Source organism: Mchenga conophoros, linkage group LG7 (genome assembly GCF_057382185.1).
Source record: "Mchenga conophoros isolate Kocher_MC1m ecotype Shallow Benthic linkage group LG7, M_conophoros_male_GT1.1, whole genome shotgun sequence".
In the NCBI taxonomy this organism is placed as follows: Eukaryota; Metazoa; Chordata; class Actinopteri; order Cichliformes; family Cichlidae; genus Mchenga; species Mchenga conophoros.
This window is the reverse complement of record NC_140532.1, coordinates 59,047,530-59,191,708: the sequence shown is the minus strand read 5'-3', so window position 1 is coordinate 59,191,708 and position 144,179 is coordinate 59,047,530. Positions and strand designations below refer to the sequence as shown.

Below are 144,179 nucleotides of genomic sequence, written 5' to 3'. Positions count from 1 at the left end.
TCAGAGGGCTTCAGTCTAGCACAAGCCAGGTAGAGTGAAACAGACAGGCCGGTAAGACTGGAGATAATGTAGTATGAAACAAAGTGAGAGCACGTCTGAAAAATATGGATCCCGAGCTTAGAAGAGTGAAGGGAGAGAGGAGGAGTGAGACCACTGAGTCACTGCTGAGTGCTGGAAATATATAGTGAGAGTTTGGAGACTACAATTTATAAGAAGTTCTCAGAAAAGTGTTTTTTATTTTAAATGCCATTTATGGAAATCTATTCAATAAATGGGGAATTTGCACATAAACCCAGCTGCAGTGGAAACGAGACAATTCAGGATCACAGGGGTTAGCTAATGTTGAGCTGTCTGTCTGCCACTTCAGATTTAAGGACACTATTGTGAATGCCAAATATGGCGGCCATACCGAAGCGGTGCGTCGGCTGCTGGGTCAGCTGCCCATCAGCGCACAGTCCTACAGCAGCAGCCCTTACCTCGACCTCTCCCTCTTCAGCTATGATGACAAGTGGGTGTCAGTTATGGAGAGGCCTAAGACCTGCGGAGACCACCCCATCAGGTATGGACTTCATCAGGATGACCAGTCCTCTTGTAATCTTAATGCGTGACGCGATTCATGCTAATTAATGTCCAGAAATTAGGCTTTCTCCTTCTTGACTGCGATTTCCACTACTATCTTGTTTTAATTTATCCTGATTGTTTTTCATTTACATATTTAAAGAAATCCAGTGCCAAAGGACATTTTTGTGTTTATAAACGTAATAAATAATTGTGATAAACAATTGAGATTAACATTTTTTTGACCAAATAATTGTGATGGTGGTTTTTGTGCCGTAATCCAGCAGCCTTACTGACTATGAAACTTGGGTAGCGATGTGGAGGACACACTGTCGCTTAACTAAATGGTTAATCAGCTGTAAATTAAACATCAACGATTTCGATAAAATGTTCTGGAAAAATGCAAAACAACCAAAATATGAAAGAAAATTTAACAAAACTTCTCACATGGTAACTTTCTTTTTTTGTTAGTTTAGAAAAAAATAATCATTTGAGGCCATTTTTGTTGTTCCCACTGGCATTATCTTTATATATCCCAGTAATAAAATGAAAACATAGGCGTGAAAATAAAACATTACTCAAGATAAAAAGGGAATGGCTCAGGGATCTCAATCTGTCTGGTTAGAAACCATAAACCATTGTCAGCCCATTTCACCTGTGTGAGTAAATGAAGTGACAACAGGTGCACTGCAGAATGTGCAACAGGCAACGCACAAAAAGGCAATGGCTTTGCAGGTGCTGGCCATAGACTACTGCGGTGTCCTTATATGTCCTGACTGATTTTTCTCCAGTTCTGCTTTTCGCTGGTTCGCAGGTTGCACAGGTAGTTCAGATCCTCCAGCATGGCGTGGTTTGCTCTGTTTCCTATCATAGTCTCAACAGTGTGGAAGAAATGCAAGGATACAGAGACAAGAGGGAGCTGTTGGGGCTATAGAAGGCCATCAACACAGCAGCAGAAACCAGTATTTGCTCTTTTCTGCGAGGAGCAGCACTACCAGACCCCTACATAATAACCTAAAACGGACGGCTCACGTGCCATGTGTCTGACCAAACTGTCAGAAACAAACTCCATGAGGCCACAGTGAGAGCCTGGTGTCCTTCAGTGGGACCTGTGCTAACAGACCAGCACCGTTCAGCTCACCTGGCATTCGTTAGAGAGCACCAGAGCTGGCAGCAGTAGCAAACTTACACCTGTGCTTTTCCTGTCATTACACATCAAAATGTCTGTTGTGGAGAACTTAGAGCTAAAATCACATCCGCATCATTTCTCTAGATTTACCATTCACTGACCTATCAGCAAAATGTAACAGACTGTTATTAGTTACAGCGTATGAAATCATTTTCAGTTATGCACTCTATACTGAAATCATTAAAAACAGCTGACTGGCACGCTCTGGCCAATAATTATAAGAGTTGTAGAGGTGCCTTCATAACCAGCTTCGTTCAGTTGTAGCTTCTGTCTTAGAGGCGCTGGATGCGGTGATGTGCGTGCCGTTATAAAAACCGCTGTTAGATCAGACACTTTGATTCAAAAAATATGAGAATTAGCAAATTTTAAATTCTTTAATGTTGAGCTGTGATATGCTGTCACACCAGTCAATTCTTAGTAAGACTGGAGCCAAGTGCAGAAGAAACATTCACTGAAATTTAAAGTCATTTGAAATAAGCAATGGACACTGTTGTTTTCACAGCTAGGCTATGATTGCCTGACCCATTATTAGGGCCATTTGTCACCTTTTTTTTTTTTTTTTTTTTTTTTTTTTAAAGCTTATCAACTGATTAGCAAAATTATTGACAGGTTAATCAGTCATAGTCTTAGCCGCTTGCTCCCCAAAAAAGATGAAAGAACAATACTTTGGATTTTCATCATAGAGCGTTCTAGAAAAGAAGAGACTGGACTAAATGAGTTTAACGCAGCTTCTGTGTCTCTCATCTCTGACCCACCAGATTTTATGCACGTGACTCCGGCCTGCTGAAGTTTAAGATCCAGGCGGGCCTGCTGGGACGGCCGGTTAATCACGCTGTGCGTCGCCTGGTCGCTTTCACCTTCCACCCTTTTGAACCCTTTGCCATTTCTGTCCAGCGCACCAACGCAGAGTACGTGGTCAACTTCCACATGAGACATGTGTGTGCGTGAGGAGCTGGCGTAAAAATGGACTCACACTTGGAGATAAACTGCGGGCCTGTTGGGCTTCTGTTAGCAGCTACTGGTGACAATACAACAAACATGTCCTCCATCGGGAGGCACAAAACACTTTGTTCTCTTAGTCGCCGTCTCCTCCAGAGAAATCAGCAGCCTTCTCTCTGCATTCTTTTCCTGATGGAAACCACTGTTCCTCTCCTCTTTCCCCTGCCATCACGCAGCACTCACTGAACCTCAGCCCCTCTTCTCTCTCGGTGAGAAGGCTGCAATTCTGCCATTTCCCTTTTGCCTTCTCTTTGCCCCTTCCTCCACCAAACAAAGAGCGACCTGTAGGGAGGAGAGGGTGGAATAAGTGTAAATGGAGATGTGTAGAGAGTGATTGATGTGCAGCTGAGGTGGGAGCTGTAGGTAGCCAGACCTCTTAGAAGGAACCAAAGGTGTTTTCTTTTTCCTGCTGTGCACATTCAGGTCCGAATTTCTTATCCAGTCGGTGAGCAGCAGTCAAGAAAACTTTTTTTTTTTTTTTTCCTCACATGGATGTGGAAAGAGGTCATGGTATTTTAGATTAGTTTTACAGTTTGTTTTTTAATTTACATGCTACTGTTTGTATATATTTTATGGCAATAAAATGATCTACATTTTGGGTAGTGTGTGTGTGTGTGTGTGTGTGTGTGTGTGTGTGTGTGTGTGTGTGTGTGTGTGTGTGTGTGTGTGTGTGTGTGTGTGTGTGTGTGTGTGTGTGTGTGTGTGTGTGTGTGTGTGTAGATTTAAGCAGCGTTATTGTCCCCTATAAATAATTGCCCTGTTTATTCTTTGCTTCAGATTCTTCTATATGAATTCATTTATTCACACACTTTAGAGTGCAGAAACAAGTAATCTGCATCGTTTCTCCAAATGAAATTTTCTATATTTTTTCCTTTTTCATCTCTAAACCTGAACAATTTTTTTTTTTAACTAGCTGTGCCTTTAGAGGCTTTATAAAGCACCAGAAGTGATGCTGGCACTCGTTGGACCTGCGTACAGAGAGCAGACAGGACACAGTGTAAGTGTCATCATATTTAATTTGAAAAGCTGATCCCTGCAGTCTGTTCTGCTGCACTGTATGGGATCATAACGATGCCATGTTATACCCACTCCATCTGTTCTCCGCACTACAGCGCTGGCCATGTTTTTAAGCTTAAACGTGTCACTAAAATGCACGGATACAAACAAATCTACAAATATGCAAATTAATTAACACCTCTCTCCTCCTTCCTGGCACTGATATGAACATGTAAAGGCAACAAGGCACACACCGAGCCAGCTGCGGAGAGGTCACAGTAGTATGGAAAGCAGGTGCTGAGGGATTAAGTGTTCTCATAGCCTCTGGTTACACGTGGACATGGGAAGCTTGTGTGTGTGTGTGTGTGTCTTTGTCTGACAGACGGACTAAAAGGGCTTCGAGGGAAAGGGAAGATGGATGATAGAAGCAGTGAGCAGAGGAGTGACAAAACGATAGACTGATACTTAAGGAGGCTGTGTTATGTCATTGTCATTATAGCGTGTTTGTGTAAGCTTGTGTGTGACGACAAGCTGTGATAATCAACTAATTACAGGAAGAGCACGCAGCGGGCACACACAGGCCTACATATAGGAGGACACAATGTGTGCTCTCCTCAGCTCTCCTAACAGATTCCTTCCCCCTCGTATTCTCCGTGTGTTTTAAAGCTTGCACTGACAGTTAGGCTGGAAATTGACGCAAGCTCTATTTTCTGCACAGATGAATTAAAAAGCAGTCAGGTTACTGTGGTGCTAAAGTTACAGTCTTCAGTGCAAGCAGGGAAAATAGATGACTGCATGAATCTGACGCCTCCCAGTACTTACTACAATGACAGATGTGTTGTATCTGTCTCCTTCCTCAGAATCAGGTAAACACAGAGCCTTCTCCCTGACCTTGGTTGCTAAGGAAACATAACCGCTCTCTGCTTGGTAACCTAGTCTTTTCTAATTACTGTTGTCTAGGCAACAGCGCAACCAATGTAATCCAGAAAAGGCCACAATCCTAAGTGTTTCCTGTTGCAGCACTAGTCTTCACAGATCTAACTGCACACAGCTGCATTTAATGTTTCGGACAGCAGAACCCAGTGAAAATGTGCAGGCTGGTGCAGCACTGTGCGTTACTCTGTTGTTTAATCTGAGCCCTTCACTCCATGTTCAGTGTGGTTCACAGCAGTCACAGATGCACGACGACCAGATTCTCTACATTTTTTGTTTTGAGGTGATGTTATTTTGTTAGCTCATCATCAAAGCAAAAATGATTCAAGCTGTGTGCGCTTTGGGATGTTATGAAAGCATTAGGAAATTCATGCACAGAGATGTGTTTCCATCACTCCAGAGTACGTTCTTTCTTTTGTTTCTAACTCGTGATGTAACCCTGATGCTGCCCTTAAACCACGTTTTGCACCTCAAACTGAACTGGACCAGCCTCATGTCTTCACAGGACTCAAGTGTGAATGAAAACTTGAAGTTTAAAACACATTTTGAAGATGCCTGACTGTACACAACGACGGATTCCAAAGTTCAATATGCAAAATAAGCCCCCAGTATAACTTACAAACTTTGATAACTATTAAAAATGTTGCACCTAAGAGCAAATAGGAGTTAATAGCTCAGGTAGATTTGAGGCCAAACCAGAGATATGCTTGTAATCGTCATACAAAGTTCTCCACTTTGCTTGTGGTCAAAATTGGTGCTTCCAATTCATTAAATGTTTTAGGACTGTACACCACCTTCCACACTCAATCCCTAAATGTCTATACTACTGGTGGATAAATGAGAAGAACAGCAACAGCAGGTAATATATTAATAAATGGTGAGATATTTATCTTAAAATAAAAAAAATGGATACATTGTTAAAACTAAAAAGATTTTAACAAATGGTTCAAATAGTTCGCTTATAATAATTAATACAGCATTGGACAGATTGATGGCTAAATGGTAAATAATTAACTAAAAGGATAGAGTTAGTTTAACTTCCAAAGATTAAATCTGAAATCTGACAAGTGGCAATCGGATGCTGGATTTTCTTTTTTTTCCTTCTTTTTTTGACAGGACAGGGAAAAAAGCTGTGAACTACAAGTGTGGGGACTTTCACATATGCACAGCTGGTTTAGAGAACTGCAAAAATTTAACTGACATGTAGAGGAGGAATGAGATAATTGGTGCATGAGAAAAGATGGATATGGTGTCTGGTCCTGTTTCAGCCCGGGAGGCTGTTAGTCAAAGAGAACATAGCTCACTGCACATATCATACAGGCATGTGAAAAATAAACTCTTCACAGGTCTCTATGCAGTCCTGTGAAAAACTAAGTACACACCATACACACCATGATTCAGTAGCTTGAGGAACCACCTTTAACAGCAATAACTTGAAGTAATTGTTTTCTGTATTACTATCAGCCTTTCACTTGGTTGTGAGGGAATTTCTTTACAGCGTTGATTTGATTCATTGATGTTTGTGGGAATTTATTTATGCACAGCTCTCTTAAGGTTCTGCAACATTTCAATCAGGTTGAAGTCTGGACTTTTAACTGGGCCATTGCAACACCTCGATTTTTTTTACTTTTCAGTCCTTCTGCTTGCTTGAGATCATTGTCCTCCAATTTGGGCCAAACTTTAGCTGTCAGACAAGTTGCTTCACATTTCTCAGGAATACTTTTCGTATTCAGAGGAGTTCATGGTCGACTCAATGACTGCAATGACTCGATGACCATATTCTGGGGCCAAACATCTCCACTTTGCTCTCATCTTTCCAAAGGACATTGTTCCAGACGTTTTGTGGTTTGATCAGTTGCAACTTTGTAAACCGAACTATTGCTTTTCAGAGAGGCTTTCTCCTGGTAGCCTTTCCAAACATGCCGTCCTTGTTCCTTTATTGTTTAATTGTAATGTCATGAACATTAACATTTAACATGTTCTGAGGCCCGTAATTTTAAATTTACGTTTTTTGTTGTTGTTTGTTTGTTACACTTTCTGGGAGTATTGCACAATCTGGTGTTGAGGTGAATTTGCTGGGACATCCACTCCCAGGTTGTGACATTGTGTTAACTCACAACTAAATGATCCAGACCAGAAAAGTGCCAAAAGTTCTGCTTTTACAGAGTTGGTGATACTTGCTTATAATTAGTTAATATATTTACCCTCTTAATTCCTATAGAAGCAGTAAGGACATACAGGGAGTGCAGAATTATTAGGCAAGTTGTATTTTTGAGGAATAATTTTATTATTGAACAACAACCATGTTCTCAATGAACCCAAAAAACTCATTAATATCAAAGCTGAATGTTTTTGGAAGTAGTTTTTATTTTTAGCTATTTTAGGGGGATATCTGTGTGTGCAGGTGACTATTACTGTGCATAATTATTAGGCAGCTTAACAAAAAACAAATATATACCCATTTCAATTATTTATTTTTTACCAGTGAAACCAATATAACATCTCCACATTCACAAATATACATTTCTGACATTCAAAAACAAAAGAAAAACAAATCAGCGACCAATATAGCCACCTTTCTTTGTAAGGACACTCAAAAGCCTGCCATCCATGGATTCTGTCAGTGTTTTGATCTGTTCACCATCAACATTGCGTGCAGCAGCAACCACAGCCTCCCAGACACTGTTCAGAGAGGTGTACTGTTTTCCCTCCTTGTAAATCTCACATTTGATGATGGACCACAGGTTCTCAATGGGGTTCAGATCAGGTGAACAAGGTGGCCATGTCATTAGTTTTTCTTCTTTTATACCCTTTCTTGCCAGCCACGCTGTGGAGTACTTGGACGCATGTGATGGAGCATTGTCCTGCATGAAAATCATGTTTTTCTTGAAGGATGCAGACTTCTTCCTGTACCACTGCTTGAAGAAGGTGTCTTCCAGAAACTGGCAGTAGGACTGGGAGTTGAGCTTGACTCCATCCTCAACCCGAAAAGGCCCCACAAGCTCATCTTTGATGATACCAGCCCAAACCAGTACTCCACCTCCACCTTGCTGGCGTCTGAGTCGGACTGGAGCTCTCTGCCCTTTACCAATCCAGCCACGGGCCCATCCATCTGGCCCATCAAGACTCACTCTCATTTCATCAGTCCATAAAACCTTAGAAAAACCAGTCTTGAGATATTTCTTGGCCCAGTCTTGACGTTTCAGCTTGTGTGTCTTGTTCAGTGGTGGTCGTCTTTCAGCCTTTCTTACCTTGGCCATGTCTCTGAGTATTGCACACCTTGTGCTTTTGGGCACTCCAGTGATGTTGCAGCTCTGAAATATGGCCGAACTGGTGGCAAGTGGCATCTTGGCAGCTGCACGCTTGACTTTTCTCAGTTCATGGGCAGTTATTTTGTGCCTTGGTTTTTCCACACGCTTCTTGCGACCCTGTTGACTATTTTGAATGAAACGCTTGATTGTTCGATGATCACGCTTCAGAAGCTTTGCAATTTTGAGACTGCTGCATCCCTCTGCAAGATATCTCACTATTTTTGACTTTTCTGAGCCTGTCAAGTCCTTCTTTTGACTCATTTTGCCAAAGGAATGGACGTTGCCTAATAATTATGCACACCTGATATAAGGTGTTGATGTCATTAGACCACACCCCTTCTCATTACAGAGATGCACATCACCTAATATGCTTAATTGGTAGTAGGCTTTCGAGCCTATACAGCTTGGAGTAAGACAACATGCATGAAGAGGATGATGTGGACAAAATACTCATTTGCCTAATAATTCTGCACTCCCTGTACTTACTGAGCACATTCAAAGTCTGTTAGTGTTTCTGAGTCATAACTATAATATGAACAGCACTGTGTGAAGTACAAGTCTGTTTGTTGCACCTTTCTGAGCAAAGTCACCATGGTGCACATTGACAGGCTAATAATTAGCAATAGCAAGAGGCTGTAAAGTTTACATTTAGACATGTTATTTAAGGGACTGTGTGAAAATTTATCAGGAGTTAGCTTGTAATGTGAAGGACGCAGTGGACTCATATTATTTGTATGTTCTATAACCTGATAGATATTTTAATGGGCTTGGAGATCTGCTGAAGAAATATCATATTTTCTGTCTTATGGATAATTTATTTTAAAGTTAATAAATAAATATAGATAGATAATTTTTGTAATTTGGGGTCAAACTTGGAAGTACTGAGTTGGGTTCAGGAATAATTTTCTCTACTTTTTTATTGATTAGTGGACAGATATCAATTTCAAATATATAAAATAAAATATTCTTTTTGATTAATTATGGAGCCTCTCAAATGAGCTCAACTTCAAACTTTAGACATCAGATGTGATTATGACACAACTTGCATTTAATTTTATTTATATAAGTGTTCTTGTTCTGTTTCACACACCATATATCTAATGACCACGTCCACAGTCTGAAACCTGGACAGAATTTCCTGATGCTGTGTTCCACTGAAAAGCTTGAATGCCAAAAAACAAAGGAGGCAGCCACTTGAACGTGGGGCTCAAGTTTACTACAGACTGGTGAAAAACATCAGCGGGCTGGTGAAGAAAAGAACAGATAATCATATGGATACTAGGTGAGTGGGGGAAAAAAGGTCAGAACAGATTTACCAGGAGGGGATTTCATTATCCTGTGACATATAAAGAGCAGACTGAATGCCCAATGATGAGAGAAGGGCCACAGTTTTATTACACTGCAGATGACTGCTGCATTTCTCAACTGTATTACTGTTTTAGTCTCTTACATAGCCATGTTTTCCTTCTTTTAAAGAACTATAACTTGCAAATAAGGTGGTAACAATGCTCTGGTTTCTCTAAATAATCATACATACATAGATAGATAGATAATGTGAACCGACAGTTCTTCTTGAAACTGGCTGTCTCTACTGTCTGTGCTTATCTTTCTGAATTAATATAGTAAATCAATGAGGTTTAGAGCCCACCACACAACCTCTGCCTTTGCACCTTTCATATCCTTCATCTGTCATGTTATTGACCACACTCATATTGTCCCTCCTTGTAACATATAACACTATAACAGTGTCAACATTTCATATCACACAAATTAGCACTTTATCCGTCTGTACAGCAGGCTGAGACTTTGCGAAGGCCTCCTGGTGAGAAGCATGAAATCACACCACCACCACCTAATGAGCGGGGGGAGCAGGAAGGAGGTCCAAATATTGACAGCTAATACTTGATTGAAGGGTCGGGGTGTCCCCCGGCTCGTAGATGTGTGCTCACACACACCTTCATGCGCTACAGCCGTCTCTGACGTGCACAGAGAGAGGTGGATGCCTCACACACAGTCCTCAGGCCCGGCACCCTGCTGAGACAAATACACAGCTTGACTGTAGGAGATCATTTCTAACTGACTTCATTTCTGGCCCAGACACACCCAGTTGGGTGCCAACACGTACACATACACAAACACTGATTTGTCTTCATCCCTATAACACAAACACACCTGACTGAGCAACGGTTGGGGGGTTTCAGGTGGAAGTCCGCAGGGAAGGTTTCGCAGTATGGTCGACCTAAAAATATAAAGTACTGGGAGGTACTTTGTGGATAAGCTGTAATCCTCTGAACTGGGAAAGAAAGATAAGAAACAACCTCTTAATATGTACGCCTTCATGCTTGTGATAATATGGCATAAAAAGTAGCGGAGGGCTCTTCCGATATAAGATTTATATTATTACAGTAAAAGGAAAACTGAGTGTATTCACTTCAGATTCAGCTGGAAATACAGAGCGTCGATATCCGTGAATCCAGCGCTGTTCGCTTTCACGTTACAATCAGCAACAGGTGATCAGAGTTCTCCACCTGCTGGACAAAAATAACACCTGCAGCTTCTTCTTGATCTCCTCGGTAAGTAATCGGGTATTTTTACCCAAGCACTGCATTTATAGGCGCTCCTAACATTAACTATCAAATCACTTCACTGCACGCAAAATGACCTGTTGTTACTTCGTGGATCTGACATCTTCATGTATGTCCTCGTCTCACAATTGTGGCAGCAGCTTTTGTAAAACCCACAAAAACAGCTAAACACGATCCTACTGCTAGAGGCTGAAAATGTAACCTTAACATAATGGCTTCTTCATCCAGGTTAGGTTTGGCATCAATATATACTAACAGTGACAATCAGGTAATTGGCGCCTGGGCACAGACATGTGGCCTCATCAGGAAAACCCATCAGTCAAATATATTTAGGGACGTTTTCAACTGAAAAGTGATTGACTGAATTATTTTTGTGCTTTTATGATTTTGTTTTGTCTCTTTGTTGTTTTTTTCATATCTGTTTTTTTTTGCCTGTAGCAATCACATTTTCTCTTCCTTATATTTAGTTTTATAAAAATCTTTTATGGTTATGCTCGCCCTTCAGTCTGTAGTATGGTGTCAGTTTAGTACACACTGTTTACAGGGGCTGTGGGTTTATAACACAACAGATACATAATAATACACCATCACTACAACAACTGAATAAAGTATTATATGTGTTGGAAATTTTGTTGTTCATATGATTTGGCTGATTTGATGTGTTTTAACCACAAGATGGCACTAAATGTTGTGGCTATTAAAGCAGTGGTGGAAAATCTATTTGTAGTCTTTACAATAAGTAAAAACTCCATTACATCTGTTTGCACTCGTTTCTTTTGTGTAACATGGAACCAAAAAATTTAACACTTTCTGAAAAATTCCTAATGTTTGACTTTCTCCTATTTTGGCTCCTCCACAGTTACAACATGCTTGTTAGTGTACAGTACCAAAGAAAAGGCTGCAGAGGTGCAGCTGCTGACTGAGATGATAACATTGCATGCGTGTGGCAGGGATACATACGATTCATCAGTTAATGTTATGGTGATTTTTCTAAAGAGGTATTCTTTTTCTTTCTTGTCTCGTGTTTGCTGCATGTGTTCTGTATAATTACTGTGGATTACTGAATAATTTATGTGGATTTTACTTCACTTATAAATCAGCACGTGCTCCCTTAATTCTTTTAAATAAATGCTATGGATCAACTACTTAAAAGAGATCAGACAAAGCATTACTGGTATGAGAAAAAAAGGAGGAGGAGCAGGTAAACCAGTTTTTCAACAGGGTTGTTAAAAGACTGAACCAGCCTTGTGGTTTCTAGTGTCCCTCCTTAGAATACCTTTCTCCAGCACTACAAGGCCATGAATGGCCGTCTCCTCCCACCAACACTCCCCCAGTCCCTCAACAACAACACTGAAATACTTCCCAGAAGCAGGAGGGCACCTCCACTCATTTCTCCTATGTTCCTTTTATAGACTGCTCCTTTATATGCCATATACTCATCAAATCCAGCTTTCCTATACAGTTCCATGTTTTTGACCTCTCTCTGAGGCTGAAAAAGATCCATGCTTAAGAAGTCCCCACAACTCTCAGTAACTTCAGTGGCTTTTATGTACAATGCTATGAAGTCCTTCAAAAGTCAATTCTACAGCACTTCAAGCTTTTGGTATGTAAATATTTGGACCTGCTGAGGTGTGTGGACTAGAATGGCATCATTGTGAAGGATGCTTCACAGAGCAGAAGTGTTCAAGAAGTATGGTCATTAACACCAGATAAAGAGGACCTATTCTGCTCATTTCCTGCTCTATACTCCATTGGAGTAGCGTACACTTGCATTCTTTTTCTTTTATACTGGCCTCAAGGGCCCAATATAAAAGAAAGGTCGTCGACTGTCTGAATGGGGCTGTTTTAGCCCCCTAATCCAGCTTTCTTCCGATGGGCTGCCCCCTGTTAAAAATCTTATTATTATTATTATTATTATGTTAATTTTTTTGTAAAGCGAAAATGGTCAGATTTCTGAAACTGAAGATAAACTGTTGATATACAAATTAAATTTGTGGCCATTTTACCAACGTTTTCTTTCCATAAACATTTAAACATTTAATTTTATTTTATTTTTTGATAAAATAAGCGTATTTTTTTTAATTAAATCATACGTATTTTTTAATAGGTTGGTTCAATTTTAAATATCGTCCGTGTGGAGACAGTGGCCGTTAGGGGGAAGAAAAAATAAATTAAAAAGAGGAGGCAGAGGAGAGGAGAGGGGTGGTGCGTGACGTCATGGGTCATGTGACTGGTTTGTTTTGCTTGCTCCAGCTCGCGCTGACAAAAACAGAGGCAGAGGAAGGAAGCGACGACATCAAACCAGCTAGGAGCTCATCTCTATGCGTTGGTGTGTCGCCAAGAAGCTGCCAGCACCGCGGACACGGATAGTTTAATACGTTGTTTTTAGCTTTTATATCGCTGCTTCGAAACAGACACTACCTCCGCCTTCACCTACTGCCAGCTGACCGACTTTGGTGCAACATGCCTTCAGAAAAAACCTTCAAACAAAGAAGGACATTCGGTAGGTCTTACAGTTTCCTAATTTTAACATGTCTCGCTCTGCTTTTCCGCCTTGGGTCGTGGGTTTTCGGTTGTGCCCCGAATTGTCCTCTGAACTGCCCAAAAGTGAATCACAGCGTTGGCGTGCACAGGCCAGGTGGGGGTTAGTTGTTATCCCCGTGCCGAGTATCAGCCTACATTTTGTCAGGCTGCTTCTACTTTCTGCTGCTGCTGATTAACAGAATCAGCCTCCTCGTTGGGCATGTGCTCCTTTTAACTTATAGATGAAAGACAGTTGCTTCCACTCGTGGACTTTGAGCTTTAGATGTAGACGAATATGATGAGGCTGTGAGCTGCTGGCTCGTGTCTCTGTAATGTTTACTTGTGCGAGAGCAGTGCGAGGAAAACAAAGTGGTGTCGAAACGCAGGGCAGAGAGAGGAGAGCTGCAGGATTGGGGGATGGGACAGTTTGTGGAGGAAAAGAAAAGAGTTTAAAAGAGGAGAAAATGTAAAACTGCAACTGAACACGTGGAGTTTACGTGTCCTTCTTTATTTTCTTTCTTCCTGTTTTTCTTTTTTGGTTTTGGTGCACAGGCCATATAGCCTCGATGCAGAGGATACTTTCACTTGTGTTTCCCAGCCAACAGAGCTAAATGTAAGGCCTGCAAACTCACTGCCGAGTTTCCATAACGCAACGATTATTTAACATTCTTATCCTGTTTATTGGGTTTGCTGCTTGTAACAAAACGATGAAAATCATAAACTAAGTTCAACAGACTTGATGGCCAGAACTTAAAAATATGGAACTTTTTTTAGTGTTGTCGTTCTAGTTTTTGTTTGGTGTAGTTAGTTTTGCTGCTAGAATTTTGAACATCTTTTCAAATCATACGAATTATTCAAATTTGATTTAAAAATAGCATTTTTATCTCAATGAAAAGATGAAATTTGGATGAATGTATTTAATATTTAAATAAAATAATAATGATACCAAAGAGTGACGTTATAAAAGTAGATAACTTTTTAACTTATGTCCGTATCATAATTACTACCTAATAAACAAAGATGTGTACTCGCTGCCTTCAACGTTAGAAGTATGTTTCCCAGCATGACTAAACATGCATGTGCTTCATGTTATTGGTCTAAATATACACAAACAAAGCGTGTGCGTTCCAGCCTGCTCTGACAAACGTGTTATGTGTACATATGATGATGTTAAAGTTGGCATGAAGCTGTGACAGTCCAACAAGTCTGGTCCAAAAACTACTGGTTAATGTGGTCATGTGAAAATTTTTGTAATATTGCCATTTCAGAAACAGTTTTGTGTGTATACATGAATGTTTACTCAGTGATAAGGGTCACTAGCTGGTAGTCATGTTGCCTTTTATCTAATCTTTGTGTTACTGTCCTCTGTGGACAGAATAATCTAGCCCCATGTGTTTAGTTTTGTTTTTTAACATAAATGATCCGTTACGTAGTTACTAGGCTTGTCATAGAATGACTCAGGAACTTAAAGGGAGTTTCCCAGTGTCCCCTTGAGGTAACTGACGAATTCCCAATATTACCTAACAAAGATGTATTTAAAAAGCACATCCTTTTAACCTCAAAGTCATTTGCTTCCCATTTAGTTGGTTTTTCTCTCTCCCTTCTTGGTCTGGTCATGAGAGACTGACGCATGCAGAACTTCCTTGTTTCTGATTGAAACGCAGTTATGGAAAAATGTAATAATAGAATTTTTTTTTTCAGTTTTAGCATGAAAATAAACATTTGTGTTTTGGCCGCAGCATGTTAATCAGTTAATTTAGTTAGACAGTCTTACAGTGGCCGCACAGTTTTCTGAACAACAACTTCTTTCAGCGGTGGGTCACAGGGACACCAGAGACTCAAAGCTTCAGTTTTTTTTTTTTTAATTGTCTCTACTCGACTCCATTCAGGTAATTCAAGGTCCAAAATCTGATGTTTAGTTCAAGTAGGTAGTGCTGCTGCAAGTAGAAGGTGATATTTTTGGTCATATGTGCTGGTTGTAGACTGTGTGTACAAAAATTATGTTGCCACCTGTTGGTTTTGGACTAATTTTTATCCCTGTTTTCTGGAGTCAAAAGCATTAGATGACCAGCTGACGCCAACAAGCTTGGTTAGCAGCTGTATCTATAAGCTGTACAGGTGCAGTGCAATGACATGCATATCTGCTAACCATTGCTAATAAACAGACCAATTAATAGTAGAATTTCAATCCAGTCTTTGGGTTATCACTGTGAAGAAAAAACCCAATTATTAGTTCTGCTTTCAGCCAAGATTTCCAAGGAACTAGAATGCACATGTCCGATAAACGCACACAAGATTTGCAATCCCAGTAATCAGTGCAGACTTTGAATAGATAATAAGTGGATCATAATTTTTTGCCTAATGATCTGCTAATCACTGCAGAACAATGCTGTTGCACCATGAGTGGATTTTAGAAAAGCCCAGCTTGTTTTCACTCGAGCGCTTTACCCCAGTAAGCAGTTTGTTCCCGTGTGATTCTGTGCTCCATGTCTCTAATCCTACTTTTTCTTTTTAATTGAATTGGACCTATTATGGTTTTCGTTATGTTCTTACATGTATGCACTGTTAAAATAGTGGTTGCTCATACTGAACGTGACTAAACTTTCAACTTTGAGGCACGTGTGTACAAGTTTACCCTGTGCTCTGAAAACGCACTCTGTTTCAGACATTTTTTTTCTGCTCTTGGCTATGTATGATGTCAGTAAGAGCAGGTATCAGATAATATGCTCAGCAACAGCACCCACCTGCTGCCCTCTTTGTTTAGGACAGCCAGTAAGGATTCCTAAAACAGCTTGTACCAAATGAGAGAAGACATATTCTAAACTATAGATCTGTCTAGTACATAAAGCTTACCGGTGTTATAAATGTTTAACGGGACGCTTTTATAATCTGTTTCAGAAATTAGTAGGCAGCCACTTACAGCTGTGACATTGTTTGGTCTGATGTGCATCACCTCGCAAACCTGTTGAACCACAGGTTGTAAAAACAGTCACAGTCACCTGATACGAGAACCAAAGATATTATTGTGCAGATAGGGTTATGTAAAACAAACAGCATGCAAATAGGATAGGATTTGCTGCCAGCTTTTTTCTTCTTTTTGCCTTATTTGTCATTGACCGTGTTTGTCTTTTATCAGCTCATTCCGGTTGATGCCCACTGACCTTTTTTCTGCTCCACAGAACAGCGAGTAGAAGATGTCAGACTGATCCGGGAGCAGCACCCCAACAAGATACCTGTGAGTTCAAGTACATGTTTAAAATGTCTGAAGCTGACAGTGATGTTGGTGTGGTTGTGGACAAGTGTGATGTGCAAAGCAGCACACAGGAACTTTCCGCAGTAGAAAATGTTACCGCATATTTCCTGGTTGTAGCTCACAGCGACTGATTAAATGTCTTTTGTCTGAAAGAGCTTTCTGTTCCTCGATGGGATTTTCCAGTCGACTCTGTTGGAGATGCATTTATCATTTTAGCAGTTGTGATGTAGCAGCTGTTTTTTTTCTGGAATGTTGTGTTAAAAGTGGGTGCAGCTGCATTACCATGTAAGTGGCCAGCACCTCTTAGCAACCACCAATAAACAAACGCACACCTCGTGTTTCACCTGCTCATTTTATCAGTGAGATAGAGTATCAGCACAGCTTTGCACCTGTCGTTTCATGTAAGGGCTCTTCTCGTCTGTGTGTTTGTGCACGCTTCCTGTGTGCTCCCCGGGGTTATAAACTGCCGTGTCACAGTAAGTATGAGACCAGAGGCAGATGTGCTGTGTCACTGTAATGTAACTCCACCCAGACAGCCACAGTGGAGCCTGAAGGAGGTGGAGAGGCAGACTGCTAATAGCTTTCACATTAGGGTCAGACTCAGTAGTGTCCTGCTTTCACAATACACAGGGGTCAGCACATGTCTAAATACTTCAGGTGATATAGTAGTCTCGCATCACTCTTTCGCCACATTTCTTTATGTTTTGCTGGGAAAAGGGAAATGTGTTCAGTGATTTTAGGGCTGCACGATTAATCATTAGAAAATCGCGATCTCGATTCATACTTATGTGCGATCTCATTTCCAAATGACAACGATTTAAAAAAAAAAAAAAAAAAAAAAAAAAAAGACGACGACGATTGTACCGCATTTTGATCCGGGACGTAATCTGCATGAAAACAAGCGCTCACTCTTCCTGCTCAACAAATGACAAGGGCGGAGCCTTATACCACGTGATACAGAAGCTGTGCCGTGTGATGCTAAAATCCGGTTGTTCAGTGATGACGCGACGAATCCTACTTCCGGGTCTAAAGTAGTCTGCGTTTAATATGGCTTTTGTGTTGTTAACATGTTTAATGTCATGTATTTTCTTCTATTTGATCTCAAAAAGCTCCTAAAACAGTCAGTGATCCCTGTTGACCTCCCTCGGCTTTTATTACCGCTAATCATTTATTGAAGCTCAGTTTTTAAAACCTTAGGAAGTAACTACAGCACAGCCCATGCAGCAGTATATGAATGACTAACCTCGTATTGTGGATGGATTATCTCAGTTGTTCTCCTGGCTGAAGTTTGGTCCTTTTACAGCATCCTGCCATGCGATTACATTTGTTCCTGACCACCGAGAACACTCACGATAACTTTTATCGAGTGGAAAAAAAGTTAGCTTGTTTATATTATGCTAACATAGCTGTGTCGCTAGCGGTCACGTAGCACATCATTATATACCAGCTAGCCCAACTTCAGTAACCCTACAAACGTCACTGCTGTTTAGTTTTCTGTCTTCATTTATGCTGGAAGTGATAACAGAGCTGTACGTTTTAATTTGTTTCCAAAACCCCGCAGTCAGGACACGCTATATTGTATTTAGATAGAAGCTAGCGAGCTAACTTCCTGCTAACTTCTAACTCCGTTAAATGTCATAAATTCCGTTTTCATGGATGCCTGGATGTTAAACTCAATTGTTACACCTGGTAGAGCAGAACGCTGATCATTTTATTAAAGATGAAAGACTTTAGACAGTTTTTCAACTCTCAGTAATGCCATAGTGATCGTTTGATATATGGAGCTGCAGCGGAGTTTAGACCCAGACACGGCTAGTGACGTCAGACTGAACAACCGGATTAGCAGGGAAAAACAACGGAGAGCACGTGACAGGAGAAAATCCGTCCCGGTCAACCACCCAAACATCAATAACGGAAACCTCATACCCTATACACGCCGAACTCGCGCAGGCACAAAGAAATTACGGAGGCTATTATCACCTGACCAAAGATATGGCTCCCATCAACACTGTGCAAAACCAGGGATTTAGGAAAATGATCAACACCCTAGACAAACGCTACACAGTGCCGTCCCGCAACTATTTTTCTATTGTTGCACTACCTGCTCTATACACGCAGCGTCGACGGAATTTCAAGCAGTACAACATTTTGCGGCAACCACAAAACATGAGACATTTGTTGTTTTGATGTTCAGTTTCAACTGTTACGAAGTTGATGTGCAGTTAATAAGTGCAATAAATATTTATATTGGAAAAGAAAATCGTTAGAGAATCGTGATCTCAATTCTAAGCCAAAAAATCGTGATTCTCATTCTATGCAAAATCGTGCAGTCCTAAGTGATTTATTGAAATGTGCAAACATATGTGTAAATGGAAAACAGAGTGTAGAATTCTACTGAGTCCCATCTGTCTTTTCAGGCCAAGATATGACTTTTGGGATCCTCAAAAGAGTGTCCTTTCAGGTGCAGGTGTACAGCAGAGTGCTGTCCTGTTGAGGTGGCCTCCTACCTGCTCTGTGTCATGCATTTGTGGAGTGATTGTTGGGTTTGGTTGTTTTAGAACTGAAGGCGCTTTTTGGACTTTGCTCCTCCCTGCGCATGTTGAGGTTTCGCCCTGTTAAAAGGGAGTTTTTACTTTCCACTATCAATTGCTTGCTTATAGGAGCTTATCTGATTGCTGAGGTTTCCTCTGTGTTATTGTAGGATCTTTACCATGCAATATAAAGCGCCTTGAGGCAACTGCTGTTGTGATTTGGCGCTAAATAAATAAAGTTGAATTAAATTAAAAAATTGTAAAATGTCTTCATAAACATAAAGAACCCACTTATTATCTTTTCAAGCACTTGAAACTGCCACGACCTGGGTGATTGAGAGCCCACACAGACATGCTGCCTGCAGACAATTTTAAATTATAAGTTTCTTCTGTGCAAATATTTGAATTACCAGGTACTTTGTGCAAGCAGGAGCAGGTTCAACTGTGGGATGAAATCCTCTCTGGGAAAGCAACCGAATGAGCTCTGGCCAGTCAGCCAGCTGCACAGTAAACTTTTAAAGACTGAAGAAGTTGTGCACTAGTAAATCAATCATGGATGACATTGGCTAAAAATAATAATGAAATGCTCTTTAAAAAATTATCAAATATTCATGGTCTGTGTGGAAGCAGACAAATAGTATTTTGTTATCTGAAATAATATATGAACCAATTACTTTGAAACAAAACAGCAAACCAATTTCCAATGTCCAAAACTGATTGCAGCTTCATTTTCACTTGCATTGCTTGATAAACAGCCCCTAACACGACAATATTGAAAGTCTGGAGAAAGAAAAACAGTACATTTTCTCATCTGTGAGGCTTAAATATTAGAATGTCTTTATCTTGTACTTACTAATAAAATATAAAATTAGGATTTCTGAACTAAACAGCTGCTCTAACCTTTTAACTTAATTCAAACAGTAAAGTCAGTCTACACATCACTGGCCTGTGAAAGCAGCCTTGTCATTGTCTTGTGGCACTTTCAGCAGAAATGGTGAAGAGGTTTACTGAGGCCGCTGCTTTTCTGCCCAGATGAAATGCATTAGCATGCCAAGCGAAAGCTGAGGAAGCTCTGGGTCAGCAGGTCTCACTGGATTAGTGCTAGAACCCCTTAGTGCTGTGGTCTGGACTGTAAATCTGAAGTTTCCCTTTGTCAACAGGTGATCATCATGCTGGTATTATACTCACTTCTGGACATGCATACAGACAAGTAATTGTTCTCATTAGACTGTTTTCCAGTTTGCACTTGGTGCCCTTGTAGTGCAGCGTCTGCACACTCACAACTTATCGAAGGGCACGCAAGCATTCACACAATTTGTGTTCATGTGATGATAAAATGTAGGTCACTCAGACCCAGGCAGCCTCTCACACACTCATGGACTTCTGTGGGTTGCACTGGGTGGGTCGAGCATGTAGGACACTCACTCAGTTGCAAGAATTTTGTGTAGCTGACGCCTGTGCTATCACACAGTCCGCTAATGTTGTGTAACGTCAGGTCGCAGTTCATCAGATGTTTGCGTTGTCACAGGGGCCTCCGCGGGGTAGAGTCTACAAACCTTCAGTGCTGTGGTGCATGGCTTCATTAGTACCAATGTGATCATTACTAAATGCCATAACTTTTTGAAGGGTTTTCCTTCGCAAATACATTCGCTCTGATTGGTTAGCTGACCCAGGAGAAATATGGCAAAGTTGGTTATGTACTATAACCTTAACTATATAAGCTCTAGTATAGCCTTAACCTCGTAGGAGCTGTTGGTTTGTAACAAAAACCAGAAGTTCAACCAGGTTTCAATCAGAATCCAACAAAGGACACAAGAAGATTTGCACTGGACTATTTGTGGTTTTAAACCATGTACCATCAGACAGTGCGGTGTTGCCTCGGTACATTTAAGCAACACTGAACAATAACACACAATAACACCATAATATTGGTTTTTCATTTCCTGAAACGCGAGTGCATGAAACATCTTGTTCACTCCTGCAGCCGACAACAGAACATTGTTTGTGTTCTGCTCACAGTGAGACATGTTAGAATTAGCAGCTTTCCTAAAGTGGAAAGAGGGAGTAATGCCTGCTGCTAGGCAGGCTCTAAAAAAAGAAAGAAAGAACAGTGTCTACATTTTGAATAAGACACGTTAAACACAGAGAAGTGTCTTAAATATTTGCGTAACAAACGAGGAAAGTTGTGCTAAAAAAACACAACCCCACTGCTATATTAGTTCTCCACAGCTATCCAGTCATTCATCATCATTGTCACCCGAACTGGGCTGGATTTGCATTCTTGTTTTCCCTTGTAGTTGCGCTCCATCAGTTAAAACAGCTAATTAAGACAAAACATGTGATCGGAAACTAAGATTGTGAGTGCGGCCTGAGTGACAGTGATTGGTTGTTTTTTGTTAAGAGAAGCTTTGATTCGTTGAACTTATAGGCCGCTTCAGAGCGTTAAGTAGAGGCTGACAGCCTTTGTTTAATCAGCACATCACTGTGAGTTAAATTGGGTTTTGCCAGCCTTTAATACAGAGTCTGATTGTGATTCTTTCTGAAGTGGAGTCTAATCCTGTGGGTTTGAAACCCATCTTACATATCTTAGTAAAACAATGGCATTCCCTTTCAAGTCTAACGCAAATCTTGATCTAGTAGATGTGGATTTAGATTCACAGGGACCCGACTGTGAGGCAGAGAGCTGTGTTCTTTTATTTAACCTCTCCATCTGATATTGGCAGCTCAAGCTTCCTTATTACATCTCACTGGTCTCAGACACACAAAGGGCACAGGAAATGCACCATTCATGGAAGCTGACCAGCTAAAAGAAGAAAAAGAGGAGAAATGAATTGCTGATAAAGTTTTTGCCTCCTGCAGGTGATCATTGAGAGATATAAAGGAGAAAAGCAGCTCCCCGTACTGGACAAGACCAAGTTCCTGGTGCCAGACCATGTCAACATGAGTGAACTCATCAAGATCATCAGGTAGACGCTGACCTCTTCTCCCCTCCTCACCATCTCTCCTTTACATTCATCATTTTCTCCTCTTCAGTTTTGTTTGCTTTTCTTAAATATCTCCAACTCCTCTTTTGTCTGTCTTTTCCTTCACTTTCACTTCTTTTAATTTCCTTTCATCTCCTCTTTCTTTGGCTTTCCCTTTTCCTTTTTTTTTTAAAAAACGTCTTCATCCCTTTTCCTGGCATCAAATTTCCTTTCTTCTTTCTTTCATCTGTTTTGCATATTTGTTACATACAAAACATATTTGCATATATATTCTTCTTACTTACTCATTCCATGTTCTGTATTTTTAATGACCTCAATATACCAAACCTTTGTTGCACTTTTCTGAGCTAGCAAACATATGGATGGATGGATGGATGGATTGAGGGAGGAAGGGATAAATAGATGGATGCCATATTTTTTCCATACATTTCCTTTTCTCTTTCTTTCAATCTCATATTTTATTCACTCTCCTTCCCCTTCTTTCATTTCCTTTCACAAGTTCTTTTCCACTTCTTGATTTTATTCCTCTCCTATCCATAGTTTATACTTAGGATATTTTTTCCCTCTCACTTTCTTCTATTGTCTCCCCTTTTTCTCACTCTTGTCATGTCTTTCATTCCCCACCAGGAGGCGCCTCCAGCTAAACTCCAACCAGGCTTTCTTCCTGCTGGTTAACGGTCACAGTATGGTGTCTGTGTCGGCCGCCATCTCTGAGGTGTATGAGCGAGAGCGCGACCAAGATGGCTTCCTCTATATGGTATACGCCTCCCAGGAAACCTTCGGCGCTGCCACGACTGCCCAGTGAACAACCTTCCTTCATCCCTCAGTTTCTTCTTCCACTGGACCCGGCGACTGGACAGTTGTAGTTTTTAGTTTCCCCGTCCCCCCTTTCATGTCTCTTGTCACATTCTTTTGAGTATTAACTGTAAGAACTAAAACACAGACACAAACTGCTAAATCTAAACACAGCATCTGATCGTCTGTCAGCTCATTTTGGTCCTGGTTATTTGTCTGTGCCGCCACTCTCAGTCTGTAGCATAAAGCCGCAAGGGGTGACCAGAAACAGCAGAGTTTAGGTAGAGAGATCCCCACCCCACCTAAAATGTAACCGACTCAGGCCAATAAGAGTCTTTCCTCTCTGGATAAATCCTGTCCTCTGGCATTTACATGTTGATGGCATTTTCAGTTTCCAGTGTTGTGGCTAAACGTCTCCTAGGCTGTATTTATGTTAATGTATATATAAATTTCAGGTAGTGATGTTACATAAAAAGGTGGTGAGGCTCACCACTTATCTGTGTCTATATATACATTAGACAATGAACAAAGCCAGCCTTCTGTTGCAGTTAGAAGATAAAGCTTGGGGATTTCTTTTGCCAGAGAGATTTGAAAATTAAGAAGAGAAGATCCTTAAGCGTCACGTGTCGTCACATTCCCTTCACGGTCTTCCTTCTTTGCCGTTTTTACACCTTGCTGCATTTTGTAGTCTGAAGCATCCTCGCTGTATGATGTTAGGAAACTGCTTTGCTCTTGAAACAGATGATTGTAGTCCACCGAAAAGAGAAAAAGAAAAAAAAAAAAAAGATGCCTCGTTTGTTGGTGTACAGATATTGTTGACTTTGAATATAAAAGGGGTTCCGATGTGAGTGTAACCAAGTTGATTTTTGGACACACTATAAGGAGCGTGGTCTGATTGCACGAGTGACTGGAGGATTGATGGTGTTGCTGGAAGGAAAAAAAAAATGCAGAACAGGGGAGGAGTTTGCCATGTCCTCATCCTTTTTTTCCTCTTTTTTTTTAAATTCATTTTTTTTTTTTTTGCAGAAACAATGATTGGAGAGAGCAAAACACAGGCAGGTTCACGAACATCGTGTCTGGCTGTGGGTTTTTGTTTTTTTTTCCTTTAACCCACAGGGCTGATTTTTCCCAGAGCTGTCACTGCTGTTCAGTTTCACTTCACTGAATTACAACAAGCACTGTCACTACAGGGGAATTTAGGAATTTACACCTGCCCAGTAGGTTTTTAAAGGGCGGCACTCTTTCACAGATTTGAGTTTTAGCTGCTTTATATCACAGTATTTTTATCTTTTTGGTTCCTTTATTTAATAGGCTTTGTTTTTTTTGACTGTACGATGTGTTGCGACTATTCGCTGTCTGCAGTACAAATAGTTTAAGCTACTGTGTGTTTGTAACAGAGGGGTGGAGCATTTGTGTGTGTGGGTGTGTGCATTGTCCTTTCCGCCTGCTCCTCTGTTTCACACACATCCACATACAGCAATATCACACAGCCTCCTTTATGTATTTATGTTGGTATTTTGTAAACAATAAAAGGAGGGAAAAAAGGTTCCTGTATTTTGTTTTGTTTTCCTGACCATTAAACCCTAAATTGACTTCATTACTGCTACATATGTGAAAGGACAGCATTAAAAGGTGATGCTGTAGTTTAAACAATAGAATGCCATATAATGACGTCTGTGCTTACATGTCCAACAGCTGATCACCGATTTGTATAAAAGATGCACATAAAATACGTGATTGCCCGACTGACTAATCACCTTGTCTGTTGCTTGTTTTAATGCTGAAGGGCAACCCTCTTCTGAGTTCTTTACACTGAAAATCAATTAGATTGAACCAGAGCAGACAGGATCATAGCAGTAACAGCAAAAATGCCAAATGTTAGGCAGCTTAGAGAATTCTACTTTTAAATACCACAAATAGGAACCACAAATAAGCCTAAAGCCTTAGAGTAAAGTGCCCTAATATAGTGATACAATATTATGAGATAAGATGGGGCCTGATTATTTAAGACCTTGTATGTGAGGAGAGGCATTTTATATTTGATTTTGGATTTAACGGGGAGTCAATGAAGAAGTATGCCCTCTCTTTCTAGTCCCTGTCAGTACTCTTGCTGCAGCATTTTGGATCAACTGAAGGCCTTTCAGGGAGTTTTTAGGACATCCTGATAATAACTGCATAAAAGTAATTCAGCCTAGAAGTAATAACTGCATAAACTAGCTTTTTAGCATCATTCTGAGACGGGATGTTTCCAATTTTTACAGATATTCCACAAATGGAAGAAAGCAGTCCTGCATATTTGTATAATATGTGCCTTGAAGGACATATTCTGGTCAAAACTGGCTCCCAATGTTCCTCAGTGTTACTGAAGTAGTGAAGAGTTAGGATCTGGTTAGACAGCATGCTATTCAGCTTAGGTAAATCCTTCAAATAACTAGAAAAACAAGATTTTGTACTTCCTGATAAAACAAGGAACAGACAATACTAAATACTGCCAAAAAAAAAAAACCCAAACAAACAAAAAACAGCCAGTGCAGATATTCAGAGGACAATGGAAAAAGATGTGAAAGTGACTCATACCTTTGACTGCATATAAATGCCGATGCATGTCTTTGACAGTCGCTTAGCCAATTACCGTGGAGCGTGTCCACTATGTCATCGTCATGTTTCGAAAAGCTAAAATGACGGCAACAAAAACTTTCAGCTTGAGGCTCCGCCTTTTGTTTGTTTTTTTGTTTGTTTTTTTACACATTGTATTGTACATAAACATTCACCTTCAACCTTTTAAGGATTCTCGGAGCAGCCGGTCCCATAATAAATAAGCCACACAGGCACTGTGATAAAAGGGAGAATCCAAAATTATTTAATTTTAAGCCATAAAAAAATCTTACCAACAAAGACCTGGGTAATTAAGTCCAAACTTTCAAAACACACAAATATTTTAAAAGCATATTTAAACAAAGATTTTGGAACATGCATGCATCAAGTTACCAACATCCTTAAAGAGTAAGTAAAACCTACAAAAGTGGAACTTTTTCTGTCTACAAACCATCTCTGTTCTTTGGTATAATCTATATAAAACAATGACAGGATAAACTAGCAATATAAAGAAATTTCCCTCATCTATGTAACTAATGGAATAAAACACAGAACAATTTATTTTACATTATGAAAGCGAATTGCCGATACCTCAAACAAACGCGTACATACTTAATGTTCGGATTTCTTATTTTAAATAAACACCCCACACATCCCTGTGCTGTGCCCTCCAGGGGTACAAAGAGAGTTTCATCTGAAGGACCAGCTGTCCTTGTGTCTGTGCAGCTCTGGGTCCAGCTCAGCAGCTTCCCACCCGCCCAACCCCACCGGGTCAAAGACCCGAACACAGAAGCACTTCCTATTGCTTTCTTAAAATTCCAACATGCTCGACATACTTAGACCTGTACAAACAATGTACAAAAGAACAACTCCCGCTTACACCACAATTATGAAAAGAGAAAATTGGCACTTTGAATGTTCGTCCTGATGTAAACCACATGATATTTTCTGATTGTCGTTGCTGCATTTGTGCACAGAGGGTCATTTCGCCCTCTGGCATGCTCAGAGGTAGAAAGGCTGCAGATCGCCAAGAAGTGAATAAAAATGGCTGACAGGTCCCCAATGCATGCCACTGCATAAAAGCCCAACTAACATGGAATTTGAGTGATGGTGATGTTATCTGCAACCAGAGTCTGTGCAGTACCCATCAGGGGTGGAGACATGGTATTGAGGTCTAAGCACAGTGCTCTTAAACATCAAGCAACCAGAAGAAAGAAGATGCTTTCCAGGCAGTCCAGAATTCACAGCAGCCTACAGACCCAAAAATGTTACATATGAGGGGTAAACATGTTTCCACCATGTTTTTCATAAAACAGTTTGAAACCTTAGATATCGTTCCATTTTCTGTTTTGTATATATGGGTTTAATTATTAGTAAAATCCCTTTCTCCCCCATTAGGAAGGTCTCGGCACTTTGAGACACTTTTTGGCGTTCATCATTTTGATTTAAGGCAAGCCAGCAGTGGAGAAGAAGTTATTTAGCAACACTTTCTTTTAGGAGAGTCCTCAGTCAACCAATCAGCATGCATTAGCAGAGTGCTAGCATTTTATGGGTAAAAACAACAGCGTTGTAAAAAACAAACAAACAAAAAACTAGAGGACATAACTGGCAGTTTACTTCAATCAGGCATATTATTAATGCTGCATTTGTGAAAACTAAAATAAAGCATGTTCTTCTTTGTATAGAAGCAGGTGAAAATAATTATTTTACCTATTTAGCTCCCCTGGGTTTGCAGGAAGTGAAGCTGTTCCCTCTAGATCTGCTCTGACGTAGCCCAGCAACCACCACCTCCATTGTGCAACTTTACTGCAGCAGAATCTGAACTGCCCGTCTTCTACACTGGTTGGGTCGTTTGCTTACCATTCGAATCACCCATTTAACACAAACTTAACTTCCTGAAAAAAATGCCAAAGTCCCTCAAGATGTGTTAGAAGATTCGTGCAGAAAGTTCCTGTGTACACTTCCTGAACAGTGGCCAACAGGTGGCTCAGAAACTAATTAAAAAATCAAAACAAACTGAGCAAATGGAAAAATGAACACTCAAACATCACCGTGATACAATACGCTTCAAAGAAACTATTTTGGTAGTCTTGGATGAAGTGCTGTGTGATAATGTTTAGCCAGCAGTGCTGAGAAAAAGGCATGCACTCAATACCACATGTTCATCCCCTGGTTGTTACTTTGGTTGCACATTACATCAACCATCAGATTTTCCATCTTTACATACAGACTCGGGCTGAAGATGCACAACAGACACCAGTTTTCCTCTTAGATCTCCAGTTGCTGAAGGTGGTTTCCAGTTCATGCAGTCTGTGTGACAGTTAGAATTCATTCATTCAACTGTTAGCACATTTAAATACGGTGTTCCTGTTTAAATGTGGCCGACAGCTCTGTGCACACCTGTATAAAGGCTGGTGCACGAGATGTAAAGCACCAAACCAGACATTTGACTCCTGCTTGTTGATAACCAGAAGCAAAGCAAATGAATAAACCTCTGAATATGTAACTGGTAGATTGAGGCTGTTTTGAAATCAAACAGAGCTTAAATCCAGGTGAATATGTGAATACTGTGACTCAGGATTTGGTCAGGATTAACTTTGGAACTTTCGACCACCTGAACATACAGTGCCAGTTTTAGAAATAGTAGATTAAAGTGGAATCTTTGTGTGGACATGCCAACCATGAGAAGCAACGAGCCAACACTCAAATGATTAGCTGTGGTACTGTGAGATGTTGTGCACCAGTAGATCCTGTGAAAGGAGGGATAGCACTGGTACTTGATTAGAGCAAGAGGCTGCGTATTCTGGAAGACCACATCTGGAGTGCTGTGGTTGTCATGGTGAATGCCCCATCATTTGACTGGGAAGCTTCTTTTCAGATCATGTGACTGATTGTCGGTCTGTAGTGTTTTCTCTGAGGAAGACTTTGAGCTACATCTCTGAGATCAAGCATGGTAGAGTTTATAAATGTCCACTTTTACTTGTGCCTAAAATCTTCTTTCTCCTCCTCTAATCTCTTTGCAAGCTTTGGCTTAAAAAAGAAAGAAAAGAAAAGAAAGAAAGAACGAATACCAATGATTCAACTCAGCAGTCTTTGAACAGACTAACAGTGAACCCTCTGCACTAAAGGAGCAGGCTGTTTGTCTCCTGTCCCTTTTGGGTTTTTTTTGTTGGCTTCAGCAGGACCACGAGGTACAGTTTAGTCTGGAGTTCAAATCCAAAGCCGCCTCTGCTGCTTAGTCTCCTGAGTCCTTGCTGTCAGAGTGAGGTGTGTACTTCAAGCGAAATGTCCCTGAGAAACACAGCAGAGTTGTTAAAGTGATGCCTTGGAGATGTCCCAATCTATGGCATCCCAAAGGGTTCAAAATTATATAACGGACACATGACATTATGAAGGAAGTGGGTAAAATATGTAAATGAAGTCACAAATATGTTTTTAGACTTAAAATTTTAAGTAATGAATGAGAAATTTATTCAAAACAGATTTTAATTTTTAGTAACATCAAAATCTGTTTTGAAATATTAAATTATACTGAAATAAAGAACTCCATCTCACTAAACAGGTCAAGTTTTACTTTTGTATATTACACATCATCATTTCAGTTAATCCAATTACACATTCAAATTAAAGTTCGTAATACCTATAATTCATTTTACAAATTCACCATTTTAATTCCTGCATAATTGTTATACTTTTGTGCATTTGGGCACAGTTTGCAAACTAAATCGTGTGAAGAAAACGACTGAAAACTGAAGTAAAATTTGTTAGAAACAAACATTTTATATTTAAATACAAAATGAAGTAGAAATATCAGTTATTATATTCTCAAATGTACTGTCCTTAAAGCCAATTGCATTTATAAATGTATATCACACCTTAAATATGGTATTTTTCACACTCCGTACTCACTGACTCACCTTGCTGTGTCGCATCCATGGGTGGCTGTTTGCAGTCCTCGGCTCTGTGTCCGTGGGCACCGCAGTTATAACATGACAGGTTCCCTGCTGTCCTTTTTTGCCCACTGTTTCCCATGATGCCATGGGGCTGGTAAAAGCCGAACCCCTGCTGCTGGTCATGTGACAGCGGGCTGTGGCGGTAGAGGGGCGGCGGTACCATCATTGGGTAGGAGAATGGTGCAGCGCCTGTGCCGGCGTTGCTGGACGATGCTATCAGGGGGCTGAGATGGAGCAGAGGACCCAGGGTGAAGAGTGAGGGCCCGGCTGAGAACGGCTGCAGGTAGCTGGCTGCGGCGTATCCAGGGAACGCCCCGTAGGCGCCGCAGTTCCCTCGACAACCGCAAGAACTGCAAACACATACGGAAGGACTGTGACCAGAACTTTGATCCAATGAAGAAGCAGAGGAGGGCGAAGGAGAGGGGCTGGAGGTATGCTGGGGTGGGTAGTAAGTGTTGCCCGGGACTGCAGCCACAGGAACTGTGCTTGCTGTTGCCATGGGAACATAGCTACCTCCACCACTGGAGCTGCCAGTCTGAGAGGCGGATTTTGAGGAGGTGCAGGAGGAGGAAGCGGAGAAAGACGCGAAGGAGGATGAGGATACAGGGGGGTAAGAGTAAAATCCAGATGGAGAAGGGGAGGAAGAGGATGAGAGGTGGAAGTGGACAGGGGGGTGGGAAACGTGGTGGTGGCTGTTGGAGGTGGAGGTCAGAGCGCAGCTGGTTTCTACCATCAGACTAACACCACCTCCCGCAAGACCACGACAAACCACAGAGTCCTGGAGTCCAGACGAGCCATCCATGTTGACCCTGGAGAACAGGTTTTCCCGTCTTACCCCCACCCCAGCCCCCACCCCGAGCCCTGAACTGAAGCTTGCACCGGCCACAGGAAGGCTCGAGCCCAACGGCTTAGTCCGGTCCTCTGTGGCCAGCGGAGGGGGCCTTGGCTTGCGAGGGGAGGTGAGGATGCGTGCTGGGTTTGAGACCGGGGAGAGCAGCGTCTGTGGGTAACCGCCCTGTGGGTGATAAGCAGATTGCGGGAGGCCGAAGGGGAGGTGGGAGGAGCATGTGGGAGGAAGAGGAGGAGCTGGATCGGTTTGGACGGGCAGAACCTGGGCTGTGGGGCGACTGGAGCCTGTCGAGTTCAGAATGAACATGCAGGGCCGATCCTTCTCTGGACCACTTCCTGCTGTATCTGGAGCCAACACACCTGAAAGAGATTTGTGTTTATATAACATTTGCATATATATTTGGATATAAACGGTATGGAAAAAGCAAAAGTCTCTAGTTTTGCGTCATTGATCTTATCGTTTTAACAAACTTCTATTTCTAATTTTGTTGACCTGTTTCTCCTTAACGTCAATCTAGACTTTAAGAATTGTTCTTCGTAAATCGTGCTGACGCGGTTTGAATTAATTCTGCAGTCGTGAGATAAAAACGTACGTCTGTGAATGTCTCTGGTCCTGTCAAAGGTGGAGTCGCAACTGTGTGGGGTGCGAGGGGAGCAGGAAGAGCTGGAGTAGCCCGAGGACGAGCTGCTGTCTGTGGAGACAGGGTGGTGGTGCGGCACGGCGTCCACCTCCACTCGCAGTTCTCCTGCAAAACATTTGAATACAGTTCAGTTCTGAACTGTTGTAATCCTTCCTGGGTCCAGTGAAGTGAGTCTGCTTCATTATCTATATCTAGTACATGTCTAATGGAACCTCATAGTTCTGGAGCACGTTTATGAAACCGATTTGAATTTGAAACCAAATTTTCTTGGAGAGAAGAGCAGGTCGGCAGCTCGTGATGACCATATTATTACACTCCCTCACTATGACATCATAAAGACGCAAAAGGGAAACATTTAAAGCAATCTGAAGCCTGAGAGTGATTTGGCCATACTTGGAAACAACCCTGCTCTCTTACCTGCACCGGAGGTGGAGTGAGCTGAGGGTCCCATGTGACTGGAAGGCGTCACCCTGGCAATGCCACTGCACGGCCGCTTCTCCATCTTCATCTCCCTGCTGGGAACACGCAAGCATTCGAGTCAGAAACACAGTCTTTATCAAGTGTAGCGAATACTTAAGATAAGTATGTACTAGAGATGGACCGATCCGATATTACGTATCGGTATCGGTCCGATACTGACCTAAATTACTGGATCGGATATCGGAGAAAAATAAAAAATTTAATCCGATCCATTAAATATCACGAAAGCATCTCACAAAACTTGCAACACGCCGTAACTCACCTCAGAACGTTAGCACTCGGAGCAGTATGCATCACGTGATAGAGTGGCTGTGGCATGCGGACCTGTCGGTGGTCTGGATAGCATTTGGAGCTTCGCTAGCAACCCGGCATTTCATCTCCGACAAAGTTATCCCGAGAGAAGTAAAGCAAGTGTGTAAGTCCATCTCTGAATGTTTGTAAAGCATTCCTGCGTTAAGCTTAACAAACGATATATGGAGCGACTGCCTCTTCTTGCTGCTACTTCAATCATGAAACTGCTTAACGATCAGCTGATCGGCTTTTCTGTCGCGAGTCCGTCTCTCTGGTTTGCTTTTGGCCCACTTTGCACCAGAAAGAGGAAACCAGCGGCAGAACAACAGCAGCACGTTTAAGCTTGATAAGCTGTTGTTAGAATGTATTTAATATTACTTTCTACTCCAGGATCTTTTTCTATGTAGCTGACGACTGGTAACTGTGCAGGGGCGGATCTAGCAAAGTTTAGCCAGGGGGGCCGATAGGGCATTAACAGGGAAAAGGGGGCACAAAGACATACTTTTCTTTCTTATTCTCATTTAAAATGTCTAGCTTTTAATAAATAATTATCTGACACCCAAAGTTTTAATTTGATGCAAAATGAATAGAAGTCCATTACTGTATATAGTAACTATTAAGTCTAATATATATACCCTAGTAAGCTATAGTACTTTTTCCTTTGGGAAGGTACCATCTGTGCAGTCTGCAATTCTGTTGAAGAAAGATGTTGAATCTATTTAATATTTCTTGAAAAATAATTGATTTCTGTGCATTTTTTTTCACACTGCATCAAATTAAGGTTGATTACGGCGATTAAGCATCATGAGGTGGAGCGTGAGGGGTGGTTCCCTATTTTTTATTTATTTATTTTTGTTGTTGCTGGGAGTTGGAACCCTATTAGTTAGGTTGCTTAATATTTACGCTAAGTACTCTTTAAAATACCAGAATAGGGAGGATGGTGTAGGTTTAAGTTTATTAGATTGATCAGTATTGCTGAAATATGAAATATTTTTTTTTGCATACAGGTATAACAGAATAGCTTTAGTGTAGTTGTTGTTTTAAACTTGAGTATGAACTTATACAAAATGCAGCAAGATATTTAAAAAACAGTTTTGTTGATTAAAAAACACTATATCGGATTCATATCGGTATCGGCAGATATCCAAATTTATGATATCGGTATCGGTATCGGACATAAAAAAGTGGTATCGTGCCATCTCTAGTATGTACTATACTGTGTTTATTAAAGGTCAATGAAACAGACACATACGGTGGCTAACTAGACACCCAGGCGGTAACAGTCTAACAAGACTCAGTTGAGGAAACCAGCAGCCATGAGCAGAGAGGTCAAGACCTAAAGCCGACTGACTCATTGGCTTTGTGCCATCATAAGTGGACTAAGTGAAGTATTTTCTGAGATCCTTAAACAAAGGAAACATGCAGCTTCCCATGTGTACTTCTTTTAGATAGCTCTTTTTGACCAGAAATTCTTTCCATCATGTTCCCACACCAAAAATGTAATATTCTCTCTGTGAGCATTAGGGACATCCTAGCAACTTGAGCCACTTGTGTGCATCTTGAATCAGTATTTCAGCCATGAACAGTAGAGAGCAGCAACTTCCTGATAGCCCAGCTAGCTGCTTCTTACACACAAGTTTCAGCTGTTGTTTAACTAAGCTTCACTGAAAGAAAATATAAAGGACTTTTTGTCTAGAAGCAGGTGCACTTATTTTAATCATAGATCTTCATTCACTCCTATTTATTAAGGACTATCTCACAAGCGCCCCCTGCTGTGCCCAGCTGAACTGCAGGCAATTTCTGTGCTACAAAAACAACTAGTGTCTTTTACTGACCACATGGGGGAGACATTACCCACTTAACGTGCTCCTCGGGTCTCAGCTGCACCTCTACAAACACAACTATCTCTTTGGAAAATCACCACAGGAACTTTTCCATTTTCTGAGTCTTGTTCAAGCACGTACACACGCAAATACACAAATCGCCTGCCTAATGGGAACCTGTTGATTCTGGGAATGGAAACACAGCTGAGAGAAAACAAGTTCACGCTCAGGTGTGCGTGTGCATCCGGGGTGCGCAAGTTCAGATGCTTGTGTACTTAAATCAGAGCCTGTGTTTTTGTGCTTCTGCACGTAAAACACATCTTATCTCTCCGGCCCATCCTCAGCTGGTTAACCATTGATGCTGTATGGACCATTGGTGCAGGATGTTTACCGGGGAGAGCAGCAGCGGGTCAGTCTGTTTGCCAGTTGTTAAACAGGGTAAGGCATCAGTCAAGTCAAAGAGGTGATTTTGGAAAACAACTGAACTGCAGAATCAAAACTATCAGTGCCACAAGCACACAAACCAACTTCGGTCTGTATACTAATATTGGAGATGGTAGAGAGACAAGTTTGTGACAAATCTGAGTGACTTCTCAAATATTTTCTTTCTTTCTTTTTTTTTTAAAGACAAAAAAACTGAATTTTTGTTATCTGCCCTTACTCTGCAGACTTTTGGAGTTCTAGTTGGGTCTTCAGTTTCTTCTTTGCTCCTTGGGTGAGGTCGTACTTGTTCAGGTCCTCCTCTGTCAGAGCTAAAAACTGCAATTTATACAGAGGAACAAATTCAGAAGCTTTCAAAGAATCAAAACGTTGATCAAGAAATATGCAAATACATTATACATGCACAGGAGTACGACGTTTTATACACACAACGTGATGTAATCTAAAGATGTACCCACCTCCTCCATGGTGAGCTGTTTGAAGACGGGGTAATACTTATGGAGGCGGAGCCTGCGGAGCCAGTCCAGGATGCCGTTCTGCTCTGGCGTATTAGGCTGAGACTGGGAGAGCGATTGATTATGGGACTGGGAGCGGGACTGTGAATGTGAATGGGACGATGGTTGGGAATGGGACAGGTGCAGAGTCTGAGGCTGCGTACTGGGCTGGCTGCTGGTTTGTGCATGAAGGTGGTGCTGGGAGGGCTGTGGGTATAAATGAAGCTGACCATGCTGAGGATGCGGTTGGGAGGAGCTGTCGCCCCCGCTTCCTGCAGAGCCACGTGCTGGCAGGGCTGGCACGGGGGGAGGGAGAGAGGAGAGCTGTGGGGAGTGCTGGGGAGGAGGAATGGAAGGTAGGAGAGCCGGAGTCGGAAGAGGAGGGGAGGAAAGGGAGGACAAGTGAGGAGTGGAGCGAGTCAAGATGGAGTTGTGGGTGCTGATGACGGGCTGGACGCTGGCCACTCTGTACACCACCCTGAGAGACAGCAAGAGCCAATGAGCGACGTTGGTACAAGTGCACTTCTAAGACTGTACATGTAGATGTGTTTTAATGCAACGAGGTCAAAGAGGGGCAAAACTCGTACCTGTTACCTCCTTTGTACTGCATCATACAGCCAAGATCTGTGCAACAGATTCACAATACAAACCATCATCACCATCAGGCGATAGTCACACAACACGAGGCTAACAGTCCACAAAAATCTGAAATGTCAGTCAACTGGGCGAACATTTAAGTAGTAAATATATAAGATTTATTTTATTTATCCCAAAATAGTTATATTCACTTGTTACAGCAGAAAAAAATATTAAGCATAAGATACAACAAATATCTTAAATAAGAGCTAGCGGATATGCAGGTCAATAAAATAAAATAAAATTAGAGAACGATGAGAACAATCAGTATTATATGCACAAACAGCCATAATGATAAAGCTGAGTTAAAATGACTCACTGAATTTAGTAAAAAAAATGGCAAATCTCACAATGATGAAGTATGTTTAAAGGAGTAAAAGTAAGACTTATAAACCTAAGAACATTGTTTAAAAGCATGGTGGTGGTAGCATCATGCTATGAGGCTGTTTTGCCAGTGATACTGGGACAAAGTGGATGGAATAATGGAGCGCCTCCTCCAAATTCTCAACAGCAAAACAACTGCAATTTGGACACAAGTGGGTGTTCGAATAGGACACTAATCCCAAACACTCACCGAGACTGGTTTTGGAATGGATCAAGCAGGTGAACATCAAACCTCTCAAACCAATTCTACCAAGAAAATATTCAAATGTCCAGCCAGAATAATACCAGAAGCTTGCTGATGACTACCAAAGGTCAAGGTGCAACTTGACAAAGGATATTTAAGCAAATACAAGTGTATGTATATATTTGAGCCTGTGTATTAGAGAAAAATCCAGAATAAATTCAAACAGTTTTTTTAAAGATGTATGCTGTACAATCATCCCACCATAGCAGAACAGTTCAAAGGAATCATTAAAAGCCCCAACATTACCGTAACATTCATGCCCATGACGAGTGTAGGTACATTTCTGATTGCACCTGAATGGACTAAATATATATATGTAGGCAAAATGTTAGAAATGCTGTGAAAACATGTCCTTATAGCTAATTCCAACTGTTGCAGTCTGTGCAGAATTCACTGATGGGTGTGTTTGTGGAGCAAAACCGGACACATTCATTTTAGCCTTGCTTCTCCTGTGAGTCTGATACCCACTCACAGAGGAATAAACACATGCACAAAGTACAACCACACATAGAAACACACTGCACTGGTGGCTATAAATACCCTCTGGGATGAAGTCACACTAATAGATCGAGCACTCACACACACAGCAACATGAGGTCACCACACTCTAGGCTTCCCAACACAAACATGCCATGCTGAATTCCCACACCGGACTAAAATAGACTGCGTCCGCGCCCTCCAACACCTCAGAGGCACACACTGAAAATCCTGCCTGCAGTCTCACCTCCTCACTACAACCAACCAGGGCTCAGACTTGCAGCCTTGTCCTTTCCATTACCTCTCATTCCTTTCTCATCCCCAAAAACCGAACACAGGCATAATATCTTTTATCTTGCTGTTCTTGCCTTTGATCTTTCATCATCGTCTATGAATAAGAATGTCTCCTCCTTTATATCTCTGTTGCTTGCTATAATTTTTTTGCAATGAAATAATGACTTACTGGAGCTGTAGGTGAACGGGCAGGATGGAGCTATAGGAGAGGTTGGTAGTGAGGATGCAAGTGGGGAGGAGAGGGGTGAGGAGGGACAGTTGGGTGAGAGAGGCCTGGTGGAGGTAAAGAACAGCTGGACACTTTGGTGCTGGAGGACATGGCAGGGCAGGGCTGTTAGACACCTGAGTGGGACAACAGAAAGAAAAGGAAATGAAGTGGGAAGTAGATTAAAAGCTAAAGGAATAGATGCTCTGCTGTCAGATTTAAACAAACGCATATATCTAACTGCAATAGGAAGAAACTTTAACATAAAATCTATATTTGTACAGACAGACCTAACATTTCTAATCTAAACATATCTCTGGTCTGTTTATAAGAAAAAGCCACAGGGTGCCTTTAAAGCAGTTTTGCCAGGAAAGAGTGAGACGAAGAACAAGCAGAGGACAAAACTTTATAACTTGATGGGCCTTTCAAGCGCAGGTGCAACAATAGACTGAGTTTTAAAAAGGCACTGAGCCATGTCAGGAGATTGTTTATGTTTTTGTAGACAATAAAAAGCCAGAATGCAAAACATTTGGATCTGTACGAGGATTTCAAGTTGATATGTTTAGACGTTCACTTATCATCTATTAACAATATGTTAACATCCTGAAGTGCTGCCAGTATTTTATGTGAATTGGGAAAACTAGAGTTTACATAGCAATGCTTCACACAAGACTTGTTTAGGCTAGCATAGTGATGGATTATACTGTAAGAGTACTTCTAATACATTAAGGTTAATTTAACACGAGTAGCTTTGCTAACCAAAGTAAGATACTGTGCAAAAGTCTTGAGCTAACCCTCATTTCTTTATATCTTGCTTCCAAGGAGCCAAGCTTTCTTGTAATTGTATTTTAAGCAGTCTTGGGCAATAGCTCTCCAGGCTTCTGAAGGTCTTTTAAACAGCTGGATTACACTAAAGTGTGAAATTTCTCACTGTAACTTCTGAAGCTGATATGAATTATCACACTTTTTCTCACAGACTGTAAGCTGAGGCTACGTCTACACTAATCCTGATAAATTTGAAAACGGCGTTCTTGTCTAAAAACGCTCTGCATCCACACTATCGTGGGGCTCAAGAGTTGGGAGTTCGCCTTGTAATCGGAAGGTTGCCGGTTTGAGCCCCGGCTCGGACAGTCTCGGTCGTTGTGTCCTTGGGCAAGACACTTCACCCGTTGCCTACTGGTGGTGGTCAGAGGGCCCGGTGGCGCCAGTGTCCGGCAGCCTCGCCTCTGTCAGTGCGCCCCAGGGTGGCTGTGGCTACAATGTAGCTTGCCATCACCAGTGTGTGAATGTGTGCGTGAATGGGTGGATGACTGGATATGTAAAGCGCTTTGGGGTCCTTAGGGACTAGTAAAGAGCTATATAAATACAGGCCATTTACTATCGTTTTCGAACAGTTGTTCATCCACACTGACACGACTGAAAACGCTTACGTTCCTGTATTATGCATGCGTGAAACGTAAGACGATTCGACCTGTGTCATTTCTCTCTGCCGCAAAACGTCGAGGAAAAGCACAGAGTTCTTTAAATGGACTGACAATGAGGTGCAGTTGTTGCTGCGAGTAACTTTGCAAGTACAAAGTTGCAAAAGCGAGTGAGAATTAAAGAATTTGAAGAAAAGCTATCTGGAGCATGTACAGACTGATATTAATCTTTAATAGGGCTGTCAAAACTGAGAGCAAACAAAACAACTGTTGTATAATGCCCTCCGCTATCTTTGTTTGATTGGTCACATGACTGCATCATATGACTAAAATGCATCACTGTTTCCGAAAGCCTCCGTTTACACAGTCTACACTGTGACGCGAAAATGGTGTTCAAACGAAAATGTGTTAGTGTGGACACGGCCTGAAACAAACAAAACACCACCTCAAAAGGATGGGGGTTCTGGGACTAACCTGGGATCCAGTTCCATGGACTGAGGCGGGAACTTCTCCACTCCATCAGGAAATGCTCGTGACAGCTAAGTGAGAAACATTTTTTTTTTTATAAAAACAAAGTAAATAGAGCTCTTTGTGTCATTACACTGCTATGCTGATGATACCAAGCAATGCCTGACTGTTCAATCGCAGCTGATGATTTCTTAATTTATAGGCACAGATGGAAAAGGTCAGGCTCATAAGGTTTAATGTGCACCTCAAAAACACAAAAACATCACAAAAAGATTTGTAATGATAAAATACGATATTTATCATGTTTTATGAGAAAACATAAAACATTTTTTACCATAAAATCTAGAATTACACCAATCGTGTAATGATTGATTTGATTTGATTTCAAACAAAGCAGCTCTATCTCCTACTCACTTTGAGACACATATTAGTTTTACTGTGCAATAAAAAGTGCCTGAATGTAACTCGGGCTCATTTTCATTCGTGTGTTGAAATGTTGGTCCTGACCTGAGTCAGCAGCTCTGCTACCTCCTGCTGAGTTCTTACAACAGATACTACCAACCCATTGGTCCAGCTAACCTGGAGGAGGAGAGGAAAGGAATGGGAAGAAGGCAGTGAAGGAGTAGGGAAATGAGGGGGAAAAATATTTAAAGAAAGTCTAAAAAAGTTAGGAGTCAAACAATACATGCCGGCATGTACTCATATTTATAAGGTACCCACCTCAAAACTATACTCGCTGGAGTCTTCAGGCTTGTGAGGAACTCCTTTCAGCACCACCCTTTCAATCACCGCTGAAAGAAGCACAGATCGTTCCGCAGATGATTAACCACATGTCACATATCTGAGACAGCTGCTTCAACACATCACTCACTCGGGGTTGATACTGTAGGTTTCAATGGCCTAGAGGAATTTAAACAGAGCTTACTCTCGCAACATGATGAATCAGAAAAGGACAGAATGACAAGCTAGAGGTGAAGCAGTTTCGAGTACTATGGTGTCACTGGGCCTGTTAACTACATTGTCTCAGCAGAAAAGTCAAAGGTCAAGGTCAATGTTGTAGCGAGAAGTTTAGCATAAGATTGCTGAGAAATCTCTGTGACTACTTTCTTTTTTTAGCTCTCTTTGTATGAAGTTGTAAAAGAGATTATCCCCCTGCGACAATGAAACATTTAAATGCTTAAAAACGAAGTAAAACGCTGTACAACATTATATAAGTGTTATCATCTCTTTATAGGAAGGTTTGTAGCTACTTTAGATTTTAGTCCAGTTTATGAAAGTTTAAAAAAGTGAAACTAATAGTCAGAAAGTTAGTGGTGAAATGAGAAAGACTATCTCACAAGAATTTAATCAACAGTTATTGTCAGCGAGGCTTATTTAAATCAAAAACAGCAAACATTTCTTCTCTTTCTAAATGTGAAGAGTTTCTTTCTTTTTTCTTTTAATTCGTATAATTAGAAAATGAATATATTTGCAGTGTTATGTGAAGAATAACTGAATCTACCAGAGTCCAAGCATCAAATCAAATATGTAATGCTGGCACTGTGGAATATCAGAGGCTATAAAGCCTCTGATATTCCACAGTGCCAGCATCTGTGTTACATATTTGTGCAGCATTTTCTATATAAATAGAAAATGCTTTCATTACACTAGCACCCAAAAAGATACCAGGGTGTAACAACTCCATTATTTAAAGAGAATTAAGTTGTTATCCCACAGTTGTAAAGAGAAACCTTCCATTGTAAATGTGAGATGACAGCGTGCAGTCCTGAGCGTTGAGCAGGAGGCAACCACTTAAATTTTCTTCATTTAAGAAACCACACTCCTTGGCTAAGATGTCTCAGACAGAAAGGAGAATAAGACAACAGGCCTGAATTTTCTGACGGTGAGTCCTACGAACTGTTTACTGGTTTTCGGTTTTGGTCCGATTTGTTCTGAGATTTTAGAATCTGGGGCTCTGATTTAACATCCAGTGAATACTCTAAGACCTTGTTCATGCCTCAATCAGGGGATTAAATCCAAACTCCATTTTTCACTCCACATAAGCTAAACAAACTCCCAGTTAGAGGTGGACAATAAAGACTTTTAAAGTAAAACCACAAGTATGATGCTGGTTTTACTATAAACAAGATAAATGCTTACAAAAATACTGCAATTAAACAGTAAGTAAATCTTTTTGCCTCACATCAGCATTGAAAACATCCATCCATCCTCTTCCCCTTATCAGGGTTGAGCCTATCCCAGCAGTCATAAGTACACCTTGAACAGGCTGCCAGTCTATCGCAAGGCTAACACATAGAGACAGACGACCATTCACACCTATGGGCAATTTAGAATCACCGGTTAATCTAAACCCACTAACTGCATGTCTTTTGACTGTGGGAGGAAGCCGGAGTACTCAGAGAGAACCCGTGGGGAGAACATGCAAACTCCTTACAGAAAGGCCAGTTGGTGGATTCGAGCTCAGGACCTTCTTGCTGTGAGGCAACAATGCTAACCACATGCTGTCTGCATTAAAAAACACTGACACAAAAAACAGTAAAGCTGGCCTCAGTGATAATACTAATCATAGAGAGTATAAAAGATGGACGTCACTTCAGGTTTTGAAACGTAAACGTCTTTTTAAGGGTCACTAGAGTCTCAATCATTCACTCGTTTTGGGTCATACTGCATTGAGCTTAATTTTGATTAAGGCTGATTTAGGCTGATTCCTGCTTTTCTTTATCAGAAAATTGGGGTCATTCCTGAGCCCAATCAAATAATAAATATAACTCTACTCATTTTATCCATAAATTAGATATAAACTATGAATACTGTCTTATAATATAGTTCAATTTATGAAGCGCCAAATCATAATAAGGTCTCAAGGTCCTTTATATTGTAATGTAAAGACCTTACAATAATACAGAGAAAACCCCAACAATCATACGACCCCCTTTGAGCAATCACTTGGCGACAGTGGGAAGGAAAAACTCCCCGTTTATAAGAGCTTCCCCCGCAAATGCTTTAATAATGAACTACTTGACAAATAAATAACAGATAACAGATTAATATAAGCAGCTGACTCTCCGGTGAGTTTTTCATCGTGCAGAGGAACTGTAACTCCATGCTGTTGGACTGCAGGTGGCGACAGTAGTCCTTGTTGTGCTTTGCAGGCTTGGTGAGCTCATGCAGCACCATACGAACCAGTTCTCCACCTGATTATACTCTGTTGTGGATACATCCAGCTGGAGATAAAACAGCCAAGCAGTTATTCCTGTTATACTTCTTTGAAGACCACTTGAAGCCCATCACCTGGGGACTTGCTTCATTGTAATGTAAAGTCTCTGCAGACGAGTCTGTTTGGTCCTGAAAAACACTGGCAGACATGTGGACATCTGCACACACACTTGAACTCTCCATCTGATGATGATATTTACATCTCTGGAGAGGAAGCTGTATAATATCGAGGACTATATCCAGTAGGAGAACACAACACTGAAATGGCCTCAGGGTAGCTGATTAGCTAGGTGTCATTTTCTCATGTGAAATTAAAATGTTAAATTACTGGCGAGCTCCTAGTAAACACACATTAGACACACATATTTTAGCAGATACACCCATGCTATCAATTTGAAACTCTCACGCTGCGTTGTTCACGATTTATTGCATTCACAAACTTGGGTGTCCACGCTGACCTCCCGACTAGGAGGGTGACAACAATACCCCACCAACCTTTTACAGCTGAGGGGTAAAGAAAAAAGAATCTCTCTCCAAGCAAATTCAAATTGTGGCAAACTCTGTGATAATGCTTTGAATATTTGCATATGTGCACACATGTTGGGTTTTTTTGGTCTTCTTTTTGTTGTGGATACATGCCTCAGGCACAGTGGCAGGTTAGAGCTGCTCCACCGCTGTTAGATCAGAATTGGGTTGAAAAAGTTGAAAAAGACATTGAGGTGCATGTGTGTGTGTGTGTGTGTGTGTGTGTGTGTGTGTGTGTGTGTGTGTGTGTGTGTGTGTCTCTACATGCCAGGCCTTCAGGTATTGATTTAGGACAATTTGAAACTGCACCTACGTGCAGAGACAAGCAGTGAGGAAGGAGGAGACATGAGCAATATACAGAGAGATAAAGGAGTCGCGCATCTCTCATCACTCTGTCGGGAGTGAGTTGGCAAGCAGCTGTGGAAGGCCTGCCATTCAAACTAATCTGGGCTGCCACACACACACACACACACACACACACACACACACACACACACACACACACACACACACACACACACACACACACACACACACACACACACACACACACACACACGAACCATGAAACCCAGCAGTGTCAACGTCCCGATGAAGAGTCTCATTTATCCACTGAGGAGACATGGCACAGATAAATATCCTTCATGTGGCCTCTCGGTCTTTATTACTTTACAGTTGCAAAAAAATTTTTTGTGCGAGCCAGAAAACATGCTGCAAACCAACACGTGGCCTACTCCGTCTGGCTAGAAGTGGAAAAAATGCAGAGGGAAAATAACAGGGAAGGTTTCACTGTGTGTGGAAATATGCACAGTTCTCTGCAAGTATACTGAACACACACAGTATGTGTATGCTAGGTGTGTGTGCGTGCATGTTTTCTGCTGGTGACAGCTATGTGGTGTGACCATGATGTAGAGAGATAGTTGAGTATTGTGTTACGGACAGAGGCGAGCACCCGCCCTGTAGAGATTCATCCCACCTTAAACCGTACCGTACACCCCAACACACCAGCTGCTCACTGGGTGACAATGTGGCTTTAAAACTGTATGACAGCTCTTTGCTCCCCCAGCTTCCTGTGAAACACTTTCCTGATTATTTTATGGTCTCAGTCGGTATTTTAAGGTCTTATTCAAGACAACATGACATAAACATTTTAAATTCAAGTCCCCACTAGAGGGAGAAAGCACCATAAAGGAGGGCATGCCCAACGTGACTGACAAGCTGCTAACCTGTGAGCGTGCACAGTCTCTTACACCTAATCATATCTGCTCCGCATCTTTATAAACATATTTGTGGAAGAGGATGCGCAAGAAGGATATATTGCTGGGTTTTACCACAATATAAATGTTTTTTTCTACCCGTTTGGCGATAGTACCGCCCACCCGAGCCTGAAACCAGGTGCATCTCCACTGCAGCCTACACACACCTGAGCCTTAGGGCAGCATTCTTTCAGTGCAGTCAAAGTGTTTAGATGTGCCAGCATGTCACGTCTTGTTCGGCTGGGTTTAATTGGGTGTATAGCGTGACACCCAGTTAAACCCAGGGGGCAATATATTCATACATATTCTTAAATCCATGCAGTGGGTCAGAAATTGGGCAATTTAGAAATGTAAAACACAACTTTTTATTAATGCCGGCTCACCTTTTCCAGAATTCCCCTGCTGGCTCTTATTTGCCGCATCCTGACTTTGCCCAGCAGGTGGAGAAGAAGGCAGATGAGGGGGCGGCAGAGGAGGTGGTGGAGGAGGGGGAGGAGGAGGTGGTGGTGGAGGACGGAGTTCTTGGTGGGGAGAAGTCAGGTCCTGGCTGACTGTTTGGTCTCCTTGTCCCAAAGCAGCTCCTAATACTGTGCCGGTCTCTCTGGTCTGGCTCTGGAGGGGCAGAGGTGAGAGGTCACGACCACAGAGCGAAGATCAGAGAGAAGCAGTTACAGTTCGGGTAAATATTTACTCCTCAGCTTTAGCCATGGTTGGTAACCACACTGAAGCATGACAATAATTTACTACCAAAGAAAGTACATGACTCACTGTCACATGACTGCCATGACCCACACATTTTCGGTCTTATTTAATGAAGCTCGTAGCTTTTTTTCTTTATATATTTTCTTTCAGACGATACACAGCGAAATAAAACAGAGTTCAACTGACAAATTAGAAGTTTGAAAAAGCAAACAGTGAATCAGCTTCCTCACAACGCCCCCTCCCTTGAGCTGTCGCCTTCACGGGCTCACAAAACACACGACGTTCGACGAGCATCGAGATGGATGCAACGCTTAAAACTCTGTGCTGTCGCCGCGCAAACAAACTCTGAGCGATGCTCTCTCTCCAGCGGCTGGCACGATACTAAAACCAAGTGAGGAGAAAGATCTGGCAGCGCCAAGCAAACCAATATTTAACGAGGCCCGTCGAATGAGAGGGAGTTCTTATTTATAGCAATGCCCTCGAGGGGCAGTAGTAGGGAGGAAGAGCTGACATCCAAACATCTACTTAAACTGGAGCTGCTGGCTGAGCTGCTGCTACGACTGCTATGACGAGAGACGCCCAAACAAAGCTTGCTAAGCTACTCCGCAACATGCAAACTATTGCATGTTGGTCACATATGGATTATTAAGTTATTATGAAAACAGTTTTTCTGGTAAAAGTCATTTCAGTTATGTTTAGTTACCTTTATGTCCTGAATGCCTCAGAACAAAGTCCACAATGCAAGCCAAGACTGTCAACTAAGTTAAGACTCGTTAAAGCCACTTTAATCAACAACGATAAATACTTCAGATGAACAACAGATGAAGTGATTGTGTCTGACATCAAAGGGCTTATCTTAAGTGGGAAAGCATAAGAGACTTAATACCCAACTCTAAAGTATTTTGAAGTAGTTTACAGGGATGGCAGGAAGCCATTTTCAGCTAAGAATCTGCAAACAAATAGCAGGGAGGACAAAGAAGTTAAAGAGTGTAACGTTCGCCTCAGGAGCTGCTTCAGATATATTAAGACTGTATATAAATAATGGCCGATGCCACTGTGTACTACAAGCCTTGAGTTTAGTCTGTGCCCATCAACATATTTGCTTTTCAAGTCTAAGGTGACAATATCTGTAAGAGACCATAGAGTTGGAGGGTTATTGGCTAACGGTAGCATTGGCAACCAAGGGGGCGGGGATGCTATTTTAGGCTACCAAAAAAGAAAAAACAGGCTTAAAACACAATGTAGTTACTAGCAAAACTTAGCAGACAAATTTTGAACAGTGTCTCTTGGCATAACCAAAGCTGAACAAGATGAAACCTGTGCGACGCTAATTACGAGCAGCTTTAAGGCTCCCTCACAGGGAACTGAGGCTAAATTATGAGTGTTTATGAGAACAGCAGTTTTGGCATTTCCATGTTGGTCATTTTCTTCAACACAAGTGGCTGCACTTGGTTAACACCAACGCAACCCCGATAAACAGAATAAATATTAGACATGCCTTCATCACATGGCCTTTGATGCTCATGCTAATGTCATCTGCTGGACGTGAAAACGGGCGAATTTGTGCTAACAAGCTAGTCGTAAAAATGTTATAAGGTGATAACAAATTAATGATGGGTTTACAGCTTAGCTTTGGAGGTTGCCTACAGGTTTATGGAAAAAGAGAGGAAAAACATTTCTATGATTACAACAGATCCTCACCAAGTCTGCTGTTTATAAGGTGACGTTAACGCATGCTTTGGTGAAAGCAGAACTTTAACATGCACCATTCCTGCGCTACAAACTGTCAGCCTCGAACACAAACAACACAGTTTGTGAATCCCAGCAGAACCCTCGCGGTTATGAAATATTACCCCAGCCCAAAACCAGCTTTGCAGTCTGTCAGGATAATGCACTGTTTACGTGTTTAGCTGGAGAACTACGTTATTCTTTTGTGTACACAAAGCAGGGAACTCACAGCTGCTGAAGATAACTGAGTCACAGAAGTTCAATCACCAGACTTGAGGCTGTTGTTAAGTCGTTCTTCCCAGTAAAATAAGTTATTGTGTAGTAACAAACCAGTTAACACCCTCACACTCGCCTTTATTTTAAGGTCCTGCACTTAAGGCCAAGGAGGAGTATTTTCAAGTCTGAATTGACGGGATGATCAAACACCCATCAGACTTTTCACTTAACCAACTTAATTCAATAAAAATGCCCTGAGAACCATCCAAATCCATTTAATGGGATAACACTGTAGCCCTTATTGAGGTCAAGTCCTATTTGGTAAATAAGGTTACAAATAAAGTTTTTTTCTTAAGTATGACCAGGAAATGTATTAATGCACTAAAAGGAGAAGTACTCATAAGAAAAATGGTCCCAGTGATTGTTCTATACTTTCATAGAGTGTTTACCTAGTTTACTATAAGCTGCAGCTAATGCTAATGGCTAATGAATTGAATCAGAGAATCAATCCATTTGTATAGAATTATATTAAAAAACTTCCCCATGAATTGTCATTTTGAGGTTTTGCAGACACAAACAATGCAACATTAACTTGACCCCCATTTTTGGACATGTGACAATCATAGTGACAATGTAGGATCAAGTTAATGATCTGGCAACCACCTGTTGCTAAGGAAAACGACATATTCCCCAAATGGGTGGCAGAAACCTCCTTGTGATTCCTTTGGTCACTAGCATATTGCTGCAGTTGCAATTTGATTGGGAGTTACAGACGTGTCCACAAACACTGTCCAGCTACTCTGCAAGCTGCAGTGAAACTGGATATGAAGACGTTTCACCTTCAAAGTAAAAGCTGTCCCTTATGAAACATGTTGGCTGCAGATTTATTATTGCCCGACTAGTAGTTAGCGAATATTTGCAGACAAACATGAAAAACTACAGGCAATCAGTAATCGCTGTTCAGGCCTCTGAGTTCCCTAAACTGTTTTTTTCTAGTATTGGATCTGGATGATGTCAGTTAGATGGGCTATCTACAACATGGTCATCTCGGGCCCTACCCACATCCTGTTCAAACCAATCAGAGGGAGGGTGTGTTCTGGTTTCACAAGGAGGATAAACTGAGGTTCCAGTATGAGGTAAATAAGGATTACTTTGAACTGTGAATCATGCAAAGCTACTGTGATAGAATCCCAGAATAAAAATGTGAAACTGTAAATTAGCATGAGAAGTTCATTTTAAGTACAGTAATGTGAAAAAAAAAAAAAACAGTGGGAAGCATCAGCTCTTTAACTGCTGTTATGTCTCCCGGTTCCTCGGAAATTCCCCTTATAATGCTGAGTCATAAAATGAAACACAAAAAGATTAGTGTTACGAGACTTCAGCTGATATGCTCTGATGATTCTTCAAAGGGAAAAAGCCAAAACATACTATAGCCTAAAATCAAACAGGCGGTAGATCTGAAAACAATTAAGTGTGCTACTGCCACATCCGCATGCTACTCGGCCAACTTCTGCTCCATCTGCAGACTGCAAGTGAGGGGACGGAAACTCAGACTGGAGGTACAAGAAGCAAAAGCAGCACTCACGAGAACAACAAGAATAAGCAAGATTATGAGGCAGGAAAGCAGAAAAACAAGGAGTGTGGAAAGAGACCTTCCAAGTAATTCAAAAAAGCTGCAAGTAGCACAAAAAAAAAAACCCTCCTGAAAACTGTAAAACTCAGACTGGGAGCTGACAGCTGCCCCTCCTCCCCCTGCATTCAGAAACCAGCTCGACTCTGCTGTTAATTCTGACACTAGCTTTGTTTTTATAGACGTATAAAGCTCTCATATAATGAGGCAATTATTCAGGTCTGTGCAGGACCACCAGATGTGGGCAGCATACTGCATTTGCTGTTTATACCAATGAGCAATTGCTGGATCCTGCTGGAGAAAATCAAATTCCCGACCACTGCTCCCTCCCCGGAGTTGCTCAGAATCCAGCTGCTTTGTGTTAAAACGAGATCATGAAAGTTGGCTTTAAATCCTGGAGGAGGAAAATACTGGAGTGGCACTAAGGTCTGTCTTATGTGTAGTTGAGAAAAGCAGAAATGCTGTTAATCTCACTAATAACAGTTTTTCTGTGCATTCTGTGAATTTCCCAACAAACATTCATTAAATTCAATCCTGTTTTTAAAGCTTCATTCATTTTTGGCCACTTGGGGGCAGTAGATCAAGTTGTAAACAAAAGAGCAACAAGTTAGTTACCTGATGATTGCAAACAATCCGAGTCATGTTAGCTTTATTCTCTGTAGATGATAAAAGCTGCACTTTGGGCCTTTTCACACCTAACTCGCTTAGTGTGGAATTTTCTTTGGCATGAACTGAAAATTATAGGTGTGAAACTTACCACAGACCATCAGGCACCAAACAGCCAATCCTGAGACTGACAAAGAGCTGGATCAAACTGAACCAGGGTTTAGTTTGTTTCCAGTGTCAAAACACTCTTGGATGGTTTGGAATTTTGGACCAATGACAGGAAGAAGAAAAAGGGGCTGTCATCAGCACTAAAAGAAAAGAAATGAGCCATGGCAGCAGAGGTAGGTCATGTAAAGTCCTTCAGTGTGCTCACATAAGCTCTTTGAACTAAAACTACAAGGATAAAATCTATGCAGTGTAACAATAAATAAATGAATAAATAATCATGGTATGGACTTTCAGGTTCACCAACTAGTGGTTAATTATGTAGTTGAAGTTTGATGTCAAGCACACCAAAGAACTGTAGCATGCATTGGTTTAAAATGTCTTTTTTATTTCAAATAATTCTGCCTCTGGAAGTAAAGTTGATGAGAGCTAAAAGAATAAATAAAAACAAAATAGGTTTTGGAACACACGATCACTGGAATAAAGGTGCTGCACCAAAAGCTTCCTTGTGCTTGCTAGCAGACTGCCACGATTTGCCTCCAGTTTGAATGGAATACACCCACTAGCACTAGCTAGTTTGCTGGCAGCGCAGTAGTAATTGAAAAGTTGTGATGTAAACTGAAAATGGAGACAGGTCGCCTTCAAAAGGCACTACTCTTACCTTGAAGGCAAACAATCTCCATCTTTATATGTGTCGCACATTTCAGTTTCGCCACAATTTAGAGAGTAGTTTGCAGAAGAGTCTGCATCTTCCATGCAGTCTGCAGAAAAATGCACATTTTTCCCTAGCAACCAGCGGTTGCCAGTTGGTCTCTAGCCCTTTGCTACTGGGGCTTTAATCACTTGAACCCTACACTGTGGTGCACAAAAATGGCTGACAAGTTAGCGTCACATGACTAATGGTCATGTGACAACAAAAGCCCCAAGAGCATGCTGGCAGGCTTAGCTTCAAAAGCTCAGCAGACACAGTGCAGTTCTTATTTAATCTGTGCACAGCATTAATTCACTATATTAGTCTTCCTATGCAGCAATAACCTGCAACATCTATGTTAACACTGCATCAATCAATAAACCACCCACCAGGTGGAACACACAACACATTAAGTCTCTGTTTAGTATAGATATAAAGACAGAACAGCAGTCTTATGCTGTGCAGTTGTAAAACTGAAAGTACAGAACTGGCTTTAATAGTTTTGTTGTATTAATTATGAGTGTACAGCAGCTGTATTAATAGGCAGTACTGTTTGGGGGGTTTTTATTGTTTCTTTTTAAGAGTTACCAAAGTATATTAGAGCCATAACCTTTACATATTAATAAATTCTTAATGAAAACTCATATTAGTGCAGATCAGAGCTTTAAGTTAAGGTTTTGTGCATTTTCCCATACCACTGATTATGTGGAAATTTGGTAGTGGTTACGTGTTTTTGTGCTCCTAGCATCGTGGCTAGCATAAACCCTGCTTTCAGCTATTGTGTCACACGTGGCAATCCACACAAGGCAGCAGCAGGCTCAGCTGAAAAGCTGCTATAATGTAGATAATGCACATAAAACGCCATCATTCCCTTCAGAGCGCCAAGAAAAGGAAAGACAGACAGAGAGAGGGAGAGAGCATTTATAACTTCCTGGGGATTCACTGGAGAAGCACACACACACACACACACACCACAGAGGGTTGATTTCAGCATAGAGAAATGTGCTGACCTGCACTAAGCAAGAGCCAAGGGCAACAAAACACTAAATACAAACGCTCCTCTCTGAGCTGGGTACTTTCCCTTCAGTGCTTACACATGTTTAAAACGGAGTGTCTGCCTGCTTCTGAGAGAGCGTATGCTGTGTGTGTGTGTGTGTGTGTGTGTGTGTGTGTGTGTGTGTGTGTGTGTGTGTGTGTGTGTGTGTGTGTGTGTGTGAAAGAAAGAAACAAAGTACCCAAACTACACATTTATGATTCATTTCAAAATAATCCCTCAAATCTCTGCAACACTATCTCAGTTGTTACTGTATCAGCTGGTTAATGAACCATTTTGGGAAATCTCCTCCAACAGACTCCACCTTTCATTGCAACACATCCAAGCTGACAGACCACATGCTTGTAATCATTTTAGCACCAATATACAATATTTATGGCTTTATGAGTGTTGTTAAGAGATACTGTTTGTTTTACACAAAGTGCACTTTTCCAATTTCTAATCATTTGTCACTGGATGGGGTTTGGTCCATCCTCAAAAGCCAGGTTGACGGTTCAAACTCCTTGTCCTGCTGACTTGAAAACTAGAATATAACTGACATGAAAATTGATAACACATGTGCTTGATTTCCTTAAATTACTATGCAAAAGTCTCAAGCCACCCCCCTCATCTCTTTATATTTTGCTTCCAAGGAGCTAGACGGTCTTGTCATGTTTTAAAGTGATGTTGAACAGTATTTCTCCAGGCTTTCACGTTATTTGTTCCCATTTATTTAGTTGACTCTATAAAAAAATGCCAAAGACAACAGAGTTTGACGGGCATAAAACAATATTTTTTCACAAACAAGGTGAGAGCTACTAGTGGAAAACATGACATGTCTCAGCATGGTGTGCTATGTGTCCTCAGAAAATCTGAGCAACCTGGACAGGTGGAGGACAAAATAAGTAGCAGGCCTAAAAAAGCCATCTACACCAGACGAACAGTATCTGAAAGTCATGTCCTTAAAAAACTGAAAGAAAAAAATCCAGCAAAGACCTCAAACAAGACCTAAGAGATGCATCTGGCCCTTCAGCTGTTTGACAAGCATCAGAAATGTTCTCAGTGGAGGATGGCTGTGACAAAGCCATTCTTCAATTCAATTTATATATCGCCAAATCACAACAACAGTACCCTCAAGATACTGTGTATTGCAAGATAAAGAGACAGAAAACCCCAATAATGAAATGACCCACTATGAGCAAGCACTTTGGTGACAGTGGGAAGGAAAAACTCCTTTTTAACAGGAAGAAGCCTTCATCAAAACCAGGCTTAAGGAGGGGCGACCGTCTGCTGCAACCAGTTTGGGGGTGAGGGGAGGAAGACAGGACAGTCAGATTTTGATCCACCATGCAATGCCATGTGGAAAGCATCTGCAGCTTCAAAAAAGTAAAAGTGCAAAAAACACACAACGGGACACTATCAGTCAGACTGGCCTCCCCAGAGCCCAGGCTACAACATTAATGAAGCAGTGTGGGATCATCGAGAATTCAACATAAAGGCAGCCAACTTCAGTCTGTGTTAAAGAATAAATGTGATCATATCAAACAACCTGTTAAAATTATACAAACTCTGCTTTTGACTTATATACTGTATTTCACTGAACCTATTTGCCATTTTTCTAGCACAATATTAAGAAACTGTATATTGTAACGTGTTCTTTCACAGCTTTCACCCTCTTTGTTCAGCTCACAGTGTGTATAAGGGTTGATGTGTACAGCCCGGCACATCAAGCCAAAGAAAACGAGCTAGGATTAGCTCGACTGGTCTCAACATGAAAGATATATTTTATGCCTTGAGCGTCAAAATAATAACATTCCTATGATGAACCCTGAAGCTGCATTTAATAAGACTGTTATATTTATTTCCAATTGCTGAAGTTAATAAATAAATATTTGTTGAATGTTTAAACTTTAACAAGTTGATATAAATCTGATTGATATTGTGCTTATAAAAAGAACATTTATCATTAATTAGTTAGCGACAGGCTAGCGACCTGTCCAGGGCGTAAATCCCTCACCCGGAAGTGAATGGATGGAAAGTTATAGTTAAGTAGGCGTTCACAAGGACAAGTTCGCGTTTGGAGGCAAAACCCCCCTCCCCCCAAAAACAAACTCAAATACATTTTGTGTTTGAACTGAAGCTTGGTGTAGTGTTAAACTATTCCTACCTTGTGCCAGCAGGTGCAGTGTGTGAGGCAAGCTTGGCAGGCAGACAGAGGCAGGTAGGCAGCGCTGGCATCAGGCAGGGAGCAGGCAGTGGGAGACAAGGGGGACAGAGGCAGGGACACCGACTGACGGTGATAGTGGTGATGCGGCTGAGCGTAACAGATGGCAGTTCGTTCACCGCTCGGCCCTGCAGCTTGAGTTTCTCCTCCTCCTCCTCCACTGCTTGCCTGGAACAACAAACACACACAGTACCAGGGTGAAGAGCACAAATATGACTACCTGCAACATGCTGAGTGACAGCGTGATCCATTTATCTATTCATCTCTGGTCTGCACAGGACACAAAAAAGAAATGTGGAACTACCCTCCTGCTTATTTGTAGGAGATTTTCCATCATAATGGAAGTAATTAAATTAAATTTTAGTCATATATAAGATGATTTTTCTGAGAGAATGTGGAGATACAGAAATTCTTTTATTGCTGCCATATAATCTGCATCATTATAATTGCATTAATAACATTCTTCACAGCATTATTTCATCTAATAATATTTCTCACAGTATTGATACTGCATTACAGTTGTTTATTGAAGATGTCCATTTGAGGATCCTTCCATTATGTTGACTTTTATTACAAGTACGGTTAGAAGTATTTTATACACATTGCATATCTGTGCTTATTTTGAGTTGATGTTCAGTTCATTAAGGGTTTTAAGCTTCACTGGCGTGACTGTCCAGGTGATACATGCTGAGGGAAACTAGAACATAGAAGGATAACTGCAATGCATGCTTATAGTACATATAATACATATAATCTAGGAATGTGTCTGGCCTGAGGCCTCAACTCATTTGGTGTCTTAATATATTTTATTCTACTTGGTAACAGACAATCAGAGTCAATAATTAGCCTCAGAGACCCTGAGGGCTTGAAGTTTATTACCTTGTATGGAAGGTGTTATAGAAAAGAGAAGTTGTATGTCTGCTTATAGCTATTAAAGATGTACGATTAACTGTGACTAATGTCTGGAACCTATTTTAATCTGTCATTGACGCCATGGGGGGGCGTGTACCCCACTGCTTTATAAGTGTCCACAACATGTATTTTGGTCAGAAGACATATGTTGATGTTTTCTCCGGGCTGTTAATAAACTCATCGTTTGATTGCACTTTTCTGGGGCTTCCGTGGTTTGTGACACTGCTCTACATTGATTGATTTCGCGACAGAGAATAACATTGTTATCACTAAAAACGATAAACTAATTCCTGCTCCTCAAAACCTTCAGTTTGCAAAGGACAGCCAATCCCAGCAGAGATAGCTTAAAGAGATTTTAAACGGCTCATTTCAGATGATTAAAGATTATCTTCAATTTTAAATGAAGCAAAGTAAAAAAAAAAAAACAGAAAGAAAGAAAGAAAGAAAGAAAGAAAGAAAGAAAGAAAGAAAGAAAGAAAGAAAGAAAGAAAGAAAGAAAGAAAATATTGAGCTTGAAATAAGCACAGGTAGCTCCTCTTCAATCTATTCAGCACTGATAACCCACCACTTGTTGCTTTCACCTACAACCATGTAATTTACCTTGTTCAGTACTGAACAGCACAGACCAAGGTCTGTGGCATTCACAGGCAGCCTGTCATTTACAGTATCTCACCTGTAATTTGCTGCATAGGTAACATGAATGTGCTGCACACCTGTAACCAGCTGGTGTTTCACTTGCTGTAATCACACTTTCTTTTCTGACCAGAAGAGAAACCCTCACCTCTGGCCACGCACCAGTAATAACCCTGGATGGCGAAGCTGAGGTGATCTGAATTTCCATTTTCATCTTGTTTAACTATTTTTGCAGTGGATAATCACAGGATCTTAGTAAATCCCTCAACTGGACTTACGTTATGTATTTGGGTTATATCATTCAAACTTGGTACTGTTTTCTGAAGTGCCTTTCACTTCCTCTTTTTGAGGAACCACAGAAAAATCTCACTGAAAGTCTCTTCCTCTGTGCAGGCTTTTTCCATCTGATACATAAACTGAACCTCCTGAACAGCTGTGTCAGCACCTAAGTGGGAGAATTCAAGTGAAATAGCCTCATTTCCTGTCTGATAATTGTGCATTTTCCCTCCAGAAGTTAGATCCCAGCATGTTTTGCCAACGTTTCTTGAAACAGTTCTCAGTCTGCCAAAAAAGTTGGCACACGATTTCATATCACACTCTGTGCTGTTTTAATGCACCATCTGCCAATCAAGCCAGAACTTCCTCTGACACGTCTACCAATAAATACGGCTCTTGTAAACAAATAAAGTGTGAATCCCCCTCCCCAACTAATTTCTCTCCCTCTGAAGGAGTTATAGGTGCACTTTCTCACCTGCAGGATGTCCTGGATCTGGCTGAGCTGCTGCCTCAGCACCTGCTTCTGGTGGAAGCTGAAGGCGGGGTGGTTGGATGCCATGGTGAACAGCAGCAGAAACTGCTCCTCTGTCCTCCCATCGTTCAGCGCCAGGCCGTAGTTATTGATCACCGTGTCTATGTGGGTCAGGGTCCGGTACAGGACCCCCGCAGCCTCCCGATTGTCTGAACCGAGCAGTGCGAGGGACACTAGCAGCTTGCTGCGCACCACCTCATCTGTGATGTTGGTAAGGCCCGACAGGTCGACGGGGTTGTTGGCTTTGATCTCCGCATCCCGTAGAGAGTGGTAGTCCTTGCGAGCCAAGTCCTCCAAGCACGAGCCGAGGAAACGGAGCTCGATGGGGACGCAAAGGTCCAGCAGGCCGCACAGGAACTCTGCCCTCTGGGCTGAGTTGAGTGAGGAGAACCAGCGGTACACCCCCTCTCTGTGAACACAGCTCTGGCTCTCCACCATCCTCACACACGCACTCACACTGTATGTGGACCGGTACAGTAACTACAGAATTCACTTTAAAAACGACTTGAAGGGAGCGCGCTCGGGTGTGCGCACAAATTGCGCAGGCGTCGTTGGCAAACTCAGTCCTAATTTACCAACTTAGGTTTAAGCGGCTGTTTGCCACTTCAACGTTCTCGGTGTTTGTCTGAGAGCGGCCGCAGGAGTGAAATTTAACAAGCAACAGTCGTTTCCTTTGTTGTCGGAGCAGAGACGACACCTAAGCAGGCCTTCCCGAACCAGAATCTCCCCAAAGTCGTCTCACATGGAGCCAAAGTGCATTCACCACGGAGCACGGCAGCCCAGAGTCCCTCCGCCGTGTCCCCCTCCGCCGGTCGGACCGCGGACCCCCTGACGGCTCAGAAACAGTGGTTGCACAAAGGCAAGCGAGATCAAAACACACCGCCCCATTCAATGATACCCTCAAACACACCGAGACTTTTTGATCCGAGCCGCCAAGCCAAAAGGCACAACAACAAGCCCTTCCTGTAGAGTTGCTCCACCGTCCTCATGGCTTCCCAAAACTTGTACGAGGAGCCGCGGGCACCAGCCAAAGACTGCCGGATTTCAAGTTTGTAAACACAACTAGTAGATCCCGAAGCTACTGCTGGTTACCAGTGGAAATACCACGAGAACATTTCTTAGACATTACCTCATCAAAAGCAGCTGTGGATTAAAAAGAAATCTCACTGACGACTCTGGAGGCGTTTTTTAAAGAAGCCATGAAGGAATTTGGTGCACATTTTACTTCTAGGTTCTTCTCATTCTGCCATGAATCTTGGAAGCGAGAAAAACAGCTGTATATAACATTATCCCAACTCTGGTAACAAGACAAACCTACCACAGAGAACGGTCTGCTCTGATTGGCTGCGAGAGCTGTCTTTAATCGAGGCTCCTCCTGCGATTGGTTCAGAGCGATATCCGTTGCCCTTTTATTCCACATCTTTTTCTCATGCGTTCATACTCCGCTTAGTTATTAGGTATTTAAAGTGCCAGACACACACTCAACTGATGCTTCCAAGGCAGTTTCAGCTTCATGGAATAAAGAGAACTGCAACAGTTGTCTTTATTCCAATATCGAATCAATAATCTCCACGGAAGAGAATATGCAGAATAGTAGTTTCCTGTCAGTGCTGGTTCACTTTTTTTTTTGGGTAAATTCGGGGATTTTTTTGGTAAAGTTCCCTTTAGTCGTTTATTTAGTTATTTATTTCAGTATGGCATCATCAGTCTATTTAAAAATGCATATCATGACTTATAAACTGTCACTTTTGAGGAAGTCCTGGCACAGTATTTTACATTTCCCCTCCACTTAGAGGTGAGTTTTGCTAATAGTTACTGATCTTTGAGTACCTCTGAGCAGAATGATGTGTGTTCAGAGTTTGATACTACTTCATGTGCCTTTAAAGTCGTGTGCTGGGAGTAAGACCTGAGTTAAAGATGTGGGCAGTTTGGTGTTCTTCTGAATGAGGCTGCAGTCGTCAGGGAGTGCAATTTAAGTGTATGGCGGTTGAACTGGCATTAATCTTTGGGAATGCACCATGTTTTTATCCCTTGTGACCCGTCCGTAAATTCATGTCCCACAAAAACATTTTTTTTAAATTTATTTTAGTATATTAGAATCTGGTCATGCTGTTTTGAGCTGGTAATGTGTCCAGCGTTTCCCCCCTGACTTTCGCCCAGTTTTAGCTGGGATAACTATCACTTAACTACTTATCCAACTTAGCTAAGTGGATCTGGTCGTCTCAGTGTGAATGTCAGGACCTAAGACTTATAATAGGATAAATCAGGTTTTCCACTTCATGTCTGGGTTCCTTTTTTCCTTTTAACTGTTGTGGCGGAACAGTGTATATATTTAAACTTTACAGCCTTTTTGGTGTAGTTCATATATAGGTCCAGAAGATGGCAGCAGATGGCTATGCTGATGCCTGCTGCAGCGGCACATTGCCGACGGACGTGGTGTTGTGTCCAGCGTAATATTTGCCTCCTCACAGATGATAAAAAATGTACACACACCCTAAAAGTGCTGCTTAAATTCTGATTTACGTAATAATAAAATGCGCTAACTCTAGTGCACTGTGTCCCCTCACCTCGCCCTACAATGTAGTTCTAATCTTCTTTCTCCTCCACCTGCAGTTCTCCCTTGCTCCATCGTCTCGACTGTTTCAGCACATTAGTCTCTATAGGTAAGCCCCGCCCATAAATAAAGACCCCGCCCTCTGCTGACGGAGGAAAGGTCTAAGGTTGCTATAGTAACCATACCCCTCCCTCCCAAGCAGGTTCTGTACCACTCCCTCTCTGCATCAGGGATGCTGCAAAAACTGCACACACAGAAAGTATGAAAACACAACGCAACGCAAAGAAAGAGAGAGAGAAACCAAAAATACAGGAGCCAAGTCGTTTTCTTTCAAACACTTTCATTATTTTTCTCCACACAACTGAAAAACAGAGTAACTCCCAGAAACGGAAAGAAAGAAAGAAAGAAAGAAAGAAAGAAAGAAAGAAAGAAAGAAAGAAAGAGGAGAGTGAAACTATAGAGAGAGAGAGAGAGAGCTTGGCATGCTGTAGCATGCTGCAGACTAACGGGGTGGTGCAGGGCATCGTCACCAGGCTGATGACATACAGCAGAGCTTCTAGACCGAGGTGTTGTCAGAACATGGGGAAACGCCAGAAATGAGCCTACAGCCTGAGAAACGCTGTCGGACAGAAAAGCAACAGCAAACCTCTCTGCCCCTCCTGGAAGTTGTTACTGATGGTGAGGGTTTCAGCCATCCTGCCATCCAATCATGAGGAAGGAGAAGGACGAGCAGACACGCACATGCACACACGCACACACGCACACACACACGCACACACACACACACACACACACACACACACACACACACACACACACACACACACACACAGATGTTCATATACGGTACTCTCTGAGCAGTCATGTGCACACATGGAAAGAAACAGAGGGATTGTACTGGGCGGTTTGAGAGAAATCCAGTTGATTAAAAAGCACGACAGCTGTCTGCGACAGTCTTGCGTGTCAGTAAGCGTCTTGCTCAGCAGAGGAGAAGTGAAGGAATGGAAAGGATAAATCCTCACTTGGCGCTGGCTACTGCTTACTACAACAGCATTGCATCACCTAGCTCCAACTAGGGACTTCAATCTGTGTCGCTTAGTTGAGTAAAATCAATGAGAAAGAGGCCGCTCTCCAAACTGTGCTCCTGTCAAAACCTAACATGTTGCTTCTGAAGCTTCTGAAGCTTCCAGATTCAACGCACAACTAAGATATTACAGCACATATGCATGCATTGTTGTACTTGGATCAATTTGCTCTACAAAAGCAATGCAGTTGGGCGACTAGGATTTTTTTCAGACATCTTGCAAGTATAGTATAAAAGATGTTGTCATTATCTTCAGGTTAGGTTTTAACAGAAGCAGTCGGAAAGCCGTATTTGTGAGGCTTAAATACCTCAGCTGGTGGTACAGCAGGCGCAGGGCTCTGCCAATACGCTGTGCTGTGAATGTCCACCAACTCAGAGGAAGTTCCATCCTTTGACCGGTGTGTGTGGAGGTGGGGTTGAGTGGGAGGGAGAGAGATGGAGCGAGTGCAGCTGTCAGCTGATGCTAGTCGGCTAGATGTTGCTGTGCGCCGACTCTGTCCTCGTGAGATGCTCTTGTAAAGTTCATGAACAGCATGAAAGGCCACTGTGCAATTTTGAGACCACACACACAAACACACACACCGTCACACCTACACACACAGGCATACACTGTGATGGCAAAAACATCCAAGCTTGATAGAAACTCGCATTTCACTGTGAACATGATATCCAAACATGCTGCTCCTCACACACAGTATGCGATAAAAATTAACCAGATAAAGAAGAAGAAGGATGGGGTAAAAGCAATGAGTGTGTGTGTGTGTGTGTGTGTGTGTGTGTGTGTGTGTGTGTGTGTGTGTGTGTGTGTGTGTGTGTGTGTGTGTGTGTGGACAGCGCATACACACTCTGCAGCTCTTGAGTGTGTCTCAGCCAACACAATGGAACATAAGCACACAACCATCAGTAACAACACCGGGGCAGGCGGAAGAACCAAAAGGCAGGAGTTTTAGAAAGAAGGGGAGGAAGGTTACAAAATAAAGAACATATCCATCAATGTATTGTACATGAGAGAAAATGTTAATAAATAAATTTTAAGTTACAAATCTGTTGAAAACTATGATTTGAAGATGAAAAAGTCTGTCTGGTCAGTCCTGTCTGTGCACTTGCTGTAAATGCCAGCTGCAGCTTTCGTGCCTGAGAATCAGGCAGCCCACTCGAGTCTTGACGTGAACCTCTGAAGCTCACTTAAGTCCAGTTTCTGGACTATATTATCTCACTGCAGTCCAGTCATCTGGACTGCTTTACCCCTCCTTTGTCCACCCCTTTGGGCTCTGCACTTCAGCATTTCTTCCAGGACGGCCGGACCAAGCTCTGCTTAGTTTGGGTTAGCCACCTTTAGCCCAAATGAGGGTGGAGCCTTCCTTGGTCCCAGCTGGTTGCAGTAATCTCACCAGGAACACGAAGGGGCAGCAGATTCGCCGTAATACTCATATGAATTTATAGTTGTTGTAGCATAGGTGGGCTGACTCTGAAAGCGGTGCTGTCTTTAAATAAAAAAGTGGATAAACAAAATAGCCACTCCAATGTTGAGCAGAATCACCATGACAACCAGGATGGAGCTGTATGCCTGCGTGGGAGAGAAAGAGAGAAAAGAGAGAAAGTGTCAATAATAAAGACACACACACACACACACACAGAGCTCACAATAGAGGCTGTTTTCAGTACATTCAACCTGAAAACCACTCACATTTATATTCATCCTTTTATCTCCTCAGATATATATATATATATATATATATATATATATATATATATATATATATATATATATATATATATATATATATATATACACACATACATATATATACACACACACATACGCCTTGAGGTATATCACCTTGAGGTAATTGTTGTTGTGATTTGACGTTATATAAACAAAACTCAATTGAGCTGAATTTACAGTGGTGCACTTTCTCCCATCTCTAAAGCCCTAAACTCACTCCCCAGCAGGATATGGCAGGTTTAATTCAGCTTCAGCCAATATGACAGAAAGTGTGACTTTGGTCAACAAGAAAATGAGAATTCCTGGCATCAGCTAAAATACTCTAAGGCTTGGTTGAACTGGAAAACCTTTTCTTAACAGTGCAAACCCTTTGGAGGCTATAGTGGAGATCCTGTTTTCATTATTGCCATATTTTTAGTGCTCACACGTGATTGTCTTAAACAAAACAGTATTCATTATTCTTCTGTTTATCCATTCATTCATTTTCTTATCTAATTTATTCTTGTTCTTTTTGGAAACTGTGTTATTGCACTGCTCACTGCATAACTGCCGCTGTCAGATGAATTCTGGTATTTCATCTGTGGCATATTACTAGTTTACAAATCCTGTAGTTCTGGGATTTTCAGTACAGATCATCTTGAACACACAAGTGTCAAGTTAAATACAGTGTTGTGACATTTTTGAAGACCTAGTCCTAAATCTCTCCAGGACAACAGAAGGAACTTGGAATATCTCTGCTTTTCACAATAAAAGCCCCTAGTTAGTTATGGTAAGTTACCATATTCATTAAGGTATGTTGGACTGGCACAGTAAACAACTCCCAGTTAAAGCGAGCTTAGGATACTGACTTAAAATATGCAATACATGTTGGTTTCTTAATTTAAGCATTTCTCTCAAAGACAAAATTTCAATATCAGATCATGGAACTCTTTAAACAAATGTGAGTATTTTGTTTTTTATACTATTCTGCTTTCCTCTAAAATATATTTAAAAACTGCTGTTAATTTGCTATTTTATGATGTTGTAATAAAAGTCTTAAAAAAAAGTATTTTAAGGTCTTTTTTGTATCCATCTCTAAGCTCAGAATATATTGTTTACAGAAGAATAATACACACACATACACCAACTAATACAATATTATTACTTTTCATTCTTGTTATTTGATTTGCAGTGGAGGTGATACTGGAAAACATGACACACAAAATAATATGTTATCTAAAATATCCATCCTTTCTTTTCTTCTGTCGTTATCAGGGTCACAGGGGGGCTGAGTATATCTCAGCTGTCATCAGTGACGGGAATAACAGCGTTACAAGCAACGGCGTTACTTTTTTCAGTAACGAGTAATCAAACTAATTGCTATTTCTATCGTTACACCGCCGTTACCGTTACTAACAAGAAAATGCGGTGCGGTCGCGTTACTATTTTTCAACAAACAGATGGTTGAAGCTGTGTTCAGCTTATCGCGTCTTATATCAGTTCCACTGAAGTAGCTGTCTACGTAAGTAATCTGGGCGCTACAGCGATTAGCAGCTCCACGCGCTCCCGCAGGCAGCAGTCACTTTTTGGCACAACACCTGGAGCTGAGGGGGCAAAATAATCGCATGAGTGCTGCTGTTTGACTGAGAAATACTAAAGTTGTCGTGGTAAGCCAATCACATGACCACTTCAAGATGACAAAGCAACAAGGTGATATATACCAGTTTTTAAATTGTGTCAATAGGCCACGTAAAGCCAGAGTCATGATAAACAATATATACGCGGCGTTTTTTCCTCAATAGTTTCGTCACGTTTACTGTCTAAGGACAGCGCAGCGAGCACTCTCTGCTTATGAGCAAAAAAACCAAAAACAAAACAAAAATCAGCCTGTTCGTGTTGATGGAAAAATGTAACATGTCGACCAATCAAAAATGATATGGCAACATGACATTTGGTTGTTTAGGAAGAGGGGGAAGTTTTAGGAGTGACGGCGAGAGAGAGAGAGAGAGAGAAAGGCAGCAGAAAAAGAGAGAGAGCGAGTTTTGAGATGTGACAGATTTGCGACGTTTAGCATGTTTGGAGTGTGTAGTTAATGTGTTGTCTTGTGTAGTTAGTGTGTAGTGTTGTGGATAGTTTTGTGTTGTGTGTCAGAACAATGAGGCGACTGCTGTCTCCAGGTAGAAACAGGAGTGATACACCTGCTGTCAGACCTGCAGGTATCAGGCTGTGATGTTCTCCTTTATAGTGGACAGAAATTATTTTTTTGGAGTGGCACAAATAATTTGTGTTGCATCTTATTGAATGCAGAACAGCTGATTGTTCTGTAAATAGTTTGAAATGGTTATTTAAAAAATCAAGGTAAAAGGTAAATGGATGCAAATAACTTTGTTGTTTGCAAAACTTGTGCATAGGATTTTTAAAACTGACAATTTATATTTGCATTTAAAGTTATGAAATATGATTCATTAAACATGTTTGTGGTTGTTACAGTAAAAAATATAACTTTTTCTACTCGGATTTTGTGGGGTTTTTTTTGTCTGATTTTAGATCAATTGTGTTAACACAGTATGTCAAAATGAAAGAATAACTGTAAATTCAGACACGTGAGGTTGTGCTTAAAAGGATGATACCAAACAAGGCAAAGTAAATAGTTTTTAAAGGTGAAATGTAGAGGAAACATCAAAAGTAGTTAAAAATGGCCAATTCTACCCTGGACCCCATGGTTAAAGTTTTTTTTTTTTAAAGTAACGTAATAGTTACTTTTTAAGTAATTAATTACTTTTAGAATCTTGTAACTCAGTTAGTAACTCAGTTACTTTTTTGAAGAAGTAACTAGTAACTATAATTAATTACTTTTTCAATGCAACTTGCCCAACACTGCTGTCATAGGGCAAGAGGCCAGTACACCCCAGACAGATCGCCAGTCTGCTACAGGGCTAATACACACAGACAGACAACCATTCACACTCATTGGTAATTTAGAGTCACCAATTAACCTAATGCCACTAACTGCATGTCTTTGGACTGTGGGAGGAAGCTAGAGTTGATGGAGTTAAACCCAAGACCTTCTTGCTTTGAGGCAACAGTGCTAACCATTGCACCCCTGTCCATGTAAAATATGTAACCTAAAATAAATGTCACAGAAAAGAAACAATTTGAAAGGGCCAAGTTGCCTTTTTGACCAGCAGTACTTGAGAAAAGACCAGCAGGAGTGGTGATGCATGTAAAAATCCAAAGACAGCTATTGGGTTTTACTTACATAGCTTCTGTTAACTGCTTTAAGCCTACCAGAAATTTTTGTGATCTCTTTGTTGCCTTGCATTGTGTTACCTGTCTTCTTGTTAAAGACTTTCAATAAACACAAACAGGAAAAAGATCGAAGGCGAAAACTGCACGTGAATATAAATACTCCATTTCTGCCTTTATCGAACAAGGAAGCCTAAATTCTCTGAGAGAGTGAGGTCAGAGGTGAAGCTTGGCTGCACTACAGAAGCCTTGAGCTGGTGTCACTGTGGTGTCTTGCTCAGTGACACTTCAGCAGATGCTTGCTGACAACCTGGGTCATGTGGGTGAAGGCCAGTCTTTCTGACCACCTGTACGCTGTGGGTAATTATGTGCAAGTAAAACGAGTATATCCACTGACACGACCACTTTTTGTCTTTTGCAAAATAACGCACTGCACTGGCATTAGCACACACAGAGCGTATTTTTACTCTTAATAAAAGATTTACCGAAAGAGGAGGACCTGCAGAAGACCTATGGTTTTAATTAAGTCTACCTCTGAAATAATTTTAACAATCGCTGCAGTGGGAGAGGGAAAATAGGACTCCGTGAACCTCTACACACACTTATTAAGCTGCATTAGTGCAACACAGTTGTAAATGAATCTGTCCAGAGGCTGTAAACAAGGTTTGTGCTGATCAACACAGCGATAGGCTTATCACAGATCCGTGTCATAAATGATTACCAGACCACAAGTGGATGATTCATCTGATGGCCTGTTTTTGTGTGTTTTATTTAACCTAATTTATTTTAAAAATAAAAATAAAAATAAAAATTTATTTGTGTTATCACACCACTTGATACTAATGACTTCCATATTGACACCCAACTTCTAAGAGCACCCTTTTAAAAAAGTGGGTACTTGATTATATAATAGATTGGCCTTAAGTCTAATTCCTTCATTGGTTCTGGAGAACGTTTATTTGTAACTAGTATTTTCAATTAGTAAAATATATGGAGCACACACCACAAACATATATCTTCATCCGCACAATATTGCTAAAATTAGAAATTTCATGCACTGTTTTCGCCAAGGCTGGACTATTCTAGTTTCTAATTATCAGGCTGCTCTAACAGCTCCCTACACAAACCTCAGCTGATCCAAAATGCTGCAGTGAAAAGACTAACGGGTACCAAAAAGAGACAGAGCATATTTATCCCACATTGGGTTCTCTTCATTGGCTCCCTGTTAAATTTAAAATCCTTCTCCCAACAAAGAAAGTCTTAAAAATTTAGTCCCATCATGTCTTAAAGATCTCATAGTATCATGTTATCCCAACAGAGGCCTTTGCTCTTACACTGCAGACTTTTTTGTACTCTAAGTAGAATGGGAGGCAGAGTTTTCCGCTATTAGATCCCTCTTCTGTGGAACCAGCTCCCGGTTGGGTTTCAGGAGAGAGAAACTCTCTCTAAGCTCAAAATAATACTAGATCAGATGACCATCAGCCATGTCTTAATTATGCTACTATGGGCTAAGACTTCTGAGGGACTTCTCATGCTGCACTGAGCATTTCTCTCTGACTCCTAGCATGTTTACATCCCACTTAACTTTTACCTGTGCTCTCCCATAGTTCGTGTTTTCTCCCCTGAACCTGTTCGCTCCCAGAGCCTGGTTTGCCTGGAAGTTTCTTCCTGTTCAAAGGGAGTTTTTCCTTCCAACATAAAGAACATTGACATGACTTTTATTGTGGACTGGTCCAGTATAAATAAAACTGAAGTGAATTGGGACTGAGCTGGATGCTGTGTGCCTCTCAAATGAATAGCTGCACTTTGTGGAAAACACAATTACTTGCTATCATGCTGAGAGTTAGAAGATTGATGCAGCTGTACTACCTGTGCACTGAAAACACCAGCTAGCGTGTCTACATTACAATATGTTTTGGTAGTAAAAATTTAGCATCAGTATGCATGGTGCATTCCAAATTTAGCCTCAATAAAAAAAAAAAAGAAAGAACTGGACTTTTGTTTGAAGTCTTGTTATTTACACCATCACGATGCCCAGCCTGAAAAAATTAGTTTTTCAGACCTGAAATATTAACACTGGAGGACACAACAATTAAATTACCGTAATGTTTTTAATTAAGAGAGTATCCATATAGCTATAAAAGTCTGCATTAAAGGCACTCGCTTGTTGGTAGACGCAACAAGTCACAATACGACTGTTTTTATCCGTCAAACAGTCCTACACGGCATCAAAGACAGAGGTTCTGATAATTAAAGCAGTGATTCAGTTTTGAGGTGACTTTGAAAAAATCCTTAACACAAGCACACAACATACGCCCCAAGCTAGTAACCTTGGTGTGCGTTTTGATCCTCATCTGAATTTTGAAGTGCACAGACAAAATATCGCAAAAACTGCCTTTTTATCATCTTAAGAAATGCTGCAAAAGCACAGCCATATCTCTCCCACGCAGATACAGAGAGACCTGTTCGTGCTTTTATCACTTACAGGGGTTGACAACTGTACTGTAATGGTTTCTTTTGTGGCCTATACCAAGGAAGATTTGGATGAACTGCAGAGAAGCCAAAATGCAGCAGGTGTGCTGACCAGGATTAGCAGGAGAGGACAGATTATTTTCTGTAGTAGATTTGTCTTTTTCTGCTTCTAGTTTACTTTAGTGACTGATTACACGTCTATTTATGCTTTTTATTACACATTCCTGCTAATTTTTCTTTCATCTGTCTCGGGCTTTTCACCTGTTCCTCCACAATCTGCAACTAAGACTAATAAAGAAACAGTCTGGGATCCTCCAGAGGCAGCTAATCTTAAAGATATTTTCAGCGCTTGTCTCAGATGTATCTGCTAATATGCTTTTTATTTTTAAATGTAACTTTAGTTGTTTACTTTTTAGATATCTTCGTCATCGAGTTACTAATGGTTGTTGTAGGACATGGGCCATGGGGATGCAGCTTCATGTAAATATGAGCCTATGGGATGCACAGAGGTTGGCTTCTGTGTTACATGATGCTGAGTTGATGTTCTTGAGTGACTATTTCAGTCCAGAGTATTCATGTTAGAGCAGACACGGTAAAGAAAACACATCTTTTTTTAAAGTAATTTTATTGTATGCATCTTTCTGTTGCAAACTTGTACGAACACTTCATGGACGGATGTAAGTGATCAATCGACTGATTGATTTTGAGGGCCTGTGTTTGTGCTGCTGCACATCTGCATGCGGAAGGGGCCCCGGTGTCCATTCCCATGGCGTTCTCGCTGTGTATTTATCTGAGTGTGATAGTATCTGTGCATGCTGTGAACCTGTCTTACACAAATCTCACTTGTTTCTCTGCGGCTGCAAACACACAAACACACACACAAGCACCCTACCTCCCCCCCCCCCCCCTTTGTCACTGACACGCGCCCACTGATTGGCGCCGTTGGAGCAAGGCATACGCTGTTCCCTAGCAACAGAGCGCTGGTTAACCAATAGGGGGCCGTCTGTGAGGATGGGGCTAGTTTGCCAGTCTGCTGTTACTAAGGTGCAGAGAGGATTGCTGGGGTTCTGTGTATCTCTATCAGTGTGTGTGTCCATGTGTCTAAGGCTTTGTGTTTGCATGTAGCAGGTAGCAGCACACACTGAACTGATGAGCAACTGGCCTCAGCCACTAAAGCCATCACGCTGCTGCAGAAAAATTCTGATTAAAGTGAGCAAGTTGTTTGAGGAGCGAGGAACTGTATTTAGCAGTTTACACACAAGCAAAGTGAGAGTGCGAGAGGGAGAAATGGGGTGCGTCCTTATGTGCTCAGTGAACGTCTGCGGCGTACGATGTGTGGTTTTCACTTGGTGATTTTCCTGTTGCTTTCATTAGCTAATGCCGCGACCATATTATCACCCAGGATTAGCGTGGATGGGGCCATCCACCAGCCTAAGTCAAGATGAAACCAAAAAATTATATTACAGCAGCATAATCCCTCCCCGCTCGCTCACAGTACAAAAAAATCTTTCTTTATTTCATAAGGTTAAACCTTGTGCCTCTCCACCCGGATTATCTTAATATGTGGGATAACATTGTGTTATGTCACTGGGGATGGGATGTATCCTCATGACAGTGGGCAACAAATCCTTTTAGTCAAATCAATGTGTGGCAGTGACATGACAGATATGAAAAACGCTCCATTCAGCTGCTGTCCACTGATACTGAAGCCAAGTGGAGAATTTCATGCTAAAATTCCGAGTAATAACTTATATTTTATGTAAACAACTTTATATGAAGTCAAATTGCTTAATGTAAAGTGTAATGGGTCACTTATGTTATACCCAAAGTTGTTCAGTGCCTTTTGGCTTCATACTTACTTGCATAAAACGTGTTTGAGCAGCAGATTGTTTCCAGGAAATAAAAGTTTGATAAAATCTCTCTTTACTTGCCCAGCACTAAATTGCAGGCAAAGTTAATGAACAGCTGGTGAACTCAGAGCTACCATTCCACTTTCTTTAGGGTTCAGAAACTAGATTCAGTTCAGACTCGAGGACAGTAGAGGGCGCTTGGAAGATAGTCCTCAGTGAATAGAAGTGAAGGGAGCTAAAAGGCTATAAAGACAAATAAGGTATCAAAACAATCTAAAACCAGAATAATGTTTATTTTCTACATGCTTTTTATGAAAAAGACAGATACAATTTCCAGAAGAAATGGTTATTTTTGTAAATATGGCAGGTCCATGAGTCACTAACTTACTACAAGTCCTGTAACTGTAAGAGAATGAGTGTTCCTGACGATATCAGAGCTTATCTCGTTACAGCGTTACAGAGTTATTAAGACATGCTGTCTGAATGTGTTCATAAAGGCCCTGAACCACAGACTGTACATAAAATATGGACTTGGCCACTGTGGCATCACTTAAAGCTGCTCTTATGGAGAACATCATCTTGGCTTTTATGCAGCTAGCAGTCATTAACACAAGAAGGTGAAGTGCTACATTATCAGCAAATGCTACACTGGTCAACAAGCATTTTTCTACTTGTGCTTTTACAAATTTTACTTGGTGACCCCAAATCTGACAACTATTTTTATCTAGCATCAACAAAAAAAACCATTTTTTCTTTTTGTTGTTGTTATGATCTTCTAGTAATTGGATAACTAGGATGACCAGGTGGGAATGCTGATGCATTTTAGCATTTAAGAGTTACATTTGGTCTCCAGGTTTGGTCTTTGTGGATTCTGAAATTCATGAACTGATGCGTGAGTTCAAAAAAAACTGAAGCCAACTACATCAGCAGCATAGGACGGATCCGTGCAGGTTGTCCAGAATTTTCTTGGCAATCACAGAGCAGAGAATTATGCTGAGCTTGTGGATAACATGCTGAAATCATATCAGCTAATGAGTGCCAGACTGTCACTGAAGAAGCAGTTTTTACATTCTCTTGTTGACTTTTTCCCACTAAATCTAGATGACAGCGATGAGCGTGGGGAAAGATTTAATCAAGATATGAAAGTGATCGAAAACTGATATAAGGGAAAATTTAATTTGAGCATGGTGGGTGGCTACAAAAATACTCAGTACCTCAAACATCTTTGAGCGCACATTTAATTTTGAGCTAAATAGACAGAAACACGCTTTAATGCATCTCTGAATAAAACACCTCAAAAAAAATTTGCCAGGAAAATTTCAGCCATAGTGTTAGACATATATTATATTGATTAAAGTTTCAAAACGCCAATGATGTGTATCTCAGTAGCATAACATAAAAATAATCTAATTTCAGCAACCTTTAACTTTAATAGGTTTACATGCATGTGTTCTTAGAAAAATTCAACCCCATACAGTAAAGGAAAAATTATCTGCAGAGACTTTAACCATTGTTTTAATCACACACTACATACTGTATATTATTTATATACATTCATTGCTCCAAAATGACCAGAAAAACTGGTAATGCTACTAAACAGGTGGACATTAACCTCTCCATAATCTTAATTGGTGTGGTTAAGATGGGCATTTTGGTCCCTCACATTTACTCTTTTTTGGGGGAGGTCTCCACTTGATCTGAACAGCCACACTGGAAGGCAGCGTGAAAAGGTGGTTGTCATTAAAGCACTGATGGGGATGTGATGGCATTTAGCACACATTTTCAGAAAGTCTCACTGGGGACACACTCATGGTGCTTTTTTGGCTAGTACACACAAAAAGTGGCACAAATAGTTGAGTGATAAATGAAAGAAGAGTACTGTGGCGTATAATACTGCAGATAACGGGTGACACAAACACCTTTAAGGGTGATGTCACCCTTAAAGGTTAGTTGCCTGGATCCAGCCACTCTTACTGGATTGTATCATGTCATCTCAACAAGAACAAATTAATTTGCTGAATTTCATGCAGATGCTACATGATTTAATTACGTTCACCATAGAAACATGGAATTATTTAGTTCAAATTACAAGTTTGGATCTTGTGCATGTAACAACCACCCAATTTCATTTTTTGAGTTGACTCACGAAATTCACAAGATCACGTTAGATGTCAAACCACTGGAAAATCACTGGGGTTACAAGAGGCAGACAACCACACCGCGTGTATGCTGTTACTATTTCTTATGGTTTAACTTGTCAGGGACAACAACATAAAGCATCATCAAGCATAGCTTTCCTACTTTTGTTAAGTCTGTATTGACAGATTAATGCCATGGTGATTCGTGCTGTTGCCTCAGAGCAAGAAGATCCTGGGTTCAAATCCACAATGTGGCAAAGTTTGCAGTGGGTTCTCTCTGCGTACTCTGGTTTCCTCCACAGTTAAAGGGTAACTGGTTATTCTAAATTACCCAAAGGTGTTGAAGTGCAAATGGTTGTTTGTCTCTGTATGATAGACTAGCGACCTAGTGTGTACCCTGCCCTTGTTACCCTATCACTTCCGCAGCCCAGATAAAGATAAGGAGATGGGTGGATTGGAAGTTGCTGTAAATCCGTTGAATTCTTTTGTTGAACATTATGTAATATGAATACAACATGTACTACAGACATAAGTCACATTTCATTCATTCAACAAGATTATCGTTGGTGTAACAAACAAATATTTTAGTTCCTGTAACAAGACTTTTGATGTGCCAAAGTGTTTAAACAATATAAGATGAATTTAAATAAATCTAATTAGACTAACGTGGTACAAACATGTTGATTGAACAAAAATCAAATTAATTGAATGTTAATGTTAATATTATGTTAAACCTACACACATATATCGTGTTGACACAACACAACCAAGATGGATTAATATAACATGATTTGTTTAGATGGAATATAAGAGGCAAGATAAAATTACGTTCATCCAATGAATTATTTTTTTGAGTGCAGCCTTTCCAGATGTTGTGTTTTTTTAAATGGGCTTGTTTAAGTCATGATTTATGTCATGACTTTATTGAGACAGGGCTGCAGAATCCTTCCGACAGGTTTAAACACAGTATTATATGAAGTTAAGCTTAAGCACATTAAGGCAATTCTCCCAAACAGACTTAGTGGAGGAACTGCTTCCACACATATATAATTACTGAAACAGGTCTGTATGTTTCTTTCACATGGCCACATCCACAGGAATACGACAGTATTTATTAAGACGACCGGATTCAAACCAGAGGAAAGGTTTGTGTTACTGTTCAGTAAAACAAATCAAACTAATTAAAGAAATTGCTGACTCTGCCAATCTGCTCTGCAGCTGTTTGTTCCTGAGAATAATAAAAATGCTTTCAGCACAAATTTATCAGCACAAAGCGTGATAATAAATGAGAGAGCTCATCACGGTCAATGTGCATCAGGCACAGCATATGGCCACAAAATGCACAGAAACCAGAGTGGTGTACTATTGAGCAAGTTTGGCATAGGCAGGATTTCTGGGAGCTAAGAGGTTTAACTAATCTTAACTGAAGCCCAGATCATACAAATTTATAAAACTCTTGCATAAAAGCCCTGTGACAGACTGGTGACCTGTCCAGGGTGTACCCTTCCTCTTATCCCCTGTGCCTGGGAATGGTTCCAGTCCCCCCTTCCCCTCCCCCGGATGGATGGATGGATGGATGGATGGATATTGCATATAGCTGCTTGTGTCCTCTCTCATGCAATGCAACCACACACACAGTACCCCAAGAAAACTACTTATTGTTGTTTTCAAGGCAAGGAACATAAGAGCTGAGTTTTGTGCCATCAGAGGTATTTGTGTTGTAACAGTTTAACTTTCAGGTCTGATTGCAACCTTAAGATTTAAAGCTGAAAAAAATGGTCTGAAGAATCATTAATCTAACATTATAGCAGTCAGCTGTTATATTCCAGTGGCTAGTGAAGCGCAAGTGATGATTTAGACGTTAAGTGCCAGAAATCAACAGCTCTGTGGGGAAAAAATCCCTTGTGCCGTTTTGACCTCGTCTTTTAGAGCTGGTAAAGTGTCGGCGTGTAAGAGAATAAGACGGTCTTACCGAATTGCCTTTGCTCTGTGTGAGGCTGTGGTCCTGCTGCATCGGTGTGATGGGGGAGGATTTAAGAGGGGGGGAGAGGGTGAGGTCCCGGCGCAGAGGCCGTGAGTCCAGCTTCTCCCCCTGTCTGTCCAGCTTGTGCGCTGAGTCCTTTCCCCCTTCCCTCCCCTCTTTCCCTTCCCTTCCCTCCCTCCCATCTCGGTTCTTATGCCTCTGTCGCTGTACGGCGTGTGAACGCCCCTCTCCGTGACCGTGCCTCTCCTCCCCGTGCCCATGGGGCTTGTGGGTGGTTGAGTCTCTGGGCTGTAAAGGCTTCATCTCCATCTCGTAGTTGCTAATTTTCTCCTCGTCCTGCTCCAGCAGCCGGCCTCCCCTACCGTGCACGCCCCTGTGGCTGGACGTCCAAGAGGCAGATGAGGATGACTCTGTCCACCTGGCCTGTCTGTGATTGGAAGAGCTGTGCTCCCGCGACTTGTGATTAGAGGAGCTGTGTTTGTGTCCGTTGGTCCGGCTAGTGCCTCTCCCACTGACCCCACCTCCTTTTGACAACATTCCCCGTCTTTTGTCTTCACTCCAGCTGTTGGCCCGTGGATACTCCCCCTTCCCTCCTCCACCTCCAACACCTTCGCCTCCCACACTGCCTCCCTCCATCAACACCTGAATTTCTGTCTGCACCACCCCCATACCTTTCTCACCTCTTTCTCCCCCCTCCCTTCCCCTGTCCCCATGGTCCACTGCACTCTGCCGGTGGAAACGGGCACTCTTGGTGCGTTGCGACGGCCGGGCAGGTGGCGGCGGAGTGTGGGGTGGCGAAGACGAAGGCGGGCTGAGATCAGGGGTTGCAGCGTCGTTAGAGGGGTCGTCAGAGGCTGCGCTCTTCACATACAGGTCAGGACTGTCGGCCGTACCAGCGCTACTCGACAAACCCTCGCCCTCCACTTCACTGGACACTTGACGTTTGGGACGCTGCACTTCCATACCTGCAGAAGACATCAGAAAGGCATTCAGGATGAGAAGGAGGAGATGAAGGAGTTTTACTTGTTGGAATTACCCAATCTGGGTTTCTAAATGATACACCAGTATCACTGTAGAAAAAAATAACATAAAACTTATATAAATAAAAAGTAAGGGCCTGTTGTAAAAACATGATGGGGTTAAATCTTACAATTACATAAAATATATCATTGCAATTCCAATTATCACATGCAACTGTTTTAGGCTGGTGAGTAAGTGTGACAACACCCACAGAAAATAATCCCACAAGTTGCACAACACTGCATAAAATCTCGTTACATGTGTAAAAATGACTGGGTTAGAGTGGGGGCTGAATTTAACACTGTCAAGAAAACAATACAATTTTCTTTAGACATTATGTTTGCAGTGTTTTCCCTACTCCATCTGCTTACAGGATTAAAGCCACTGGGCCAACAGAACTCTCATTTCTCCCACATCACCAAGAAGCCAAAGAGGAAAACATAATGATCAAAGCAAAAATAATTCATTTGATTTAATTAATTTGTGCATGTGCAATGTGGGGTAGACAGAGCACAGAGCACATAGGAGAGGAGACAGAAGAAGAAGAGAAGGGAAGTCATCAGACGACTGTAGCATTTATGGTACAGCAACCTCCAGCTGCTCCAGTCAGCATGTTGAAGTATTGTTGGGCAAAATACTGAACCCCAAATTCCCCCGATTCAGTGTATTCATTAGAGTTTCAGTGTATATGTGACAGAGGATAAGTGCTCAAAAGCCCAGAATAAATGAATAAATGTTTGTGTAAAATGTGAAACTTTGGCTTGTAGTAAAAAAGCATTATTAAGTAAGTCTCTGTTTGTGCAGATCTTTGGGATTGTGGGAATTTAACAACACAAAAACACCAAAAAGCTTGCAGTGTGTAGCCCAATCACACAGTATAAGAGATGGTTGTAGGTAGATGTCACCCACTGGTTTGTCAGGTTCCTTTTTGATGACTATATAGGTCAAATGCTGACTGATTAAAAAGCTGGCTTGAACAGAAAAGAGTTGATGTCAAGATCTCTGCGAGCAGTAAAGACTGTACAAAACATTTTTCAAAAAGCATTTGTGTAAATTGCAAACAATGGTTGCAGTATTTGATAAGTATTTTTTGTAAATTATGACTTTTCTCCATAGCAGCCCCTAAGTGACAGGCCAACCAGGACACTGCCCCCTTCTGACAGTAAATAGCTACAACATGGGCACAGCAACTACGGACAAGCCACGCACAAGCATGCCGGGTTTATGGCTAGTGTATCACATTTGATACATACAGTTTTTGTGAGTTTTTGAGACTTTTACAAAAATAAATAAATAAATAAACTTAAAAAAATATCACACGGTAAATTGTGAATATTCTAGCTACTCTCCATGTTTTTCTGAAACTGTTACGTAAACAGTGAACAAAGCACAGTAGGGAGTTCTGTGTCTGCTGAAGGACTTGTGCACTGCAGCAGTTTCCCTCCACTCAAAGTCCACTTGATTAACATTAACAAATCAGCTACATGGCGCCAAAGTTGCCTGGCAATGCCTTCCAAATAAAAAAAAAATATGTCAAGTATAAAAACACAAGCCATCTCACTGATTTTTTATAAGCCTGTTTAAAAAAACATTTACAAAAATTAAACTGGGAGGAGAAGAAGTGTAAAGATCCTTCCATAATCGATCTTCTCATCCATTCCACCTTTACATCTTTCTATACAGTCCTTTATTTTTTGTCAGAAAGCAGAAGAGGCGGCAACAGTAAGGTAGATGATGATTATCAAAACAGGTTATCAAAACAAACATCCTGCAAAATGTCAGCGCTGATGCTTGTTGACAAAGATGCTCTCACAACTCTGTGCGTGTGAGGTTTTTTTTTAGCTGTGCGAAGAAGCAGACGAGCAGAATTGACGGCAAAAGAACAATCACTGTCATCTCAGCTCCGTGTGTGTGTACAGCGCACGGCATGAAGTCACTGTGTGCGTGTGTGTCACGCTGCATGTTGGACTGTGTAGGCTACCTGCAGCGTTCTACAGGTATGAGTGACAGTTGCAGAACCGCAAAGCTGGAGGGTGGTTGGCGTTGACCTTTACCACACACACAGCTCTTGATGTGTTTTGTGTGTTCGGGGTGTATGCTTACGTATTGCTGCCTGCTTGGCTTGGTTTCTGGATCTCTATAGAGACGGATATGAACATGTGCTATATATAAAATTTTTAATCAGTGCATGTATGGTTGCCCACCATTTCCTGGGTGCTGGAAAGAAGGGGAGAACTGCTTGGCAGTGACCCTCGCGATGCGACTCTCTTCCTGGGCCTTCTGAGCTGCTGCTACCGCCGCCTCAGCTTTACCCTGTGCGTGAGCCGTCCTGAAACACAGAATAGTAAAAATAATAACTTTAATTTATATAGCATATTACAAATTTTCTGAGCAAATTTTCTGTTGCTGAGCATTTTGACAGCAGCAACTAAATGAAGCAAACATTTGAAAAAAACGCATATGAGGACAGCTAAACCATAGTAAAAGTAAAAGAGAGAGAAACGGTTTGGGAAATGTATTTAAAAAAATCAGGAATGTTTTTCCCCTAAAAATATATTGAAATATGAAACTTAAATATAGTAACTGACTCAGCCCACTCAGCCCTGACTGTAACCATTGTTCCCTTCACTACATTCTGGTGTATATGGTTCATGAAAACCCTTTAAAGTCAGTCAATAAAATCTTAAAATCTATTTTAAAACATACCAGTTTAACATAAATGAATACAGCACAAAAGGCCAACTTTAATCTTTAATCTTTAAGGGGGACCTATTCTGCTCATTTCCAGTTTGACGTTTTCATGCTTGGACTATACTAGAGCACATTTGCATGAACTACAGCTCAAAATTTCAATTTAATTCAGTTCTATTTTTATATAGCACCAAATCACAACAGCAGTCACCTCAAGGTATTTTATTTTGGACAGTAAAGACTCTACAACAATACAGTGAAACCCCAACAATCAAACCACCTCCTTTGAACAAGCACTTGGTGACAGCGGGAAGGAAAAACTCCCTTTCAACAGGAAGAAAGCTCAAACAGAACCAGGCTCAGGGAGGAATGGCCATCTGCCACAACCGGTTGGGGGTTAGGGGAGAGAGACAGGACAAAAAAAACCCAAAAAAACCACACACTGAGGAAATCGAGCCACAAAAATAATCCTTGATCCTCTGGTGCATCTCCTCAGCTCATCCACTAGCTGGAATAATCAATTGTGTCTCCTTTCCCCTTCCTTCAAGCAACCATATTATGATTGGCAGACCATTGCAAGAAGAAGGTTTGACCAGAGAGTGGGTGGGGCTTTTGCACTTATGGCTTCAACTGTGCGTACAAATAGACACAGTTGAGGCTATAATTCTTTTATTTTTATAAAAAGTTTGTAGAACAGTGTTAAGTAGGAGTTTTTAGCTATACATGTCTAAAAATAGGGAATATAAAACAGTGCAGTACATTAGAGGGAGATAAGGAAAAGAATAGAATAAAAGAAAAACCACTGTCCAAAAATACTGTAATTTTAAAAAAGTCATTAGAAACTGACCTTTCGAACAATAAAAGTGCCAACAATGCTCCACAGTGTTTCAGTTTTTCACTGATACAGGGGTATTTGTGGCTGAGCCCCGGCTTATTCACACAGCACCTACAGAACACACCAACTTTGCTCCATTAATTAGATCCCGGTGTTTGTAGCCCAAAGGGTGATGTCGCACTGTAGTAGCTTGAACACTTGCATAGTTAAAAGGAAGGTTAAAATCTGTTTATTGTCACAGTTATTCTAAACAGGGACTCCCTTTAATAGATTTTTTTTAAATAAACATTGCTAAGTATCTAGCTCATTATATAAAAAGCGAAGACACTGTGAGCAACCTTTTTGGCTGACTGTTTCTCAAACTAGCAGAAAAAGCCAACAGCAGTCATATTGGGCATCACAGCATCACGGCACATTTTTACTGATTCTGTACCTTCCTGGAAATCCAATGGAGGGATTTACACCACTCTTTAAAAAAAAAAGAACTTCATTTAGTGCTTTAAATGGCAGAAAGCGCTGTCTGACACGCATGTCCAAAACCTACTATAACTATTTGAGTGGTTTGAAATCTGATAACCAAGAAAGTCACAACATAAGACTGATATGTTTTTCATATTCAACAAACCATTCAGTAAGGCCTTGCCCTCTGTAGTTACAGTGCTTCTGCTACTTTGACATATCTTGCATTAAAAGAAATGCTATTCTGCATACCTTGGCTGTATGGGTATTTTCCCCCAGAGAAGGTGGGTTATCTGGGTTTCCAAGGCAACAAATGTTCATATTGTCATGATCCTGGGTCCTTTTGACCCAGCGTTTTGTGTTTTCTCTTCGCGATTTTGGTTCTGTTCTTCCTCTGGTTAGTGTTTACTCTGTTCTGCCCGTGTGTTCCTGTATCTAGTCCGCGTTTCTTAGTTTGTGTCCTTTCATGTGTAAGTTCCTGTTTTATTGTGAAGGTCTGTGTCTTATGTGAGTGTTTTCAGTTTGCCTCCCTAGTCTCGTCATGTTAATTACTCCCAGCTGTGTCCCCACCTGTATGTAATCCCCCTGTGTTCTCTGAGTGTATTTAAGTTGTGTCTTCTGTCATAGTAGTTGCTGGTTCGTCTGTGTTGTTTCCCCTCGGTCTCCCTGCGTCTCTCCGTGTATAGTTCTCCGGATCTCCCTGCATCTTCGGTTCTGGTTTGTGTTGTTAGTTTACCCAGTTTAGGTTTCAGTTTCATGTTCCTAGCGCCTTTGTTGTTTGCATTTTTGTTGTTAATAAACACTCACCTGCACCAGAGCTGCCGCCTTTTGGTCCTATATATATTCCACACGGCTTGCCCCCGCAAACCGTGACACATATTAAACATGGATAAAGTTTAGAAAGTGAGGTCAGTGTATGTACAATTTCCCAGAGGAACCCACCTGAGGGATTAATAAAGTTTTATCTTATCTTATCTTAAGTATCTCTCTGAGCCAAATATTCAGTTCCAGGCAGTTTATTTTCCTACTGTTGGCATCAGCTATAACCACAGAAGCTCCACCCACCTGCTATTAAAACATTTTGCTTTGCAGGGGCTGCCAATCAGAAGAAAGGAGGCTTAAAGGCTGTGCTTTAAAGAAGAGAAGCTAAACGATTAATTTTAGAGAGTGAATGAACTGAAGTGCTGCAGTATAAGACAATCAATGATTACTTTTTGAGATGTGAATCATGCACAGCACCTCTAGTAAAGTCCAAGAATTGAATAAATAAATAAATAAACTGAGGTGTAAATGAGCATAATAGAGCGTCTCAGAGCCAAGCAGGTGATTTTTGTCATTTTTACTCTGTGCAGAAATTACGTCTAAGTAGGAGAAAATTTATGAATGCCAAAAAAAAACACAACTGGAGAAAAGGTCATAATGCTTTGGTTGTATAATAACATTTTTCCTGTCATTATGGAAGCTTGACTAACACACCTACATCAATCACATCACTGCTGTGCCCATATAAAGCATTTATTCTGGGGTATTCTTATTAACAGAACCGGCATTATTCATTTTGTGTTTATATGGAATCTCTTTCATAAAAGACACCTGAGCCAGAAGGTGACAAACACGCGCAGGCATCAGCATATTACATGATACCTCAAACAGAAGCTGCGGAGGGACAATTACTACAGAGCCACAATATGATGAGATAGCATGCATTCATCTGTTTACAGGCGCTGTAATCTTCTGCTTGAAAATGTGTTTACTATCACAAAATAATTCATCTCACTGCCTCTCAGGCTGTCAGGCTTTTCACATCCCCTTCATCTCACTAACAGCCTCTTTTTCAGTCTCCTTTTTAAAACCACTCTCTCACTCTTTCTGTTATTCCTCATTTTTCTTTTTGCCTCTCTCTAATTGCCCCTGCCTTCTTTATAACAAACCCCTTTTCATGTACCTCTTGTCCCACCCTCTTTTCTTTCTCTCTGGTAATATCAAATAGATCTTTTCTCTCAATTACAACCCTCCTCTCCCCATCATCTCTATATTTCCATTCACCTATCTTCCTCTGTCTATCCAAGGGCTCTCCACTCGTCTACAAAAGCGTCTCCATCCGTCCCTTTTCCCTCTCTGGGCAGTAACAGTCTTGATGCAGTGTTGCATGTCGATGGCTATTGATTTTTTCTTCTCGGCCTCTCTGTTTCTCTTTTCCCCTCTGTGGACTCTCTGCCAGCATCCACTGTGTCAGGCTCACAGCATACACAACACCACCATGTGAGTGCACGCCTCCTGGTTGTAAGGGAGGTGAGGTATAAAGAAAGGGAAAAGACTGTTTCCTTAATTTACACAGCATAATCAAGGATAGTGCTTTTTTAATAAATAAAAAAATCTTCATGTGGTTTAAATGTCACGAACACACAAGCCCACTCTTAAAAAAGTCTCTCTGTCTAATTCTGTGTCATCCTTTCCTCCACAACTTCCTGTCCTGCTCCCGTCTTCCCAGGGAACAACCTGTTTCTGGATGAATCAACTGCCTGGAGAGAAAGGAGCTGCCTGTTCAAAGAGGGCTCGATTATACAACACAGCATCCTGTCCAAGAGAAGACGAAAAAAAAGAGCTACAGATGGAGGGCAGGAAGAGGAGAGGAAAGGAAGCAGAGCTGGAGGGAGGTGATGAGGAGGAGGGAAGGAGGACAAAGGACAGGTACAGTGTGAGGATGGAGAGTGAAGAAGATTGGTGTGAGACTGAAAGAAAGATTGAGTTAAAAGATGTTACATATTCGACATTACCAAATCACTGTCGGGTTAATTGTGGGAAGGAGGATAACCAGTGGTATCCTAGTCATGGCAGGAGTGGACAGGAGGAAACAAGCTAGCACTGTTGCTGCTATATTTTTATGCAGACCTGGATTTTAGTACTATCATAGTCTTATCATATTCAAAGCTCAGTTAAGAAAATAAAAATAAATAGGATACCAAAGGTTTTGTTGTGCTGTTGGGAAACGTAGCTGACCGCAGTTCCAGATTTCAAAGTAAAATTTGAGATATCAAAATAAAAGGATGACCAAAATGAGCAAGTCGGACAATCATTCACACTCCCATTCATACCTGTGGCCCATTCAGAATTGTCAGTTAACCCAATCCATGCATGTCTTTGGACTGTAGGTGGAAGCAGTCTGCACAAGAACAGGGACAACATGCAAACACCACATAAAAAAATAAATACAATGAAAAATAATTAGGGGCAGCTTGCCATAAACTTGAAGTATGTGTAAATGTGAGTGTGAATGGCTGTCTGCCTCTGTGTGTTAACCCTACAATAGACTGGTGATCTGTTCAGGGTGTACTCTGCCTTTCAGCTTTTGAAAGTGGCGATAGGTTCCAGCACTCCACCCTGTAGGCCTGAATTGGATAAGTGGAAGAAAATGGATGAACAAACAATGTGTTAATAAAACACAGCAACAACAAAACTGACAATAACTCTGCTGAGAAAGCAAGGAAAACTGTGCTCACGTGTTAGTGACAATCACAACAGAGGCCAGCCTGAAAGCTTATCCTCATATATCACCTATTTAACATCATACTGTAAGACTTCAAATTAGCATTTGAGACAATAAATTAATCAAGAAAGTTTTTACTGAGGTCACATATTGCATGAGAAGTAGATATATTTCCTAATACACGTCTATATAAATAAACTTCTTGTTGCAGCCGGAGGAGTCGCCCCCTGCTGGTGTTAAAAAAGAACAAATTTTAAAGCCATTTCAGCATCGGCTTCACTTTGTAAACGTGGACCTGTCTAAACCTGTCTACATTCATCATTTGTATACAGTCTATGATCTGAAACAAACCGGTGGCCTGACTTAATGCCAGACAGCAAATCTTTGGGTTTGGGGCTGTTGCTAGGGAACAAAAAAGCAAGTTTCTCAAAACGTATGATGGCTACTACAGATACAGTATCTGCACCACAGAGGTTGTGTAGAGCACCTGCTGTGCACAGTAGTGCTAAAATAGATCCCTAAAAGAAAGAAATAAGGCTTAATAAAATATTGTATATTCATACAATCCCCACCCCCACATCTAACTTACATCTCGGAGACACCTTCTAAATGTTCCTTAACTGACGGCACACTTTGAGAAAGCCGCATTGATGCTTAAAACGTGACACATTCAGAGGACACTAAATGAGCAGGGATATCAAGGCCAAAAGGACAGGCGAAATAATAGGACAGGGGACATGAGGAGAATGAAAACAGAGCGATGCAGGAGATACGGAGGAAGACAACAAAGTGCAATGAGATGAGGTTAGGAAAGAGACAGGAAGAGAAAGTCTAATCCGGGGCTCACGCTCTAAGCTCCTCCATCATCTCTGTCATCGCTCTGAACCAGTTGATGATGATGAGGATGATTCATATCTCACAAAGCTTTCCGGTTTGCATCACTGCTAATAGTGTGTGTGTCTGTATTACTCATGTTGTGGGGATATAAATCTGTCTAAACAGTGCCGGGACTCCAACAAAAACAAGCCCCCATAAGGTAAATCTGTCAATTTCAGCATGGACACTTCCGCTGTGTCTCAGTTGGGATATTTCTGTTCCTAAACTTCCACGTATGGAGGCCAATCCATAACTTTTAGTGTTCCACTGTGGGTTTTTTCTATCCAGGCATGCTTTTACGGCATTGGGATTTCCACACTTTGCACAGAAGATGTCAACTTGTCTGCAAATGCTTGCTAGCTACTAGCTGAGCTGGAGTAAAACAGCTTTAAAAGCCTTAAAACACGCCAACCAGAAACAGAGACCAGTGGTTTCCAGGAGGTCACTCGTCTCTAGGCCTGTGTGACCGTTTCAAAGCAGCTCTTATCAGCCTTTAGCAACGACTTGCCAGGAAATGCGCATTATTCCCTTGTGACTGGTGCTTGCCGAGTAGTCACAGGCAGTGTCTAGGCCTTATTTATTTGACTCTATATTGTCACACATCCAAATTGGTAGAGAGAGGCTAAACTCATGCGGTTAAGCTGTCGTGTGACTGCAAAGCCCCAGTACTTCATATAATCATGCTCACAATAGTAAGTGTAAATACTGGAGTACACAGTATGAAATACAGTTTTGGATTAAAGTTAGAATAAATCACCGGCAAATGAATGTAAGTCAGTGTAACGCCCTGTGAAGTGATGGAAACTCAATGTGTGTGTGTGTGTGTCTCTGTGCTGAACTTTAGGCTTACCAATGAAACGAGGTCACAGAACTTCAGCGACTGGAGTCCTGTGACACAGTGAGTCACTGGTACTGACTAATCACAGGTAGCCTGATGAGAAATCAGTTACATCAGCACATGTGACAGCAGTAATCAGGGCACATGAGCTTGGTATCGCACACACACACACACACTCACACATATAAACAAATCTGGGATTTACTGTAACATCAGGCACGTGGACAGCTGACCCTGAATTTCTACCAGCTGTTGGATTCTCTTCAGGAGATAAACCCGACCCCTGACCTCACTGCTTGCTGCCCTGCCTTTAGGAACAAGTAGGATGTACATTCAAACTCAGCCTATGGACAATTTTAGACGCACATACACACAGCAAGAAATCGACGAAAAAGGGCCACAAATCCTCACACATTGTGCTTTCATTTTGCTCAAAGAGAACTGAAGCAATTATCCTGTGACTGTTTCACCTCTCAGGGTTTCTCCTGGTGTTCCACAAGGAAATACCCTGCTGTTCTGTTCTGGGACGCACACACACACACATACAGAGAGGCTGTTCTGTGCTGTGCTACATTGCTGCCCGAATCTGGGTTAGACATTTCTGTGTGTGTGTGTGTGTGTGTGTGTGTGTGTGTGTGTGTGTGTGTGTGTGTGTAGGAGAGCGGAGAGCTAGGCCAGGCTAAAACTGTATGTACAGTTAGGTTATTCTGGGCAAGTAAAGTTGTGCCGTTATCCTAAATCAGCAACCTGCTCTGAGCAAATATTTAAAGCATCACCACTTTGTTACTCATCAAATTAGTAAAATCTGCATGTTACCTCAGCAATATGCCGACAACTTCATGCTCCAGTCTCAGAACCCTGATGTTAAATGATGAAAAACAGGCCAAAATAAACGTACTATACTAATAAATTGGACTTTACCATTTTGTTTCCACAGAAGCATAAATATATATATATTTATGCTTCTGTGGAAACAACATTAAATGCTTAATACATCCTGAATTAGGTTGGAGCATTCACTAACAACGCAATCAATTGACATCATGATCTTTTAATGACCCAACTCAGGATGATATGTTTACAAATCCATGCTTTCAGAGGGGTTTATTATCATATTGTTGCCCCTTACTGCCCTTGAGCTGGCACATCTTGCCCACAGCTTTGACAACAAATCAGCAAACCAAAGAACCCCCCCACAGTTTTGCACCTATGTGCCAGTTATGTGTGAATAAGTGATTTTAAAATGCCTTACTTGTATAAGCTTCTACATGTTTACTAGAAAATGGTTCTTTCATACACATGTTTACCTCTCTGTGTAATTTCCTGGGCCAAACATAACCAAACTGTGAGTAAGAATGAAAGTAATCAGAAAGTAAAACCTAAAGGTAAAAAACTGGTTCCAGATGAGTCTGGGATTTCAGGTGTGTTTGTGCCAACACTGCCCTTCCTATTGTGGACTGTGGGCTTTGTAACAGTGGAAACACTCAATCACGCTAGAGTAAAAATAGAACAACAACCTCCTTATGACTAGGAAAAATCGGTTGTTGCCCAGTGATTGCATTGGATTTATTTTGCAGTCCAATTACAAGTATTTGCATCAACTGTTTTTGATCTCAAGGCAGTCAAACAGTTCTTCAACTCAGAATGACTGCTTGATTCAACTGATTGTACTCTCATTATACTCCTATATTCATTTATATATACTTTCCCCCACAATCCTTATCTGGTCATAGCACATAGCTGAGCTTGGTTCTGCCAGCGGTTTCTTTCTGTTAAAAGGGAGTTTTTCCTTCCCACTGTTGCCAAGTGCTTGCTCAAAGGGGGTGGTTTGATTGTTGGAGTTTTCTCTCTGCTATTGTAGCTGTAGAGGTTACTCCTGTTGTGATTTGGTGGCAGATACATAAATTAAAATGAATTAAATTGAATATTAAGTGCCAGTGCCATTTTGCAGTTACATTGTCATCCTGATGAAACTACGTCCCATTTTGTGGAGGAATCTTTGAATCCCTGTATAACATCTATGAGGTTCTAAGGGGCTGCCACGGTGATGCAACCCCGAGATCATCTCCAGCTGAACTTAAACAAGGAACCCTTTAAAAGCCATGTCAATGCGTAAATCACTAAATTATGGAGCCGTTCTTATTGCATTATTGTGAAGCACTTAGGTATACCTTTGGTTTTAAATGTGCTATATAAATAAAATTGTATTGTTACAGCTCAGACTGGACTCTGATTGTAAGCAGAGTCTAGAAGCAACCGATTTATGATTTTCACAAATTTATCAGTTTTTTGCCAACTTCAGTCCATTCAATCCCAAACTGTTAGCAGACGTTTTCCTTCTTCTTGACTTGTTATTGCTATCTTGATACATCAAAGTCATTTTGAAGGCAGCAATTGACTGCAAGAGGTCACAGACCTGGTTCCTTTGAAGCAACCATTTCAAAGGCAATGGGATCGCCAATCGTCCCACAGTCTACAGACATTATTTTTGCTAATGCGGTAGTAAAGCTACTTTCAGCTGGGGGTCACCACAGCAGGTAACTCCGCATTTGTGATTGTTTTATGCCAGATGCCCTATCTGATGAAACCCATTCAGAAGACCTTACATGAGTTTTTTCAGATAGTTGAAACAAACAAATACAGGTGCGGGAATCACAAAGTAAAACAGGAAGTACATGGGGGTTCAGACAGGAGGGGAGAGAGAGAGCACAGGAAGAACACAGCCATAACGGGCAGGGGAAACATGGAATAAACACAAAGAGAGACGAGGGCTCATAAATACACAGAGGGGCACACAGGGGGTAAGAGTCACGAAGGGAAAACACTTAGGGAACAACACAACAGGACAACTCAGGAAACATGGCCTAAATAAGGAACGAAATACAAAAATACAAGAAACTAAGAATACTGGGCCAACATGGCCCAGGACCATGACATATTTAAGTTCACACACAGGTGTCCTACGTAGCAGTTTTAATAGATGAAACTCAACAGCAAGAGACAGCAAAAACCTGCAGAATGTTGGAAAAACAAAGCAGTTGTCCATGGGCACCACCTAGATTGCTAGTTTTGTGGTCACACTTGGGCTTCAATAAACACAACACAGCACAGATTAAAGCTACATGAAGATGTGTCTAAGAAGACAGTTGCAGCTCAGAAGGAAAACACTCTACCAGTTTGTTTCTTAAACACAACCATGACACAAGCTACAGACTGGCCACTACCATTAATCTAATTTTAAGTAAAGATATGCCCAAACGCCTGCAATACCGTAGTTTGCATTTAACTCAAAATCCCAGCACACATTGCAAAACTATTTATATTGATACGGATGCCTAGTTTCGGTTTTGTTCCAACTGCTATCATGCAAAAATTTCATTTAAATATTGTTTGTGTCAAGATCTGGGTTTATCTGCTTTAAGCATGCATAAAGTGGCACCCTACTTTAAACAAGGACACTCCGTCCCTCCTCAAAAATAATTCAGGCCTACCCACTTGTGCATGAGCTCTTGCCTTCCAAATATTCAAGCACAATTTAACTCAGCATTCATTAGCTTAACTTTTACGGCATTAGTCTTTATTCCATATTTTGTGTCTTAGACCTGCAAGATCAAGCTGCAAAGCACCGTTTCCAACCACACAGCTACATTTCATGTTATGTTAGAGACTTAGGATAAGATTTTAGGTTGTATTTTGGATAAACATATAAAAACTGAGGTATGACTGCAACAAAGAACAGAATATGCGACCTAGAATATATATATATTTTTAAAAAGAGTTCAGAAAGAGTAAAAATGAAACTGGTGCAAACCACAGAATTAAATGGTGACGAGGAAAGAACAGATATAAACCAGGAAACCCTGCGAGTATGAAATGAATTATACCAATAATGAAATTTAAGTTAAATTGTTAAATAAGTCGGCATTTTATTAAAAATGAAGGAAGACACTAGGCTTAAAATTGGAATGTAATGACCTCTGAAAGCGAGAAAAACTTCATTATTTCAAAGTAAAAGTCGCACCACTGACGTCATTCTGTGTGGCAGATATTTTATGAAATTTAAAATAAAGTTTTAAATAAATATATTCTAGATATATTTTAAATACGGTGACTGAGATAAACACTGAATATTAGATGAATAAACTTTGTTTATTTGAACACCAATAACTAATATGACTATTTAGTGAACTGAAGGGATTTTTATGCCTTTAAAACCAAAAGTCAGCACTTTCAGTGTTTTACAGAGTGACCCAGATGTATCAGTCTGTGTCCAGAGAAAGGTCCACAATCTGAAGCCTAATTTAGCATCGACAGGTAAACTGGAAGCAAAAGTTACTCACCCATAACTCAACTAGCTACTACAGCAAACTAATGCACTTTTTTATTTTTTATTTTAAAAAATGGTCTCTGTCAAGTTGAGCATTTAAGCACAGTTAAATTCATAAAGTAGTTCTCACAAGAAAGATGAAACCATGGAAACTATGTGAGCCAACCTACAGTATGATGTTTTGGCCTGTGCTGTAAAAAGCCTACAAGTCACTACGAATGCAAATATATTGTCATCATAATATAAGAAACCGAGCGGCTGATGTGTTTGCTACCTTTAATTTGTTTTTCTTTCTTCTATGTACGTGACTTCTCAACAGTGTGAGAGGAATTAGTTGAGCAGCTGTAGCTCGCTGTGGTCACACTGCCCTCAGCGGAAGACCGTCAGCAGGACTAATAGGATTGGATCTTTACTTATTCAGCTCCTCATGCATGCACTCTACAAACACAGACATGTTCAGCAGCTTCATTCACGATCTACACAGGTAAGCTTATAAGCAAGAGCAGGTTAGTCTGTGAGAGAGTAATTCAGCCTCTCTGCTCTTTCAGGCGCTCTGCCAGTGTTGTTGGCATAATGCGGAAATCTGCCCTCACTTCTAATGGGTTTTTTCTCTCACTTTATTATGCCTTTTTCTCTTCGTCCCACCTCACATCATTTCTTTGACACCCTCTGGTGTTTTCAATATTTCCATTTTAACGAGCTCATCCATCTCAGAAAGCAACTTGACATCTTGCGGAAAATTGGCGATCTGCTCCTAAACGTATATGCTGTACATCATTAACAGAGTGCAAAACATTACTGCATTATTGATCTGCTCCAAGGTCAACTGCTAATCAGAAAAAAAACAGCTCAGACAGCTGCTTCACACGCTGACTGACACTGTTGTCACTCTGCAGCCAGCTGTTTCTAATCACACTCTTCAGTATCTGTTGTACAGAAGAAAAGGCGTGATCTGTAGCTATGCAATACTAACATGACAACAAAGCATGTAAACACAAAGTCACAGACAGAGCCAAAGTTCAGATCTTCATATTTGGGTGAAGCACAACCAAAACTGAGAGAGGACAATGATCCACAGCCCAAAAAAATGTATGGATTATATATAAATTATTTTATGACCCACATTCAAACCTTTAAGATTAGAAACAGAAGTTGGAGGATGTTATAACTGATTACTAGGTTTAAAATCCAGGAAGATTCAGACATTTTTATTAGCCAATTCACTGCTCCTGTGTTCTTGTGTTGGGAAAAATATCTTAACTCAAAATAGTCAACTTGCACACACTAAACACTTATCTCACAGATATAGAGCAGAATCTGGCTAAGCCTTTAAATCGAAGCTTTAAGTTTTACCAGTAGTCCTCCAAAGCACTTTAATGCATTCCATTTTATAATAAACAAACAAACACAAAACCTACAAACTGAGCCTTAAATTTCTTAAGTCATCACAATGTTAGGCAGGTTAATGTGAGTGGGGCCAGAAGATCAGACACATTAATATAGGGACTCATGTGTTTATTTAAGCGAGCAGGTGCCATCTTTGGGTCCGCTCCTCTCTAATACGTTCAAGCGTTTCGACCATGTGCTCCAGAAAGCATGAAGGCAACTTCTGGCTGCAAGAACAAGAGCTAGTTTGCTTTTCTGTGTTTGGCTCAATGACATGAAAAAAAATCAAAAAGAAAACAGTGTGAACAAATCAGAAACAGTACGAAGGGTGTGAAATCTGTTACACAAATAACGGCGCCTCTGCTGTGCAGGCCGTCCGTGCAGTGTCAAATTCTGCATGTGGAGTTCATGAAAGACAGCACATACTTAGCCAGCTGACAAAATTTATGTCACTTAGATATATGTGCGTAAATGCACAGATGCAGAACACCTCTCTCTCTTTACATGGGATGTCACACTTTGGTACCAAGTCGATGCTAAATCTCCAAAATCACAGCAGGACTTTTCATAACATAGATGCTACAGGTGGCAAGAGATCTACATGGAGATGTTTGAGTTTGAGTTGCCTGATCAGGAATTTAACAACTTCATGTTTTTTAAAAGAATTCAAAGAGTTTCATCTCGTAATGGCTTTTTTTTTTTTTTCATTTGTATTCCAGTTTTTTCCTTGGTACCTGTTATTTCCTTCCTGTCTAAGCTCTACAGAAAGAGTTTAAAAGCAGCAGCTTTGTCACCACCAGAGGTACTGTAGCCATACCCTGGATCCTCGAAACAACAAGGTCTGGACACAAACTAGGCCATGGGCCTACTTCTGATGAGTCCCCACTTGACAAGAGTATCAATGTGTATCTGTGGCTTCAGGTCCCAGGACAGCTAATTACTTTCTGTTTTGAGTCCTTAGCTGTAAAAAAACAAAACAAAACAAATAAAAAAACAAAAATTGTTCTATATTGCTGTCCAAAAGTTTCTTGCAGCTGTAAAGAAGGTCAGGGCAAGCCCATTAACATCATCAGACAGACTGCTCTCATTGTTTTAGCTGAATGAACTCAGTTTTAATGAGAATCAGCTCTCATCTCCATTCAGCAGAACAGCTTTATCAGAGTCTTAACAGCTCCAGATGGGCTTGTTTGGCTTGCCAATTTCAATCATTCTGTAACCCTAATTTCACCTTAACCTGAATATTATTTTTAATATGTCACTGATCTCAATTACATGGTAAAACAAAGCCATCAGCAATTGTTTTTAAGCAGAGGATGGACAGGTGAAAGACGGAAAAACAGCTGTTTTAAGATGGATTAACACATAACAGCACCCCGTGGATATAAACATGTTGATGCCTGGGCTTTTGAGATGCAGCCCTGGCACTGCCATCTTCCTTGGGGGTTCTGACTCACCCCAGGTAAAACTTGTTCATTTATTAAAGACGTGCCAGAACCTGGAAACACAGTTTTGCTATGAACATGTTTAAATTGATGTACCTAGTAAGCTGACTTAATAAAGAGGATAAAAGCATTGAGGCAATATAATGGACAAGTTGTTTAAACTATGGGAACCATTTTATAATAGTATCATATTAATCGTTTTAAACATTACACGTCCTGTGAGGTGCGAGTTTACTGCTTCTAAAGGATTCAAGAGAGAGTAAGTAGCAGCCAGGTGCTGCTAATCAGATTCATTTAAATAACTGATTATCAGAAAGTGTGAGCAACTCTGTAAAAGCAGAAATTTTGGCAGTTTGCTGGTCCCGAGCATTCAGTTCAGGTGTGTATTAACACAATTACAAAATCTTTCCAGTTATGGTCATCACAACAACTTCAGACCATGCAACATTCAGATAAACGACGAAAAACCCAAAAGCTACATCTTACAGGCCATGTGAAATTTGTGACAGGAAAATAAGAAAAAGACTGAACAAATACGGCTTGTTTGGAAGAGCTCCCAGAAGAAAGCCTCTTCTCTCTGAAAAGAACACGGCAGCACAGCTCAGGCTTGCAAAGTTGCATCAAGACTTCTGTGGAGACGTCTGACCATAATGCACAGCACGACATTTGGCAAAAACCCAACACAGCTTATCTGAACAAACTCCTCACACCAGCTGTCAGCACGGTGGTGGAGGGCTGATGATTTGGACTTCGTCTTGCAGCCACCAACTCCTCTGTCTTCAAAGTATTCTAATCTGTTGTTAATCTATGTTGGCCAAAACTGCATCACGCAACATCCAAGCACAGCAGCAAATCTACAACACAATGACTGAAAAGGAAAAAAGAATCAAGTCGCTGTAATGACCCAGTCAATGTCCAGACCTCAACCTTATTAAAGGCTCTGGCAGGATTTCAGGAGAGCTGTGCATAAACGAACAGCAACAAATTTAAAGCAACATTGTGAAGAAGAGTGGGACGAAATTCTCTGATTTTTGGTTAGCATCCTCTGCTAACAGAAATGCAGCATAGTATAACAGATAATAGTTTTTTTTTGCCTTTAGATGAGAAAAAAATTCACAACAACATTTTTAGTAAATATGCTAACACTTCAAGAAATATGCTATTAGCCTTATTGCTGATGATTACTGCAGAGCTGTAAATATGAGGAAGGTCAGAAAAGCAAAGCAAATTACAATCTCAGGCTCTTGGATTTGCTCTATAACATAAAAAAACGACAAATTATGAAGTTAGGGGGGAATTTCCCTTAATGACTATTTATTTATCGTTTTTTTTATTAACACTTAGAGAAATTGCCTGATCAGGGCTGTGTGGGTGAGATTTGATTAGCAGTGACCTTAAAGCAACCCCACACCTGGCATCATCTGTTGATTTAAGTATCACTAAATTCTGATTGGTGTATAACATAAAAAATGACTTTAAAAGCACTTTTTTTCAGATGAACTGTGCCAGCTTCAAACAACTTGAATTTTAAATTAACCAGGACCTAGAACATGACTTCATTAAAAGGTATCGCGCCTATAATTCCCTACCTGGAAAGAGCAATCTCAGCCTTTTGCCGGGCGATATCTGCTGCCTTCTGCGCTCCCTCCACGGCTCGGTCCACCTTCTCCCTGATCTTACTGGCTCGGAGGGGGATCAGGTTCTTCCTCTTGCCGCTCACCAGGATGTTCTGCTTGTACTTCCCTTCCTCTTTTGTGCCATCAGGAAACGTGGTGCAGCCATAGCCGTGCCGCTTGTTGCTGAGCCACTCCCCTTCGTACTGCAGCCCATCGGACCGCCGACTCACGCCGAATCCGGTCCGCTTGTCGTTCTTCCACTCCCCGCAGTAGGTCTCTGTTGCTGTGGCGTCCACATCGTCTTCAGCGACTGTCAGCTCTGTGTCTGCATCTCCAAGGCTGGAAAGGGTGAAAGGTTACATTAAAATAGTAAATAATCAATCATGGAAGGATCATAAAATGTTGAAATGAAACAGCCAGAGCCAGACTTCTGTGCCACGGTGACTATATTAAGAATATCTACTACTGCCAGCCATTAGGTTACGAGGTGGCGACTCAACTCAAAATAAGCCGGCTCAATCCAGCATACCTGGAGTTTGACGCCAAGCACTTCCATGTAACATCTAAGCCAGATTAAGAAGCTGAAGTTCACACAATGAATGAAACTGGCATTAAACTTCTCCTCAGGCACCGGTCCAGTGGACCAACATACTGACCTTTGACCTATAGTCTCCTTTGGAATGCATGCCAATCCATTTAAAGGCACTTAAGAAGAATGGGTGTTTGTTTTTTCCTTGAATCCCTGTCCTCCAAATGAAGGACAGGTCACTTCATAGTACGTCATTCCACTACCCTGCCACAGAGTTGATATCTGACTCACCACGTTGGACTAACCACGTTCCAAAGTCATTCCAGTCACAATCTTTCAAAGCTAGACTTCCTCTTGCGTGAATCAAGAAAGGAGACCACAGTAGGTGGTGTTATTTGTATGATTTTTGGTGGATAGACTCATGTTTGATTGACATACTTTTCAAGTAAACATTGCTGTTGAGTTAAAATCCTGCCAGAATTTCTTAGAGTGTTAAATGTCTGACTTTTACAGTAAATTTGAACTTTTCAGGGATAAATATATTAGATTGCATAACTAAAACATGACAACGATGATGGGTATCAGTATGATTACTGTGGAACTTGTCAAGGAAGGATCAGTTTTAGTTAACCAACACAGTATGCTGGATTTCTAAGGTTTATTTTGGGGCTTTTTGCCTTCATTTGATAGTTAAACAGTGTGGAGTAGACAGGAAAGGGCTGCAGGTTAGACTTGAACCCAGTCTGCTGCGTTTTAGTCATAAGGCATATGCATACCTGCTCAGCCAGTGAGCTAAACTGGTGCCCTAGTATACAGCGTGAAACAGGCTTCAAACTAATGAAAAATTATGTTTGAGAACAAAGGGTTTGGCAGATTGCCCCAAATTTGGATGAAAACTATATGTGCAAAAAGGTCTTTGTGGGTCTTTTATATCTGGTATCCTGCAGCAGCCCAAACCTACCACCTCTATTGTCCACGTGCCATTACCTGATGGTAGAGTTGATATCAGATGCAGCAGAGGACACGGTACTCATGCCAGCTTCACTCCTGAATGAGCTCTGTTTAGACCTCTGGGAGGCCAAAGAGCTCCTGGACTCTGACTTCCTCAGCTTGAGACCTGACAGGATGGATCTTCGAAAAAGCCCGCCCTTCCTTTTCCCCTTCAGCAGCTCAGCCTCGCTGTGCGCTGTCAGCACAAAACCTCCCCGAGACACCGCGGGGCTGCTGCCGCTGCTGCCTGTGCTGCACATGGAGACGCTGGTGGTCAGCGTGCCGGGAAGGGGGGGAGGTCCAGGAACCACTGCCCCAGTCCGGTCCAGCAGAGCTGTCCCATTGCTGTGCTCTGAACCGGAGCGGAGAGAGTTTATGGAGGTACGAAGCGGGGAGCGGATAACGGCTGCCATACCGTAAGGGACGCTCTGACGAACTCCGTAGCCATGACGCATCCCGCCAACCCACTGACCCTGAAATGTTCCTGAGGGGGAAAGAAGAAAACACTGATTAGACCTGATCAAGATCACATGGAGATGCATAAACAAACAACAAAATCCCAACCACTGACAACAATCAGTGCTTTATGGCATTAATGAAAGTCATGAAGTGATAATAATTCGCACATAATGATTAATTTGTACACCTTTACTGTGTCGACTGACACTATAGTTCCCACAGCTACAGAGTCAGATACATAATGAATTCAAAAACGGGAAGAAAATGGATTTCTTTATGGGTTAAATGAGGGATTTCACAAGTGATCATTTCAGTCAGCTGTTATGCAAAATACTTACAGTCGCATTAATTAAAATGTGCCAAAAGGTGCTGCCTAGAAATACCTGTCGTCAACACAAAAGTGTTAAACTGCAGTTGTTATACGGGTGTAGGGCAGCTCAAGTTAAATCCCCATAGAGTTTGTTGTTAACATAATGTCTGAGACTGAGATCCCCGAGGCCTCATCCACCTGAGACTGTCTAAATAAGGGATTTAACCCCTTAACGCCTAATTTTTGTCAAAACTTACATAAACGATAAATTTTAATCAATACATTGCAAAAAATGTGGGATGTAGCAAATATGATAAAAAGATTAAAACGAATTTAAGCACATTAATATTTAATTGATTGTTTTTAATTGCCTGAATAAATGCTTAATTTTCAAAAACTTTAAATTTAACTTTAAATTTTCTGGCAACAATTTCACAATTCAGGCTTTAAAGGTTAATATCTGTCCCTAAATATGGAGTTCAGAGATATATACGGATGTGATTGCACTAATGGTAATTTAACTTGAAATGCAGCATTATAAATTGAACAAAATAAGTGAAAATAATTATTCTGTAATGAGTCTGAATGACAGACGTGCATGAACAGGAAGTCTTTCTGTAAAATGGTCACAATATACAGGAAGATAAGTAATGCCCACAGGATCAGCCACTCAGACTCTTTACAAGAAGAGCAGGTCCAGACTTTGTGTACAGGGGTAACTGGGATCTAACAATACCCATCAGCAGAAAGAAACATGTTTAGGTTTTGGTCTCTAATGTTAATATATCTGCTGATAACAGTGGAACTCAACTAAAGTCAATTAGTAAATAATGGACTGTAACTTAACACTGCTGTCAATTAATTGCTGGCAAGCCAGTGATCAAATTAGCAGGTGTACCCCCTTTACAAATACATTAACAAACAAAAATAAACAAACAAATGAAAACGAGATGGCGATGGAGGTTTCAATGAAACAATCCAAAAAGCCACAGCATGCTCTCCCAGGAGAGGCCATCTTTTGTATACAGTGTGAAATATTTCCAAAACCTACAGCATATACTACATGTAGACTCAAATGTATTAATAATTTCTCATTTATATTTGCCTGTATTTTCCAATTTTGTCTCCTTAAGAAATTGTAGGAATGAAACTTTAACACCGTCACACATAGAGCAATTATGAATATCCATATGTTTAGGATTATATATATATATACATATATATATATACATATATATATATATATATATATATATATATATATATATATATATATGTTTTAGACTCACCACCAAATACGAAATGAAGAATTTGAAAAAACACTGCAAGCCTGGCAAAAACCACCCATAGGTGGGAAGGGTTTTTTTTTTTACCAGTAAATAGTAGCTATCAGCATGCACAACATCACAGCTTTCATCCTGCTAGCTGTCTGGCTGGGCTAGCTTCTCTCTGTTTTCTTTCTGCTTTGCTCTGCTGGTATCTTCACCATCGCGCACTCTTGTTTTTGATATTGAAGGAGAGGAGGCGTAAAGAGCAGTGAGGGGTTTGTGACATTAACACAGTGGGTGCTGCAGTTATGTGGTAAGGTGCACTAACCTACGGCTACTGTGACCCCGAAAGAACCATTTGATTTAGCAGAAGATTACTGAAGAGAGAGGGACGTCGGTTTTGGAGCCAAAAAGGTTTCCTGAGGTCAGTAAAAAAAACTCCTTAGCTCCATAGCTCAGCTTGACTTACTCATACCAAATATTAGTATTTATCTATAAAACCCTCTATTCTATGGTCTCTGGACTACTTAGTTCATTTAACCCAAAAATCCACATTTCAAAGTCAAACTAAAGACCTGAAATAACAATATAAAAACACCAAAACTACAATAGTTTCCCGGCAACATTTGAAAATGAAGGCATCTGCTTCTGGTTTTATTTCTCAATAAAGGCAATACAGACATGACCATTAAAGCATCATTAATGAGGAGTTCCTGAATGACTCAATTAATCGTTATACAGATGATAATGAAAATTTACTGGAGAACAGATTTAATCCAGTGATGTTTAGTTCATCTGTGAGTAATGAACACTTACACCACTTGCTGCAAAGTACTGATTTTTTGTACTCTCTGGTATTTAATTTAACTAATTAACTGTGAGTGCGAACGATTGTCTCTCCGTGTTGGCCCTGCGTCAGATTGGCGACCTGTCCACGGTGTCCAGTGGAGGCTGGGATAGGCTCCAGCCCCCTAGCAACCTGCAGTTTGGTGTAATTCATTCTGCATTTCATTCATTGCCAAGCATTTGTAGATTTCACTAGTTCCTCTTTTTTGTGTTCTCTGTGCTAAGGTGTTGGGAAGCAGTACAGGGGAGTGGCTTCCTTTTGTCACTCCCATTCATTCACACCATGAATCTGCACTGTCCGCATCCCTTGCTACATAACAGTCCCTATATCTCTGTGTTGCAGAAAAGTAGGGCATCTGAGTATGCATATGCATGCATGTGCCGTCATTCCTCTTTCTCTCTCTCACTCTCCATGGAAGTGTGTGTTCCAATAGGAGGCCAAGTAATCCATCCCACCTGCCCATACCTCTGATGTAACAGCACTCTGATTCATTCTGTAGCGAACGCACTCGCTCAAAACCAAACTACATGACCATATAAGGACTGCAACCACATTCTCTGTCTCCATCACAAACACACACAAATGTTTCCCTAGTGGGCTAAAGTGTCGGTGAAATGGGAAGTGCTGAATGAAGACAATATTATAAGCCAATCGTATTCCAGGACACATGAGAACATGATCACACGGGCACAACAAGCACCCAGACGCCGCTTTCAAAAAAGCCCGTGTGAGCGGTGGTGTTAAATCTGAACCTGCCCCCACGAAGTGCTGCCTCATACCACCACTCACCCCCCCACACACACAAAAACAGAGGCTGTGTCACAGACAGCTGGCGAGCACATCTGGCAAGGCCTTTGTAATCACATCAGCACACAGCTGTACGACCATATGAAAGGCGGATCAAAGAACACTCGCACACACATGCACAAACGAGCACCTGTGCAGCAGCTTGACGAGATCAGCATTTCATTAAATGGCCGCCAGAATGCTCCAAGGCCGGCGCAAGAAGAGCGAGCATCACCTGCGAGTGCGTGTTTGTGCTGACAGAGCAGAACGGAAATAACCCGCTGCTACAACAGGTCACGTTCATTTAAAAAGGCAGTTGTGTAAATGATTTTTAAAAAAGAAGCACCAGCCGCATCCAAAAAGGAAAAAACATACAAAATAAATTTTTTAAAAGTACGACTATTACACTGATTTTTCATAATGCTGCTCCTGTACACAAATGTACAAAATGTAAAGGAGTAACTGCTCACGGTTAAAAATAAAATTAGAATATGAAGCTGTCGGCTTCACCCACAGGTACTTAAAAACTCATTATACCAACACTTTCATTTATTACCAATCCACTTGAAGATATTTCTAAAAGAAAAAGAAAAAATCAGGGCCAAGCCTTTTGCTAATAACCCTTCAGATAGAAGGCAACAATTTAATTTTTCGTACTTCAATTGTCAGCTTTTGAACTACTGAATTTTTTATAGTCTGGCAAAGTTGACTGTAGTTTTGCATCAACCATACAAATATGACAATAAATGAGTACACTTCCCAAAATAATGAACTATCCCTTTAAATTAACGGTATGAGTAAAATGTGAAAAATGGGACAAGTGTTGTTTCATTTGCTGTTACAGTAAAACCTCCAAATATGAGGATTTCTTATGCTATATACAGTGTACTATAGGTAGTATGTAGTACACTCTGAGGGCCCATTCACTGTGCTGGACAGCTTGTTTCTGAGCTACTAGTGTACTAGTGTCTCTGTGTGCAGATCATTGTTTACAGTGCTGCTGTTTACAGTCCAGTTATTATAACAGATAAATATTTAAAATAGCTAACAACAAGCTAAACTGTGACATAATAATTGAACCAAGAAGTAACCGCTTCGGCACCGTCCTGCTAAGCTCAGTGTGTACGATGAGCACAGGAACCCAGAAGAACGTGTAAATGTTTTACATTGTCCTGTATACCCTACACATTTATGAACCTGTATTTATCCCACATTTCTAAACTACTGGATTATTATTAGCTAAATTACATCTAGGTTATTACTTAACTCTGTGATTCATAGACTTAAATACACTAATATTTCTGTAAATACTGAAAAAAGCAGTATAGCACAATACAAGATATCAGCAGCTTTAAAAATGCCTGCTACATTGAATCAGCACCTCTCTATAGCACTAACACACTGAAACATTGAAACCTTCAAGCATGTAGGAGTTATTGAAGGCTGTGTTAACTGCAGCTGGGTGCACCAAAGAAAATGGCAAGTGAGTGTGTAAATGAATAAATATATGTGAAGCAGTATGTGGGTTTGAGCTTTTTCATGACTTCTTGGAAGCGTATACCACCCTCAGTCTGCCTGTCGCTCTCCATGGTGCTGAAAAATACAGCGTAAGGCAGCTGGCAGTGATTTACTGCAATATCACACCTTACAGAGTCTTAACTGAAAGCAAGTGCAGTGGGGTAACTGTACAGGAGTTTTCTGACAGAAGATACACTGGATTGGATTATCCTGCCGTGGCTGCACTGACAAAACAAACACTGTTGGGATGTCAACGCCTCAACCTCAGGAGTACAGTCGCAAGGAGAATCTGCTCCACAGCTCCCACGCCGACAAAATTTCACTGATTCTGCCTGGAAGCCAACGGGAGGCACAAGCAAAGTGGACTCTCATTGCAACTACTGCAGCAAGGACAAGGCAGCTGCGCGGAAAGAGTTAACACGGCGAGATCAAAGCTGCGGAAACATCACAGAGTCACAGCGATCTGATCACGCGCCAACCCCCAGGCTGAATTCATAATTGTCTCTTTAACAAATGCGCGTGTCTGTCCTCTGTTTCTAGGTTAAAAACCCTCTGCATTATAGGGTCTGTATTTCATTCACAGCAAACAGAAATCTTTAAAGTATTACTGGACTGTACACACACACACAAAAAAAATGTGATTACACGGCTAGGTGTCTGTGATTCTTAGTCTGTGGTTCTTGTGTGTCCACATTATTGCATAGCAGACTACTTTACAACTCAAAGTATTGATTTGTGATGCACAGCACTTGCAAAGAACAAAACATGGAGCAAGACAAGCTGGAAGGAGCTCAAACTGGTTATTATATGAATTATAAATGTGTTGTTTTACCATGTCAGCACTTGCCCTTGTGCATATGAGAGAGATGGGGAGGGAGAAAAACATAAGACAAGACAAGGCCGAGTTTATCAAACACTTTTTCTCCTTTATGTTGCAGACACTCGGTACAAATGGCTGGTTGTTGCTTGTGGTCGTTGGAGTGAAACTGGTCACAAAGAGCTTTACGACTGCACCAAAAACCGATTGCTTTGGGATCTAGTAGGTTGCCGTGGTGACCAGCAGTTTGGAAGATGCTGACTTGTCGGCGAACACTTGCAAACTATTTTGCAGGGTAAAACAGCAAAACGTGCAGAATGTAAGCTGTGGTAGCAGAGATTAAATCTCACCAGCCGGTGGGGACGTTGTTTTCTGTCTTCATATTTTATGTGTTGCAGGAGTAAATCTGGACTTAGCAAAGCGAGAAACAGGCAGCAACTCACATGTGCTCTCATAGTGGAAAGTTGAAGAGCTTGAAGTCCTTGTCGTTTAGCCTCTCTGTTGCTTGCAAAGTTGTTAAAATAATTTCAGTCATCATTTTGGGGGCTTTAGTATGTTTTGGATTTATTATTGAAGGTGTTTTATATGAACAAACACCCTGTATATGGCTATGCAGCTGTAAGTTTTATTATGTTCTATCTGCTGTGTTTTCTGTGAGTGTTTCAGATGTGCAGCTATACTGTGCTTGTGAAAACTGCTCATCTACACTTGTTTTGTGAAGTTATATAACACTCTTCATGTCTAATGCATAGCTTGGCAGCAATTATTTAGCAGGCTTTCTTTTACATAATTTACTGTATGTGTGTTTGATGCTGGTTATACACCCATTTTAAAAATATTATTGTTAATTTCTGAAAGAAATTAACACGTTGTTTCTGTTTAGCATGCTGAAGGGAACGTCTTAAAAAAAGACATTACACCTGTGGCTTTTTGAAAACCTCTCAATCTGCTTAGGTCAGTAATGGCAGAACAATAAAAAGGGAAATTGCGTCTACAGTAATAAATCTCAGGTGGACAGATACGCTACAGATAAACTACATCTATATGGATACGCATTTCTAAATCATCGAAGACTTCCAGTAAGCCATCAGCAAGCTGGCTGCAGTCAGTGGTTGCATAAAGGCAGAAACTGCAAAAACAAGAGCAGAATTCACTCAGAAGGAAATGAATGGAAATGAGAGCTAAGCAAGGAAGAAACACGTCAGAAGCGCTTCATCAGCAATGTGATGCAGAGGCAGCCCTCGCTGAAGTCAACATCTATGAGGCTGTAGCAAGCCAAACAGAAGGGGGACGCATGAGTGCAAACCTCTCCCCTCCAGCAGATCCCTTAGACTGCACTAGTCAGTAGGTTAAGGATCACATGAAGCTGTCAAGCTACAGGACATGACAGCGTGCACCACATTTTTACCACTTAAGAAAAGAAAATGACAAGTCTGACTCTGGTAATAGACCCGATATGTCATACATGAAAAGTTTTTTCAATATATTTAGGCCTTCCATAGCACTTGAAACCCTCTCATCAAACATCTTCACAAGATAACTCAATATGTCTGACCATACAAGATTTGAGGTCCTGCTCAGCAGTGGTCCTCCAAGTTAGGTAAAGAATCCTCTGTGCACAGCAACGAGCTTTCCCTCAGTTTGGCTACAGTGTGGGAGAGGCTGGAAACGGCTATTTGACGAGGTGGATTGTTTTCTAAGATATTGAGTATGGATTTAAATCTTTCAGAGACAAACTGAGAGAGTTTGTGAGAGCTACAATCCTGAGTTGCTATACCTGAACAGAACAGGTGAAATAAAGTAAACATGATAAAATCAGGATGTTTTACATTGAAGGTGATCTTTCTCCACTCGCGATGCACTTTTTCAAGTTTCACTACAACTTGAATAATGAACTGGAGAGTGTTTTCAGACACATTGGCATCTTCGAAACTACAGACAACCATGGAGTTTGCCAAGTGGTCTCCAACATGTCTCTAGATCTGTGTGACTGAAGTTTTATTCAAACTAGCTGAAGTCTAGCAGACAGTGGCTAACAGCCCCCTGTGCTGGCTATTCCCCTAATAATGCATACGTATAAGCTTTAATGAAACTTACATGGGTCAGTACTGTAACGGTTCAACCCCTTATAGCTTATATATCATGAAGGAGGATCATGATGCTTCCAGCCCAGGCAGTTGCTGTTCATATAACACTACACCATCCCAAGTGCTTCTCGGGCAAACTCTATCTACGCAGTTAGTAACGCATCAACAACAGTGCGGGGCAGACTTCCAAGACAGATATTTAGAGTTTCATGATTTAGTCAGCACCATTAATCCTCACTGCAACCATAAAACTTCTCCCGTTACATAAGCTAAAGCCTGCAGATGGGTTGTTGTTTTGGCTTTATAGAAGGCACATAATAGTAATGACCCTAGGAAAAAAAAGATAAACAACAAGTTACTGAAAACTTGTTTTTTATGGGCGTTTTTCACTAAAAAAAATGTTTTAGTTTAACAGGGAGAATTAAATCTTATGCATCAATCCTCCTTAATAATTTTTGATTATATTATTCTTATTCTTATTCTTCTTATGCTATACAGTGGAGCAGTCTGTAGTGAGAAAAACTACTGAAGAGAGGCAAAGGGAGAGAGAGCCCTGAGGACGGTGCACGGACACATCGGCTGGGGGAGAAAAACAGCAACTACACAAACAGAAGGAAAGACAGATGGTAACTAAAGACAGGTAGACAAGAAAACCGACAGGCAACAAGCCAAGAAAAAGGGCAGTAAAGTCAGGCTGTGCAGGCATGCAGACAAACCCACTAAACTGGTCAAATCACTGAACACTGAAAGCAAGGAAAGTCTGTTCAAAGCTAAACCTCTTCCTGCCTAAATCGCTGTGTGGGACTATTATCCGTTTAAGGGATTTTGCTTGGGCCCCTTTTTTCTGTCTGAGTCTTTCAGATTGCAATTTGAGGATTATTCATCTGCTCAGAAATTTCATAAAAAAGGCTCGCGATAACGCGATGACATTCTGATGACCTGCACATTGAAAAAAATGCCTACAATTTTCTGTCATCTTGTAACCAGTGTTTTGGTGATAATAGTTTATCCAACTATGAATGGTTTGGCAAAAAACAAATACTGTCATGTGTCCTTAACCTCAGTCAGTCAGATTTCTTTGTTCCCCATAAAACATTTAGTCTGTTTAACATTCTCATTGTTTGCATCCATGTTCGTCAACTGGTGTTCTTTTGTTCCCCATTTCAGGCTTGCATGATTTGCTTCACAGTCACTGAATTGGATGTTCTGGGCTGTGAAACAGTCGGTGGGATTTTGTAAGACTTCAGGATCACTTTGCTTTTTTGATGCATTTATTCATTCGTTGAGACCTTCATGTGGATCAAATTGGCTACATATTTTTTTTTATAAATGCATGTGTATAAATTACTTCCCATTTTCTTGTGCAACCCTTAATCAAATGGAGTTCCACAATCCTGTGCTAAGTTTTCAATGTCGTATACGTATGTGCATCTGTCTTACCAACAGAACACGCTTTACTTTCAGAAAGAAATGGTAAAGAAGAAAATGCATGATGTCAACGGCTCAATGAGAAAGAGCATGAAAAAGAAAAGCACAGTGGCCTGGCATTCATAAATAAACTAGCAGCATGACGGCGCTCTTACCAGACAAGTAAAAGATTCCTGAAAACCAGTGGAAGATGAAATACTGAAGGGGATAAGCAGCAAAGATCATAAATAACTCAAACAAGGAATCTGGAAAGGGATCATGACCTGGCAGCAACACGGGGAAGATGCTTTTCCTTTTACGTCAATACAGCAAATCGGTGACCTCATCAACTGTGCAAACTACCGTGGGATTACAATCCTATCCATACCAGGCAAAGTGCTTAACAGGATCATCTTGCACAGAATAAAGGAATTAGTCATCATTCAGCTCCACTGGGCTTCACAGAGAATAGATCCTGTACTAACCGAGATACTGTGTGACCACCGAGCAAGAATGGACGACAGCTTTCTGCTGTACAATTTAAAGTATTCATCACGAAAGGCAGCTCAAAAACGTGTCCAAAGAAGACGCTGTCAATTTTTACCTTGCTAGCAGCAACTTAGGATTTGGACATTTGGATTTGTCAGCCAGTACTATTAAGGTGACCTGGCATTACAGTACAATACCTATCAACAGATGGATGAGAATATAGTAATTTCATGTTCTCTTTCGTTTTTCCTCCTAAGTTTTCCCTGTCAACTGGTCCATACAAGAAGATCACAGGTATTGAAAACCATTAATCAGTACAAATATAAATACTTCCTGGAAATGACGCGTTGCAAACCTTAACTAAACATGGTGAGATCCCTTTCTTTAATAGCTACAGTTAGATATAAGACTATCAGAATGACAGCACAGAATGATTTAAGAAAAACAACTTCAAAACAGATAACCAAGCCAGGGACACGTTTTAGGAGGCAGGCATCTCTTTTCCAAGGTACACACTTTCATGAATGTAAACATAGAGAGTTTACAACAAGGTGAAAATTACTGGTGACACTCAACAGCAAGGCCAGATTAGACATTACCAGAAAACATCTAAAATAGCTGCACAACCAAGATTAACTTGTACTCAAAAAATAGAAAGACAAAAATATGGAGAGGGAGAGCAACAGCTCACGATCCAGTGCATATCATATTATCTGTCAAATATGGGGGTAAGTATTGTTATGGCATGGGCATCTATAGCTACCAGTGGAAGCGGGTCAGCAGTGTTTATTGATGATGTGACTGTGCTATATACTCTGCTCAGATTCAGCCAAATACTGCACAACTGATCAGACAGTGCTCCACAGAGCAAATGATTAATGACCCAAAGTATACCGCGAGAGCAACCCGAGAGTTTCCTAAGGCGAAGATATGAGATCTTTCACAGTCACTTGTTCTCAAGCCAACACTGGAGATAAAACTGGATGCAGACAAACAAGCAGACGCTGAAGCCGGCTGCAGTAAATGCCTGGTAGAGCATCTCAAGGGATGAAACACAGCATTTGTTGATGAGTTCTAAATTTCAAACAGGCACTACAGCAAAATATTTTCATCCAAGCGTTGAAAACAATCTTTATACTTAAAGTGGCATTAGTTTCTGCTAAACAATTCCTGATTAGTTAATGTAATACTTTAGTTAATTCCCTTAATCATAATCACATCTTGTTGGATTTAAAAATACAAAAAAGCTAATATTTCCCAAAGATGTATGGAGCTAACTATAACTAATACAGATTATTAGTAATAAGGTTACTGCCAACACAGTCAACATATCCAGTTTAGCAGTACTTGGGTCGCCCTTTAGCAAAAGCATTCAAATGTCTAATATTGCTATTAGACATTTGAATGCTTTTAGCAGTTGGTTGAGGGTGACTTCCTGACTCAAGGAATACTGCTACAGCAACCCAAGAGTTTCTCAAGACAAAGAAATTGGATATTCCTCAATGGCCAAGACAGTCACATAATCTCAAACCAATACAGCACGCTTTACAGTTACTGAAGACAAAACTGGAAGGAGAGACCCACGAACAAGCAGCAAGTAAAGGCCTGGCATCACAATGGAAGAAATTCAGCATTTGCTGACGTCTGTGACTTCTAGACTTGCATAACATAATTTTTAATTGTGTTAGTTTGTCCAATTACTTTTTTAACTTTTTTAACTTCTGGAAATAGGGACTATGCCCAGGAGCTGAAATTAAATTAAAGAAATTAAAGTCAGTAATTCATTCACTTGATTGTTTTATTTAAAATCCACATTAAAAAAGACCACAATTACAACAAAATAACAAAACCAAACAAAGTTTCCCTGTGAAAAAACCCTATGGACCTAACTTTACATTTGGCCTCAGCCATAAATGTAGTAATATTACAGTAAAGGCTGTAAAATGGTGAGATACCTACATGTTTTTTAGTTCCATTGTAGAGCCAGGATTAATCCTTTTAACAGCTTTGCCAGATGGACAATTGAGCTTTGTGACTTATATAATGTTTTTTCTAATCTAACCAAGTAGTTTTGGTACCCAGAACTAATCAAAGAGTGTGTGAATATGAAAGTAAAAAATAAAAGGAAACAACAATGGTGCCACACAACATCTTGAAACAAAACTCAACATTCTAAAAATCCCATGGGACAAAGCATACATCATCACTAACCCTCTAGTGACCTTGTTTGGATTTTTTAGGTGTTCTCTCTAAAAAGAGGAAATAAAATAACAAAGGATATCAATACTGTGCACTGCAAAAGAACAACTGAAAAATAAATAAATAAGAAAGGTATCTCACAACTTTAGGGCTTTTATTTTGAAAATAACATGCTTTGATTTGACTTATAACCTTCTATCATATTGCAGACCTCCCAGGAATTTATCTTGAGGACTTCCTGCTTTTACAGAAATACAGTTTACACAAATAAAGGTGAGCATGTCAAAAACAATCTATAGCTGCTAGAAATGCTGAAGGCAGAAATGAAAGGAGATGGCCAATCACATTCAATAGCATTCAGTTAACAAGTTAACTAATGCTATTAAAAACTACCACTAGCAAACCAACATCAGCAACTTTGCTAACAGCAAACCTACCTTGATAATGACATCAAAATAACATGATTGAAATATTTATTTATCTGTAAACAGCTTTAATCGTTGCTTATAATGTTTTAAACCAAAATGCATAACATCTACTGGTTTCAAATGTTTCTTCATCCGAATGGACAGTCTAAGAATTGCAGGTAAAATACTGGATTCACCTGACTTGCATGACACTTCCTTTGAATTTACTTTCTTTCAAGGCTAAAATAATCAACAGGATAAGCCTCAGAATTTGGGAAATTTCAATATTTCTCTTTTTGATGAGATTTTACAAAGCAAAAAAATCTTAAAAATAAACTAATCATAAAAATAGACAGTAGAAGGACAGAATACATGAAACTAAGTTGAGTCAAATGAGAGGAAAGGGCTGTCTGAATATGCAATTCCTACTTGTGACTTGTCATAGTCACAAATAAGAGTTCAAACTGTTTGTGAATTGCTTTTCCCTTCCTCTCTTCCACACAGAGGTGAGAAGTGAAGGTTTTCCTGCAAACAGCAATCCTGAAGCTGACGGGGACTGAGACAACGCTCAGAAGACTTCAGCCGTGCTCACGGTTGTAAGCCTGTTAGGGTTGTCTGAGACCTCGAGCATTATCTTGGCCATGTCTAAGATAATTCTGTGTAATAAGTCCATTATATGCTGGTTACATGAGTTGCTATAGGGCATGAGCTAACTACATGGCCGACTGGGTGAAAGAAAGCAGAGTGGCACTTCTGACCGAAGTGATTCCTCCCACACACACTGAAAATATATTCTCTCAAATATATTCTTTTACACATGCTTGTTATTTTTCCTGTAAAATGCATGTCTCACTAATCAGCGAGCCAAAGGAAACAGGTTTTTGATCTCATTTGGCCCACCTACCGTTGCAGGGTGAGTTTAAAACAAGATAAGTGGATTTACAGTTTTTCTCGATTGCTTAAACACTATAACCAGGCCTCTAAACTAAAATTTCAAAACCGTAACGCTATTGTTCAAAAAGCTCACCCATTTCCCTGAACTATAAACACTATTCCCTGCTTTGACACATGACTCAAATTTGGTGAACTGTTACTGCAAAACTCTACACACAAATCCCTACATTTTACAGTGCTTACACCATGTAGTCATTTAGAAAGCACTAGCATGCAATAATGTTAACTTAAGTCAGCATAGCTTGAGCTCAATTAGCACACAATTAACCAGGTGGAAACACTAGGAGTCAAAATTTAGCACACACCAATCAGAACCTGCGATGGATAGATAAAAGGGCCAAAGTCAGCTCATTCAGGTTTGAAACAATGGATCCAAAGAGATGCAAAGGAGAGTGATTGAGGATGATCATCTTTTTCGAGGCATAAATGCCATCAGCCTCTCCACAATTGACCGCATCCTCCGAAAGAATCAATTCCGGATGAAACAGGCATACCGAGTCCCTTTCGAACGAAACTCTGACAGAGTGAAAAACCAACGTGTGGAATATGTTCAGGTATGAGTTTTGATACTGTATAAAGTATTGTGTACCATCACAGCATGGCAGTTTATGCTGCCATTTCAGCACTCTTGAACTGTGGTTCAGGGTACCGATTGACTCTACTGTGTTATGTGTTTTGCAGAGGATCTTTGAGATTGAAGGACGGCCTGTTCCCCATGAAATAATCTTTGTGGATGAGGCAAGTTTTAACCTGACCAAAAGAAGGAAAAGGGGGAGGAACATAATTGGCCATCGGGCTATTGTAAATGTCCCTGGTCAGCGTGGGGGGAATGTCACTATGTGCGCAGCCATCAGCCAACGAGGGGTACTCCACCGCCATGCCATACTAGGACCCTATAACACTATGCTTCTCCTTGCTTTTCTTGATGGTTTAAGACAACATATGTTCCAGCTGCACTACAGGGAACCAGCACAGCCAGAGCAGCCTCACTACGTTGTTGTGTGGGATAACGTCAGCTTCCATCGCGCTGCTCTGGTTCGTGACTGGTTTACCAATAACCCAAGGTTTTCTAATATCTTTCTGCCTGCATACTCTCCCTTTCTAAACCCGATAGAGGAGTTATTTTCGGCATGGCGGTGGAAAGTGTATGACCGAGAACCTTATGTCCGTGTTCACCTCCTTCAGGCCATGGAAGAGGCCTGCCTAGACATATCAGTAGATGCATGCCAGGGGTGGATCAGGCATGCAAGAGGATTTTACCCCCACTGCCTGGCTGGGGCCAATATAGCCTGTGATGTGGATGAGATTCTCTGGCCTGACCCAGACCAAAGACAAGATGCTGAGGTGGGATAATGTTTCTGGTGTGTGTTGTACTGTATAGTACATGAATGACAATGTGCCACTGTACATACATTGGTTGCGTCTTTTGTGTTTATCATGTGACAAGGGTTTTGAAGGGGAGAACCATAAGCAACCTATTTGTTTTGGAACTATTGTTTTGAATTAATTGTACCAGTGTGCAAAACTCTGTTGTAGTGTGTGTGTTTTTGAGGGCTTGTGTTTGATGTCTGAGGGCAAAGTTTGGTTTTTCAGCAGGAGTGAATAGTTTTGGGTGTGGAGCTTCATTTTGACCTGGAAATAGGATGTTTGGGAAATTGAGTGAGATGTTATGGATTTGTGTTTACTGTTGTGAGGATATGAGGCGTAGTTTCAAGAAATGTGTTTTAGCAATCGAGAAAAACTGTATTATTTATTATGCGGATTTATTATGCTTACATAACACGGCCAGAGCGAGAATAATTACAGCAGTGATAGCGGCTTTTAGCAGGCTAGCAGGGTGTGTTAATTTAGAACAATTATAAATCAGATTTAGCATATTTACCAACAGCTGGAGGACATGAGGGAGGTTCAGAGATACTTGTGAGCGGCCGCACACCTCGTGTGATTGAGCATCTGCCATGATATGAATGCTCTCGTGCTTTTTCTTGTCTTTTTGACATTTCATATTCACATAAGTTGGAAAGGGGAATTTTTAGGTCAGTTTGTACATCTCTGACAATAGCATATTCACCACTACTGCTGTAATCTCTAGCAGTTAGCATTGTTGTACACAGTGACAGCTGTAATCTCTCTTTGTGACTTCAACTCTCACTAAAGTGATTACTGAATCCGTCTACTGCTCTCTTTTCATTTTTCTACTCCACTCCCTCTCTCCTTCTCTCTCTATGTGGTTGGTAATCAGTCAGCTTAGCTCTTCTTCTCAGTAAACAACATTAGCCCGGAAGGCCAAACCAGCCAATCCAGGCTCGGCAGAGCCGGCTGGGCGGCCAATAGCAGCGAGGAACATCAAGTCCCTCGTGACACAGTGACCTGCTGCATGTCAGTGAGCATTGCTATGGAAACCCTACTGTACAGCGCGGCTCAGTGGAAATGCAGCAAATTGAGGGAGGGAGGAGAGAGGTGGGAGGAGAGGAGAGAGGGATGCTGGCAGACGTGGGAGAGTAACGAAGAGAAAAACTAAACAGCAGCGGTAGAGACGGAGGAGGAGTGTTTCCTAGAAATTTGGCATCAGGTGGAGTTGGAGGGGAAGTGTAGCTGACTCAAATTGCACAGCGTGTTTCAAAAGTATGTAGGCAGCAGAGCATCTTTGAATGCTGTGGCTTCTGGCTCATATTGCTCTGGAGATGACTGAGCTGTGAGTCTGTAAGGCAGATTTTACTGTGAAGCGCTCTGCACTGGACCGTATCACAAAACCAATGAAGGAAAATGATTATTTCAGCTTTAAGCTAAACATTTAAAATCACATTTAAGCTGTCTTAATAAGCAACAACAGTTAGACCTGGCATAGTTTAAGCTCGTGTTTTTTTCATGGAAATTAACAGCTATGGTATTAATTTTAAACTCCTATATCTTCTTCACAAACTTGGGTGTCCACGTGACACCAATAACCCTTTTATGGCTGAGGGGCAAAAAGGACTGACAAGTCCCAGGTTTTCTGACACTGTATAAGATTCATGTTCTTTTTTAGACTTTATTAAAGTTTTGCAGTCACATGACAACTAACTATGTGACGTTAACTTGTCCGATATTTTAGACATGTCACAATAATTGTGACAGTGTAGGGTCAAGTCATTCAGGCCCCTTTCACTCAGCCCTGAAAGCAGTGACGCCTCATCAACCACCGGGTTCTCAGGATAAGTGTTAAGTGTAAGGATAAACCTTATTTGATACATAGCAGATTATATATATCGTGATTGCTAGTAATTTCCTTGGAGATTTACTTTCAAAATAAAAGTTTTTTGACTACTCTCCCTATTCATGACATGGACACTGTGATGTCAGTTCAGGATGTAGCCTTCGACTGCCGCTCGAATGAAAGTAGAAAAACCTGATGAACAGATTAACTTTGCTGCTTCTGTGAATACTGTCTGTATATTGAGCTGCACTTTATTTTCTGATAGCTTTCATGTTCTCTGAATAGCCTCTACTGTATCTTTCATTTGCCGAGAAAATACCTGTTGTACAGTCACTTATCCAAGTGATTGTACAACTTGGATAATGGAAAAAAACGGACTGAACTGTGCTGCATGTCTTCTTCCAAAGTGATGATAAAACAAGTAATTTTTACACATTATTTATGCAGCATTTGCATTCGAAGAAGCAATTTACACATGTCAATATAAGTTTGCATTAGCACAGATTAGAAAATAGGAAAAGGATAGAACGCAAGTAGGAAAAGCTCACATTCTCTTTACACACAGACCGGACAGCTAGAAAATATCGTTTTTTGGTGCAAACAACTTTTGGGCTCCACCAGCTTCTTCTTAGTTGACGTTCACATTTATCCAGGCTTGGGAGGAACCCTAGGAGTCATACTAGCGTGTTACCCACTGAGGCTGGGATTTTGTTTCCTCCCAGTTTTGAACTGGGCATCTTTTTTGTGTGTGAGGCAAATGTGTTCATCACTACACTATGGAGGCGCTGATGCAGGTTTATAATTACAAGTAAAGTCAGGAACACATTCGGCCGCAGGAAGGCAAGATTCATGTTCGCATTTCTTCTTTGGTTACTGAACTATTTATCTTTTTCTGGTTATTGTTTTCTGTTTCTTAAATTCTGCACCAGCATCAATGGTTACTTCCTCTATTAAAACATATTAGTTTTATTACCTCACAGATCTATAAAAAGAACAGATGCATGCTGTTATAATAAGGACACTGTGTACTGTTGGAGCTAGATAACCACGCGTAACTAGGCCAATCTCTGCTGCATTTACTGTATGTGGGTTCAAATGATACAGTTACGCTCCAACATATCCCTCTCTGAAAGGCCCATTTTTGTCTTTCTCTTTCTTTCTTTAATGATCTCACTCGCCTCCTGATTAGAGAGTATCTCTCATAACAATCACGATAATCATCTATCCACCGAGTGAGCCATCTCTCAGTTTTCAGTTCATCATATAAGTGATCTATTCATCCATTAATCTGTACATCTGTTGAATCATCTATGCCTCCCTCTGTCAGTCCGTCCATCTGTCTGGTCATCTATCAAGCCGAATTATTCTCCTTTGTACCGAATCAACCCCTAAAACCAGTCTGGTCTGCGGATTTTATCGGGCTGCTCAGGACTGTGTGTGTTTGTGTGTCGTGAAGAGCAGTGTAATGCGGCCTGGTAGTTGTAGAGTTATGTAACGAGGCTTTAGCGGCACGTATGCTACTGTCAGCTCCATACTTACACACATACTACCAGATTTCATGGCTGTGCAGTTTTTGCACATGCATGCAATGTAGTGTATGCATGTGCAGTCACACCCACAGCGACTGAACTAAGTCACAACCTAAGAGACTCAACATGCAACTGATTTCATTTTCTATGCAATTGTGATGCAGATTTGGAAGACTTTACAAATGAAAGAAGAAGAATCAAATGTATAATTACATGTTTTGCTTTTTCAAACACAGACATATTTCATGCATTTAAGCGACCAACATTTCATCTGGTGTCCCTAGCAGACTGATGGATGCTTTTGGGTGTTCGGCACAAATAGTGTGCTGATATTGGCTGTGTTTGTAGTCATGCTAGTGGCTCTTATGATTATCATTTCATCATAAAATTAAATATTTTGACACCTATTGGATGGAATAGCATCAAACTGTGAATGTATTTATGGGCTCCACAGATTTACTATGATAGTTTTTATTCCTTGGATCAAAATTCCAATTAAAAAGTATTTTAATATAGTTATTCTGGTCAAACTGGGGGGAGATAAGCCATATGCCACTGGGTTTATTGCTAATCAGTAAATTATAGCATGTTAACATGCTAATAAAGAATGATAAACAATATAAACGTTACATTTCCCTTGTCATAAAGATATCAGGATGCTGACTTTCGTATTTATTGCAGCATGTGACTGACTAACATGACTGTAGATGCGTAGGGCCAGTTTTAATAAGCAGGGGAAATTACTGTAATGGCTTAAAGTGGAGGGGGGAAAGCACCAGCGGGACTGGAATACTAATAATGTGTACACTGATGAACAGTCGGTTTATTTTTGTGCTAACCAGCAATTCTCAATCTGGAACGCTGCTGCCACCAAGGCTGTGTGGTAACTGCACACCATTTGGAAATCACAAGACTGACCTCCAACCGGTTCCCAACTTTTAATTTACTTTCTGATTGTTACTTTTCCTGGATAAACATTATTCACTGTCCGTGGTCCTGAAACAGGAAAAAAAAGAACAGTGGGAAAGATTTCATGTATTTTTTTGGGACTTTTTTCTGGCTTCAGGGGTAAAATTAAGCCTTCAAACGTCTGAAAATAAGACCCTTTAAAAGCTTGCTTAATCTCCTGAAAAGAAACACCAAAAATATAAGACTTACGAGTAGTTTTGGTGCATCTGGTATAACAGAAAAACATGCATTAGCAATCTATCTTTTCTGATAGCACTTTCCTCCAGCAATTCAAGCCCATTAATACAAGTAGAGAAAATATCCCTCCCTATAAAAGCAAATACTGCAGCCAGGTCAAGTGCAAGATGGATTAAAAACTTCTGTCCTATACAAACTAGTTCAAATTTTAGGTAACTAGGAAATTATGAAAAAGTGCACAAATGCAATGTCTGTCCTCTGTTCAGCAATGTTTTTGGGGCTTGTTACTTGGGAGCTGATGTCCTCTTCCATCCCTCTAACCTTTCACTCATCCCTTAAGACTGCGTGGCCTGAATTGAAGGACTCTAAATACACAGAGTGTCCTCAGCAGCTGAATTGAAAGTTGAGGGTTGGGAGGACACGAGGAAGAGGAGGAGAAAGACAGAGAAAGGAGGAATCAGAGACAGAAAATGAGAGCAAGTACATTTTCAAAAGCTGTCCTGGCGCGACCTCTTGCCTCAGCATGAGCATGTGTGTGTGTTAACAAGGCGTGATAGAAGAAAGGATGACCCTAGAAAACCTTTAGAAAAGTTCCTCCTACTGTGCATCTGCTCTCGGCCTGTCAATCATCAACCAGTAAGAGGCTGTTTTCACAGAGGACAGTTGTCAAATATCGCTCATTGACAGGAACTGAGTGGTGTGCCTTCTGCCACACGCAAACCAACTCCCAAAACACCCACAATGCATCTGTCCTTCTGTATCTCCTATAGTTCTTACCTCCATCCGAGTACGTCTCTGTTCCGTATCCGTCCTGCAGGCCGTTGTTCCACGTCCCTTCGTACTTCCCGCTTGTCCCCGTGCTCTCCCGCACGCCATAGCGTCCTTTAAAGCCATTCGTCCACTCGCCTTTGTACACCCAGCGGCCTTTATTCTCAACGCCCACACCGTGTCTCTTGCCCTGAGCCCAGGTGCCCTGGTAGGTGTTCCCGCTGGGCCAAGTGTAGACACCCAGCAGTTCAAACCCATGGGCCCAGGAGCCGCAGTACTCGCCCTGGCCTTTGGGTCCAGTGCAGATCCCGTGACCGTGCGCCTTGCCCTCCTCCCACCCTCCGCAGTATGACCCCCCATCGTCAAAGTTGAACCTGCCGCCAGTGGACATGCATGAAACAGGTCTTGGCAATTCCCCTGAAGCCTCGACAAAAAGAAAAATAAAAGAAAAGAAAAAAGAAGGAAGGAAAAAGGACAGGTTGGTGCTAGAACCAATCCATGGAGCGGAGTTTGGAGGTTGGTGAGGGTAGGGGTAAGGAGGTGAAGGAGGGAGTGGGAGGGAGTGAACTCCCACACAAATCAAGATAGGCCACTTTCAGTTTCCCACTAGCTTGGTGTGGAAGAATTGGAAATGAGGTGGACTAAAAAAAACAAAACAAAAAAAAAACGTGGCCCCTCACAGCTGTGTCAGGGCTCTCCCGGCCTGTTGGGGAAAGGTAGCAGGTTGCTGTTCACTCCATCCTCTTCGTGGGCTCTTTGTAGCTTTGGCTAGCACTTTCCAGCTTCTCTGTGGCCTTTCCAGGTGAGAGAGGAGGAGAGTAGGGCCAGAGCTGCCATTATTCTCCCTCAGCAGAAGTTTAATCCATGAGGCAGCTCCGCCGGCCTGCCATCGGCCTGCCTACACAGTCTACGACACAAACGCAGAACTCTTCCTCCTACTCTCTCGCCTGCCTTCCGCTCAGGCCCACTCAATCTGCCACCTCCTACCTGATGATGCCTCCACCTCTCTGGGGTGTAGAGCCGAGAAGTTTTCCCGGTGGCAGCCCTTCAAACCTCCGAGCCTCCAGCATAGACGCCACCCTGATCAGCACAGAGGCTTCAGCTGGAGCGGTGACATGATATTTGACAAAAGAAGAAAAAAAAAACAAAAAGGAAAAAAAAGGATTCTCCTCCTCAGATTTTTCTTTTTCTCCAAGTCTGTTGTTGACGATCAGACAAAAATATTTAAAGTGAGACTCTGTGGCTCACACCAGACTTCATTCTCAGCTTTAACACACACACATATACTGCGCTTTGCTGCACAGCCAGGGATCGCACACATGCATAGAGAGAGGGAGAGAGACAGAAATAATGGGAAAAACACAGAATGTAATCTGCTTGGCTGCCTGTTTCGTCTGTCCTGTGGTGCCGGAGAGCAGCAATGCAGTCTCCTGCCTTATGCACGCATACACTATATGCAGGCACACACACATATGCACACACACTCCTTCTGACAGAAAGTGCGCACACACAGACAATGAAAATAAATAACTGAACTGATTAATTTCTCTTCTTCTATTCCCCGTCTTCCTCTCTCTCTCAGTCTGACTGTAGGTCTTTAATCCACTGCGTCCATAAGTGGTTTATCCTCTGCGTGGGCTGCCTTCAGATTGCCTGTTTGATGAAATACCATCCATCTATATGATCCTGTTAAGGTGCGCTCTGTCCTCTTCAGCATCGCCTGCTCGTCTCCATGTTTCCCTATGGAGTGCCGGCTGACGCACAGCCTGCCTGCTGCCTTGGTCTTACAATCTCTTCTCCTCCTACGGCTGGATCTCTGTAGCTCTCTCTCTCTCTCAGAAAATCTGCTCATTAGAGAGGACTGTTCCAATGCAGCCACAACCCCCCTCCTTCCCTGCTCAATAGCACAATCCAGTTCTTAAAGAGATAGAAACGCCACACACAACTTTCTATTGCCACCCTCATCTGTAGCTTTATTTTTTAGACTGTTTATCATTATCTCGGCTTATCTCTAATTTTATTGGCCTGAATACACAAGGGCTGGATGATGATACTGATTCTAAAAGTCCTGAGGATGGTTTATTCCATGTCATTAACTTTTTGTCTACTGGGTAGTTTCTGTTTGCCTTGTTTGTCCTTTGTGGTCTCTCTTTCATCCCCCAAAGATTCATGCCAAAATTAATCCCCCTCCCTGATCTCAGTGCTCTTCCTGTTAAATGGGAGCTCTTCCTTCCCACTGTTGCCAAGTAATCGCTCAAAGAGGATTAGATTGTTGGGGTTTTCTCTCTGACACTGCAGGCTCTGTAGAATATAGCCTTGAAGAAATAATCATTAATCCATCGATTTTCTTAACTATTTATCCAAATGAAGCTTATGCTTAAGTGCAATAAGGAAGTTTTGTATTTACTAATCTGTCTGCTTTTTAGGGTGTTTGGTTGCTAGTCTGTTCTTTACATCACTTCCACTTCTATACACTGTAGAGATGGATAGTATTTCATCAAACAGGCAATCTGAAGGCAGCCCACGCAGAGGATAAACCACTTATGGACGCAGTGGATCAAAGACCTACAGGGCTCGTGGCTCAAGAGTTGGGTGTTTGCCTTGTAATCGGACGGTTGCCAGTTCGAGCGCCGGCTTGGACAGTCTTGGTCTTTGTGTTCTTGGGCAAGACACTTCACCCGTTGCCTTCTGGTGGTGGTCAGAGGGCCTGGCAGCCTTGTCTCTGTCAGTGCACCCCAGGGTGGATGTGGCTACAATGTAGCTTGCCATCACCAGTGTGTGAATGGGTGGATGACTGAATGTGTAAAGCACTTTGGGGTCCTTAGGGACTAGTTAAGCACTATACAAATACAGACCATTTACACAGCAGAACTCAATTCTGACATTATCGCTCTAGCCCAGCCATCTTTCTGCCCTGGTTCTTCAAGCCAATCAGCCTCCACTCTGCATACTTTAAATCATACTGCTCATCTTTGATTCTCACTTGTGGCGCAACCCACCTCCGCCTAAACACAAGTCACTCAGTGCGCCATCCAAGCCTCCATCTTATCTTCTTCCCCACCGGTGCCTAGACTCTGATTATCCTTCCCTAATTCCGATCACTGCTGCGATTGTGTTCTGCTGTGATGGGCCATCAGAGGCTTATAGCCAAATAGCATTGTCTGTATATCAATAAACTTTCAGCTTCTTTTAAGGATCTCTCCTTATTGGACATATAGTTACGTGGGCTGGAGCCTATCACAGCTAATCCTAGGAGTTTCATTCAGTTCATCTGGACACGAGTTCAGTCTCACTTGACAGCAGATTCCACAACCCTATAAAAACGCATAGCTCCCTAATGATCAACACCAGCACCCCTACATAGCAATAAGTCATGAGATCAGATTCAAGATCACTGATATGCAAAGTTGTCATTGCCATTAATCACTGGCCATGTGCGCTATACAAAGAGAATTGATGAATGGCTGCAATCAAAGCATAGTTAGATGTTCAAAGATGTACTCTTAGGTCCACTCTTCAATTCAAAGATGATTGTTTGCTTATTACATAAACGGCCGGCTTGCCCTGGGGTGGACTAATTTCTGGTGTAGCATGTTTTGGGGCTTATAAACCACAGAGATCGAGCCTTTTAAAAATACACCCAGCTGACAGACACAGGATCACAGATATGGTTTTCACTCAGGCAGTTTTTTTCCTTTTTCTTCTGTCTTGGATCGCCTGGAGCTTTCTTTAGGTGTCTTCTCTACTTTGACAAATGCTCAGCTGGGATAACCAAATTTACCCAGATCATCTTTGATATGGTGTTCTTCTGCTTCCTTGGCAACTGTGTCTTTGGGGACAGTGTTTGCTCAGTGTTGCAGTTTTTTTAATGACACATAATTAGTGCTCCAGTGGATAATGAGAGTTAGACCTTAAATATTGAGCCACATGTTTTGGTTCACAGTTTTAATCAACTTTCAACTACTCACAATTATCAATGGTAATTCCCACCTATCATAGGGCTAAGGTTGGTGTACATCCTGTACAGGTTATGATCCGTAGCTGGGCTAACACAAAGACATACGACTCCACACTCTCAGGCTTACACATGCAGCCAATTTGTCATTTAACTTAAACCGCAAACCTTTGGACTGTGAGAGGTAGCTAGCGTACCAGCAACAAGTTGCGCTACTAAGAAATGCGCTAGAGATTTGAAAACAGATTTCAAGTAAATTTGTCGTCACGACCAATACAAATGCTGTCACATGGACTGTCACAAGTTAACTGTAAGAACACAACCAGGTGGATTTAGATGTGTTGTGTGGTTGTTGGCATAAAGATGCACAGGTGTGAAGCGTTAAGATGATGGTGCCATCACTGGGGATTTCACCCAGGAAAAGTGTTTCTCTGTGGGCTTAATGAGAAATTAATCAGAATCAGAATCAGAATACTTTATTGATCCCTGGGGGAAATTATTTTTTGTTACAGTGCTCCATTAAAGCTGTCTTGTTCCATGTTTGAATAAATCGGCAGACTCTTTTTATTCCTTACATGTCCACCACGTCTTCTGTGATGCTTCTGTATACTGCATGATTATGTTCAGCCCTTTGTATATTGCCTTGGTGTCGGATCTGTCACTAAGCTGGAAGGTAATCTGTTTCAATGGGAGCGCTGGGAGCATCCCATTATTGTTTTCTATTATTAGCATTTTTCATTTTTGTCATTTTAATTTCCTGCCTTTTCTTTATTTTTACAGACAGGTCGTCAGTAATCTCTCGATGCTGCCTGAGCCGTGTGCCAAACTTGCAATATGCTGCATATCCTGTCTTCTATGTTCCTTTAAAGGCGGTTGTGGCTCAGGAGGAAGAGGGTGGGTGTCTACTGTTAAGAAAGAGGGTGGTCCAAGCTCTGGCTCCTTCAATCTAGATGTTGAAGTATCTCTAAAGATGCCAAACCCTGAGATGCCTTGGATGCATCCATCAGAGTGTGAGTGTGTGAAGGTTAGGTTAAAAAGTACCTAGGCATAGAAAAAAAAAAAGCCAGGGATGTGTATGTATTCTATAATCGATTTCAGTTTCTGCTCCATTTCTGTTGCAGATGTTAACATAAACAGCTCAAATTAATAATGCCTTAAGAAATCTGGAAATCTGCAGAGGAGTAATCAATTTCAGGCTCTCATTTTTCTCATATGTTTATCATCATAAAGCAACATCTAATCAAATCTGTCATAATGCAATCTCTTGAAGTAATGAATAACTCGGTGATGCATTACAGTTATAACTTTTTTCTTAAAAAAGGATTCCAATTTAATGATGAAATTCGATTAATCTACCCATAATAATATCAGTAATGCTCACTAGCACCTACAGAGGCTTCATGCTGGGTTCAGAAGAATCCGGTTTACTCTGTAGCAGGAGGGAGACACAGACTAATTAATGTGAAACACAGTGTCATTTAATTATTTCATTTAAGTGCATTGTGTGCTTAGCTAGAGTGCTTTTCTTAGTCTCTGATATGCAAACGTGTGTGGAGATGCAGCTGAAGCTGGAGCTTCTGAAGAACTTCAATGTACTGCTTGCATATATAAAACGTGGATGTGGCCATTGATTGGTTTTGGAGCCATAAGCTTTCAACATCATTATAGCTGTTAATTTCCTGGAGTCAGAAGTAACCATATGTATTGTTCAAAGGGTGGAGCGCTAAGTTATACACTAATACTAGTTAGCTCAGTTAGCAAACACACAGACACTCATATCTGCTAATTATTGATACTCAAAAAACTAATGAAATAGTTTAATTTTACTCACTAAAACTGAAGCACAATGTCCCTTGGACAGACTGGACCACACAACAGGCCGTTAGAAATCCTCCAAAAGACAACAGTAGCACAAGCACAGCATAAAGGCAGATTGGTGGCTAGCTAAATAGCAGAGCAGATTGACTACAGCTCTCACTATTGGGATACCCATAACTAAGACCCAATATCCAGGTGGATGAGCTATAAATAAAACTAGAGGAATACACTTTGGGTTATTTCATTTTTGGCTTAATTTCCTCAGTTCCTGTGGTTTTCTCGTGGTCTTCACTGAGGCTAAGCTAACTGCTGCAGAATGGACTAGAGATGTGGTTTTACCTTTTGTTTGTTTTCTTTCTTGTGTTTTTGGATGGGGGTATATTAAATGCTAAAAATATTAGATGTTTGTGTGCAATGGCATGTAAAGTACCAAGAAAAGCATTCCTTTTTGCTTTGCTTTTGGCCACTCCAAAGAGTTGTATGGCGTTATTTTTGTGCCACTATTCTGAGCGCACGTAAAAAAAAAATGAGCGCACGTAAAAGGAATTTGCAGGTGCAAGTGTTGCATTTATTTTGAGCTAAGAAAAGCTAAATTTGAGTGAACAAAATTCATTGCTGCATGCAAAAAATGTATTTCCGTGTTTGCTATTATCCACAAACACACACACACAATAGCAGCCCCTCTCGCTCAGTTTTTGCATTTGCGCTCGCTCGCTATGTGTTGCTTGCGCTCTCAACATTTCTGCCTGTGCGCGCTCAACTCTTCCTGTACACCGTTATATTTGTGCCACAAAACCAGCTAATCACAGACTTGCAAAAAAATCTGATTGGCTGGTTTGGTTTCCAACCAGCTCGAAATGACGAAACGCAATATCCTATTGTGCTATTGTATGTATGGATAATAGCAAACACTGAAATACATTTTTTGCACGCAGCAATGAATTTTGTTCACTCAAATTGAGCTTTTCTTAGCTCAAAACAAATTTCTCCTCAAAATGCAACACTTGCACCTGCAAATTTTCTTTTTACATGCGCTCAATTTTTTTTTTTTTTACGTGCGCTCAGAATAGTGTCACAAAAATAACGCCATAGAGTTGCGTCTCCGAGTTTGGTTCCAGCGGGATTCAACTTCTTCTCTGTGATATTGCAGCCAAGACAGCTGGGGCTACGCTCCACTTGGCCATGTCTTTGTGTCACTTGTTACATAACATCACACTCAGGGTGAGGAAAGCGATTTCAATGGAGCATAAGCAGCTCACGAGGCAAGAGGTATGAACCACTGAACCTGCTGACATCTGAAAGGCTGCAGGTAGAGGAGCTGCTCCCGAAAACTTTGAAAACAATAAAACACTGGCAGACACTACAGAGCCTTTTCTACTTTAGATTCAGTTCTAACAAACCAAAATTGTTCTTTGCTGACCTTTTTGCTGACTCGTCCACTATGCTGGCCGGGGTTTGAAGCGCTGTTCTTTCTTCTCTGTGTGATTTCTGCCTCAAGTGTACCTCAGCGAACTTAACACCTCCAAGTGGATGTAATGTTTAATGCCAGTGTGGCTCATTTTCAATGTGTGATGTAAAACATAATACATTCACACCTGTGTCTCTCACTTTCTCCTACAAGACTTATCGCGTCCTCCTTTCCCATTCACTTTCTTCACACTGCTGTCCTTTTGCTGTTGTTGTCTTTGTCCTTCCGCATGGCAGTGTCTATGAGAGCTAAGCCAATTCTGACCCAGATTATGGTAATAAAATCACTGAGGGTAGGGATTAAGGCTTAGACCTCTAAACACAGCAGACAGAGAGACAAAGGTGGGGGAAGGTTGAAGGTGAGCAGGTGAGCGGGCAACAGAGTGAGACTGGGTTGGTGCGATTTCCTGACCACAACAAATGGATTAGGATTTAGAGAAGTTGGAAGCAAAAGAGTAACGAAGGTTCACAAATCCTTGACATCATTTGAACAGATTCAATTACAGCACTGGCTTAATCACGGATAATGTCATGGGGTGAGGAGAGGAGGAAGACTGAGTGAATGAAGAGGAGCCCTGAATAAAAGTGGCACTCAGACGGTGAGGGGTGGAGATTGGCCACTTCAACTCCAAACTTGGAGTACAAACAGGGTTCACATTAACTGCAAATTAATTAGTCAAAGCAAGACAGCAGATATTCATATTTTGTTATCTTTATATGCAGGTTGATGTAAGGATAATTTAGCTAAGTCCACAAGGCCCCACCAGCTAATTCACTCATTTAAAAAAATGTGGGACAAAGTGGGAAATGTCAGCAATGCTGAGCGGTAATCTTAAATTTTTATGTTAAATAATAGTTTATCCAGGAATGTATCACAGACTGTCACACCTTTGTTTAGTGATTAGACAGGTTAACCTTCCTCTTCCTAATAATAAATGCCTTCCTTCCATACTCACTGGGTAAAAGCCAGATTTTAGAAAAGAGCTTGTGCTGCGTAACCATTCATAATGTGGGACATTACCTCAGGATAATGTGGGACAGAGGAGAAGGAACACAAATGGTGTGGAGTCCCACACAAAGGAGGACATCTGGTCACTCTAGCTCCAGCCACATTTAAAGTTCTCATTTTATTTATTTCCAACTCATTATTTTTATTCTAGCTTAGCAAGACTCGTAACGCCCCAGATTTAAGCCAGCTTTGTTGTGATTGGCTGCTCCTCACAATCAGAAGGGTTTAATAGCAGGTAGGTGGAGCTTCTGTGCTCAGATGGCCATATTAGGGATATCTGATATCTGTAGCTTCAAAAGAAGCAAAGCACAACAAATTACAGTTTTTAAAAAAATCTATTTTAGTCTTTCTATTGCAGTCAGTGTGCAGTTGCAGCGCCTGTATGAAAACGGCTTTGGCGAGCATGGTTTCACTCATGTGTGTCAGCGTTATAGTGAGAATTATGACTCCTTAAATGCTCCGGGGATATAAATTTCAGCCATTAGGAATGTCAGAGGCCAGTTCCTCCATACTGGCTCAGACATTGATGGTAAAGTAAAGAAACCCACATCTGTCTCTAAACCCGTTTCTCCTCGCTGTTAGGCAACCTCATCCAGCAGCTCACTGTTTGCTCACAATCTGCTCGGTACATACAGTGGGTGATATCTCCAAGCAATCAATAAGAGTGCTCCTCTGCGTGGTCAATCATTACACAAGTGTGCATTTTTGAAACGACTGAATGAAAACCCTGCACGTCTATTTTTGCAATTTAATGTACAGCGAGAACAGAAATATCCAGAAATATCCCTCTGCCTCGAACTGATGCACTCACATTCTACAAGTTTCTGTCTTTCTTGCGCACACTCACGGCTGACGTATCTCTGACGACTGCACGCTACGTGCCCCCCACGTCAGCAGCACACCCCAAAAAAATCTCTTAAGTTATTTATAAAATCTTTTTTTGTACCGCAGTTGAAATAAAAAAAAAAGAGGGGTGGGTGGCGGGTGGGGTCGCACTAGGGGAGAGGGTGAACGAGAGGAAGGCAGCCATCTCCTCCTCTATTATTCATCAGTCTCTTCTCATCCCTTGTTTGCTATGCTGACGGAGGATAAAATAGGTCACCCAGGGATAGGCTGGTGCTCACACGGTGACTGATGTCTTTCCTGACATCGTGCACTTGCCCTCTCATCCTTCCCTGCATGCCTCACTCCTCTTTCCTTTTGCCATCTTCCTGTAAAACACTCCGGCTTTCTCTCCACCTTTCCCTGCTCTTCTGCTCCTCCTCCTCAAATGCAGTCATTCCCCGGCTCAGCTGAGCTTGTTTGCTTTTCCCAGTCAAAGCGAGAGAAAGAAAATTTGTTGCCAACAGCCATCTGCAGAGGGCACACCAACCCAATTATGACTTTGGAATAAAAGGAATGAATGATGCTGCGTGAAAGTCCATGGAAATGGCACAAAAAGCCTCTTTATATCTCAAGCCTGATGTTCTAGGTTTTGTTTTTCTTAAATAAAAAAACCTAAACAATTTCATTTGACAAAAGTCTTCAGCTAGAGAGTGCAACTGTGGCTAGGAAAAGCGTGGTTAAAGTTTTGCTACACAGTGCAATCTAATTTCGATCTTAGGCTGATTTTGTTTTTCTTTTTACCAAAATTGGAAGCCTTAAACTGTGAATAGTTTTGTCAGAGGGATAACCTAGAGGCTTCTTTTTTCCATCTGGCTCACCTATTTTATGTCTTTATAAAACTTGCATGACCTATACGTAATATTACATTGTAAATGATTTTGGTTAGTATTGTGATACAGCTTAAAGTAAGTATTGTTCTTGATCTTAAGAGCTGTAGCTATCTTTGTTTTGTTTTTTTGGGGTTTTTTTTTTTTTAAATCAGATTGTGTGAAATATTGTTAATGTCATTCAAATAGCATTATTCTGGCATTAACAATGTGAATCTACTTAATATTAAGACTTTATGTAAGCAGTTAGTATAGTGTGATAATGTAGGGTCATTAGTGCTTTGTTAAGTTGGGACACATTTTTTACAAAATGGGCTGGGAGTGAACAATGTGTAAATTCGAAACCTCTGCAAAAACAGGGTTGCTAAAACATTAGAGATTACACCACGGTTATGGTGGGGAAGTCTCCCTTGTCTTCACCAAGATTGTTTTTGTTCCCTCAAAACTTGGGGTAGCCTTAGATCACTTCTATCCTCTTTAAATAATGTATTACAGCATTCATTAATGCAGTATAGCTAATAGTCTGCAAGGTTTAATTCTTCTGTTTGTGTGGTCTACAGATAAAGGAGGAGTTCAAGAGAATAACCACTGTAAGCCTTGAATGGCTACACTTGACCATTGCACCCCAAAACTGATGGATGTCATTTTATCAAGGGGAGGAGCTAAGGGAGTGAGAATCAGGCAGATCAAGGACATGCTTCTTGAGGTAGGACAACTATTTAGACTTTGGGTAGCTTTGAAATGCACTTTGTTGTCAGTCACCCATGTATTTTATACAAATAGAAACAACATGGACAGGATTGTCGGAGCTGCTGGAAGAATCATTGGTAAACAACAAACCACATTAGATGAGTCGGATCACACTGCCGTTTTAGGGAAAACTCGGTCTATCATTGTTGACCAAGAACACCATCTTTATTCTGATACTGAACTAACACCCTGAGGATGATGTCATAGGATGCCTCTAGCTACTAAAAAGGCGTAAAAGGGTGCCAAATGTAATTAGCATACCAAGTAACAAGATGCTTTGTTATATTTCTATAGTTTTATTGAGGCTTTATGTGTGTGCATGTATGAATGTGCGCTGATTATTATCAGCATCTTTATTGTGAATTGATTTGTGAACCAAAGACAATTTCTTTTCTACTGTGGAAAATAAAGTTATTCTAATTCCAAGTACAACTGAGTTGGAGGTGGGTTGCATTTGCTCACTTGCTCAGCTACACTCAAAGACACGATAACATGTCGGCAGCAGTGTGTGAAACATGTCAGCATTAAATATGTTTTGGTGAAATTAATGAATTAAGTGATTTTATTTCAAATGAATGAACATTTTGACCTTTACAAACCATCAGTCATTTGTATTTGTTACTGTTTTCGTTGTGAAAAGTGAATGTAATCGATTCATGACTGAATTATTTTCCCCCAGACTGTTCAAAAGGCATTTTTGAATGTTATATAAAAGTTTACCCATTACAAAAAAGTTTTTTACACACACACACACACACACACACACACACACACACTTCTGCGTATCCTGCTACTGGTCTTCATAGAAGACTTTAGCCATGGCGAGGGCGACCTTGGCAACTTTCTTGTCCTTGGCGTCGGAGCCCATGTTGGCACGTGCCAGTCCTATCCAGTACTGCTCTGTACGGTTCTGGTAATCCGTTACCGTCTCCCCCTCCTGCACTGCGGGGTGCTTTTCTTCATCTGGAAACACACAGTCAGGTGCAGATGTTAGACGAGGGAGCGCCCTGCATAATAGAGACACTAACGTTACTGAGCAGATGCAGCCACAACACAGTTGCATCTCCTCTTAAGTAGCCAGAGCTGTAGTTTATTAACAAAAATCTCTTTAGCATCTGTAAATACAACATTGGTAGCATTACCAGAAATGTCAGAGCTGATGTCTTTGGAGCTAGGGAGTAGTACAAGGATTATTGCTCCACCAAAGCCAAATCTGTGAGACTGATAACTCGAGAATTTAAAAATTAAACAGGTGTAGGGACAAAGCTGAAATCTGAACTAATCCAGAGTTATTTACACCTGGGTGCCAAAATAAATATCCCATTTGCACACATGCATATGCTTGCATTGTTGAGTTGTTTAGAACAGCCAACTGCAAAAGCAAAGCAAAAGAAACCTGTCCATAACAGAGAGAGAGGGAGACACTAACGCTGCATGTGTTCAGATGCTCTCTCTCAGAGTTAATATCTTCGTGCTGAGTATAGCTGTGGAAAGACCGAAAAATGGCAAGAAGCAGAGGTTAAAACACAGCTCTCTAACTTCCTGGAATCACCGCATCAGCTCAGAAATCCTGATTCAAACGTGGGAATGTGGGAAGTTGGGCTTCTGAACTCATTTCAATTAAATTCAGCCCAACAGCTTCTGTTACATTATCTCAGCATCAAGGCTGAAAACGTAACAGCAGTCGTGTGAGTAATTAAAAACTGGCGTGTACACTAGAGACTCTAGTCATGGTTCTTCAAATCTGGGACATTGCTGTAAACGTGGCTGCAGGTTAACTTCTCAGATTGTGACGAACACACTCCAGCCCAGCGCCATCGGCTTTGTGTGCTCTCAATGCCCCACACGATTGGGTGGGAGCAGAAGTAGGACCAATAATGGAATATAAACATGTCCATTGACTCAAACACTGAAACCATACCTACTTCCTGCTCCTACCTACATTTTATTTTTAAGGCAATTATTGTTCTTTGCGCTATATTTATCCTACAATGGTCACTGCTCATTATTTTATAGATTAAGATTATTAATATACATATAAATCAATATGATTAACAGTATATAAAGTAACAGACATTGTTTTTCCTAGGCCAGTAAAAATGCACATGAGAATTTTAAACGTTCAAAAAACTTTCTAAACTGCCTGATACTGCACTGTTAGTATGAATGTCGTGACACGCTGCTGTGTGTGTGCGACAGACCAAGAATGATGAGATTAAAAACAGATGTGGTGGGTGAGAAACTCGATTATGAAATAACGTACAATACGGTACTGTGTAAATGTCTCAGGAGGAACTTTCTTGTCATTTTTTAAGCAACAGTTCTCGTGGCCTTTCAAATACAACACACAAGTTGTGTCTGTAAAACAGTTTGACAGTTTCGCAACAACATGATTTACAAAAAGCTATTAGCTGAAAACGAGGTATCTCTCAGCACGGCGTGCAGTGTGTCCTTAAAACAAATGAGGAAAAAAACAAACGTATGCAAAGTAAAGTTCAAGATGAAGAAACATGATCTCGATGCTCATTTGAAAACATGAGCAGGGAAAAATATTAAAACATTTCACTGAAGTATTAATACCTTTATGAAGCTGCTGTATTAGACTGCAACAGGCGGTGTACAATATAAACAGATGTCATGCACATCCTGAATGGGACTCTGCACTTGTTGCTCATTATAAATAAAGAGAGCACATAAGTGTCGGCCATCGAAGAACCTGAATAATCTCTTGCCTTCCTCGTCCTCGCTTTCCTCTTCGGACTCCTCTTCCTCCCCCTCTGCTCCCTTCGCCTCCTCCTCTTCCTCTTCATCGTCCTCTGACTCAGACTCTTCCAGCCACTCCTGTGTCTCTGTGGAGAGACCATCATAAATCCAAATGAAACCTCACGCCCCTGACTCCCATCTTAACAGCACCTCTCTCCTGCGTCAGAGGATATTCAGACGTTAGCGCACACACACACGCATGCACGCACGCACACACACACACACACACACACATACACACACACTGGCTGCTTTAATTATGTGCGCTGAGCTGACGGATTTCGTTTAAGGCCTCTTTGTTGTCGCTTTTGGACTTTTATTGTCCGGCTGACTCACTTGGGTCCATTTCGACCAGAACCTCCCACTGGTCCATTTTGTGCAGGTCCAGACAGTAGAAGTCGTTCAGAGTGAACTGGCGGTCGCCCACCTCAAACATCCCCCCGTACAGGTAGAGCTTGCCTTGTCGCACTGTTGCCATGGCGCTGGACCTCGGGCAAGGCTCGATGAGCGGGGCCGTGGCCGAGCCTAATGACGATAAAAACAAAAAAAAGACCCTGAAGTTAGGTAGACAAAGATGCTGAGAACTTCTTTCCTTTAGTTTAGCACGAGTGTGTGTAATCTTGCCATCTTCTTCCTCCTCTTCCTCCTCCTCCTCCTCCTGCACCTGAGGACCAGGAATCACTTCCTTAATGGTCATCACTGTTCCGTCCTCAGTGACGATCTCTTTGATGATCTCAGTGGGTCCTTGAGGTGCCGCTGCCTCCTCTTCCTCCCTCTCCGCTTCCTCCCCCTCTGCCATATCCTTTTTCACCCTCCGCCGTTTCTTCTTCTCTGTCTTGTTTCCCTGGACAGACACACAAAGAAGAAATCAAATAAAACTGAGCACACAGAAAGTAAATGGTAATGATAAATGGACAGATTCTTATACAGCGTTTTTCTACTCTCAAAGCGCTGTATACAACATGCCACATTCACCCAATCACACCCATTCTCACAAGCGCTGTCTCTAAACTGAGTGCTTTTTCCTGACGACAATCAGACTCCGATGGATGCATCGGAGAGCAACATCGAGACTGGAGGAGCCAGGGATCGAACCACCAACCTTCTGATCATATCAATGCTCTTTGTTTTAAACTTCTGTTTCATGGAGATGTGCAAAATAACGTATATCAGAGCAGCAAGTGTCAGATGTGACGTAAATCCTGTAAAATCTCCAAATGTCCATTGAAGACAGATGTTGTACTACAGCTGGTGAAGTGATAAGAACACATCAGGCCAAATTCATCCACCGAGTTGGGTTGGGTTTGGATCTAACAATGCACAGGGAGTCATTAGTTATTACTAATCTCTGCTCTCTTCCACAGGCTGCTTTTTCTCCCGTCTTCCACCCCCCTCAGCCCCAACTGGTTGCGGTGGATGGCCGCCTTGAGGCAAATCTTGTTGTGATTTTGAGCTACATATATAAAACTAAATTAAATTGATGGCCATGTAAAGAATGCATGTGGACTGTGGGAGGAAGACAGAGTACCCACAGAGAACCCACACAGAGAGGGAGAACATGCAAACTCCACACAGAAAGATCGCAGCTGGCTGGCAGGTTTGAACTCAGGAGCTTCCTGCTGTGACAGCTGAACACTGCACCGTCATCCTGCCCCGATACAGTCTGCATTTCTTTATTCCTCTTTGATGTTGTCTTTTTTCCTACCTTCTGAATTCTGCATTGCATCAGCAGCGATGCTTTATAACTGAACACTAGGGCTGCCACAAACGATTATTTTGATAGTCGACTAGTCACCGATTATTTTTGCGATTAGTCGACTAATCAGATCATCATCCATTGGACGTACAGCGTACAGCTTATTGCACCAGCAGCATCTGCTCTTATATAACTATCATTAGCTTACAGCTTTAAGTGTTTGTGCTAACTAAAAATAAAGACAAGATGGTAGTTTATTAATTTTTAATGAAATTTGCAGATTGTTTCGGTGAAGTTTAATAAACTCCTTGCTTTCTAAAATATAACAGGACACCGGAGTATATTCTCCAGCGTCTCACACTTCTGATAATCAGCTGTCTGCTTGACAGTTTTAGCTGTGCAAAAACTATAACTTTAATCTCAGCCAAACCGATTTACTCAGGAACAAATAAAATACTAAAGAAAGCCAAACAATAACATTTTTAAGTTATCTAAGTGACTTATATATATGTTTAACCTGACTAGCGAAAGACGGCGGTGGGTTTGAAAACGATTTGCCGGGAGTCCGGTGTTCTCACGGCTCTAGTTAGCCTTGCCCCCGCCTAGCTAACGAGCTAGTGGGTAACAGACGTCTCCGAAAACGTCGGAGCGCTTTTGAAAATATGTGGTGTCTTGATAAACTGAGCAGATATTTGAGGTTTCCACAGCTACATTCTCGCCTGAAAATATGTTAAACGTTTTTTTTGTGACCCAGAAAGAATAATAAGAGTAAAGTTAAAACTAACTAGCTGCCGCCATTGTTGACAACTGCGCTGGGCTGCGCTATGAATTCTGGGACACAGCTTCTTCTTCTTCGGGGTTTAACGGCAGCTGGCATCCTTGTACATGCAGTGCTGCCATCTTCTGTTTCAGTCCGTTATTACACTCTTAAATCCTACTACTCATTCCTGCGTCCTTTGTGATCTTACAAAGCTTCAAACGATGCGTCGACTATTAAATTAGTCGTCGACGATTTTAATAGTCGACATAATCGTGACTAGTCGACTAATCATGGCAGCCCTACTGAACACACAGCAGCATGCCATCAGACCCCCTCCTCTGCACTGGGCTACATATATGCAATACAAACTATGGACCAGATGAGCTCAAAGCTGCTGAATGTTTGTGATAAAGTGGATCTAGAAGGAAAGTATGAAACTGTGGCTCGACGTATTGCTTATGCTGAGCTATAATTCAGAGCCTTTGCTTTTATAGATCTCAATTTACTACTCCTTCTTTTATGCACACACAGCAATTATGAATGACACCACAGTGTATCAGTTTCCACACTCAAACCACTCAGATCTATAGGTGGAGGTAATTTCATCCTGGAAAGGACCACTCTCATCAGGACAGACATAGATCGTAGCTTACCCTGAGCACACCGGGGAACCAGCGGTTTTTCACTGTGTCATACAAGTACAGGTCATTGTAGAAGTCGCCCTCCAGCGACTCTTCCTCTTCCTCGTCACAAACCCCACCAAACAGCACCGCCCGCCCAGCTGGGCCCACCGCCAAGGAGAAACCAGAGCGAGGAGGGGGCTTACTGCCAGAAGGGTTCAGTCTGGACCACGACCACTTCTCTGCAGGACAGAGGAAAAGTCACAACATATACCACGAGGACAGGAGCAACATCGTTAGACTTGAATGATTTTGTTGTTAACAACTGAGTGTTGTGTACCTTGACCATCTTTACCCTCTCGTTTCAAAAGGAACATGTCAGAGTGGATGGTCCCCTTCTCGACATCCTTCTTGACCCTCTGCATGAACGCACACGCAGTTTAATCAGGCTGTACAACAAAAAAATGACAACAATACGGGGGAGGCTGTCAGACGACACACGCACCACTTTGGAGTATCCCCCATAGATGATGACGCCCATGCCGTCTGGAGTGGAGGTCATCTGACAGGCAGAGCGCGGGGAGGGGGCGGAGCCTGATGGAGAGAGGCGTGACCAAGAAAAGGTGTCCAGGGAGAAAGAGTAGACATCATTGTAGTAGATAAAATCCCTGCAGGGTGAGGAGGCAGAGGCGGGAGCATAAGGACACTGGGCTTTTACACTGAAAAACTGTAGGGATCCACAGATGCATCAGCTAGTGTCACTACTGTCGTCAGCAGCGGTGGATGTTTAATGAAATAGCTTGTGGAGCCACCCTGGGCAGCAACAATTTGAACTATTTTCTGTATGACTTTATCGATCTCTCACATCACTGTGGAGGAATTCTGGCCCACTCGTCTCTGCAGCATTGCTTCAGTTTGAGGTTTGTGGGAATGTGTTTATAGATAGAGGTCCTCTCTTAATGCCCGTCTTTGACTGGGTCATTGCAGCACCTCGATTCTTTTCTATTGAAGTTATTCAGTAGCAGATTTGCTGCAGTGCTCAGGATCAGTGTCCTTTTGCACGACCCAGTTTCATCTAAGCTTTCGCTGTCGGACTGATGGCCTGACATCTGAATCTAGAATACTTTAGTACACAGAGTAGTTCATGGTCGAATTGCGCAGGTATGCTATCTTTAGTTTTCTCCAAAAGGTGCTAAGCATAGTCTAAATAGCTCTATACTTTGGTCTTGTCGGTCAAAAGTACATTATTCCAGAAATCTCGTGATTTGTTTAGATGCAATTTGCTGTCATGCCCTTTTTGGGGAGAAGAAGCTTTCTCCTGCTAACCCTTCCAAACAAACCACTCTTGTACATTCCCATTCTTATTGTCATGTCATTGCAGACTGAAATTGGGGTTAAGTTGCTGGGAAGAGTTTGACAATGTGTTAAACACCTGAATTCTCCAGACCTACAAAACCTGTGCTTTTATAGAGGTGCTGATTATCAGTTAATCAAAGGCATTTGACTGGAAGGAGTAAAGGTGTACTTAGTTTTTCACAAGATTGTATGTCCAAAACATAAAATTTCTGTCCACAAAAAGTGTTAATATGTTACAAGAAGAGTCTGAAACAAACACCGAGCAATGTCCAAATGCCGACGCAATCTTCTAATTTACTGTCATGCTCCTTATCTATTTATTTAACAGTAAAGGAACGCAGTAGAACTTTAGGAGCAATATATTCTGAGTTGTATTCATGCTTGAAGTGATTTTCATTTACCAGTCCCCACGATCGACGAGTCAAATTCTGACACAGTTTTGAGCCGGCCAACATTTCGCAGCCTGATTAAACTTCCATTATAAGCAGGGGAAGGAAGATGTCTGCATAAACAGAGTGAGATAAGGAGGCTTGATGTCCTCAGATTGCTGTGAATGGTATATACGCAATCTCTTACACACGTCTTCACAAATTAATCAATTTTTTGCATTTAATTTCAAATAATAAATGATTGATTTTCAGTGGATTCAGTTTCTTTGTCACTTCATCCGTTGCTGATATCAAGCAGACCGTGACCACCATGACACCTGTTCAGTGAGCCTGTTTACCTGGTGCTCTCGTGGAAACCTCCAAACACCAGCAGCTGCTTCTTGCTGAGGACCATCCGATGTCCACTGCGGCCCGATGGACCGCCCGGTGCCCTGAAAAGTAAAAACTAACATAACATCTGTACAGCAGCTGGACTTGAGACTCTGTATTTACACAATCCATCTATCAGCAACAACTTCCAATTACTGCATCTATGCTTAGCAGCCTTTGTACGCACTTGATGTTCTCCCAGGTGTGTGTAGCAAGGTGCAGTACCCAAAGGTCCTTGTAGTGATAGAACTGTTCCCCATTTGGAGAGGCAAACTCTCCACCAAACACCCAGAGCTGTCCCCCGCCCTGAGGAACTACCACCGCCTGAGTGGAGGAAAGAAAGGAGAGGGGGAGGAGTGAGGCGGGGGGGAAGAAGACGGCTGCAAAAACAGCACGAGATAAGACAGTTTGATGTCCTCAGATTTAACTGGTTCCCTTGTAAAAGGCTGTCTTGCTGTGATGATGTGCGATTGCTGATAAGTTTTAAAGTTGCCCTCTGATCTGTGCTACAGCAGACTGCCCCCTTGTGGCTGAAATGATAAATCACAACACTATGACAGCACAAATTTGACCCAGGTACTGGCTGTGTGGTGAAAAAGTGTGGTGTTTGCTGGTTTATCAAATGCTAAGAAACCCCTGAGATGTTTAGTTGTAAACTGTGTACCAAAAGACACTTAAGACTCTTCATCTGGGATGTTGTGTACCTGATGAGAACAGCGTGGTGGAGGAGGGTTGGGGATTTCTGATTTAACCCAGGTATTCTTCCTGATGTTGTAGAAGAACAGATCGTTGTACAGATACGTCTGCAAAAACAGAAAACCACAGCAGGGGTTTTAAAACTGTCCACACAAAATCAGCCACGGAAGCCTTAGGCTCATATTAACCATAGGCTGGAGAGATTTAAGCATGTGATGCTTGCAAATAATTATAAAATTTTTAATTCGAAATCAACACACTGTGAAAAAAATCCAATCAGAAAGCGGAGGGTTGTACTATGAAGTAAAAATAACCGGTGAGTGAGGTCTTTGAGCATCACAAAGACACTCTCTCTTAACCTGCGAAAATCACCTTGGTAACTTCTGTTGAAAATGTTTAGTCTCTACTCTGATTGGTTGCTAGGGTCAGTTGAAACGCACAGCAGGTTCAAACTAGCATTGGCTGTCCTGACAGGTGCAGCAGCCTTTGAACACAAGATGGCCCATACTCGTTCTTTAGTGACACAGGTCGGTGTGATGACATTTGATGTTGTTGTAATAAAAATAATAAGGTGCAGCCCATGCAACAGGGAGAAAAATACATAGAAAAAGGTGCAAAAGTGGACTACCAAAAATACCAAATAAATAACAAACCAACACTGCAAGAAAAACAAATATAAGTGAAAAGAGTGTTAGATGAACTGTTTCGCTGTGTAATTAGCTGCTCATTCACACTAGGAGACATATACTGAAGGTTGGTACACACGACTGAGCACTAATGCACAATATCATTTATTGGACTAATCTGCTACCTTCTTTCCATTGAAGAATTCTCCTCCAAACAGGATGAGTTCATCTTTCTCAGGATGTGCAGAGAGGGATCCATTCAATCTAAAAAGCATGAAGAGGTAAATCATCAAGCGATTCTTCTTCCTGTTCACTTCAATAGTCCCCGAGTCTTTTCTTTAGCACCACAGTCTGGCTGAAATGTGTTGTTTTGAATACAATCTCTGAACTTATACTGGATGGACTCTGGTGAAATTGCACTCAGTGCACTCATTAACGACTCCGTCAAAGGATGATTCACATCCTTTTTTATTGATCCCTGAAGTTCTACTTTTGGACCGGCATCAAAATGAATGAATGAATGAATGAATTAAACTTTTTGTGTTTTTACTGCAGACTACGTGCACAGCTAACTAGCACATCCTTTGTACTGTGCAGAAGACTTGTGATGGTGTAGAAAACACTGGTAATAATGAAAACAAGTGGAAAGAGGCAGAAAAATGTCCTCACTGGTGCTAAACAGGAGCAAATCCCCCAAACTGTACTTTTTATAACATTGGAATAATGTTATAATGTACTAAATCTTTTAATTTCAGTGCATTTAATTTAATAAATAATGGATTTGTTCATTCATGACAGGGACTAGCAAAAAATTGAGTTGGCATTTCTCTTGTCTACACTGTAAGTCATTTGAGTGAATAATATAAAATCCAAAACTCTAAGTTTTTTTGTAATTTTGACCACAAAACTACGTCAAAACCACGATAAAAAATACAAAATTATAGAAAATTATATCTTTTAAAAAAATCAAAGGTTGGGATCTGTGGTTGTTTTCTATCCCTCTTACACACTTTCTTTTGCATTATTTTGGTGATTTCTTGTGAATTTCTGTCACTGTGCATTCCTTGTTGATGTTTTGCTTCTCTCTCACTCTGTATCTTTGATTCATTCATCTCTTTACGCACGTTTTTTGTTTGTTTTGGTTTTTTTTGCCTTATTTTGGTGATTTTTATGTGCAATTTATGTTAATTTGCATCTCTTGTTTTGCATCTTTGTTTGTGGGTCACTGTGATGTTGCTTATGACACTGAATTTTATTTATATTTTCCAAATATTGAGCCTGACTCTATGTTTTTCACCTCGGTGATGGAGGCGGACACGTCGTCTCGACAACCTGGGTTTTCTTTGCGTCCAGACTCTGAAACTCAGCGATCAGAGCCTCCAAATCATCCTGCAGGCAGAAAAGGTTAAACGGAGAAGAAATCAAAAACGCCTTTATGTGCTCACCTCATATTAAAGATAATTTGATTCAATAAATAAATAGAATAAATAAATAATCTGCGAAACGTAAAAGGTTTGCAACAGGATAGGGCTTTCCGATTCATCCTATTTTACTTTGATTTAATTGTTACCTCTTCTCGTTTGGACCTTTTTGAAACCTTTTTCTCCATTTTGGCAGCTGTCTTCTCGGCTCCCTTAACCTTCTTCTCCTTCTTGCCTTTTTTCCCCATGGCTGCTCTATAAGCGGACAGTTACTCGTAAAATCTTCAGTTCTTTTGACTTCAGTGCCACATGGAAGCCAAAACAGCCTCTCACGCCGGATTTCGATGCTTTTCCTCTGACAACTGAGAGGTACTTCCGGCAACAAACCTGACGTCAGCACGCTGTTGGGATGTAACAGCGCCCTCAGTCGCGGAGGAGGACTACATAACCGATAAGGCGCTCATTCCCTGCCAATCAAATAAACGCGTCCTTAAATAAATAATGAAATGTGACACTAATTAATTTATTAAATGTTTAATTAATTCATTAATAAGTAACATATCAAACGCTTACAATGAAATTAATTGACATTTTATTAATTATTTGTATATTTAATTAATTATCTCCATTTTAATGAATGAAAGACACATTTAATTAATTATTTAATGATGTATACATTTAATTTATTTACTACACCAGAAAGCTCCAGAAATCCTTTTCTGCATTTTGTCTGTGAAGGTTCTCAGTCATCCAGGTCATCGTAGTCAAAGGAGCTTGCAAAGAAAAGCGTCTGGACTTCTTTAAGTTGCTTGAAGACGTTTTACCTCTCATCCGAGAAGCTTCTTCACACCTTGGCTCAGGCGATTAGAGGATCATCAGGGGGTCCTTTTGTCCCTCTGTGGGGGGATACTCCCACTAGGTTTATATCTGGGACTCTCCACCATTTGACCTTAGAACTGAAGAAGCTTCTCGGATGAGAGGTGAAACGTCTTCAAGCAACTTAAAGAAGTCCAGACGCTTTTCTTTGCAAGCTCCTTTGACTTTTCTGCATTTATTACTCCATCAATTTTGAAAGGACTGAACTGCCAAATGAAGCCCAAAACCACGACAGACCCTCTATCATGTTCTACAGTGAGTGTAGACACTCATTGTATTTCAAAGTTGTATTCATACTCCATAAGACTAAGTGCCATTCATTTTCAGTCCAGTTCTTGTGCAGTTTGACATACTTCAGCTTTCTCCCTGTTTTCTTTTCTTAAGAATGACTTCACTTCCACTGAGACCGTCACTGTTCAGCGAAAGGTCTCAAGCCCTGGATCAGTCTTTGCGGATTTCTTTTCCTATTTTTTTAAGTGACATGTTACTACTTTTATTCTCCAAATATCTAGTTTCCTCAAAATAAATAAATAAAACAATACACACATTGCTGAGGTATGCCAAATTTGTTTGGCTAAGAGCTGAATCATGTAGTTGGTGCAGGAATACTATTTAATGCTTGTCAAACTGTGGTATTTTTGACAATTTGTGTAACTAAAGACATGGAAATTTGCATTTATAATGGATTGGATTTATATAGCGCTTTTCAAGGCACCCAAAGCGCTTTACAATGCCACTATTCATTTACTCTCACATTCACACACTGGTGGAGGCAGCTACAGTTGTAGCCACAGCTGCCCTGGGGCAGACTGACAGAAGCGAGGCTGCCATATCACGCCATCGGCCCTTCTGGCCAACACCAGTAGGCGGTAGGGTAAAGTGGCATGGGGACACAACAACCAGGACAGAGAGCCCGGGGATCGAACCGGCGACCTTCCGGTTACAGATACGCTTCCCAACCCCCTGAGCCACGGTCGCCCCATTTTTGTGACATGCACAAAGTAAAGCATCTGAAGATGCACTTTAAAATTGTTTCTTTGGAAAGTTGTCTGTTATGTGTAGACACAACACTGCTTCATCCCTTTAGCCAGGTGTCTTTTTATGCTTGAAACAAAAAAAACTTCTGAAAATGATCATGTAAAGATATAAACTTTAAAAGATCATCAGAAAGTCTGGAGAACTATTATTCAAAACCACCTCAAAAGTCTGGCTCCTTGGAAGCAAAGTAAATTAATACGATGGATGGTTCAAGACAGATAGCTTCTCTACTCCAAGCTCTACTGGCTAATATTGTGTAGGTCTTCATCAAAGTCTGGACAGGGCACCGCTCATGGAGTCCTGAGGTAGGTTTGGTTGATGCCTTTGTGGACTCCTTGTATGCTCCTTACTGTCCTGCGCAGTCCTGTTAGTCTTCAGAAACGTTTAGATAAAGATAAAATATAAAATAAACTAAGAGTAAATGTGCACCAGTGGCAGAAAGCTTTTGAGGGACACGTGTAGACAGTCACCTGTTTAACATCACGTGTCTGTTTGTCTTTACTTTGTGTGGAATCTCACAGAGAGAAACTAATGGCCAGTTATTTGTCAGTTAAACACCTCTGACCTGCCTTTGACTCAGGCAGCAGTGAAACAACATGTTGGCTGCAGTTTCTAATGTGATATTTATTCATTTACAGTTTTTTTTCAATCGCTAACAAGCGCCTACCCATACTTCAGATACTTTTTCTAAACTCTTAACACAGACTCACACCTACAAAACACAATTGGCCAAATGGATAATTTTCTTCTCAAAAATACATTTTGTTAAATATATACTACCTCTTCATTTCAAAATAGAACACATCTTTCTCTGCACACACTAACTGTACAAAAACACTATAAATCTGACTCAAAATGAAATTAGTCTGTCAAAGAATAACACTTGTTTTCACTTCACAAGGTACATGCAGTCAAAGTACACCAGGTTTCAAAATACTGGCTATTATTGACATTACAAAAACTGCATAGACCTTTATGATTCAGTTTTACAGGTATTTGCATGCGAAACATGCAATCCACCATTTTGACACCAGAAATGTCTTGGTTGGTAACTGTATGTCCACATGTACAGTAATGTTCACATTCAAAAGCATTCCAGTAAAAAGCAAACAAGTTTCTGTTTCTTTACTGTTTACTACAGGAGGTACAGTAGAAACACGGTATGATAGGACAGAGAAAGTTCTACAGTATTGCTTACAGTGAACAAAATATCCATGAAACACACAAGCGCATTCTGAACAAAAAAACAACAGCAAAAAGCCAAGATAAAAAGGGGGGGAGGGGGAGGGGGGCTAAAAAAAGGCAAAAAATTTGCATCTAATCCCTGCGATCTTCAGGGTTAGGACACATGTTTTCATCAACATCACATCTGATGTTATCCAAGTCGATGCACCTGGGATAAAACCGCATGGTATGTCGGATCCACCCTTGGCAATCGTCAACTGTGATGTCCCTGGAGCCAGCATCCATGGCTTCAAGGAGGGACATCTGGTCATATGGCTGATGGTCATAAACCTTCCACCTCCATGCAGAAAAGAACTCCTCTATGGGGTTGAGGAAAGGTGAATAGGGTGGAAGGAAGAGACTTACCAGTCTTGGGTGGACTTCAAACCATGTTGTTATTGCTTGCGAGTGATGGAAAGCCACATTGTCCCAGGTAATTACAAAGGTCCTCATGTTTTCACCCTCCTGACCCTGCTCTGGAACCAGGCACTGGTGGAGATCATTGAGAAAGGCAAGCAAGCGCTCTGTATTATAGGGTCCAACCTGACATCTGTGAAGGAGTAATCCTGCATTTGCAATTGCTGCACACATGGTAATATTTGCCCCTCTCTGTCCTGGCACATCAACTGTGGCCCTTTTTCCAATTACATTTCGTCCACGTCGACGCCTTTTGGCCAGATTGAATCCTGCCTCATCGATGTATATGAATTCATGAGGGGCATGGTTGGCCTCCAATTCCATAACTCTCTGAAACAAAGTTTATGTAAGTCATGTTATTACTGTATACCATACTGTACTGTAACCTAGTATTGTGTAGGTTACCTACTTGCAAAGTGCAAAGCTTATAGAACTGGACATTGGATTGAATATACACTATACCTGGACATATTGTCGTCGTAGCTCCTTGACCCTCTCACTGTTCCTCTCAAAGGGAACAGTGTAGAGCTGCTTCATCCGCACTCTGTGTTTGGACAATGTCCGCGTAATGGTTGTGAGGCTGATTCTATCGATATTGTCAAATATCTCATGGTCCGCCACAATTCTAGTTTGAATTTAATGCAGTTTTATTGCATTATTTGCAGTAACCATTTCTACAATGGCAAGCTCCTGATCATTACTGAGGAGCTTTCATCTTCCCCCAGAGGGTGGAAGATGTTGCATTCTTTAGAAAGACAAAAAATTCAACATATGCATTACTGTATGACCATATTGACATGTCAAGTGAGAATAGAAACAATCCATGTAAAATGCAATACTTACCTGTTGGTTTGTTGAAAGATGCGTATAATGGAGGCAACCGTTGACCGCCTCAAATTGGGCTGCACTCTTTCACCAGCCTCTCTTAGTGAAAGACCATGGTTGATTACATGGTCAACGATAGTGGCACGAATTTCATCACTGACTACTGTTCTTGCAGCCCTTGGAATGCCACCACCACGCATTCTTACACCTCTACCTTGCCCTCTCCTTGGGCCTGCTCTTCTCCCTGGGCCCCTTGCTCCTACTCTTCCTCGACCAGACAATACAGTGTTTGTCTTTTTTTTGTTTCCAAAAACATCACTCCTCAAGGTCTTGCCTTATAAACCCCACTGACTCTAAGCCAGAATGGAAGAAGCTGTGGTTGGCCCAATTTACCCAACATAAATCAGCTGTGTGTCAATTATTCAATTGTTTGTTTATTATCAGCTGAGATCTATTTTTGATATTGATATTGTTTTTGTACTGATATCATTGCAGAAGCAGAGGTTTTTATACTGTATCTAAGGTTTAGAATATTGTTTTTGCTATTGTGGGATGTTGTGTGTTAACATTCGTAGATACTACAGAAACAGTCCATAATTTTGTTGGGAGGTATAGCTTGTCTGTTAAGAAAATGTAAGCATTGTGGAAATGTGTTCACTGACTGCATATTGGGTGAACACGACATGAAATGTGTGAATGGTATGGCTACAACAGACCAATGCTGTGCTAATTGTGTTTAGAGTTTTGCAAATGTGACAACTGTTTGGACAAACGCTTGTTAGCGACTGAAAAAAACTGTAATATAAAACAAAAGCTGTAGGAAGGGCGGGGGGCAAGTTTAACGTTATTTAATATTACAGAGATGTAAAACCAAATTCGTATTGATTTTTTTTTCATAAAAAGTAAAAGTAAATACTTTTCTATTTTAAGTAAAAAATAATAATTTTTTATTAGGTAATTTTTTTAAAAAAAATCACACTGTGACAGAGACAATTTAAAAATGGAAAGCACTGCAAACTGTCAGAAGGGGACAGCTGTGTGTTTCTTTGCTCCCACGTATACCTTCCACAACCACTGATTAAATGGAAGTTTTATCTCTCATCTCCATCCCTTCTAATAATTTCCTATCCGTTCACTGTGATTAAACATAGAAGACACGACTGATAGAAGCGACATATTTATTTATCAAGGCCAGTTTCTGCTGCAGCTATCAGCACTTTCCAACCATCTGCCGGCATATTATGATATTCATTTTCCTTCCCAGCATCTATACTCACAAAAGCTCATTTGCACCCACACCTAGACACACACATACACACACATATACTCACTAGTATCAGCTGACTACAAAGACGCAGCACATGACTTCTCTGCCCACCACTCGCTCTGACTGATAGTCTTTGTTACTTTTGTGAGCAGCCGGGGTGTGTGTTTTACTGGGGTTCAAATGTGAACAAACGATGCCACTAACAGGAACACTGGATACAATCTCTCTTGTGTGCCGTTGTTGTAAATAGTAAAAGACACAGAGAGCAGTCTGTTCATAAGGAAAGGTTAGTAGACAACCTGAGGGACCACGTCTTACAGTTTTTTCTGAATGCTTAAACCCTAACTGTGATTCCTGTAGCACAATCTCTAAAACTATTCAGACTTATAGCAAAACCACTCACTGAGTTTGCAAAACTAAAAGCACAAAAACTGCTTTGCACTCAGTTTGCAATTTTGTAACACACACTTTGCAAAACTGTAGGCACAATTCACTGCACAACACTCAATTACCAAATTTCCAACACACTCCTAGCAAAAGTATACACATGTATGGCTATCATTAACACTAATTTGCCAACTGTCTTGCACACTTTCACATGTGAAAACTCTTTTAGATAATCAGTTCACTTTGCAATCAGCCTAAGCACTATAATACAGGTAAGCTGTGTGTGCGGAGTACAATGGAGGGAGCAGAAAGAGTGAGAAGTAGAGGAGGCCGAGGAAGAGGACGTAGAGGTGAAGAAGTAGGATGAAGAGGACGACAAGGACAAGGAGGAGCGAGAGGAAGACGAGGAGGGGGGAGAGGAAGATGAGGAGGGGGGAGAGGAGGATGAGGAGGGGGGAGAGGAAGGGTAGGAAGAGTAAGAAATAGAATTGCTGATGACATCAGAGCTACAATGGTGGACCGTGTAATCAACCGTGGAATGACCCTGAGGGTAGCTGGCCAACGGGTCCAGCCTAACTCGAGCCGCTACACTGTAGCAAGTACCATAAGGACATCTTGAAATGAGAATCGGTTAGTACAGTCACTTCGCACAAAGATTTGTAGCACTGCCATATGCCAATGAGAAACACACCAATACCACTGATGTAAAAATACTGAAATTGTTACTTTACAGAATTGCTAGATGACCAGATGCTGGGGGCAGAGGAAGCATGTTCACTGCAGACCAAGTAACCCATATAGTCATTATGGCGATTGCAAATAATCCTATACTTGGAAATAAACACTTGTGTTTGTTTTGATGTGTTTGAATAAACACCAGTACTTGAAGTTTGGATCCCTCTATGCTTATGGATCTATGACAGAAGTATGAGCTCAAACTGACATAGCCTACCTTGTGCACGGAGAAAGCAAAAGTCAGATGTGTTTTGTATTCATACCATCAGTGTGCAGTTGGCGCATTGTGTGCTTAGTAGATGATGGCTTGTGTGTACTGTTTGATACGGAAACACCATTTTTACAAAGATGTGAAGAGTTAATCTAGCTGTGTTTGCTTTTGCAAGAGAACTACAATGTTTTGATTATTGGGTGACAGGTTTTCTTATTTGTGTGAAGAGTTTTGCAAAATTAGCCAATAGTTACAAAAAATGTGCTTACAGTTTTTTCTGAATGCTTAAACCCTAACTGTGATTCCTGTAGCACAATCTCTAAAACTATTCAGACTTATAGCAAAACCACTCACTGAGTTTGCAAAACTAAAAGCACAAAAACTGCTTTGCACTCAGTTTGCAATTTTGTAACACACACTATGCAAAACTGTAGGCACAATTCACTGCACAACACTCAATTACCAAATTTCCAACACACTCCTAGCAAAAGTATACACATGTATGGCTATCATTAACACTAATTTGCCAACTGTCTGGCACACTTTCACATGTGAGAACTTTTTTAGATAATTAGTTCACTTTGCAATCAGCCTAAGCACTATAATACAGGTAAGCTCTGTGTGTGGAGTACAATGGAGGGAGCAGAAAGAGTGAGAAGTAGAGGAGGCCGAGGAAGAGGACGTGGAGGTGAAGAAGTAGGATGAAGAGGACGACAAGGACAAGGAGGAGCAAGAGGAAGACGAGGAGGGGGGAGAGGAACATAAGGAGGGGGGAGAGGAAGGGTAGGAAGAGTAAGAAATAGAATTGCTGATGACATCAGAGCTACAATAGTGGACCATGTCATCAACCGTGGAATGACCCTGAGGGTAGCTGGCCAACGGGTCCAGCCTAACTCGAGCCGCTACACTGTAGCAAGTACCATAAGGACATCTTGAAATAAGAATCGGTTAGTACAGTCACTTTGCACAAAGATTTGTAGCACTGCCATATGCCAATGAGAAAGACACCAATACCATTGATGTAAAAATTCTGAAATTGTTCCTGTACAGAATTGCTAGATGACCAGATGCTGGGGGCAGAGGAAGCATGTTCACTGCAGACCAAGTAACCCATATAGTCATTATGGCGATTGCAAATAATCCTATACTTGGAAATAAACACTTGTGTTTGTTTTGATGTGTTTGAATAAACACCAGTACTTGAATGTAAAAAACCTCGGAGTTTACATTGATGGTTCTTTTAAATTGAATAAGCAGGTGAGTGCAGTAGTTCAGTCCTGTTTTTTTCAGCTAAGACAGCTAGCCAGGATAAAGCCTTACCTTCCGGCTGACGTCTTCGAGCGTATCATCCACCTTTTTCTTACTTGCAGATTGGACTACTGCAATTCATTGTATTATGGCCTAGATCATGCCACCATCCATCGCCTTCAGATGGTTCAAAATGCTGCTGCTCGCCTGCTAACCGGTACCAAACGGAGAGAGCATATAACCCCAATTTTAGCCTCTTTACACTGGCTCCCTGTCCCCTACAGGATCCAATTTAAACTCTTACTTTTTGTTTTTAAGTCACTCAACGCCCGAGCCCCCCCCCTACTTGTCAGAGCTCCTCTCTGCCTATGCTCCAGGAAAACCCACGAGATCTAGTTCAAAACTATTGTTGTCCATTCCACGGACTAACCTCAAATCTCGTGGTGATAGATCCTTCTCTGTGGCAGGTCCCAGACTTTGGAATAGTCTCCCCTTTAATATTAGATCTGCTCAAACTCTTGAGCAATTTAAATCTTTACTAAAGACACACTTTTACGCTCTGGCTTTTAACACATTATGACCCAAGCATTTTGGATTTATCTGAATTAGTTAGTATTGTTTCAATTTTTCTATTTTATTGTTTCTATTGTTATTATTGTATTACACTGTAGTTTTTAATTTTATTGTTATTGTTAAGCACTTTGTGCAGCATCGGCTGTTGGAAATGTGCTATATAAATAAATCTGACCTTGACCTTGACCTGACCTTGAAGTTTGGATCCCTCTATGCTTATGGATCTATGACAGAAGTATGAGCCCAAACTGACATAGCCTACCTTGTGCACAGAGAAAGCAAAAGCCAGATGTGTTTTGTATTCATACCATCAGTGTGCAGTTGGCGCATTGTGTGCTTAGTAGATGATGGCTTGTGTGTACTGTTTGATACGGAAACACCATTTTTACGAAGGTGTGAAGAGTTACAGTTTTTTCTGAATGCCTAAACCCTAACTGTGATTCCTGTAGCACAATCTCTAAAACTATTCAGACTTATAGCAAAACCACTCACTGAGTTTGCAAAACTAAAAGCACAAAAACTGCTTTGCACTCAGTTTGCAATTTTGTAACACACACTATGCAAAACTGTAGGCACAATTCACTGCACAACACTCAATTACCAAATTTCCAACACACTCCTAGCAAAAGTATACACATGTATGGCTATCATTAACACTAATTTGCCAACTGTCTGGCACACTTTCACATGTGAGAACTTTTTTAGATAATTAGTTCACTTTGCAATCAGCCTAAGCACTATAATACAGGTAAGCTCTGTGTGTGGAGTACAATGGAGGGAGCAGAAAGAGTGAGAAGTAGAGGAGGCCGAGGAAGAGGACGTGGAGGTGAAGAAGTAGGATGAAGAGGACGACAAGGACAAGGAGGAGCAAGAGGAAGACGAGGAGGGGGGAGAGGAAGATGAGGAGGGGGGAGAGGAAGGGTAGGAAGAGTAAGAAATAGAATTGCTGATGACATCAGAGCTACAATAGTGGACCATGTCATCAACCGTGGAATGACCCTGAGGGTAGCTGGCCAACAGGTCCAGCCTAACTCGAGCCGCTACACTGTAGCAAGTACCATAAGGACATCTTGAAATGAGAATCGGTGAGTACAGTCACTTCGCACAAAGATTTGTAGCACTGCCATATGCCAATGAGAAACACACCAATACCATTGATGTAAAAATACTGAAATTGTTACTTTACAGAATTGCTAGATGACCAGATGCTGGGGGCAGAGGAAGCATGTTCACTGCAGACCAAGTAACCCATATAGTCATTATGGCTGTTAGGTATTTTAGTACCATGGTAGCATTTACTGGATATTGTTTTATAGTGACATTATACAGGAAAACTCTGTCATTCAACAAGGTTGAAATACCACAGAGATCACTCCCTCAGCTACATTAGTTTCTTAATCTTTTAGACGCCTGTTGAAGGCCAAATGGTTTGTTTCAGATTTCACTAATGAAAGAACTCTTCGTTTTGTGCCTTGAAAATATGTCGCTGAGATAATCACAATTGTAGCTGAACTGATAAACTACACAAAGGATGCTTCTTCACCCAAGGGCAGGAAG

The 144,179-nt window shown here is 41.2% G+C and overlaps 5 protein-coding genes across 7 annotated transcripts in view; 2 read left to right on the top strand and 3 right to left on the bottom strand.

Moving 5' to 3' along the window:
• Positions 1-3,344, top strand: part of det1 (DET1 partner of COP1 E3 ubiquitin ligase) — a 13,642-nt gene extending 10,298 nt beyond the window's left edge. The window contains exons 8-9 of the mRNA XM_085280508.1: positions 368-559; positions 2,506-3,344. Coding sequence (XP_085136634.1) covers positions 368-559; positions 2,506-2,695 — 382 coding nt within the window. The 3' untranslated portion in view covers positions 2,696-3,344. The remainder of the gene's footprint in view (positions 1-367; positions 560-2,505) is intronic.
• Positions 3,345-12,811: 9,467 nt separating this feature from the next.
• On the top strand, positions 12,812-24,410 carry map1lc3b (microtubule-associated protein 1 light chain 3 beta). The gene is made up of 4 exons (XM_085280507.1): positions 12,812-13,074; positions 16,274-16,329; positions 21,738-21,844; positions 22,490-24,410. The coding sequence occupies exons 1-4, from the start codon at positions 13,035-13,037 to the stop codon at positions 22,665-22,667; spliced, it is 381 nt and encodes a 126-aa protein (XP_085136633.1). The 5' UTR covers positions 12,812-13,034; the 3' UTR covers positions 22,668-24,410.
• Positions 24,411-25,439: 1,029 nt separating this feature from the next.
• zcchc14 (zinc finger, CCHC domain containing 14) lies at positions 25,440-57,335 on the bottom strand. Of its 2 annotated transcripts, XM_085280502.1 has the most exons (14): positions 54,642-57,334; positions 52,289-52,513; positions 43,734-43,962; positions 39,074-39,144; positions 38,861-38,932; positions 38,360-38,424; positions 36,429-36,601; positions 34,812-34,848; positions 34,189-34,702; positions 33,951-34,048; positions 31,113-31,210; positions 30,648-30,800; positions 29,170-30,414; positions 25,440-28,543 (listed from the first exon to the last, which is right to left on the bottom strand). In XM_085280502.1, exons 1-14 carry the CDS (start codon positions 55,134-55,136, stop codon positions 28,488-28,490), a joined length of 3,531 nt encoding a protein of 1,176 aa, XP_085136628.1. In that variant the 5' UTR covers positions 55,137-57,334; the 3' UTR covers positions 25,440-28,487. The 2 variants fall into 2 exon arrangements, with proteins under 2 accessions (XP_085136628.1, XP_085136629.1); XM_085280503.1 differs by lacking the exon at positions 30,648-30,800 and having other exon boundaries at positions 54,642-57,335.
• Positions 57,336-57,575: 240 nt separating this feature from the next.
• On the bottom strand, positions 57,576-119,737 carry jph3b (junctophilin 3b). Of its 2 annotated transcripts, none has more exons than XM_085280505.1 (6): positions 119,608-119,737; positions 92,225-92,711; positions 90,682-91,047; positions 74,956-75,080; positions 71,720-72,696; positions 57,576-59,903 (listed from the first exon to the last, which is right to left on the bottom strand). In XM_085280505.1, the coding sequence occupies exons 2-6, from the start codon at positions 92,680-92,682 to the stop codon at positions 59,823-59,825; spliced, it is 2,007 nt and encodes a 668-aa protein (XP_085136631.1). In that variant the 5' UTR covers positions 92,683-92,711; positions 119,608-119,737; the 3' UTR covers positions 57,576-59,822. The 2 variants fall into 2 exon arrangements, with proteins under 2 accessions (XP_085136631.1, XP_085136630.1); XM_085280504.1 differs by lacking the exon at positions 119,608-119,737 and adding an exon at positions 112,424-114,258.
• Positions 119,738-123,417: 3,680 nt separating this feature from the next.
• klhdc4 (kelch domain containing 4) lies at positions 123,418-134,184 on the bottom strand. The gene is made up of 13 exons (XM_085280506.1): positions 133,971-134,184; positions 133,698-133,789; positions 132,586-132,664; positions 131,783-131,881; positions 131,266-131,402; positions 131,048-131,140; positions 129,470-129,632; positions 129,305-129,383; positions 128,998-129,206; positions 126,513-126,732; positions 126,225-126,413; positions 125,858-125,974; positions 123,418-124,088 (listed from the first exon to the last, which is right to left on the bottom strand). The coding sequence occupies exons 1-13, from the start codon at positions 134,067-134,069 to the stop codon at positions 123,916-123,918; spliced, it is 1,749 nt and encodes a 582-aa protein (XP_085136632.1). The 5' UTR covers positions 134,070-134,184; the 3' UTR covers positions 123,418-123,915.
• Between the last annotated feature and the right edge of the window lie 9,995 nt (positions 134,185-144,179).

Coding starts and splice junctions, on each gene's coding strand:
- map1lc3b (XM_085280507.1), top strand. CDS start 13,035: ATGCCTTCAGAAAAAACCTTCAAACAAAGAAGGACATTCG. Junction 13,075..16,273: donor CAAACAAAGAAGGACATTCG/GTAGGTCTTACA, acceptor TCTGCTCCACAG/AACAGCGAGTAGAAGATGTC. Junction 21,845..22,489: donor GAACTCATCAAGATCATCAG/GTAGACGCTGAC, acceptor ATTCCCCACCAG/GAGGCGCCTCCAGCTAAACT.
- jph3b (XM_085280504.1), bottom strand. CDS start 112,805: ATGTCCACTGGCGGCAGGTTCAACTTTGACGATGGGGGGTCATACTGC. Junction 75,081..90,681: donor GCTGAGATTGCTCTTTCCAG/GTAGGGAATTAT, acceptor TCTGTGTTTCAG/GACGGCTCACGCACAGGGTA. Junction 59,904..71,719: donor CACAGAGCAAAGGCAATTCG/GTAAGACCGTCT, acceptor TCTCCCACGCAG/GCATACAGCTCCATCCTGGT.
- zcchc14 (XM_085280502.1), bottom strand. CDS start 55,136: ATGGTGGAGAGCCAGAGCTGTGTTCACAGAGAGGGGGTGTACCGCTGG. Junction 34,049..34,188: donor AACAGCTCACCATGGAGGAG/GTGGGTACATCT, acceptor TATAAATTGCAG/TTTTTAGCTCTGACAGAGGA. Junction 31,211..33,950: donor GAACTCCAAAAGTCTGCAGA/GTAAGGGCAGAT, acceptor GCGTGTTCCCAG/CAGGGAGATGAAGATGGAGA.
- klhdc4 (XM_085280506.1), bottom strand. CDS start 134,069: ATGGGGAAAAAAGGCAAGAAGGAGAAGAAGGTTAAGGGAGCCGAGAAG. Junction 132,665..133,697: donor TGTCCGCCTCCATCACCGAG/GTGAAAAACATA, acceptor CATGCTTTTTAG/ATTGAATGGATCCCTCTCTG. Junction 131,403..131,782: donor CACCACGCTGTTCTCATCAG/GTACACAACATC, acceptor TCCTCCACTCAG/GCGGTGGTAGTTCCTCAGGG.